At 45.0% G+C, this 144,179-nt stretch overlaps 1 protein-coding gene and 1 long non-coding RNA gene across 2 annotated transcripts; one reads left to right on the top strand and one right to left on the bottom strand.

Annotated features, from left to right (window-relative positions):
- Positions 1-14,601: 14,601 nt before the first annotated feature.
- On the top strand, positions 14,602-55,073 carry LOC137563997 (uncharacterized). The gene is made up of 3 exons (XR_011030488.1): positions 14,602-14,690; positions 44,208-44,354; positions 54,904-55,073. It is a non-coding gene; the product is annotated as an uncharacterized lncRNA (long non-coding RNA).
- STC2 (stanniocalcin 2) lies at positions 38,523-87,525 on the bottom strand. Its single transcript, XM_068277168.1, has 4 exons — positions 87,232-87,525; positions 54,025-54,167; positions 46,103-46,314; positions 38,523-43,504 (listed from the first exon to the last, which is right to left on the bottom strand). The coding sequence occupies exons 1-4, from the start codon at positions 87,389-87,391 to the stop codon at positions 43,096-43,098; spliced, it is 924 nt and encodes a 307-aa protein (XP_068133269.1). The 5' UTR covers positions 87,392-87,525; the 3' UTR covers positions 38,523-43,095.
- Between the last annotated feature and the right edge of the window lie 56,654 nt (positions 87,526-144,179).

A 144,179-nucleotide genomic window follows, 5' to 3' on the forward strand; every position in this document is an offset into this window, starting at 1 on the left:
TACAGGGCATGGAGAATTGTTAAAATAGGGGGAGGGCACCGAAAGCTGGGATACACTATTGCAGGGTACTAAAAAGCACCCACTTTGGGGAGCATTGCAATGCTTTGAAATACAGTGGAGGAACCTCTGAAGGATTTAGGAAAGGGTTCTAGACCATATCTCTGTTAAATAGGCTATTAATACACCATAACCTTAGCTTTTGTTGATACACAGAGGCACATTCTGCTAGCTGTAAATTTGAAGTTGCAATATTAATGACTATTATGTACTGACCTCAAGTGGTCATTGCTGAATATTGCACTCATTTGGTATCTAGTTGAAGTACAGATTAAAGCTAGACACAGCATATACAAGCTGATTATGGCCCAATATGCCAAGCCGATCTACCCCTATCTGACTGGAATGCAATTTCAGGGCCTTTCTAGACTATTTGGCACCCCAGGCAATACACATGGGCCTCCCACCAGCATTTAGAAGTGTCGTCACGTGGCAGGTGGGGAGAACAAAGCTATCGGCCAAATTGATCCACCTGATGGATCGCTGGCCGGGTGGTGGTCAGGGGCTGTTGTACACAAAAGCAAAGTTCTTGGCAGCAAATACAAAAACAACGATACACATGTAGTCTCAGGAATTCCTTTTAATTAGTGTACTTATTCTGAAACCCACATACAAACAAACAAAGCTGACATTTTCAGACAACACCAGTCCGTTGGTAATGGCAATGGTTAATGACATACATGGCAAAAAAATAGTTCTAAAACTTGGGAACAGCCTACAGTCACACCTACAGAAGGAGTGGCCTCCAAATTATTTCAATAAAGGGGAAATTAGTAATATTGACACAGTTTCTTGGAGTAGGAGGTCACAGCAAGTCATTAAACTAGAGTCGTTTCTGGCCATTTTGGCCAGACGGCAATGACAAATTGATAGGTTACATACAAAAATATTGTTTCTCAAATCTATAAAGGATATATGTATTATTACCAGGCCAGATACACCTCCCTGGCTCAAACTCATTCAACCCAAATAACAAATAAGATAAACAGAGGAACACCAAGAGCCTCAATAGTGTAGTTAGTATGTATTGACAAAGGGGATAATGACAAAGAGTAATAGTTGTTATACTCACAAACATGGGTCACCAATAGGCAACCACTGTAAAAGCAGGTGGGGAGATTATCCCGACCCCACTCAGGAAGAAGAAGTCGCTCTCTGTAGATAGTAGAAAAAGGGTCGCAACCCTCCACCCAGGGTGGATACAATATTATATAGGAGAGAACAGAGGCACCAAAAGGATAAAAAGGGTTTTAAAGGAGCTTAAAAGCCAAAAATGTGGTAATTAGAGGAGGCAGTGGTGGACTTACCTCCTCCAAGCAGACACAACACGACTGTACATTCAGTCTATTTATTAACGAACTCCAGATAAAACAAAGCAACGCGTTTCACGGGTCAGCGCCCACTTCCTTCACAGAGGCACCGAGTGTTGTTTGTTTTGCTAAATGCTGTAACTCCTTTTTCTATTGCCTGAGGAAGCGGGTGCTAACCCGTGAAACGCGTTGCTTTGTTTTATCTGGAGTTCGTTAATAAATAGACTGAATGTACAGTCGTGTTGTTTCTGCTTGGAGGAGGTAAGTCCACCGGAAGCAGGAAATTTGGGCGCATGAGGCAGGTGGACAAAAAGGGCGCCGCCATTGACTCCCATAATAAATATCGTTTAATGTGCGCCCAACAGGAAAAAAGGGCGCCGGAGAAAAATAACGTTTTCGAGCGGCGCCCGGAGACTTTTAATGTTTTATAACTGCTTCTCATGATTACACATTATTTAATGATTTATAATTAGTGATGGGCCGAACCTCCGATTTTAGGTTCGCGAACCGGGTTCGCGAACTTCTGCGGAAGGTTTGGTTTGCGGAAAAGTTCGCGAACCGCAATAGACTTCAATGGGGAGGCGAACTTTGAAAAATAGAAAAAATTATGCTGGCCCCAAAAGTGATGGAAAAGATGTTTCAAGGGGTCTAACACCTGGAGGGGGGCATGGCGGCTAGGGATACACGCCAAAAGTTCCGGGGAAAAATCTGGATGTGAAGCAAAACAGCGATTTAAGGGCAGAAATCACATTAAATGCTAAATTGCAGGCCTAACGTGCTTTCAAACATCTTGCATGTGTATACATCAATCAGGGAGTGTAATTAGAGTACTGCTTCACACTGACCCACTAAACTCACTGTGTAAAGCACCGCAAACAGCTGTTTGTGTAGTGACGGCCGTGCTGGACTGGTGCGCACCATGGTGAGATTGCTCTTCCTCACTCAGTGATGTCAGGTAATGTGTGACTGCCTTCTCAACTTTCCATGGCATTGTTAAAAAGCTTACGTTTTGTTTTTAAATTACATTTTCTACTTGCTGTGTACTTGTTCAGTACCGCTACAATGAGAATCCTATGGAGGTGGGCAAGACTGCCATTTGTGACCCCAGGTAATGGCCGGGGAATGAGGAATGGAATCCGGTGTGGAGCCTGAGCAACGGCTACCACTACACAGGCAAGGAGGGCAGCAGGCAGGCATGCACACCCGCCCCGAGGTAGTGACCAAAAATAACAATACAGGAGGACTATCGAGGGCTTGCTGTATTTGAAATGAATGTACTTTAAATCCTTTAACGAGAACCAGTTATGGCAGGTAAAGATGACACCACATTACTTTCACGAGAATCATATGGAGGCGGGCAAGTCTGCCATTTGTGACCCCGGGTAATGGCCGGGGAATGAGGGATGGAATCCGGTGTGGAGCCTGAGCAACGGCTACCACTACACAGGCAAGGAGGGCAGCAGGCAGGCATGCACGCCCGCCCCGAGGTAGTGACCAAAAATAACAATACAGGACTCAGGAGGACTTTTGAGGCCCTAATTGTAATGAATCAACTTTAAATCCTTTAACGGGAATCCGTTATGGAGGGCAAGTCTGCCATTGTTTGTCACCACGGGTAATGGGCGGGGAATTAAGGTTGGATTCCGGCCCGAAGTGGGAGCCTGCTGAGACCCATGCTGTAGCTGCCCTGACCGTGCTTTGCAGACCAGGCATCTGTGATCAGATGGACCCTTGACCCAGCGGAAGACAAACCAAGTCGAAAGCATTTGCCAAGAATGTTTTATGGAGGGCAAGTTTTTTGCCTTTTTTTTTTCAATTGTTTGAAAATGTAGATGGTTGTATTTTTAAATTGTTTGAAAATGTAGATGGTTGTATTTTTAAATTGTTTTAAAATGTAGATGGTTGTATTTTTAAATTGTTTTAAAATGTAGATGGTTGTATTTTTCAATTGTTTAAAACTGTATCCATTCAAGTGCAAGTTATGCACTGGCTGCCAGGTATAATGTGCAGTCACAGATACAGTGAAAGGTATGCAGTGACTGCAAACAGCCACTTGTGTAGTGACGGGCGTGCTGGACTGGTGCGCACCATGACGAGAGTGCAGGTGATGGTGGCTTTTCAGCCCATATGGTCGCCCGGCTGATGTAGCTGAATGACAGAACAGTGACTGTCCAGCTGATCAAATTTGGTCTGACCACAATGAAACAACGACCTTATTATCTTTGGTGTGCCACCCCCACCCGAGACACACTCATATAGCCGGCGGTCATTGCTTCATTGTGATACGCAAGCCCCTTCACCGCGGCAAGGTAATGATCACGAAGGGGGATAAGCACATGTACATGCCTTTTGTTTTTTTGTTGCAGCCGCCTGCAGTTCAGCCAGAAAAATTAGGCAGGCATGTGCACGCCCCAGAAAAATTAGTATAGCGGCCTTAAAAATTCTGGAATCCGCCTAGAGTCCTGGACCCTGGTGGTGGTGGCGAAGAAGGCAGTCAAGCGGCCTGCAGGCAGAGATGCTGTGTGTGGGGACTGACTTAGTCTTCGGTCGTGCAATAGCCCTCAGGGATCCATGCCTCGTTCATTTTGATAAAGGTCAGGTACTGAACACTGTCATGACTTACGCGACTTCTCTTCTCAGTGACAATGCCTCCAGCTGCACTGAAGGTCCTTTCTGACAGGACGCTTGCGGCAGGGCAAGAGAGAAGTTGTATGGCAAATTGGGACAGCTCTGGCCACAGGTCAAGCATGCGCAACCAGCAGAGCAAGGGTTCATCGTCGCTGCTCGCAGTTGCAGTGTGTACATCCACACTTAAGGCCAGGTAGTCGGCTACCTGCCGGTCCAGGCGTTGGTGGAGGGTGGATCCCGAAGGGCCACTGCGAGGTTTTAGACTAAAGAATGTCCGCATGTCCGACATCACCCCAAGACCGCTGGAGCATCCTGTCCTTGCCTGCGTGGACTGGTGAGGAGGAATACTGCCAGTGGTACCTTTATTGCGTTGTACTGTCACTTCACCCTTAAATGCATTGTAAAGTATCATTGACAGCTTGTTCTGCAAGTGCTGCATCCTTTCCGCCTTGTGTTGAGTTGGTAACAGGTCTGCCACTTTGTGCCTGTACCGAGGGTCTAGTAGCGTGGCCATCCAGTACAGGTCATTCCCCTTGAGTTTTTTGATACGGGGGTCCCTCAACCGGCTGGACAACATGAAAGAGGCCATCTGCACAAAGTCGGATCCAGACGTACTCTCCCATCTCCTCTTGCTCTTCCACAGTGACGTCACGCAACTCCTCTTCCTCCCCCCAGCCACGAACAATACCACGGGAACGTGGAGCAGCAGAAGCCCCCTGTGACGGCTGCTGCGGTTGTTCTTCTGCCGCTGCCGCCTCTTCCTCCTCCACTGAAACACCTTCCTCATAATCATCCGAGTCTGACTCCTCTCCTTCCCCACACGACTCCTCTTCTTCCTCCTCCTCCCCCCTCTGTGGTGCCGCAGGTGTTGAGGAAACCTGTGGTTCGGCTGAAAATTGGTCCCACGACTCCTCCTGCCGTAGCTGTTCCTGTTCCCGCTCCTCCACAGCTTCATCCTCCACTCTACGCACGGCACGCTCCAGGAAGTAAGCGTAGGGGATCAAGTCACTGATGGTGCCTTCAGCGCGACTCACCAGGTTGGTCACCTCCTCAAACGGCCGCATGGTCCTGCATGCATTTCGCATCAGTGTCCAGCTGCTGGGCCACAACATCCCCATCTTCCCAGATTGTGTCCTTCTACTGTAGTTGTACAGGTACTGGGTGACGGCTTTCTCCTGGTCTAGCAGGCGAGAGAACATGAGCAGGGTGGAATTCCAGCGAGTCGGGCTATCGCATATCAAGCGTCTCACCGGCAAGTTGTTTTTCCGCTGAATGTCCGCAAAGCGTGCCATGGCCGTATAAGACCGCCTGAAATGCACACACAACTTCCTGGTCTGCTTCAGGACATCCTCTAAGTCTGGGTACTTTGAGACAAATCTTTGCACGACCAGATTCAGCACATGTGCCTTGCAGGGTACATGTGTCAGCTTTCCCAAATTCAAAGCGGAAAGGAGATTGCTGACATTTGTCACACACCACGTTGCCGATCTCCAGCTGGTGCGGGGTCAGCCATTGCTCCACCTGTTTGTTAAGAGCAGCCAGGAGAGCTGCTCCAGTGTGACTATCCGCTTTGAGGCAAGACATGTCTAAAATTGCGTGACACCGTTGTACCTGGCATGCAGCGTAGGCTCTGGGGAGATGGGGCTGTGTAGCTGGAGAGGAAGAGAAGATGGCAGCACCGCTAGAGTTCAACTGCCACTCAGCCAAGGAGGAGGAGGAGGTTGACAGCAAAGAGGATGTAGCTGGAGGAGAAGGAGAGGAGGTGGCAGGAGGCATGCCTGCAAGCCGTGGAGGTGTGACAAGTCGGTTTGCTGAACAGCCACGTACTCCCTGCTTGCTGCCATCGGTCACCAGGTTGAACCAATGGGCTGTGTACGTAATGTAGCGGCCCTGCCCGTGCTTGGCAGACCAGGCATCCGTGGTCAGGTGGACCCTTGACCCAACGCTCTTCGCAATAGATGACACCACTTGCCTCTTAACTGCACGGTACAGTTTGGGTATGGCCTTTCGTGAAAAATAAGTGCGGCCTGGTATCTTCCACTGCGGTGTCCCAATGGCCACAAATTTACGGAAAGCCTCTGACTCCATCAGCTTGTATGGTAATAGCTGGCGAGCTAATAGTTCTGCCACACCAGCTGTCAGACGCCGGGCAAGAGGGTGACTGGCCGAATTTGGCTTCTTCTGCTCAAAGACTTCCTTCACGGACACCTGGCTACTGCTGTGGAGGAGCAGGAACCGCTCAAGGGCAGAGGCGGTGTGAAGGAGGGTGGCTGTGAAGGTTCAAGGGAGAAAGCGGATGAAGACGATGCACCTGAAGGAGGAAGAGGAGAAGGAGGGTGGCTTGTCTTTTGAGGGGTGCTGCTTTTCCTCAGGTGTTCTTCCCATAGCTGTTTGTGCCTTCTCTCCAGGTGCCTTCGTAAGGCACTTGTCCCTGCGTGAGAGTTGGCCTTTCCACGGCTTGCTGGCAGAGACAACAGATGGCTTTGCTCCGATCTGAGACACACACGTTAAAAAGTTTCCAAACCGCTGAGCCCCTCTGGGGTGATGGCGCTACGGTGCCATCAGCAGCTGACGTTGAAGGGCATGTTGGCTGGCTGGCCATAGCTGGCGATACATGGCGCCGGACACTGCCCCCAGCTGTTTCTGAGGACAAGCTCCCTCTGCTTCTATTATGGAGTCGTCTCCTCCTACTCCTCTCTGGCTCCCCCTCTGAACTGTCCCCCTGGTCAACTCCGCTATTGGGAACATACGTGGCATCCGTATAATCGTCATCATAATCCTCCTGCCCAGCTTCGCTTTCCTCAGACAACTCCACAACTGCACCAACTTCAGGTGGTTCATCATGCCCCTCCTCACACATTACGTCCATACTATCGCCACCTAACTCAGACGCATGAGGTGGTGTACCTGCGCCTTCTTTTTGTTGTTGCAGTAGTGGCTGTGAATGAGTGATTTCACCACCACCACCACCAAATAACTCCTGCGAAGTGTCAAATGCAGCGGATGTGGTGCTTGTACTAGCGCTGGTAGCACTGGCTGCGGGAGATGAGGTCTTCTGTGTTAAATACTCAAGCACGTCCTCACAATTTTGGGAAGTGATGGCACGTGCCTTCTTCTGAGCACTGTACTTTGGTCCAGGTCCGCACGAAATCACAGCAACACCACCTCGCACAGACCTGCCAGTGCCAGGTGGCCTTCCTCTGGGTCTGCCTCTACCTCTTCCTCTACCTGGTTTGTCCATTTTGTCCATCTTGGGGGGAAGCTAGGTATATGCAGTGAGGTGAGTTCACTCAACAGAAAAGGTAGATATGCAGTGAGGTGAGTTCACTTAACACAAAAAGTAGCTATGTGCAGTGAGGTGAGTTCACTCAACCCAAAGATATTTATATATGCAGTGAGGTGAGTTCACTGAACACAACAGGTAGTTAGATGCAGTCAGCTGAGTTCACTCAACACAAAGGTAGTTATATGCAGTGAGGTGAGTTCACTCAACAGAAAAGGTAGATATGCAGTGAGGTGAGTTCACTCAACCCAAAGGTAGTTATATATGCAGTGGGGTGAGTTCACTGAACACAACAGGTAGTTAGATGCAGTCAGCTGAGTTCACTCAACACAAACGTAGTTATATGCAGTGAGGTGAGTTCACTCAACAGAAAAGGTAGATATGCAGTGAGGTGAGTTCACTCATCTTAAAAGGTAGTTATATGCAGTGAGGCAAGTTCACTCAACACAAAAGGTAGTTATGTGCAGCGAGGTGGGTTCACTCAACACAAACGTAGGTGTATGCAGTGATGAGGTGGGTTAACTAAACACAACAGGTACTAGTTGTAGGTAAATGCAGTACTGGGTAGGTAGTACAATGTGCAGCTCCCTGTCACACACACAGGTGTCACTGAATGTGCTGCTGAATGCTGGTGGGCTGCTGGCAGTGTGACACACACATTATGAATTAGCAATGCTGTCTAAGCAACACAAGTGTCTCACACACACAGGTAGTAGTCACTGAATGTGCTGCTGCTGGCAGTGGGACACACAGTATGAATTAGCAATGCTGTCTAAAAAACACAAGTGTCAGTTTCAAACACAGAAAAAAAAAATTGATCACACGAGCAGGATGAGCTCTGAAAAGAGCTTTTCTGGGGCGCTATTATAGCAATAAGATTCAGCTAAGCAAGCTAAGAAGGCAAGAGCCTGACTAATCTGTCCCTAGGAGAACAAGTCTGCAGCAGCTGTCCCTATTCTGTCTCTAGCAGGCACACGAGTGAGGCTAATGGCCGCCGGAGCCTGCCTTATATAAGGGGGTGGGGCTCCAGGGCTTAGTATAGCCGGATTGGCTACAATGCGCCTGCTGACTGTGATGCAGAGAGTCAAAGTTGACCCTCATAGAGCATTATGGGGTGAATCGAACTTCCGGGAAAGTTCGCCTTCACCGGCGAAGGCGAACCACCCGATGTTGGCCTGGAACCGTTCGCCGGCGAACCGTTCGGCCCATCTCTATTTATAATTTTTTAAACATTATTTTTAAACGAAAAACAGTGCAATATTTTTCTAAAATATTATTTTTAAACAAAAAACAGCACAATATTTTTTTTACAAACGTTATTAATGCTTATCATAGGGGGGGTCTTAGGTTTAGGCACCACCAGGGGGGGTCTTAGGGTTAGGCACCACCAGGGGGGGTCTTAGGGTTAGGCACCACCAGGGGGGTCTTAGGGTTAGGCACCACCAGGGGGGTCTTAGGGTTATGCACCACCAGGGGGGGTCTTAGGTTTAGGCACCACCAGGGGGGTCTTAGGGTTAGGCACCACCAGGGGGGTCTAGGGGTTAGGGTTAGGTACAGGGAGGGTTCTGTGTGAGAGTAGGGTTAGGTATAGTTTTAGTAAAATTCTTATTAATCTTTTATAAAACGTTATTATACATTTCACTTTTTAAACAGGGAAGATTAACGTTTTTACAATTGCCGATTTCATACACATTATTTAATGATTTATAACTTTATAAAACGTTATTTTTAAACGAAATATAGCACAATTTTTTTGTAAACGTAATTCATGCTTATCATTTAAAACCCTGCGCCCTTTTTTCCCGGCGCCCTTTTTTAACGTACGCAAGTCCACCACTGCCTCCTCTAATTACCAAATTTTTGGCTTTTAAGCTCCTTTAAAACCCTTTTTATCCTTTTGGCGCCTTTGTTCTCTCCTATATAACCCACATAACAAAATCAAAAAGAAAAACAAAAAACTTTACAGTGTGGAACATTGTCCTGGAAATCCAGAAGAGTTGCAACAAGCAATACAGACCTAATAAAAAAAATGAAAGCTTAATTAGCTAATGAAAAGTATCTGCCATTCAAACAACTTTTGTTATGCAAATCAGTAGTGTTCATTTGGGTGTTAAAAATTACCATTTATCCCAGGCTTAATGGAACTAGCAGTTTATAAGAATTCTATAAAGAACAGTCTGTTAAGAATTGCTCCTTGGTGCCCTATCAAACAGCTGTTACCCCAGGCAACTGCCTGGTTTGTCTATGCCTAAAAACTGTCCTGTATCAGACCATCTTAAACAAAAATATCAGTACAACATGACATGAAATACAAAAAAAGAAAGTAAATACAAGTTTAAAATTGTGTTCTTGGCAGTAAGTGATGAGTTGTCCAGAATGCCAGAGGATTATGTTTCCTCAATCGGGAGGCCTAACACAATTGGACAAAAAGGACTCAGTGTGATGTTTAGGATGACAGCGATTTGCTTGCCCTGTTGCAAAGAAGATTCATTAATGCTGACACAGCTTCTGACAAGGGTAGAATAGGAACTGTCGGCCAAAGCTTGAGCTAGAGACAAATCAATAAAAATTATCAGTGGCACCACAGTAAAGAAAAGTTTGACAGTTATGCATTTTACCCTAATAAATGCCAACTGGAAACATAACACTATCAGAGGAAATACCTTCCAGCCTCGGCAGGTCCCCTTGGCCTTATTTAGGTGCTGAAGTATTCTGTTTTCTTTTTTCTGAGGACAGACGCGGGCAAAATGTTCTGAACCACCACAATAGAGACAGAGACCTTCAGAATATCTCCTCGACTTCTCGGTCACTGACAGTTTAGAAGATCCTAACCGCATTGCTCCTTCATCAGGAGGAGAAGCAGAACTAGCTTGAAAATTGGAGACTAGAGATGGCCCGAACGTCCGATTTTCGGTTCGCGAACTTCCGCGAAAGGTTCGGTTCGCGAGAACTTTCGCGAACCGCAATAGACTTCAATGGGGAGGCGAACTTTGAAAACTAGAAAAATTTATGCTGGCCACAAAAGTGATGGAAAAGATGTTTCAAGGGGTCTAACACCTGGAGGGGGACATGGCGGAGTGGTATACATGTCAAAAGTCACAGGGAAAAATCTGGATTTGACGCAAAGCAGCGTTTTAAGGGCAGAAATCACTATGAATGCTAAATTGCAGGCCTAAAGTGCTTTAAAACATCTTGCATGTGTATACATCAATCAGGGAGTGTAATTAGAGTACTGCTTCACACTGACACACAAAACTCACTGTGTAACGCACCGCAAAGTTGCAGCACAAACTGCTGTTTGTGTAGTGACAGCCATGCTGGACTGGTGCGCAGTGATGAGGTGGGTTCACTGAACACAACAGGTAGGTATATGCAGTGATGAGGTCGGTGCACTCAACACAACAGGTAGGTATATGCAGTACTGGGTATTACAATGTGCACCTGTCACACACACAGGTAGTCACTGACTGTGCTGGGCCTGGCTGGCAGTGGCGCACACACACAGTATGAATTAGCAAGGCTGTCTATGCAACACAAGTGTCAGTGGGACACACACACACAAAAAAAAAAATAGATCACAAGAACAAGATTAGCTCTCAAAAGAGCTGTTGTGGGGTGCTATTTTAGCAATAAGAATCAGCAAGGAGCAAGCTAACAACCCTACAACAGCCTAATGGCTCATACACACGGGGTACGACTGTCGCCGCAACCACGTGTTACGGCGACAGATCGCCCGTGTGTATGACGCGTGCACCCCGAACGGTCGCTACTCGAAGCTGTCGCCAGGCGATTGACTTGTTCAATCGCCGGCAACAGCTGTCGCCGCAACTTCGCCGCAACTGTCGCTAGTCTGCCGCGTGTATGCAGACTAGCGACAGCAACTCCATACACAATGTATGAAGCTTCCGGCGGGGGGAGGAACCTTCGGCGACAGCTTCCGCCGTGTCCCTGCCTTTGGGCAGAAACGTGTAGGGAGCTGTCGCCGGGCTGTCGCGTGCGCGTCCCCTATGCGCTAGCGACTAGCCACAAAGGTCCCCTGTGTGTATGTAGCTTAACTAATCTATCCCTATGAAAGTCTGCCAGCAGCTGTCCCTTCTCTCACCACTGCAGGCACACGAGTGAGTGTAATGGACGGCAGAGCCTGCCTTTTATAAGGGGGGGAGTGGCTCCACGAGGGAGTGTAGCCTAATTGGCTACAATGTGCCTGCTGACTTTGATGTAGAGGTTCAAAGTTGACCCTAATGGTGCACTATGAGGGCGAACCGAACTTCCGGAAAAGTTCGCCTTACATAGCGAACGCGAACCACCGGAAGTTCGCCAGGAACCGTTCGGGCCATCTCTATTGGAGACAGTAATAGACTAAGAATTTGAAAATCTCTCTTGGTGATGCTATTGAAGTTGCCAATCTACCCAGATGCCCAGAGCGATGACCTTCTTGAAAGTATTGGGTGCTGGATAACTGACTAGGTTCTCCTTTACAAATTCTGATTGTCCATGAAGGAATTTTTCAAGAAGGGCAAGATCATTCCATCTTGTGGAAATGGCCCACCAATGAAATTCTGAGGCATATTCTTCAGCAGGTCGCTGACCCCTGGCATAGATCCCTCATCTTTTCTACAGCAATTGTGGGAGGTCAGGATTCGAGTAAAGTACTGCTATGGCCTTGAAGAACTCCTCTACAAGGTAAGCCAAAGGCCCAAAACTTGGGTATACACTTGCAATAAAGAGATAATGAGGGCTATCCTATGGTCTTTTGTACCTGATGCATTGGACTGTATCCAAAAATACATCAAGCAGACGTTTCTAAAATTATTAAACCAATTTCTAGAACCATAAATTATTTCTGATAATGGTAGTTTATTTCTGACCCAGTAGCCTGAACAGTAGCAGGAACAGGCGCTGAGATGTCAGTTGGATCCACGAGAGCTAGCGCAGGTAGACAGGCTTGCAGAGCAGTGACCAGCCCCTGTAAGTAACTTGATGCTTACTTGTAGACTTGATGCTGAAGTTTCTCCATTTTCGAAGGAACACATCACTTTGGTGTGGCCAGTGATAATTTAAGGACTCCAGGCAGGCTCGTACTGAGCCGCCGAAGTACCGAAGGTCCCATCGGTGGGCCTCGGCCGCCCTGCCTCCTGGGGGCCCCAATGCTAAAAAGGAGGGGGGCTAAGTGCAGGAAGGGGGGGGGGGAAGTGGGCACAGAGCGGTGGGGGGGGGGGAAGCCTCCCCCCTCCCTCGCCTAGGCGCCCCCCCTTCCACGCTCCCCTCCCTCCAAAATTGCAGCCAGCAGCAGCAGCGGGGAATAGCTTACCGACCAAGAGTCAGATCGATAGCTCTGCGTGCCGCTGGCTGGTCTGGGCTTCTGCACTGACTGTCCAATCACTTACTTCCTGTGAGAGCGATTGGACAGTGCAGTGCAGGAGGCCAGACCAGCAGCGGCACGCAGAGCTATCGATCTGACTCTCGGATGGTAAGTGATTTCTGCACTCGCTGCCGCTGCTGGCTGCTATTTTGGACAGGGGAGAGCGTGGAAGTGGGGGCCCTTAGGTGAGGGAGGGGGGAGGCTTCCCCCCTCCCCGCCGCTCTGTGCCCGCTGCCCCCCCTTCCAGCATGGGGGGCTGAGACCTGCGGCTGCCTACCTAATTGGGGGGGGGGGCTAGGTGAGGGGGGAGGCTTCCCCGCCGATCTGTGCCCGCTGCCCCCCCTTCCAAGCTGGAGGGAACTTGCATTTTGTGGGAGTATCTGCCGCCAACCTGATTGCATTTTTTCGGGGTATCTGCAGCCAACCTGATTGCATTTTGTGGGGGGATATCTGCCGCCAATCTGATTGCATTTTGTCGGAAAATCTGCTGCCATTTGACTACTTGATGAATTATCATGAGGCATGTAACTACTTGAATATTTTATCTAAAATGTATCTGGTCGGACCTAATCTCCGTGAATAACACCGCTACTTATTTTGTGTTCTTGTTTTTTTATTTTAAGTCTGCCCATGACTCATCATGACCATGCCGATGCTCCAGTGCATGGTGACACCCATTTATTTTTGCTGCGCGCTGCATGTGGACATATTCCTATTGGAGACTGTCCTCAGAAGTGCTCACAATCTATTCCCTACCATAAAGTCATGCAAAATTTGTAGAGTACATGTGTATGTGGGGGGGGGGGGGGGGGAGGAGAGGGGGGGGGGCCCAGGCTGAAACTTGCTTGGTGGGCCCTTAGTGTCCCAGTCCGACCCTGACTCCAGGCAATCACCAGTTTTTTTTCAGATCCTATGTCCCAAGCTCCACCAATCTCTTCGCCTATAGACAAGCCTTTGCTTGAATGGGAGTCTGAACGTGTCTACCTGATTGCCCCCCAGGACTTATGCATGCAAGATATAGAATCTGAGATAGAGGAAACAAGTGAAGAACCTGAAGGCCAACAGAGTCCAAGAATCAATACCAGATATCAGATGAATGTCAAACCAGGAATCATTAAGCATAGAGGTAATAGCAAAATGTCAGGACAGGCGATAATTCAATACATAGACAAGAATCAAGAAGCAGACGCACTAACCGACATCAATCCGAATCACATCCAGCAGCTTAGCTCTAGGAACTAACAACTATCACAGGCCTGGAGCTTATACAGGAAGAACAGCAACCAATCAGAAAACGCATGCAAATCAGACTCAATCACAGGACAATAATCACCAGCCCAGTGTGAGTGCAGCAGAAATTGGTTACATGCAAGGAAGCTCACCCGGAACATAATTAACTCAGAGTGGGATCAGGCAGAATTTGGCTGCCTGTCCAGAAATTCACCAGGAACACAATTACTCTAGTGAGAACCAGAATACTTCCTGCAATACCTAAAACTGTTACTAGGTGGCAGCAACATTCCTGCCAGATCCCTGTTTTACATATAGATGTAAAAATAAATTCTGAATGCTCATAAGACATGGTCACCATAACCAAACCAAGCAGAAAAGAGCTGTTCAGTACACAGACGCAGCCTCAAAGACTGATTTATTCATACATTTTTCACCCAGAAAGGTAAAAGCAAGGACTCTGCTGGTCCTGTGCATCAGGGACCCACTCAATCTATAAGCCCATTAATAGCAACAACAGTGCCATAAAAACCTTGAGATACCCACTCTCTAGTCCATTCCTGACCAGTTTTGGTGATTTGCCGTCATCAGAGGTCGCTAGAGAGTGGATAAACTAATGGGCATATGTATATAGTTTTTACCTTAAAGGACAACTGAATTGAGAATAATATGGAGGCTGTCATATTTATTTCCTTTTAAACAGTTGCCTGGCAGCCCTGCGGATCTATTTGGCTGCAGTAGTGTTTGAATAGCACAAGAAACAGAAACAAGCATGCAGGCCATGGCTACACCCGGTGCTGTGAGCACCTGCTGCCTTATGGTAGGTACGCCACTGTTCGTTTGCATATGATACTATACAGAATTATGCATGTTTATGAAAATCTTCTGTCCCTACAGTTAGCTGCAGGTACAAAAGCTGTATCCTGAACTGCCTGCATTTGTGCTTCCACAGCCGTTTCTACTGCAATCGGGCAGGTTGCCGGATTGAGCAGCAGGGGTTGGAGGGGGACGGGCACAGTGTAGTTACAAATCCCCCGCAGCCTCTTTCTTCTTTCTGTTCCTGGCGTCTGTCGCGTTGAACAGCACCCCCTGTGATGACATGCGGTCACGTCATCACAGTAGGGGGCGCTTACCAATGCGACGGATGCTGATAATAGGAAGAAAAAAGAGGCTGCGGGCTGGGCCGGCCTTAGGTTTCACATTCCCTGAGCAAAACTTGATTTTGGTGCCTCCCCCCTTCATACTCTTCTTGCGCGCGTGCGTGCGTACACACGCACGCACGCACGCACACACAGGCCCATATGCAATTCAACTTTTTTGCTGAGTTCGGTGGGACAGTTACAAACCCAAATTTGGAATGATAGCACAGCATTGACAATTTGCACCGCACGTTATAGCCGCAGTGCGCCCCCTAAAGAAAACAAAAACTGCCCTCAGACTCAGTATAGGTAGGTAGATAGCCAGGTACAGGTGCCCAAAGTATATGATCTCATGTGTAAGTGCCCTCAATATAGGTAACCAAGCATAGGTGCCCCCAGTATAGGAAGTCAGGTGTAGATCGCCTCCCGTAGGTAGCCAGGTGTAGGTGCCTCCAGTATAGTTAGCCAGCTATAGGTGCCCCCAGTAGAGGAAGTCAGGTGTAAGTGCCCTCAGTATAGGTAGCCAAGCATGGGTTCCCCAAGTATAGGAAGTCAGGTGCAGGTGGATCAGTATAGATAGCTAAGCAAAGGTTCCCCCAGTACACAGGGCTGGTTTAAGGGGACCCAGAGCCCCAGGGCAAACTGAAGTTTGGGGGCTCCTCTGCCCAAGACACAACCCCTCCCCCCCCCTGTGGCCATCAGACGACTGCTCTCCGGGTCCCTGCGCGAGTGTAATAGCTGCAACAATTATCTGTCCCGGCTGGCGGGAGAGCAGCGGCTGCACAATGCATGCACTCTGAGGCATGCTGTCTGCCTCCTTCTCTATGACCCGGTGCATTATGTGTAAACACGCGCCAGGTCATAGAGAAGGAGGGAGACAGCGTGCCTCAGAGTGCACGGATTGTGCAGCTGCTGCCCTCCCGCCCGCTGGGACACATAATTGCCGCAGCTATTACACTCGCAGGGACCCGAAGACTCACACTGACTGTGAGGGGAGCGCAGCATTTGACAGGGTTGGCGGTGCGGGGCCCCTGCAGAGGTTGGGGCCCTGGAAAAATTGCACTCTTTGCCTCTATGGCAGCGCCGGCCCTGCCAGTATAGGAAGTCAGGTGTAGGTGGGTCAGTATAGGTAGCCAAGCATAGGTGACCCCAGTATAGGAAGTCAGGTATAGGTGCAACCTATATAGGTAGCCAGCTGTAGGTGCCTCCAGTACAGGTAGCCAGCTGTAGGAGCATTCGGTAGTCAGCTAAAGGTTCCCATCAGACAGGGCATGTGCTGGCGGCAGATCACTTACCATCTCCTCACGTTCCAGTGCCGACATCATTCTTCTCTCCCCGCCTCTGCTCCAACTGTAGTTAGTGCAGGGCTAAGAAAAAGCTGCTGAGGAAGGGAGAGAATGAGCGGGGCAGCGAGCAGCGTCACGAGCGGTGACACTGTGCTGTGCACGTATGCCCTTGGAAGCCGGCGCCCTGAGCGACCGCTCCAGTCGCTCAGGTCAAAGGCTGGCTATGGCTGCGGGGGATCGCGGAAGGTGAGTTGTAACTAAACTATGTCTGCTCCTTCCTGCCGCCGTGCATATGCTGGAGGCACCTACCTATTTAACCTATACTCGGGCACCTACCTATCTAACCTATACTGGGGCACCTACCTATCTAACCTATACTGGGGGAACCTACCTATCTAACCTATACTCGGGGCATCTACCTATCTAACCTATACTGAGGGCACCTACCTATCTAACCTACACTGGGGGAACCTACCTATCTAACCAATATTCGGGGAACCTACCCATCTAACCAATTCTGGGGGCACCTACCTATCTAACCTATACTGGGGGCACCTACCTATCTACCCTATACTGGAGGCACCTACCTAGCTAACCTATACTGAGGGCAACTATTCCTGACTACCTATACTAAGCACCCTCATGAGCAACAGATCAAGGACTTTATATGCAAGCAAGGATCAGGAACAGTTGCATGTTCAGCAATAGGTCGGGTTCTCAGACAGACAGAGGTCAGTAACAAATCAGGTACTTGGACAAGGCACAGGCTAGAAACAATAATAGACCTAAGGTGAGTTGGTCAATGTGATAGCTATATACTGTATATGTATGTAATGTCATATGTTGTTACATGCAATCTTAGTAGTGTAAATTACCCCACATTCCTAATAATCTCACTAATATAAATGCAAAAGTTTGGATGTATGTTACTCAATCACAAAACAATGGCTGAACAGATTTGAATGAAATGTAGCACACACATAGTACATTACCTGGAATAACATATAGGATACTTTTTATCCCATAACTAAAAAGTGGGCGGAGACAAATACAAATTTCAATGGGAAAATGTAAACTGCAGCCATTCTTACACTGTTAATGGTAGGGTTCTCAAACTTTGCACAGGTGGTCACTGAGTGACTGGGATTAATATTCATAAAAGTGGGTGGAGCCTACAAAAGCCAATCAAAATTCACCTATTGATTTTCAAGGGGAATATTTAATTGCTGCCATTCTTGCACGGTTAATGGCACAAGCCTCAAACCTGGTACAGTTGGTCATTGGGTGACTGGGGTTCAAATCCAGAAAAGGGGGTGGAGCCACAGCCATTTAGATTTCTTTCATTTCAATGCAAATTATTGATGCCAAAGACCACAAAGCTCACAAACAATGACAAAAGGTTATTGAGTAATTGAGTGTGTGTCAGGGTAAGAAAAAGTGGCGGAGCTGACACCAGCCAAATACATACCTGGGCAATGCGGGGCCATCAGCTAGTTCATTATAATTTGAGAAAAGAAGTATCAGGACTTTAAAGGTGCTAGTTGATCAGGGGAAATCACATTTCATTAGGGATGGACATCAGGGGAAAAGTATAATATAAAACTTAATTTATCGACATATCACATATAAAACTGAAAAATGAAAATCAGACCCCTTCTTGTTCATGGGGGAGCTCACTTCAATAATAATAGCCACAGATAGAGTAATAAATAGACAAGTTTGCTGTCCCTCTCATGCAGTGTACCACCAATCAGGTCTAAGAAAAAGACAAAAAGAGCGAGGCGCTCCTTGTGTTTAAATGTATAGGGATATGTCACCCCTTTGAATGTGTGCAGCTTACCTCGGACTGTTGCTGTGGCTTATGAGTGAAATCACTCACTGTAGCCCGGCATCTGGCAGTGGTTGGTGTTTCTCCAGTGTTGGTTCTCCTCGTATCCTGGATGCTATAAGGATTGCTGCTTCCAGACGGGGGCATTGGAAATTGTGGAGACCACTGAATAGCTGGCACAGATTTTCTGAGTGCTGGAAGGCTGGGGTTCTCCGTGATTTGTACTGGAACACTGAGGCACTGTGGGGAGCACTGGCAGTCTGGGGCATACTGTGAGGAGCACTGGAAGGCTGGGGCATACTGTGGAAGCACTCCAACAGAGGGGCATACTGTGGGGAGCACTGGAAGGCTGAGGCATACCGTGGAGAGCACTGGCAGTCTGGGGCATACTGTGAGGAGCACTGGAAGGCTGGGGCATACTGTGGAAGCACTCCAACACGGGCATACTGTGGGGAGCACTGGCAGTCTGGGGCATACTGTGGAGAGCACTGGAAGTCTGGGGCATACTGTGAGGAGCACTGGAAGTTTGGGGCATACTGTGGAAGCACTCCAACACAGGGGCATACTGTGGTGAGCACTGGAAGGCTGGGGCATACTGTGAGGAGCACTGGAAGGCTGAGGCATACTGTGGGGAGCACTGGAAGGCTGGGGCATACTGTGAGGAGCACTGGAAGGCTGAGGCATACTGTGGGGAGCACTGGAAGGCTGGGGCATACTGTGGAAGCACTCCAACACAGGGGCATACTGTGGGGAGCACTGGAAGGCTGAGGCATACCATGTGGAGCACTGGAAGTCTGGGACATACTGGGGAGAACACTGTAAGGCTGTGGCATACTGTGGGAAGCACTGGGAGGCTTGGGCATATACCGCCTTAATATAAGGAACATAAGTGCAAGGCAAAAAAGTGCAATTCATTCATATATATATATATATATATATATATATATATATATATATATACTGTATATATATATTTTTTTAGACCCATATATTGTGCAATTATGAGCAAAAGTGACAAAGTGCTGTGAGCAGTAGGCGACTATGAAAACATAGTACAGTGGGCAAGGTGCACAGGGAGATCAATACTATACCCTGGTCTGAGGACTATGAAATGGACAAGGATGGAGAGCAGGAGGGGGGAGTCCCCGGAGGATGGCTCCACCGGTATTGCAGCAAGTCACACGGCTTTTTCAAGAGATGCGTGAGAAGCTTTGTGTCTAGCTTTGAAAGTCACATGATCCAAAATGTTACGCACTTTAATTATCTTGATCATTTGCTTTGTGCAAAATATTTTTAAACACAATTTTGATAATCACTGTTAATACTGAGGATGTGTTGGTAGGCTGAAGCATACTATGGGCTAGAACATACTGCGGGAAGCACTGTAAGGCTTTAGCATACTGTGAGAAGAACTGTAAGGTTGGTGCATACTGTGAGATGCACTGGAAGGCTATGACGTACTGCGGGAGACACTGGAAGACTAGGCCATCTTGTAGGAGACACTGGAATGCTAGGACATACTGTGGGAGACACAGGAAGACTAGGACATCTCGTGGGAGGCACTGGAATGCTACGACATACTGTGGGAGGCACTGGAAGACTAGGGAATCTTGTAGGAGTCACTGGAATGCTACAACATACTGTGGGAGACACTGGAAAACTAGGCCATCTTGTAGGAGGCACTGGAATGCTACCACATACTTTGGGAGGCACTGGAAGACTAGGCCATCTTGTGGGAGGCCCTGGAATGCTACGACATACTGTGGGAGGCAGGGCCGTTTCTTGGGCAGTGCGGGCAGGGCGACCGCCCTGGGCGCAGACCAGCAAGTAGAAGAAGGGGGGCGCAGGTAGAAGGACATAACTGATAGGGAGCTAGTGATGCACTGTGTAGCCAAATGGAAGAAGAAGCTTAGCAGCGAGATCACCTTCCTTGACTCCTCCTGGGCTTCCTGCGTCAGACATCAAGTCATCATCACATCACCACTGCGTAATGACACCTGATGTCCTGTAGCGGTACTGCAGGCTGTCAGTGTGCGGCGCCCATGAAGGAGTTTTCCGGGCTCTCTTCACTCTCTGTGTTTTCCTAGTCACTGCTACCTCCTGGATGAGCGACTGGTCACTAGTAAGTAGGCACATCTACTTGTAACCTGTGGCTATGTGACTGTTCCTAAAGAGTAAGGGTTTGTGAGTCCACGGGGGTTGGGGGGAAGGGGACACAATTATTACACCCTCGCCCTGGGTGCAATTTAGCCTAGAAACTGCCCTGGTGGGAGGCACTGGAAGATTGGGAATTTTATGGGAGGCACTGGAAGTCTATGACATAATGTGGGAGACACTGGAAGATTGGGCATTTTGTGGGAGGTACTGGAATTCTAGGTCATGCAGTGGGAGAAACTGGAAGTCTAGGGAATGCTATGGAAAACACTGGAAGGTTAGGTTTTGTTGTGGGAGACATTGGAAGACTAGGGTATCTTATGGAAGGCACTGGAAGTCTAGGGCATCTTATGGAAGGCACTGGAAGACTAGGGCATGTTGTGGGAGACACTGGATGGGTAAGGCATGCTGTGGAAGGCACAGACACTAGAGCATGCTGTAGCAGGCACTGGAAGACTAATGCTTGTGTTGGGAGACACTGGAAGCTTAGGGCATCTTGTGGGAGGCACTGGAAGGCTAAGACTTACTGTGGGAGACACTGGAAGGCTAAGGCTTACTGTGGGAGATACTGGAAGGCTAGTGCATGCTGTGGGAGACACTGGAGGGCTAGGACATTCTGTGGGAGACACTGGAGGGCTAGGACATGCTGTGGAAGGCATTGGAAGGCTAGGACATAGTAGATGACAATGATGGGATTATATTGGATGGCTGGGACACACATTGAGTGCTCTGTGAAGTTTGGACACACTTTGGAGAACAACTAAAAGTGTAAGAGGATGCAGCTTTAATGAAGGTAGTGGGGGTGAGGGTTGGAAGCTTTCCTAGTGTGAGGCCCAGAGAAGTCTCTTTCTGTTTTCTGTGTCAAGACAGGATCTAGAAACTTTCCTGCCAATGCCACACATTCCAAAGGTTACAAAAAACATAATAGTCCTGTATATTTGTGAGAAAAAATGTACATAGCTTTTTGCCACTCACAAAATACTAGTAAAATCATTTGAAATACATAATAGTAAACTCCAGTTCAAAAACAACAGTTTAGGACCTGATCTCTGGAGACTGCGATTTATCATCCAGGGCAATGTACTGTAAAAGCCACAAGATGGCAGAATAGGACAAATCAGCTCCTTCAAAATTACTCCTCTACAAAATCAGACACTAAAAATGATCTACACATATAATAAATATTTGGGATTCAGAATAATGCATTGATTAAAGGATAATAAAGCAAAAATACCAGATGTACTTAGAGGTTGTCAGAGATCTCCAAGCATCTCAAGGGGTGATACCATAAGTGCTCCAGCAAGCCTGGGCTGGATTGTTTTAAAAATGATTTGCTATTTAGAAATTAAAAATTGTAGCCCTCACCTAGTGACATAGAAGAGGTTTTTGTGAAGCTTGTAAAAGTACAGGAAATTACGGTAACTTTCCCTATCTAACACTAACATTACACAGCAAGGACACAAACAGCAACCTCCTGCCAGCAAAAAAGCAAAGTGGAATACTAATCCAAGTATCACCGCAAGTTGCTTAGCGTTTCTACCGCATATGAATCACTTAGGAGAGACCTCACAGGCCCTGATTAAAAAAACAACGAGATTGCTTACTTAAAGAGACTCCGTAACAAAAATTGCATCCTGTTTTTTATCATCCTACAAGTTCCAAAAGCTATTCTAATGTGTTCTGGCTTACTGCAGCACTTTATACTATCACTGTCTCTGTAATAAATCAATGTATCTTTCCCCTGTCAGACTTGTCGGCCTGTGTCTGGAAGGCTGCCAAGTTCTTCAGTGTTGTGGTTCTGCTATGAACTCCCCCTTCCAGGACCCTCTATGCACACTGCCTGTGTATTATTTAGATTAGGGCAGCTTCTCTCTTATCTTTTACAAGCTGGATAAATCGTCCTCTGAGCTGGCTGGGCTTTCACATACTGAGGAAATTCAGACAAGGGCAAAGCTGTTTGCAGGAAGAAAAGAGCAGCCTGAAACTTCAGTGCATGAGAGATGCAGCAGGGGGAAAGAAACACACAATGATCTCTTCAGATTCAAAAGGAAGGGTGTATACAGCCTGATTGTGTATGGATGTATTTTCTATGTGTGGACATACTGTACATCAACCTACTTCCTGTTTTGGTGGCCATTTTGTTTGTTTATAAACAAACTTTTTAAAACTGTTTTTAACCACTTTTAATGCGGCAGGGAGCGGCGAAATTGTGACAGAGGGGAATAGGAGATGTCCCCTAACGCACTGGTATGTTTACTTTTGTGCGATTTTAACAATACAGATTCTCTTTAAAGAGAACCTGAACTGAAAATAAATAGTCAAAATAACCATACACATACTTACCTCCTGTGTAGTCTACTCTTCAATCTCTTTCTCCTCTCCTGCGTCCTGTTTGTCCACTGTGATGAATGGAATTCTCCGTCCTCCATTCTTAAAAATGGCCATTACCCCATAACAGCTTCCTGGTCAGCACACTGTTGAACTGTAATATCACCCACTTGAGCCATAGGGAAACATGGACATTACCTTGCACATTCAGTTGTAACTGACAGCTGCTGATTTATAACTGACAGCAACTGGTATATTTCAGTTCTGACAAAATATTGTCAGAACTGGAAGGGATCACTGTAATAACAAAATGGTGAGCTTCTGAGAGGAACTGATGGTGAGGTTAGTATGGAATATTCATTTGCAGGTACATCATGTGTTTATTTAAAATAATTTTACTCACTTCAGGTTCCCTTTAAAGGAATACTGTAGGGGGGTCGGGGGAAAAGGAGTTGAACTTACCCGGGGCTTCTAATGGTACCCCGCAGACGTCCTGTGCCCGCGCAGCCACTCACAGATGCTTTGGCCCCGCGTCCTGTTCACTTGTGGAATTTCAGACTTTAAAGTCTGAAAACCACTGCGCCTCCGTTGCCGTGTCCTCGCTTCCCCTGATGTCACCAGGAGTGCACAGCGCAGGCTCAGACCATACTGGGCCTGCGCAAGTACCCTCCTGGTGACATCAGCGGGAGCGAGGACACGGCAATGCAGGCGCAGTGGTTTTCAGACTTTAAAGTCTGAAATTCCACAAGTGAGCAGGAGACGGGGCCGGAGCATCTGTGAGTGGCTGCGTGGGCACAGGACGTCTGCAGGGGACCATTAGAAGACCCGGGTAACTTCAACTCATTTTCCCCTGACCCCCAACAGTGTTCCTTTAAAGAGGAACTGTGACCAAGGATTGAACATCAATCCAAACAGTAGCTGATATCCCTTTTCCCATGAGAAATCGTTACCTTTTCTTAAACGGATAATCTGGGAAGTCCAGTGGCTGATATTGGGGTGAAACCCCTCCTACAGAGGAAGCCTTGTTGCATTGTGGGAAATAATGACTGTTTCCAAAAGCCAAGCAACCGGTATCTCCCTCTGTGCATATGTATATCTATAAAAAAAAATACAACCTTTTAGCCTATTGCATTGTTAGGGGGTGTGGTTATAGATAGTAGCAGTTGGTGCCAATCTGTTTTTTTCATATCTGCCAGTAATAAAGATGATTACATGCAGGCTGATCGTGGATCAAAGAATATGAACAAATTACAAGGCAAATATCAATAATTTCTTGATTTTTTAACTTTTCACTTTGCAATGTATTGATTGATTTTTTTCCCCTTTTTGCTTAAGTTTCTCTTTAAAGGGATACTTAAGTAAAAAAAAAAAAAGAGTTTTACTCACCTGGGGCATCCCTCAGCCCCCTGAAGCTGTATGGTGCCCTCGCAGCCTCGCTCCGATCCTCCTGTCCCCGCCGGCGGCTACTTCCGGTTTCGGGGACAGCCGCTGACAGGCTTGGAACGCTATAGCAGCATAGAGGGTGATATAGCGGCTGGGAACGCGGAGAATTACTCGCGTTCCAAGCCTGTCAGCGGCTGTCACCAAAACCGGAAGTAGCCGCCGGCGAGGACAGGAGGACCGGAGCGAGGCTGCGAGGGCACCATACAGCTTCAGGGGGCTGAGGGATGCCCCAGGTGAGTAAAACTCATTTTTTTTACTTAAAGAGGAACTCCAGTGAAAATAATGTAGTAAAAAAGTGCTTCATTTTTTACCATAATTATGTATAAATGATTTAGTCAGTGTTTGCTCATTGTAAAATCTTTCCTTTCCCAGATTCACATTCTGACATGTATTACATGGTGACATTGTTACTGTGGGCAGGTTATGTAGCTGCTGCTAGCTGTTCTGGCTGTTACAGACAGCTGTAAACAGCTATTTCCTGTCTGTGAACATTGTTACATTGTGGCAGTTTGCCCAGAGTACCGCGGTATTCAGAGCTTCTTGTGGGAGGGGTTTCAGCACAAAATCATTCATACAGCGCCCCCTGATGGTCTGTTTGTGAAAATCATTATATTTCTCATGTAAAAGGGGGCATCAGCTACTGATTGGGATAAAGTTCAATTCTAGGTTAGAGTTTCTCTTTAAGTATCACTTTAAGCTGAAAAAGAGGAAAAAAAAAACATTGACACAGTTTTATATTGTCAGGGGCAGCTACACCATGCTTACATGAACTCCTGGAGATAAATAAGGAAAGGTTTCCAGTGTGATCCTCTCTGGCATATCTCAGTGTCACTCAGTGACATATAACATTTCCAAATATTTGGCCACTATCCTAGCTTTGTTGGTTAGTAATACAGTAGTCCAACATACTAAATTCTGAAGTGGGGTGGGGGCACCGATAAAGACCAGTGAAGCTATTTGGGAAGGGTGTGTGTGTGTGTGTGGAGGGGAGGATGGAACAGGACACTAACACCACCAGTGAAGCAGTATTGGGGGGGGGAGGGGGCCACAAAACACCACCAGGGAACTTTAAGCTAAATTGAGGGTGGATGGGGCCACTAAAACCACTAGGGAAGCTATATTTGGGAGGAAAGGGGATTCACTGACACTAACACTACCAGGGAAGACAATTGGGGGGGGAGGCACTGAACACCACCAGAAAACCTATATTGGGGAGGGTGGGTGGCCACTTAAAACCACCAGAGAAGCTATATTGGGAAGAAAAGGGGGCCACTGACACCACCAGAAAAGCCATATTGGGGAGGGAGGGAGAAGGGGCCACTAAAGATAAATGGAGGAGGCCAATAAATACCACCAGGGGAGCTATACTGAAAAGTATGTAAACACCAAGAGGGAAGCTATGTTGGGGATGGAGGGGGCCACTAAACATCACCAGAGAAGTTATATTGGGGGGGGGGCACTAAATGCCACCAGGGAAGCTATATGGCAGAGTGAGGAAGCACTAGACACCAACGAGCTGTATACTGGGCACACTGCATTCAAAATTGGGGCATGGCTAACTGCGTGGTGGGGGCGGGTCTTAGTGTCTAACTTTTGCTGGCTCCAAAAGTTGGGAGGTATGCAGAAGTGCATCCATATGAAGCATATTAACAGGAACAGACACCTATGGCATTGTTCCCTACTGCTGGTTTAGTTGGCTTTTCTTCAGTTAGTCACAGGGTCTAATGGCCTTCCCGTCCCTAGTGGTTGGTGTCCCTCTGTGTGTAGAGGTAAGTGGACGTGGCCACGGGTGGGGCCAAATGTACATGAACTTAGCAGTGGTGTAAGCTACAGATAAGGGGCCTGCCCATTGAAATATTGGATGGAGCCCCCTGTCCTTTATTTAGATAATTTACAATCAGTATAGGCATAGATCAAAGATGTATACGCACATACAATTTTGATTGGTCAATCACTGACCAATTTTACCACCCCCGTGCAGTAAGTGGGCCAACAGACAATGAATTTGATGAACAGAGCTAAAATTGGCTAATCAAAATTGTATGTGTGTACCAGGCTTTACAGCTAATACTGTACATACTGAAAGTAGCAGGGATCAGCATACAATACAGCTGGTTTACAATCAGTAAAGGCACAGAGTAACACCTTATACTGTACACACTGGAGGTAGACCAGCACACAGTGCCGGCACTAGAGAACAGTGTATACTGTACATACTCTAGGCAGCAGAATTCAGCACACTGCAGCTAGCGTGCCAAAAATATGAGGATCACGTTGTGCGGCGCGCTTGGTGTGTTGCACCGAAAAATGGGTGGGCCATGGACCAGAATGTGGGTGTGATAACGGGTGGAGACACATTTACATGAACCTAGCAATGGTGGGACATTAGATTAGGACAGTGGTGGCGAACCTTTTGGAGGCCGAGTGCCCAAACTGCAACCCAAAAGTCACTTATCTATCGCAAAGTGGAAACAGCAATTTAAACTAAATACTGTACAAATGTTTTAACTCATACATGAACATTATGGAAAATCCAAGTTGAAAATAAACTGTGAAGATAAACAATTTCATCCATCCTACTCCTGAAAAAATGTATTCATTTTTTTATAACCTCCCAGTTTTATTTTCTGTTTTAAAAAGCTAAAAAAGTAGGTTTAACCACCCTGGCGTTCTATTAAGATCGCCAGGGTGGCTGCGGGAGGGCTTTTTTTAAATAAAAAAAAACTATTTCATGCAGCCAACTGAAAGTTGGCTGCATGAAAGCCCACAAGAGGGCGCTCCGGAGGCGTTCTTCTGATCGCCTCCAGCGGCCAGAAGTAACACGGAAGGCCGCAATGAGCGGCCTTCCGTGTTTTGTTTACTTCGTCGCCATGGCGGCGAGCGGAGTGACGTCATGGACGTCAGCCGACGTCCTGACGTCAGCCGCCTCCGATCCAGCCCTTAGCGCTGGCCGGAACTATTTGTTCCGGCTGCGCAGGGCTCAGGCGGCTGGGGGGACCCTCTTTCGCCGCTGCTCGCGGCGGATCGCCGCAGAGCGGCGGCGATCAGGCAGCACACGCGGCTGGCAAAGTGCCGGCTGCGTGTGCTGCTTTTTATTTGATGAAAATCGGCCCAGCAGGGCCTGAGCGGCAGCCTCCGGCGGTCATGGATGAGCTAAGCTCGTCCATACCGCCCGGCTGGTTAATGCTATTGTCTCATATGATGATGATTCAGCTTTTCCCATAGTCTCGCAGTTAGCAATCATGTGACCCTCCAACAAGACAAATTCAGCAATCATGAGGCTCCCCATCAAGACAAATTCTGCAATCGTGAGTCCCCTATCAAGATACATTCAGCAATCATAAGGCCCCCAACATGACAAATTCGGCAATCGTGAGGCCCCCGACATGACAAATTCAGCAATCGTGAGGCCCCCAACAAGACAAATTCAACAATCATGAGGCCCCCAACAAATCATGAGACTCCCAACAAGACAAATTCAGCAATCTTGAGGCACATAAATAGACAGCATTTCACATAAATAGGCAGAATATGGTAGACACCTCTCACCTGGCTTCTGAATTTTCCTCTACTGGCTGCTGTGCCTGGCAATACTGTTTTTGGCTGGATTGGGGATGATGTGTGGGCTGAAAGGCCTGGCAGTGATGCTGTGGCCGATGCTGTGGCTGGGTTGGCTGGCGGTGATCAGGGGCGTAACTAGGCCCCACCGGGCCCCCCTGCAGAATTTCTGAGCGGGCCCGTGTGCCCGCGGGCCCCCCCCCTGGGGCCCGCTTGGGGCCATTTTGTGGGGGTTGGAGGGGACGCAGCATGAGGGGAAAGCCATGCAGCAATTCGGACCTTCCCCCCTCCCCGCCGAATTGCTGCATGGCTTTCCCCTCATGCTGCGTCCCCTCCAACCCCCACAAAACGGCCCCGAGCGGGCCCCAGGAGAGGGGCCGGGCCCCCCCCGCGGGTGCAGGGGCTGCAGGCCCTATTGTTACGCCAGTGGCGGTGATGCTGTGACCTGGGTGGCGGTAATGCTGGGCTTTTGAAGTAAATGCTGGCCTAACTGGTGGTGATGCTGTGGCCTTTTTGACAGTGATTCTGGGCTGGTTTGCTGGTGGTGATGCTGGGCTGCCTGGCCTGGATAGTTTAGGTAGTGACAGGTGCCCTCTAGTTAAGGTAGCGCCAGGAGTCCCCCAGTTTAGGTAGCGACAGAAGCCCCCCAGTTTAGGTAGTGACAGGCGCCCCCCAGGTTAGGTAGTAAGTGACAGGGACCCCCAGGTTAGCTAGTGAGTGACAGGCGCCCCCCAGGTTAGGTAATGAGTGACAGGGACCACCAGGTTAGGAAGTAAGTGACAGGGACCCCCAATTAGGTAGTGAGTGACAGGGACCCCCAGGTTAGGTAGTGAGTGACAGGGACCACCAGGTTAGGTAGTGAGTGACAGGGACCACCAGGTTAGATAGTGAGTGACAGGGACCCTCATTTTAGGTAGTGAGTGACAGGGACCACCAGGTTAGGTAGTGAGTGACAGGAACCACCAGGTTAGATAGTGAGTGACAGGGACCCCCATTTAGGTAGTGAGTGACAGGGACCACCATTTAGGTAGTGAGTGACAGGGAGCCCCATTTAGGTAGTGAGTGACAGGGATCCCAAGTTAGGAAGTGACAGGGACCTCCGTTTAGGTAGTGAGTGATAGGGACCCCCGTTTAGGTAGTGAGTGACAGGGACCCCCGTTTAGGTAGTGAGTGACAGGGACCACCATTTAGGTAGTGAGTGACAGGGACCACAATTTAGGTAGTGAGTGACAGGGACCCCTGTTTAGGTAGTGAGCGACAGGGACCTTCAGTTAGGTAGTGAGTGACAGGGACCACCATTTAGGTAGTGAGTGACAGGGACCCCCGTTTAGGTAGTGAGTGACAGGGACCCCCAGTTAGGTAGTGAGTGACAGGGACCACCATTTAGTTAGTGAGTGACAGGAACCCCCGTTTAGGTAGTGAGTGACAGGGACCACCATTTAGGTACAGGGACCCCCGTTTAGGTAGTGAGTGACATGGACCCCCAGTTAGGTAGTGAGTGACAGGGACCACCGTTTAGGTAGTGAGTGACAGGGACCCCCGTTTAGGTAGTGAGTGACAGGGACCACCATTTAGGTACAGGGACCCCCGTTTAGGTAGTAAGTGACAGTGACCCCCAGTTAGGTAGTGAGTGACAGGGACCCCCGATTAGGTAGTGAGTGACAGGGACCACCATTTAGGTAGTGAGTGACAGGGACCAACATTTAGGTAGTGAGGGTAGTGAGTGACAGGGACCCCCGTTTAGGTAGTGAGTGACAGGTGCCCCCAGGTTAGGAAGTGACAGGGACCCCCAATTAGGTAGTGACAGGAGCCCCCCTGGCCACCGCTCCCCCCTCACCTCTCGCAGCCAGCAGCGTTAGACCTCGATCAGCGGGTGACACGATCAGATAGAGCGGGCGCCGGGCGCACCACGCTGTATATGCGGAAGTGATGTCACTTCCGCGTATCAGCGGTGTCCGCTAGGTCCTAGCGCCCGCTCTATCTGGTCGCCCGCTGATCGAGGTCTGATGCTCGGGCAGCGGGGACAGCCGGGGGGGCAGCGGTGGCCAGGAGGGGGCAGCGGGCACCCCTGGGGAACAGATCGGGGGCACCCCAGGACAGATTGTGGGCACGGGCCCCCAAAATAGGGCCTCCCTGTCTCCAGTTGTAAGTGTCCTTCTGTGTAGCAGTTTGTCACAGTGCATAATGGCCTCCCACTGTCTCCAGCTGTAGGTGTCCCTCTGTGTGTAGCAGTTGGTCACAGTGCATAATGGCCTCCCTGTCTCCAGTTGTAAGTGTCCCTCTCTGTGTAGCAGTTTGTCACAGTGCATAATGGCCTCCCACTGTCTCCAGCTGTATGTGTCCTTCTGCGCGTAGCAGTCAGTCACAGTGCATAATGGCCTCCCTGTCTCCAGCTGTATGTGTCCTTCGGCGCGTAGCAGTCAGTCACAGTCCATAATGGCCTCCCTGTCTCCAGCTGTAGGTGTCCCTCTGTGTGTAGCAGTTGGTCACAGTGCATAATGGCCTCCCTGTCTCCAGCTGTATGTGTCCTTCTGCGCGTAGCAGTCAGTCACAGTGCATAATGGCCTCCCACTGTCTCCAGCTGTAGGTGTCCCTCTGTGTGTAACAGTTAGTCACAGTGCATAATGGCCTCCCTGTCTCCAGCTTTATGTGTCCTTCTGCGCGTAGCAGTCAGTCACAGTGCATAATGGCCTCCCTGTCTCCAGCTGTAGGTGTCCTTCTGCACGTAGCAGTCAGTCACAGTGCATAATGGCCTCCCTGTCTCCAGCTGTAGGTGTCCCTCTGTGTGTAGCAGTTGGTGACAGTGCATAATGGCCTCTCTGTCTCCAGCTGTAGGTTTCCCTCTGTGTAGCAGTCAGTCACTGTGCATTATAGTCTTTCTGTCTCCAACTGTTGGTGTCCCTGTGTGTAGCAGTTAGTCACAGTACATAATGGCCTCCCTTTCTCCATGTGTAATTGTCTGTTCCTCTGTGTGTAGCAGTCAGTCACAGTGCATAATAGCTTCCGTGTCTCCAGTTCTAGGTGTCCCTCTGTGTAGCAGGCGCACTCACAGTGTTTAATGGCCTCCTTGTCTCCAGTTGTAGGTGTCCCTCTATGTGCAGCAGTCAGTCACAGTTTATAATGGCTTCCCTGTCTCCAGTTGTAGGTTTCCCTCTGTATGTAGAAATCATTCAGTGTATAATGGCCCCCCTGTCTCCAGTTGTAGGTGTCCCTCTGTGTAGCAGTCAGTCACAATGCATAATAGCCTCTGTTTCCAGTTCTAGGTGCCCCTTTGTGTGTAGCAGTCCGTCACAGTGTATAATGGCCGCACTGTCTCCTTTTGTAGGTGTTCCTCTCTGTGTAGCAGTCAGTCACAGTGCATAATTGCCTCCCTGCCTTTAGCTGTAGGTGCCATACTGCTTTGTTTTCTAATATTTTTATATTTATATTTTTAGAGCAGAACAACACGGCTATAACTTTTAAGTTTCAGAGTGGTTATAAGGGTATTTGTTGTGTGAACACTTGGAAGGCCAGTCTGTAAAATATGAATTAAAAATTGCATTTTCTGTTGATAGAGTATAGTTACTGGGGAATTATTTTTAGCTTAGTGCTATCAGAGTTTGGATCTACCAGCAGACTTTGTATATGGGAAGCTTATGTCCACCTTTCTGGACCAACTTCTGCACATTTTCTGAACCAAGTGTCCCTTCAGAGATTGCTACAAACACACACGGCTGCATGAAAGCCTGGCTGACTGCTCCTGGTAGCATTTACTGGATTCTGCCTTTCCCTGAAGACATGTTCTGTCTGTCCAGTGTTATTTCATTAACCAGGTGCTAAAGGACTGAATGTGAAATTTTATTTATATTTTTCAATTTCTTCCATGTAACAACTTATCATTAAACAAGTGCTAAACTGTTACAGTAGGTCTCATCTAAGCCTGGTTAGTGACAGGAGGACAGTCTGTACTGAACCCAAGACAGGCTGTAATAGAGATCTGTCTCACTCACTCTTATGTCAAAGTAGGTTCTGCTTTCATTATTATTATTATTGATTTATAAAGTGACAACATATTCTGTGGCTTTCATTCTAGGCTTACCTGTACTAGCGGCGCCTAGCAAGTCCTATGGAATTCATATTTATACTGTATACTCTAAATAAATCAGTGCACAGAAGGCTCCAGGCTCAGCCTATTTGCTTCCCATGGCTCCTTTACCCTTGCCCAGGTAATAAGGCGTTGCTTGCTCTTGCTGCTTTTTATGGTACATCATAATGGCTTTTTAATGTCAATGAATAATAGGAAGCCAGGCAGAAAGTTTCTTACTTCGAGGAGATGGAGTCCCGTAGAGATGGCAGTTCAGGTTTGTGAACCTAGATTCCTGTTAGCAGAGGCGGGACATGGTCCTCCAGCACCCAAGGCTGAGACACCAAAGTGCGCCCCTCCATCCCTGCCACCCCAGCCGTCACACACTGATTGCTATTAGACTAAGAGGCGCCACAGGGCCCACAACCTCCCCAACACCTTAATATCTAGTTATCTGGCTTGCAGTCACTGCTATGTATCCCCTTTTCTTATTTCTTTCTGTTTCAAACACAATTAGGAATGACAGCTGAATGAATTGTGCTCCCCCTCCTACACTGCGCCCTGAGGCTGGAGCCTCTCCAGCCTATGCCTCGGCCCGGCCCTGCCTGTTAGTATTTGTGGGTTTATGAACACCCAAACATTCATTACAGAGTTTGCTGTTTGGCCTTTGAACTACAACTCATGATGTACTCAACATCGCAATCCCCCGACAGCAGGTATTTTCCCTTACCCCGGCTTACCATTCTTGATGTCCCCTTTTCTTTTGACCTATCCATCACCTCTCCTCCAGAGCTGCGGTGATGTCACAGCACCTGGGAGGATAGAGATCTGGATGGGTAGGATAAAAGAGAAGTTCCATTCAGCTCTCTATGCTCCCTCGTTGGTGATTGGAACATAGAAATTTAGATGAGCATGCTAGGTGGGGATGGAGCCCCCGTCTATCTCTGTATGCGTTAGTGGTGCTGACATCAGTGCAGCACTGGAAGTGAAAGGGAGGTAACGGGACAAATGGGTCAGCTGAAGTGAAGACATGGTTAGCCAGGAAAAGGGTAAAAGAGGTGGCTCAAGCTTGTAGCCAGAAAAGTTCTGGTGCGGTTTGGTGGGTGAACTTGCATTCACGCTGGTATTTGGAGGCTCTTGAACTCACGAACACCAACTTACGGGTTAGCTGGTCGGCTTGTGAATTGCTTGCACATGAAGGAAAGAAGCTGCGCACGCCAGCTTTGTTCTACTGGGCATGCGCAGACCTTACTTGCACATATGAACAGTGAAGTGATATAGAGAAACGGCACTACCACTAAGGCGGACGACTTCCAAACAACGAGGCTGCATCCAGCATTAGGGCATAAAGTGTATAATAACAGTCTATGGATCAAGTGAAGAGAAGTGATCCAGTACTACTTTTGATTTCTTTTTTCCCTGAAAGTACATAGATGCAAACATGCTATGCTGTACATGATAAGTAGTGGCTCTGCCTGCATTTTCGCATTTGCGTGCGATTGCGAATTTTCGTGCGAAAACACGATTTTTCACGCGAAAAATACGCATGATATGAGTTATCATGGTTTAGTGAATTAAGCCCTAAATGTGCTTCTTTAGAGGCAAAAGTTCCACTCGTTTGCCACGGATGCTTGGCACCATCTGAACAAATAAATGTATCTTGGATTCATCTATGGTTCCAGTAACCCATGTCTTTAGTTTGCTTGTCTTCAGTAAACTGTTTTCAGGCTTCCTTGTGCATCATCTTTAGGTGCAGTGGTGTCACCATTGGGGTGCAGTAGGGGCGGACCGCACCAGGTGTCACTAGGTCTGCGCATGCGCCGTAATTGGGGCCAGCGGAGGCATATGGAGAGGAGCCAGAAGGACGCCGGGGGACCTCGCCGCCTACTGTGGGCTGGAAAAAGCCCCAGTTAAGTGTAATCTTTTAATTTTCGGCACTGCTCAGGGTCCCTTTAACCCTCCTGGCGGTTGATTTTTTTCTGCCAAATAGGCAGAAATCCGTTTAAAAAAAAAAAATATTTTTGTTTCATGTAAAGCTACCAGAGTGGTAGCTACATGAAACACCACTAGAGGGCGCATGTGTCCCTCTAGTGCGATCGTCGCCGGCATCAATAGCAAACAGGGGAACGCGTGTATAACGCGTTCCCCTGTTTGGCTTCTCCTGTCGCCATGGCAACGATCGGAATGACGTCAGCCTATGTCCTGACGTCAGATGCCTCCGATCCAGCCCATAGTGCTGCCTGGAACTCATTGGTCCGGGCAGCGCAGGGCTCTGGCGGGGGGGCCCCTCTTCCGCCGCTGTGTGCGGGCGATCGCCGCAGAGCGGCGGCGATCAAGCTGTGCGCGCGGCTAGCAAAGTGCTAGCTGCGCCCACAGCACTTTAAATGGGGCGAATCGCCCCACCAGGGGCTGAGATATCCTCCTGCGCGACATAGCCCGAGCTCAGCTTCGGCTTACCACCAGGAAGAGGAACTCCAATGAAAATAATGTAATAAAAAAGTGCTTCATTTTTACAATAATTATGTATAAATGATTTAGTCAGTGTTTGCCCATTGTAAACTCTTTTAAATCCCTGATTCACATTCTGACATTTATCACATGGCGAAATTTTTACTGTTGGCAGGTGATGTAGCTGCTGCATGCTTTTTTGGCAGTTGTAAACAGCTGTAAACAGCTATTTCCCACAATGCAACAAGGTTCACAGACAGGAAACTGCCAGAAGTACCACGGTACTCAGAGCTTCTTGTGGGAGGGGTTTCACCACGTTATCAGTCATACAGCGCCCCCTGATGGTCTGTTTGTGAAAAGGAATAGATTTCTCATGTAAAAGGGGGCATCAGCTACTGATTGGGATAAAATTCAATTCTTGGTCGGAGTTTCTCTTTAATAGCTGTGTGTTCAGTTATTTTGATGGGGCAGCAAATTTACACTGTTATACAAGCTGCACATTGCCTACTTTAAATTGTATCAAAGTGTTATATCTTTAGTGTTGTCCCATTAAAAATATATAATAAAATATTTACAGAAATGTGAGAAGTGTAAGATCGGCTCTTCTTCAGAAGTATTTGGGGATGCAAGTACTTTTGAAGGCTGCATGGAGTACCAAAGAGGTATTTGACCTAGCAGGTTGAATAACTGCAACAGGGTACAGCAGTGGAACAATGGGATGGAGCAAGGACTGAGAAGGCTCTATGATATCCAGTGTCTTCACTCTACATAAGTAAGTATCTAACCTGAAACAATGTTTCTCTCTTCAGGTTCAGCTTAAAGAGACACCGAAGCGGAAAAAAATATATGACATAATTTGTATGTGTAGTACAGCTAAGAAATAAAACATTAGGAGCAGAGACATAAGTCTAATATTGTTTCCAGTACAGGAAGAGTTAAGAAACTCCTGTTATCTATGCAAAAAAGCCATTGAGCTTCATGACTTTCAAAGTCACAGAAAGCTCTATCTTCTAAAGCTTATTATCTCAAGGGTCTGGCACTGTATTTTTTTTTTCTGCAGAGGACAGTTCAAAAGTTCACTAGCCTGTTCTGTATAATCATTTAGAATGCTGAGTGTATTGTGTAAACTGCAAATATTAGAGAATGATGCAATTTTATATAAAAACAAAACAAAAAAACAACTATATAACCAAAAATAAAAATATGAGAATATTTTCTTTGCTTCGAATGTTCTAGTAATTATCCATACTACACAACCAATTAATTATATCATAATTTTTTTTCGCTTCAGTGTCTCTTTAACCTCTTGAGGACCACAGTGTTAAACTCCCCTAAAGACCAGGCCATTTTTTTAAAATAGGCCACTGCAGCTTAACCATTTACCGCCATCCTAACGTATTAAAACGTCATGCTTACCGCTATTAACAGCAACATGACGTTTTAATACGTCGCGCATTCCCGCCGCTGCTACCGCCGTGTGTCCGCCGCTACCGCCGCCATTACCGTCGGGATCCCGTGCTGGGCGATTGGGGAAGAGGACTGAACAGTCCTCTACCCAATCGCAGTGCCTGGAGTGAATGGACGTGACCGCGAACAGCGGCTACGTCCATTCACATAAACAGGAAATGTAACAGTTTAATAAAGTGTGTAAAAAAAAAAAAAAAAAAAGTGAACACGTCCTATGAGTGTTCACCAGCGCCATCTTGTGGCCAAAAAGTATATTACACCTACAAAACACACACATTTTCAAGTATATACACATCATTAATAAAATTACACTTCCAACCCTCCCCCCCAAAAAAACACTTGTAAAAAAAAAAAAATCAGCTTAAAAAAATAAATAAATAGTTGCCTTAGGGACTCAGCTTTTTTTATTCTATATTTTATGGGGGAAAATTAATTTTAATTTATTACATAGGGGCTTGTAATTATGGCCAGAACAAACAGAAAAATAACCACTTATATTTCAAAATAATATACTGTCGCCATACATTGTGGTAGGGACATAATCTAAACGGTTTAATTATCGGGACCACTGGGCAAATAAAACGTGTTTGTTTTATCCACAGGAGAATGTTTAATTTTAAAACTATAAAGGCTGAACACTGAGAAATAATGATTTTTTTTCTTTTTTTTTCTGTTTTTCTCATTAAAATGCATTTAGAATAAAAAAATTCTTAGCAAAATGTACTATCCACAGAAAGCCTAATTGGTGGCGAAAAAAACGAGGTATAGATCATTTTCTTGTGATAAGTAGTAATAAAGTTATTAGGGAATAAAAGGGAGGAGCGCTGACAACTGAAAATTGCTCTGGTCCGTTAGGATAAAAACCCTTGGGGGTGAACTGGTTAAAGGCCATGCTGCAGGGCCGCACAACTTAGCACACAAGTGATTCCCCTCCCCCCTTTTCTCCCCACCAACAGAGAGCTCTGATCGCTCCCCCTATGTTTATATATATAATATTTTTGTTATTTATTTTATAATAAATATGTCTATTTGTTTCTTTTTTTTCCCCTCCCTCCCCGCAGTCAGCCAATCATGGCGATCGGCTGTCATAGACTTCTGCCTATGAGAGCCGATCGCTCTCTAGTGTCCCAGGGGGATAGCCGTGTCACACGGCTGTCCCCATTACAGCGCTGCTGCAGCTCGCAGCACTGTACAAGGTAATTAGACGGCGCTTTCGCCGTCTAACAGTCTCCAGAGCTCCACTCCACCTACCAACAGGAGACACCCGCGCAGCCTGTGCACGATCTCCTGCACTGCGAGCCCCAAGGACCAAGGTTATAGTATATCCCTAGTATCAAACAGTCACTCAATTATACATAAAATCTTTATTTATAATAAAATAATTATAGCAATAAATAATGTATTATGAAATCAATAACATTACAGAATGGCATCAAATTATATTAGGCAGCTTAACAAAATATACTACTAGTGGCATAAAATATGTACAACACAAAGCCATAAAAAATGTACATGTGTTTGTACATGTGTGTAGTAACAGATGTGTGTGCATATTGTGCTTGTGTATAGATATTGTGTGTCTGTAATATCATGTTCATAAAAAGAAAACAATACAATAAATAGAAGCATGAATTATATACAATAACAGCAAAGACTGAAACAGTAGATATTCCTGTAAACAAACACATACCTTCATTCAGGCCTGCAACTCTTATATTTAAAGGAATTCTGACACGAGCGGAATATGGAGACCGCCATTGTTCTCAATTTAAAATAATAGCAAGGTTACTGGCATTGCAGCCATCCGAGTCAGAGGGCAGGTAGAATACCTGACCTGCATACTTGTCAGGGACAGTAAATTATAAACTGTTAAATAGAGGATCAGAGTGTTACCCAGGTGATCAGAGTGATACCCAGGCAATCAGAGTGATATCCAAGCGAAAAGAGTGATACCCAGGCAATCAGAGCTATTTGCCGGCAATCAGATCGATACCCAGGCGATCAGAGTGATACCCAGGCGATCAGAGTGATACCCAGGCAATCAGAGTGATATCCAAGCGAAAAGAGTGATACCCAGGCAATCAGAGCTATATGCCGGCAATCAGATTGATACCCAGGCGATCAGAGAGATACCCAGGCGATCAGAGTGATACCCAGGCGATCAGAGTGATACCCAGGCGATCAGAGTGATACCCAGGCAATCAGCATTTTGTTTAGAAGCAGGTCAGTAGTTGTGCCAGATTCTTCTTACTTCAACTTTCCTTTGAAGTGTTAGCGTACCTGTGGCTAATATGCTTTAAAATGTGGCTCTTATCAATAATACAGTTTACTGCATTAGTGATTTATACTGGCATGTCCCACCCATTAACAAAAAATATGCACATATTCTTGTCTTCAGTGTATGCTGATAACAATCCAATAAGATGCAAATAATTCTGAGCTGATGCAAATTGTATAATAATTTAATATACAGTACTCAAAATTATTTGCGTCTCACTGGCCATTCCTGCTACCAATACAGGAGGTAACAGCTTTAATTATACATATAGGGCCTGATTACTAAGGTACTAAGGCATTGCCACTGGTTATATCACAAATGATTCAGCAAACCAGGACTGGATTTAAAACAAAATCTGCTACTAGATTATAAAATATTGCATCCTCACATTTGTTATAATATCATTGTGGGGATTGCTGAAAGGTTAGCACATTTACTATTTGCCGCAATATAAGACGCACCTAAGTTTAGAGGGCAAGAACCAGGGAAAAAAATACAGTATACTAAACCTGGTGAGTCCATATTCCAGGAGCGTCTTGTATGTTCTCCCCCAATGATTGTGTCCTCATGTGTCCCCCTTCCCCCCCCCATGTGTCCCCTGCCTCCCTCCCTGTGTATGTTCCTGTGCCCCGTATCTCCCGCTCCCCCCTCCATGTATGTTTCTCTGCCCCTCGTGTCTCCTGCTACACCCCCCAGCAGCACCGGCTCACCTATTCCATGTTTCCTGCGACGACAGCAGACCTCTCCTGTCCCGCACGACTCCTCCTTGTGTTGGCTTCTGCTGAATGTGTCATCAGCTAAAGCCATCACTAGGGGAGCCTTGCAGAACAGGAAAAGTCTGCTTTCGCCATGGGAACCATGCATTAGGTGAGCTGGATAAGGGGTGGGGTGGTGCTGGATAAGGGGTGGGGTGGGGGTTGGCGGGAGAGAGGGGGGGGGGGGGGCAGAGGAACATACACGGAGGGGGGGAGCAGGAGACATGGGGCAGACAATCATACAAGGTGGGACCATGCAGGGAGTTCCCGACGTCTCGGCAGTCGGCGATTCCCTGCATTCGGGATATAAGATGCAGGGACTTTTTCTCCCCTTTTTTGGGGAGAAAAAGTGCATTTTATACGGCAGCAAAAACTGTAGATTTCCTAATATATCAGGGGATGCTTGGAGATTACTTAGTACATCAGGCTCAAAGTGATATGGCAGTATCTTAAAATGGGGCTAAAAATCAATAATGCAAGTATACCACATAATTGATAATGGCTGCATTTTAAGGATGATGATGTTTAGAATGTGTGTTTCAATGGCAAGATATGCTTGCAATTGTAATACAGCTTGCTTCCTCTCCACTCTGGATTTAGCTGCTGGGAAGGTCTGTCAGAACCTTGTGATTTCCAAAGCAGGAAGAACTATTGATCCCAGAATACATTTCCCAGAATCTTTGTATTGCTGTAAAAACCATGTGTCGGCATGAGGAGGTTGGACTTTCTAGGTCATAGGAAGTAGGTGGTGAGCAATTGTAAGACTACAACACTGCTAACAGCAGGTGGAGTCTGGACTTGGTCGGTTTGTCTGATAGAGGATTTGATCTGTATTGGGCAGATATTTGTTCCTTAATCTGTTTCCCTTGTGTACTGGTAACAGATTCCATTGGATCTCTTACCAGATCATGCACTAGGGTGGAAAGAATTGCATGCAAGAGTGTGGGAGCCAATGGCATTTCCCTATTTGAGTTAATAATAGCAGCACTGAGGAATGAATCCTCGTGTTCTGTCATCCATGACATTGACTCTTTGGGGACGAGGTGGACTATTTTATAGAAAACATTTTAGGAAAAGCAGATATCTATAGATAATTTGTTCTAGCAGGGAATAACTTGGGCAGATCAGACTACAGGACTGGTAATAAAGCACTTTGCTTACAAACAAATTCCCTTAACTCTAAAATGTTGTCACATGGTTTAATTTACTTAAGCCTCATACTCATAATACTGTCACTTGCAGAGATCGGGGCTTGTTCCTTTAGGCAACAATTTGGGGCCCGAGTGTTATACAGGTAATCTAGTAGGCTATGAACTGGTGACACGTCTGTTGCTATGGAGCGGGGAAGAAGAACAATGCAAAGCTTTTTTTGGCAAGCAGAGGTTGGACCCCACTAAAGATCTAGCATGCCTGACCTTGATCACTATGTGATGTCGGGGTGCTCCTGTACACACATTAGATTCTCACCCCAGGCTGGCTTGGCTAACTTTAATCTATATGTGAGAATACACAGCTTAAGGTTGGAGAATAGTGGGAACACTAAAGAACATAAGCAGTCACGGATTGGATGTTAAATCATTGCCTGATATTAGGTGGAAAAAGTCTGCAGCCCTCACCTGTGTGGTATCAGAATAGAGAGGAGATGCAGATAGTAAATTATAAGCCATCTAACCTGAAGTGATACACATGTCTGCAGTGGGAGCGTTCCCCACCCCCACTAAATTTTTTTTACAGAATTTAAGTTCTTGTACTTTCCAGCAATTTTGAGTATATTGTGATAAGACCCGGGTGAGGGTTGTAACATCAAATTCAGATAGAAAGCTCAGTCCAGTATTGCTAGGTCTCTTTTATTATTATTTGTTTCCCATTATTTTCCAACCTTAGTAAAACAACTCAATAGAGTTCACAAAAGGAGCAAATAACTTGTAAATGGTGTGAGATTTAGTAAGCAGTTTTAATATAATGTATACATCTTCCCTTCTGAGTGGTCATCACAAGGCCCGCGAAGACAGGACTGGACAAATCCCAGGAGTCAGGTAGCTAAAACTGATGCAATATTTGTTGTTAGCATACAGTGGAGCAGAGTTTAGTCTTGCCCCGGCAGCGCTGGGCCCGATTCAAATCCCAACCAGGGAAATAGTCTCCAGGAGTTTGTATCTGTCTCCCTGTGTCTGTGTGGGTTTTCTTTGGGCATTTCTTGTTTCCTTCCACATCTCAAAAACATACAGATAAATTAATTAGCTTCCCCCCAAATTGGCCATAGACTATGATGGACATATGACTATGGTACTGATTAGATTGTGAGCTCCTCTGAGGGACTGTTACTGACATGACTATATAATCTATGGAAGATGTCAAATCTTCATATATAACGTAAATACTAAATAATAATAACCTAATCTTTTCTATTGCTTTTAGTGTTTTCTGTCCCCCAAAAAGTGCCTGAGGGTCTGTGACTTAGGCCCTTATGCAATTCACTTTTTCACCTGACTTTTCTCCCAGGAGATAATTTTTCTTCTTTGATTTAGAATGACTTTTTAGCACTTTGCGATGGAAAAAGTACCAAAAAGTAGGAGGGAAAGTACTATTAAAATTATTTTGAGTATTTTTTTGCTTTCTGCTGGTTTAAAAGACATTTTATTAACAAGTTTGAAAATTTCAGCTAGGAGAAAACGCAGGTGAAAAAGTTAATTGCATATGGGCCCTAGAGTGATAGGCCACTGGACATTTATTTGTCTACCAATGCTTTAGTGGGCCAACATGCTTAAATGCAGTAGGGCAGATCTATCAGTGCCAGAAAAACTGGAGCAAAACTAAAACGAATCAGACATGTCCAAGCAGAGTCCTTGATTTGGACAGTATCTCCACTTTTGCTCCAATGTTCCTCACACTAGTAGTGATACGTCTACCCTTCTGTACCTACAGCTCTTCCTGTCCAGAACCTGAGAAACTCATTACTGTAAGGCCCCCTGCACACTGCAAATTCGATTTGCGTTTCTGAATGCTATCAAAACAAGAAGAAGAACGCAGAAAAACCTGCAGCATGCAGTACCGATTTAAAATCGCTAATCAGAATCACATGTAAAATCACATGAAAATCGCAAATCGGAATCAGAATCACATGTAGTGTGCAAGATCCCTAAGTCCGGAAGGAAAGGGACATTACAGTATCCAAAAATGTCTAGCTTTTGTGCTTATGAGCACTATTACTAACCACTAATGATAGTAACTCTAGTCTATGATTTATGCTGACTGCAGGTTCAGGGTGTTCCTCAGATAACACATGCTCTCTGGAAACAAAGTCAAATGGATTGTATGATGTTTGAAAATGCTCGTACCACATAGATGTAGTTTGATTGAACAAACATTGTACAATTAGGCTGCATCTTCTGTGACCACCATGACATTTATGTTAGAGATTAGTGATGTCACCCAAATAATGGGAAATCTATAGCCGTTTTTTTTTGATGAACCAAGAGCGAGTAAGTAGCGTGCACAGAGCCTTACTGAATGGATCTATGTACATACATATAAACAAACACAGACATACCGTATACTTGCACAGATTGTCTCTCAAACACACATAATGGCAGCAATATTCATTACATAAAGATAAGGAAATATATCCTTGCAATAAGAAATAATAATTCTAGATTATGCATGCTGAGGTGATCTGTTGAACTACTAGACATTCAAAGCTTTCTATGGACTTGTCTTCTGGGCAATCACACTGTCCACAGTGTTTTGTACCCACAACGTCCCGACCGATCTATTGACAGTGTACTTTCCTAGCGTTCTAATATATGATGGTTCTTTTATGCTCAAATGCATGCAGATTGGGGGTTACCATGTTAAAGAGAAGTTATTTATAGAATAGATCGATAGCAATTCCTGTGCCAGAAAGAAGGACACAAAAGAACTACCAGGGGTTGGGATGTTGAGTAACATCAGCTGCAAAATAAATATTCAATATATTATCGCTCATTGCGATAAACAGACATATTACAAAATCCATTGATCTTGCAAGTAGAAGTAACATTCAGCCTCTTGTCAGTAGAACTCCGTGGCTTAGACAATTAGTTATAAAATGGGTGATCAGACATTTCTTAATCTAGTTAAAGATTTAAATACAGTTTAACATCTCTCAGCATTGTCTTTACATTTTTGGTTGTCTACATGTAAGTAATTTATGACCAGCTAGGCTGCTTTTCAGATTCGAACTATAATTTTCTCAAACAATATCTCATGTCTGCAATGTAGAGTTATGAAATGTCCTGAAAGGGTTCCTAGCTTATGTCATTCGTAGAGTTCTGCTCCGTCCTCTCCTTAGGCGTTTGAGATAAAGCTGCTGGATCTGAGAATGCACATTAGGCAGAGCATTGCCCTGTTACATGGTAAATGCCTTGGAATGTCCACACAAAGGGTATGATAGGCTTCTCAGTGGAAGGAAAAAAGAGAACGACAGTGAAGGCACTGTTTCACCTTCTGATGTCTGTCAAACCAGCCGGTTTATCTGAGCTTTCTGTAGCACCAAATGCAACTTTGTTATTACTGATCGGTTTTCCGCGTGCGTTCGACTGTGATTTGATGTTTTTCTCATTTTTTGAGGATCTTATGCCATCTCTTTCCAAGTCAGACAGAAAAGTTGAATCACTGTGACTGCGGATCACCTTGCCCAGATCTCCCTTGATAGGGTCTCCTTGCTTTTTGGCAGGTGGGGCAATAGACACAATTGTACCATCTCCTTGCATAGCAGAGGTGCAGAAACTTAAAATGTAGCAAAGACTTCCCCAGCTCTGAGCACACTGAGTCTGCACACTGTGAGTGATTGCATCTTTCACCTCATCACCACAAGTCAGCAAGATGTTCACCAGGTCAACATAGAGCCTACGGAAAGAACACATTGAATGCGTTAAGTATAATTTTTAACCATTATTAGCTTAAGAAAAATTCTACGATGGAATAGATTCCATAGATGCTACTTTGGGGGTCTACCTTTTTAAGATAAGGCACTCCAGCATTGAAAGCACTTGGACGGACACAGATATCAAGGACAGAATTCTCATAAAGTAGTATGTACATTCACCCTGACCACTATATGGTATTTAGTACAGTTCTTTTTTTTTATATATCCCTTAGTACATCTAAGGCATAATATTAATATCTTTAGATTTTCCTTTATAGCAACCCTTTTACTCCATAAGGCTGCACAAAAAGTTACTCGCTGAACATTAAAACTGCAAATACACTAGCATGTATAAAACCATTGTAGGGGTCTATATTCTCCACTTCCAGCACCTTATGTGTAGCTGCTATAGCGCCTCCTTCGCAAAGACTAAATGGTTCCACCCCTTGATGTACATGAGACAATGCTTCTTATTTTGCTCCACATACTTTATACCTAAGTGTATACCCATTACTCTGTCAGAGGTGGGTGCACCTCCAGTTTTCTGCAGAGGCCTTAAACATCACACTGTGGGATCAAATTTCACTTGTTTATCCCCTTTAAGATTAGAATATGACAAATAGCAACTGTAGGCCTCATCTATAATGTAGGTGACTGAAGCCAATGTATTTTCTCTCTTATCAGCTAGCTTCTTCCTTTCCAGTTATTAGAGGGCACAATATGTTACCAGGGCACATCATAAGCCTGACCGTGTGCTGGGAAAGGAGAAAATGTTGTATGCCAACAAAGCCCTCATACAAGCCTCCAAGTGTGCCTTCCATCATTTCACAAGTAAGGAATCAATTGCTTACAGTTTGTTTGCAATGAACAGTAAATAGTAGTGTCTTATGTTTGTAATTTTCTTTCCATATTCACATTTCATATGCGCATACAGTTTCTATCATCTAGGCATATACAAATGACTGTTCATAAGACTGCACACGCCATTCCCCAATGCTGAAAATGCCTATTATTCATGTAGGAGCCTTACTTGGCAGTGTGCATTATTTTCAGTTACGCAACACAGACCCTACCTGGTGCTCAGTGATACTGATTAAAGTGTGAAAACCTTGACTTACAATACAAGATGGAGCACATAGCAGCTCTCCCTGTAACTTCCTGTGCAATGCAGGTCTCTGTCAAAAAGTAACTGAGAGCAAAGCTACAAGGTGGAACTCCCAGAATGGCAGGGTCCTGTATGTGTACATGGCTAATTTCCTCCTATGAAGGTCCTGTATGCGTACATGGCTAATTTCCTCCTATGAAGGTCCTGTATGTGTACATGGCTAATTTCCTCCTATGAAGGTCCTGTATGTGTACATGGCTAATTTCCTCCTATAAAGGTCCTGTATGTGTACATGGCTAATTTCCTCCTATGAAGGTCCTGTATGTGTACATGGCTAATTTCCTCCTATGAAGGTCCTGTATGCGTACATGGCTATTTCCTGCTGTTAAGGTCCTGTATTTGTACATGGCTAGTTTCTTCCTACGAAGGTCCTGTATGTGTACATGGCTAAGTTCTTCCTTTGAAGGTCCTGTATATGTACATGGCTAATTTCCTCCTATGAAGGTCCTGTATGTGTACATGGCTAATTTCCACCAATGAAAAGAAGTTAAGACTTACATGCTATGTACTGATTAAATTAACTTTCTCTTGAGTTTTCTCTCAGTAGATTTTTTTTTGGATTAACCTCAAAATACCTTTCAGCGTCTAACAAGTGCAAAAAGTTAAAGAAAAGTTAAGCTTCATTTCAGACAACTTATTTTACGTTAGAAGAAAAGTTAACTAAATCAGGGCCTATGCATACTTGGGTTTGGAGGTCCCCGGGGTATAGAATGGAAGAGCGCTCAGAGCTAAGTTATGTGACATTGAAAGACTTCTTGAAGTGACATGTTCACTTAAAGCATACCTGAAGCCTAAAAATAAATCAAATAGAAAAAATATATAAACTAAAAAAACAAACTAGACACTTACCTCAGTAGAGCCTCTCAATAGTCCTGAGGCTTCCCCAAACTTCTTACACCCCTCTGTTACATCGATGGGCCTCTCTGTGCTCTCGGCCATGTACAAATGCAGCCATACTATGGCCACTCTTGTGCAGTAGCACAATACTGCTCATCTCTTTTCCTTCATACACAAGCCGCTTTGTGCTACGGCACAGGCCGTATTCACACTTTTGCAGTACTGCCGCTCTTGTACATTGGTGGGAGCGTGCCCATGAAGAGAAAGCTGGTCCCAGGCAGCAGCAGATGGGTTAAGGAAGATGGGGGAAGCCTTGGACTACTTTGAAGCCTTAGGTAAGCATCTGTTTTGTAATAATGTTTCCTTACAGGTTTACATTAGCTGGCTTGGATCTGTACTTTTCTTTGTCATGAAAAATACATTTGTAGAATGGACAATTTTTGGAAAATATGTGCAGTAAGACTGGATTCATATTCCAAATGTCAGTTTGGTGCTCTTGGCCACGGCTTTAATTACACAGGGAATTCCACAAAATGCCCCGTCAATGCTGCAACACTCTTTGGATATCATCACTTACTCGTGTAACAGGAGGTCTTTGAAGTGAATCATCTCCACAATGACTTGAACATTATCCTTGGCAGCAGAGCAGAGGTCGTGCTTTGCATAGCATTCCTTCTGGAGCTGGTGTACCATCTCTTTAATAGCAGGGCACTTACGACTGATGCAGCTGAATTTGTGTCTCAGTCCATGAGCTTTGCATTTAAGAGCATCCTTGATGAACGATTTCCCCTGGAAAAGAAAATATATAACATTAACAAAAAGCACTGCTATTGTAAAGTTCATCACAGGCGTGTTCCATGAAGTATCACAGTGCCTGTTGTGAGTAGTGCTGCTCGGATACCCCTTTACAAAATCCGGATCTGATTCGTATCCTGATACCCAGATATCCGATCCGGGTCGTATATCCGATTTCAAAATTTTCCAATCCGAAACGGATATCCGACCTCGGTATCCGGCGGATTCGGATAAGTGGCCTTTAAATTGCTTTAAAAACGTTTTTTAGGGTAAATGAGGCATGTATCATCATTATTTTTTAAAGGGGAACACTAATTGATGATGTGGGGCCTTAAAATCCGCCCCCCCCCCACTCAAAAAAAATGGCTATCAATTAACATCAGGCCTAGGTTCCAGACAGCAGTCGTGCAGCCCACATTGTGTCCAAAGTCCAACCGCACAACTGGGACATGACAGTTTTCAGCCAAGACACCTCTAAAAAAATTACACAACAATTGTGTTTTGGGCTAAATATAGGTGGTATCAGCACAGCAGCAGTGGCCTGTGGCACCCTGGCGGTGTGAGCAGCACAGACAGCAGGAGCAGGGCAATGAAGCAGGTGTAATGTGTGCCAGGAGCATGCCGGACGTGGCACGTGTTACTTGGCACATGGAACGTGTCACTTGGCACGTGTCACTTGCCAAGTGCCACGTGTCAAGTGACACGTGGCAAGTGCCACTTGACACATGCCACGTGACATGTGCCAAGTGCCGAGTGACAGTCAGACAGCAGAGGAGAAGACACTAGTGCACACTAACACTAACACACTGGCACTGCTCAAAACACAGCAGTTCTGTAGAAAGCTAACACAGTAGTAGTACTACTACACTAACAACTACTAGCACTGACTGCAGTACTACAGTACTAACTACACAATAACACAGTAATCCTATCCCCTAATCCCTAACCTAACTAACCTATACTGTACCTAGCTAAGGCTAATAGCTGGCCAGCAGGCAGCAGCTGGCCTGGTCTGTGCACAGTACACACACACAGACACATAGCAGCTGCCTGCAGCACACACTCTGACTGTCACACAATGACATCAAGCTAATTAATGATATAACAATAGTGTAGTGATAGTGAAGGGGTTAATCACTGAACAGGTTTCGGTTTATCACTGTGTACAGCCCTTGCTAGGCCAGCAGCACTGGAGTACACACTCTGACTGTCACACAATGACATCAAGCTAATTAACAATTTAACAATAGTGTAGTGATAGTGAAGGGTTTAATCACTGAATAGCTTTAGGTTTATAACTGTGTACAGCCCTTAGTAGGCCAGCAGCACTGGAGCATGTCTCTCAGTGAGCATTCAGCAAGCTAAGACGATATGTCTCATCATGGCAGCCCTCCTTATTATACAGGGGGGCTGGCCAGTGTTCCTTTCTGTGATTGGGTGCCAGGGTTTAGGCTGGGAGCCCTCTGATTGGCTCAATGAGGTCAGGTGGGGCTGGCCATCGTTCCCCTCTGTGATCGGTTGCTAGGGCTTCTGCTGGGAACCCTCTGATTGGCTCCAGGATGTCATCTCCTTAGTTACAGTGTTTCGTATCTGGGTATCCGCAATATCCGCGGATATCCGCTTTATGTGCCCAAATATCCGCAGATAGCCATCCGGATTTGGGCCCAGGTATCCGAAATCCAAATCCGGTCAGATAGCTGAAAGAAGGTCGGATATCCGGGTTACCCGGATATCCGGGTTACCCGGATATCCGGAATCTGGATGAGCAGCACTGATTGTGAGGTCTGATAAAACTAACAACACATTTTAGATTTTTGTCACCCGAAAGGACCTTTATAGGTTGTTTCCGACACCACTTTTTGGAACAATCACTGTACAGACACACTGTTTAGCTCCAGGCTCTATGCTGCTTCCTTTGAAGTTGCTGAAAAAACAGTAGCTCTGACAAGAGCAATCCACAAGGTGGATAGTCAGAGACAAGGCCAATGATGTTAGAGGTCATCTATACTCACTTCAAACTTTCAACTTAAGTAATGATTGATAACATCTACATCCAGTCTCCACCGCAGTCCACACACCTAACGTGCGTGTTCTGCAACGTGCACAATGTGAATCCAGCCTAAAGGTAAGTGTAATTTACACCATTAACTGCTCTCTTAGCATGGCATTTCCCAGAGTGAATAAGCATTAGGTTTAGTGAATTTTAGCTGAAGTTCAAAATTAGAGTGTACTTATGCCAAGGGGCGTAACTACAGGGGAGCAGCCACTACAACTGCAGGGGGGCCCAGAGGTAAGGGTCGGGCCCCAACTTCTCAACTTCCCTTTCTCTGATACTCCAGGTGTTTTTGTGGCTACATGTTATGGATGTGAAGATCCTGATGGCCACAGTTGTTTTATGGCCTTTGTACAATGGCCCCCAAGGCTGTGAGGGTCACCAAGGGGAGGCAAGGGAAGTGTTATGAACATTAAGGAGGCCCCATACACAACAAAAGGGCCACCTGAATAGCATTTGCATAGGATGTGATAAACCACTAATACATCAGAAAAGAAAAGCCATCTATGCGGCAAATAAATGTATATAATCAATAAAACAATTATCTCAAAATATATAAATGTTTATTATTATTTAATGGAAAACGATCATATAAAAACAATTAAAAACATACAGTACAGCACATGAGGACGTGAAAAATAAACTATCATAAATATATTATGGTTACATAGATTTTCCAGTGAAAAATATCTATAAACCTGGGGTCTGGCGGAAAGACAAATATACATATAATTGCCTGAGCCACAAAATACAATATCCACACTTAGCCAAAATACATAGAAAAATAGTGATCCAAACAAAGTGGATAGTCTATATATGTATATAAGTATACTAAGTACGCGTGGACAAGGAGATTGGGCACAAGGCCCCCGCAAGAGTGAAAGAGAAAAAGGTGTCTTACCAGAAGGGTACCCCAGGAGATAACCGTCCGCTGTGCTGTGCCTCACATGTATCGCAGCTAACCTGCTGCTTCTTCAGAGGATAACGGAGTACTAACGTCTTCTCCATTAAAGAGGATCTGTAACCTCAAAAAATCCCCTGGGGGGTACTCACCTCGGGTGGGGGAAGCCTCCGGATCCTAATGAGGCTCCCCACGCCGTCCTCTGTCCCACGGGGGTCTCGCTGCAGCCCTCCGTGCAGCCGTGACATAATATTTACCTTCCTGGCTCCTGCGCAGGCGCTCTGACGGCTGTCGGCTCCGAACTACACGGAAATACCCGATCGCCGTCGGGTCTGCTCTACTGCGCAGGCGCAAGTTTCCGGCGCCTGCGCAGTAGAGCGGACCCGACTGAGATCGGGTATTTCCGTGTAGTTCGGAGAGGAAAGCAGCCACAGCGCCCCCGCTGGAGCCAGCAAAGGTAAATATTGAAATTACAGTCGGGCCTGTCGCCGGCTGTTCAGAGGTCTGCAGCGAGACCCCCGTGGGACAGAGGACGGCGTGGGAAGCCTCATTAGGATCCGGAGGCTTCCCCCACCCGAGGTGAGTACCCCCCAGGGGATCTTTTTCATGTTACAGAGTCTCTTTAAGTACAAGCACCGCCGCCGCTACCGCCCTAACTGTTTGCGTGACGTGGCCACGTCATGCCGACGCGATGGCATAGCGCGTCATCACATGACACGCTTATCCAGTCGCGTCCACTCTAATTACGTAATGTTGCATGCATGGACGCATAAATGCATTATGCGGCGGCGGTGCTTGTACTTAGTGCAGCGGTGCTTGTACTTACATGTGAGACACAGCACAGCGGACGGTTATCTCCTGGGGTACCCTTCTGGTAAGACACCTTTTTCTCTTTCACTCTTGCGGGGGTCCTTGTGCCCAATCTCCTTGTCCACGCGTACTTAGTATACTTATATACATATATAGACTATCCACTTTGTTTGGATCACTATTTTTCTATGTATTTTGGCTAGGTGTGGATATTGTATTTTGTGGCTCAGGCAATTATATGTATATTTGTCTTTCCGCCAGACCCCAGGTTTATAGACATTTTTCACTGGAAAATCTATGTAACCATAATATATTTATGATAGTTTATTTTTCACGTCCTCATGTGCTGTACTGTATGTTTTTAATTGTTTTTATATGATCGTTTTCCATTAAATAATAATAAACATTTATATATTTTGAGGTAATTGTTTTATTGATTATATACATTTATTTGCCGCATAGATGGCTTTTCTTTTCTGATGCATTAAGGAGGCCCCATCAACGTTTTGCCGGGGGGCATGATTTGTAGTGAAGCCCCTGCTTATACCTCAATAAATAAGAATACGAATATACGGATACATTTGCAAAAGTTGTTCTGCTACAAAATTGAGCTTTTCAAACAATTTTGAATCAACACTATATCTTGTCAGTGATGAGTTAAAGAGGAACTGCAGTTAAAATACTATAATGAAAAAAAAGTGCTTAGTTTTTACAATACTTATTTATAGAAGATTTAGTCAGTGTTTACCCATTGTAAAATCTTTCCTCTCCCTGATTTACATTCTGAAATGTATCACATCTTTACTGCTGGTAGGTTGGTTGGTTGGTCAGCTGGCCCCCGTCGCCGCCTGCCTTGGTCCTTATCCGGAAATGGGGTCTCGGGGGCTTTTACCAGCATCTCTATCTTGACTATTGCATTTTTAATTGTATGTGTTGTGTGTCTATACTCTGTCTATGCCATGTGTACCACAAATAATTCCGACTACGGCTCTTGCTGTACTTGGCGAAATAAAAACTGATTCTGATTCTGATGTCTGTGGGAGGAGATGCTGCTTTTTTGGCAGTTGGAAACAGCTATTATTTCCCACAATGCAACAGTGTGATTTCAATACCTAGGTCAGGGGTCTGCAACCTTTAAGACATAAAGAGCCACTTGGACCCGTTTTCGAAAAGAGAAAAAAAACTGGGAGCCGCAAAACCGCAAAACCATTATAAAACAAATCTAACACTGCATATATCAGCAGATATGACCCCTATATGCACAATCCTTCAGCAGATATGACCCCCATATGCACAGATAGTTAGCAGATATGACCCCCATATGCACTGATCGTTAGCAGATATGACCCCCATATGCACTGATCGTTAGCAGATATGACCCCCATATGCACTGATCGTTAGCAGATATGACCCCCATATGCACAGATAGTTAGCAGATATGACCCCCATATGCACAGATAGTTAGCAGATATGACCCCCATATGCACAGATAGTTAGCAGATATGACCCCCATATGCACTGATCGTTAGCAGATATGACCCCCATATGCACAGTCCTTCAGCAGATATGACCCCCATATGCACAATCCTTCAGCAGATATGACCCCCATATGCACAGATAGTTAGCAGATATGACCCCCATATGCACTGATCGTTAGCAGATATGACCCCCATATGCACAGTCCTTCAGCAGATATGACCCCCATATGCACAATCCTTCAGCAGATATGACCCCCATATGCACAGATAGTTAGCAGATATGACCCCCATATGCACTGATCGTTAGCAGATATGACCCCCATATGCACAGTCCTTCAGCAGATATGACCCCCATATGCACTGATCGTTAGCAGATATGACCCCCATATGCACAGATAGTTAGCAGATATGACGCCCATATGCACAAATAGTTAGCAGATATGACCCCCATATGCACAGATAGTTCGCAGATATGACCACCATATGCACAGATAGTTAGCAGATATGACCCCCATATGCACAGATAGTTCGCAGATATGACCCCCATATGCACAGATAGTTAGCAGATATGACCCCCATATGCACAGATAGTTCGCAGATATGACCCCCATATGCACAGATAGTTCGCAGATATGACCCCCATATGCACAGATAGTTCTCAGATATGACCCCCATATGCACAATCCGAGCAGATCTGAAAAAAAAAAACCATTTACTCACCTCATCAGAAGACCTCCTGTCACGATGTCCTCCTGTCCCGACCTCCGGTCCCGACCTAGTGGCGCGCAACTCCCACGATGCTCTACCTACGTCACGTCCTGCCTGCAGGGCTACGGGAAAATGGCCGCCCGAAGCCCTGCATGGCACTGGTCCGGCGGCCCCTCTGATAGGCTGCCGGCCAGCAACAACGTCACACGCGTCACACGCGTCACACGCGTCACACGCGCCCCGCAGCCTGTCAGCCACTGACACCGGAGCCGCCTAGGAGCCGCGGCGAAGGAGAAAAAGAGCCGCATGCGGCTCCGGAGCCGCGGGTTGCCGACCCCTGACCTAGGTGCTGACAGGGCCGGGCCGAGGCATAGGCTGGAGAGGCTCCAGCTTCAGGGCGCAGTGTAGGAGGGGGCACAGAATTCATTCAGCTGTCATTCCTAATTGTGTTTGAAGCAGAAATAAATAAGAAAAGGGGATACATGGCAGTGACTGCAAGCCAGATAACTAGATATTAAGGTGTTGGGGAGGTTGTGGGCCCTGTGGCGCCTCTTAGTCTAATAGCAATCAGTGTGTGATGACTTTGATGAACAGAGGCGCCAGCAGAATAAAAACAACAATTAAAAGTTTTAAAATATGCTGGGGAGGCAGTGGTGGACTTACCTCGGAAAGCAGACTAGACTACCTTTGACAGAGGCGCTATATGTGCTACCTGAGAGCTACTGTTTTGTCCCCTGTTTTATTGCCTGATGAAGCGGGCTTGGTCCTGCGAAACGCGTTGCATCTATTGGGGTACTAATAAAGTGTTTATTTATGTCAGACAAGTAGTCTAGTCTGCTTTCGGAGGTAAGTCCACCACTGCCTCCCCAGCATATTTTTAAAACTTTTAATTGTTGTTTTTATTCTGCTGGCGCCTCTGTTCATCAAAGTCATTATAGTGTCCACCCTTGGTGGAAGGGGGACCCACCCCTACCTTTCTTCTATCTACAGAGAGCGACTTCTTAACCCAAAGTGAGGACAGGTCTAATCTCCTCACCTGCATTCACAGTGATTGCCTCAGCGGTAACCCTTGTTTGTGAGTATAACCTTCTCACATTACATTATCCACTATTGTCCTGAGCATACTACACCATATTGGGCTCTCGGTGTCTTTTTCTAATCAGTGTGTGATGGCTGGGGTGGCAGGGATGGAGGGGCGCACTTTGGTGTCTCAGCCTTGGGTGCTGGAGGACCTTGTCCAGGCTCTGGATGCTGATATCACATTGTGGGAGGGGTTTCAGCACAATATCGGCCACACAGAGCCCCCCTGATGATCTGTTTGAGAAAAGGTAAAGATTTCTCATGGTAAAGGGGGTATCAGCTACTGATTGGGATGAAGTTCATTTCTTGGTTAAAGTTCCTCTTTAAAATGGATTGTACTTTTTCTTCAGCATTTCCAGGAGGTATAGAAAGAGACAAGTATTCCAAATACACAATAGATATGGTCACTGAGATTCTAATGTGTCTGGCTTTCATGCAAATGTTACGCAGCTTAGAACTGGGTTCATCCAAGTTGGCACCGGCATTTTATTGGCAAAATTCCAAGCTGCATACAATTTGCATTAATTTGCACCCAAGCCCCAAAAAATCTCATTGACCACCTTCAATATACAATATAAATAATATTTTTGGTGAAGTACGCTTTGAATACCTAGATAAGTGCATAACATTTAAGGTTTCATGGTACAGATGTAATCAGGTCATCAGTTTATTACCTGAGCATCAAATTTGCCAGCGTTGTGCAGGAAGGTCATACAGATCTCATGAAGGCCACGAATTTCACAGGAGTTGTTTTCAAAGCATTCAAAGACTCCGCATCCCACATCGCCAGCGCTCACTAGGCAGTGCTGTATCTCAGCTGTGGTGAGGGAGAACATTGTGTCAAAAAGGATATAACAACAATCATAACAGCAAACCAGTAACAGCAGCCTGATAAACGATTATAAGGAGGAAGTATATCACTGGCATTCATCTGATCATTCTTTGAACAAACACCATAGACTTTACTGAGTATATTACATCTGTACATTGAATGGGAATGATTCACTAAACTCTTCTCATGAAATCTGTTTTTCACTTCATCTATATAAAACATTTTAAAGCAGCAAGGACAGCCATACTACCCCAGGAAAAAAAAACACATATATGGGCAGCACGGTGGCATAGTGGTTAGCGCTCTCGCCTTGCATCGCTGGATCCCTGGTTCAAATCCCAGCCAGGTCAACATCTTCAAGGAGTTTTTATGTTCTCCCCGTGTCTTCGTGGGTTTCCTCCAGGTACGCTGGTTTCCTCCCATAACCCAAAAACATACCGATAAGTTAATTGGCTTCCCCCTAAATTGGCCCTAGACTAAAATATACATGCACTACACAATACATACATAGACATACGACTGTGGTAGGGACTAGATTGTGAGCTCCTTTGAGGGACAGTTAGTGACAAGACTATATATACTCTGTACAGCGCTGCGGAAGATGTTGGTGCTATATAAATAATAATATTAAGTAGATAAATACTTGTTCTACTTCCATAATATATGTATTGTACTGTCCATGTTTTGATTTCAGCTAATGTTTTTTTTTTTTTTTTTTAAGCAAACAAAGAGAAAACAAGACAGGCATTTTCCCATCTTTGCTGCCTCTGACTGAAGCCAATCCTGATGTCATTTCCTCCCTTACTCTTTTTCTCTCTCCTAGAAACTGCACTGTCATATCTAGCCCGCGTTGTAAACACATGTGAGTACAACATAGATTGTATTTCAGCAGCTTTTGCAGAGGTGTGAGGTGTATTTCCCTTCTCAGCCTCGCGTCACACTAAACTGCCCTCAGACAATCAGTGAGGAGCAGGAATGTGGTAGGGGAGATAACAAGCTTCACTCTCCTCTGCAATGTACCAGAATAGAGTCAGGATGACTGATATAATATTCATTACAACAAAAACATTTATGATTATATTGGAATGCTTGCAACAGGCTGTAGACTGCATAACACAGAGCAGTGGGTAAATGGAATTTGATTTTGTGGCTTACAATCCCACTTTAAGCAACTAACAAGCAAAAAGTGTTAAAAATAAGGCGAGAAAAGTAATATTGAAGTTAAACAACTAATTTTGAGTGTGTTTTTTTTTTTTTTTTGCTTGGAAAGTGTTGAAAATATGTTTTATAAGGTGAAAAATAAGTAAAAAGAGATAATTTATGAGATGTTTTGGGAATCAACCAACATCTCTTAGCTCACAAATCACTGGTGTGCTGCTGGTGGGCTCTAAGTTTTCCATGTTGACTCAGGAACACAGGCTGCCATAAGGCTTATTCTGTGATGACAGTAAATTCATTTTTTCACAGCCAAATACTCCACTGCTTTTATACTTGTTACTGGCCTGTATGCTGCACTTTATGACATATTCTGGGAACAGCTGAGCACTAGTAGGCACACATAGACTTACGGTTAAAGCCAAACTCAATCCACAAGTAAACAAATTCAAATAGCAATCTGGTTGATAGGTGAAAAAAAAGTATCCACAGTGCATAGAAGCAAAGGGTTGGAGAAAATAATACTTGATGGTGAATACAGCTTGCTCTCTGTACTCCGCAGATTTATCTGGCGGGTGGGTCGATCAGGTGTGATCATGTTGATCCTAATACAACAACAATGAAACATTTGTAAAGCGCTTTTCTCCCATAGGATCCAAAGCGTATAAGCTTGTTTCAAATCAGTACATAGTGATGTGTACGGGGGAGAAGTTATGTGATCATAAATGCCAGACTAAACAGGTGGCTTTTCAGATTTATTTAAATGTGTCCAGGGTTGAAGCTGTCTTGATTAAGTTTGGCAAGGCATTCCAAAAGGTAGGGGCAGCATGACAAAAAGCGCTGCCTTGAAAGGTTTTTAGTTGGACTCTGGGGGTGGTCAAGTTGGATCCTTTGATCTAAGATTGTGGGAGGTGTGACGCAGTTGCAACTTCATGGAAAGACAAGACCCCACTTTTCAAAGAGGAAGCCAGCAAACTGCAGGGGTCTTGTATTTGTATGGATAGGTGTACTGATCCAGGCAAGCAAAGCTATAAAAGTTTTTACACTGGAAAATGCAGTGCCAAAAATGTATACCAGTACTAATTATTTACACTGAGTCTGTCCACGCTACACTAGCAGTTGTGTTGCATTTCATTCTGTTTGCGTGCAGATACCACTTATCTTGATAAGTGTAATGCACTTAGCTTCACACATATATTGACATAATGCGTGTCTAGTATACATCCAAAAAAGTATTCACAACGCACCACTTTTTCCACATTTTGTCATGTTATTCCAAAAGGTATTCACAGCCTTTGCCATGAAGCTCAACATTGAGCTTGGGGCAGCATGTTTCCCCGGAATATCCTCTAGAGGTTTCTACAGCTTAATTGGAGTCCATTTTTCCAAAATGCACCCGAAGGACTCTCAGACCATGAGAAACAAGATTCTCTGGTCTGATGAGACAAAGATTAAACTCTTTGGTGTGAATGGTAGGTGTCTCGTTTGGAGGAAACTAGGCACAGTCCTTGACCAGGCCAATGCCATCCCTACAGTGAAGCATGGTGGTTGCAGCATCATGCTGTGGGGATGTTTCTCAGTGGCAGGAACTGTGAGACTAGTCAGGGTAAAGGGAAAGATGACTGTAGCAATGTACAGAGAAATTCTGGATGAAAACCTGATCCAGAGCACTCTTGAACTCTGAGATGCTGGTTCATCTTTCAGCAGGGCAATGACCCTAAGCACACAGCGAAGATATCAAAGGAGTGGCTTCAGGACAACTTTGTGAATGTCCTTGAGTGGCCCAGCCAGAGTACCAGAATCCAATTGAACATCTCTGGAGAGATCATAAAATGTTTTAACTATTTTATTGCTTGCTGGTGGATTAAAAGACATTTTATTTATAATGCAAAAATATCACCTCAAAGAAAGCCTAATATATCTGTTTTTGTTGATTATAAAACAACATGTGATGCAATTATCAACCCCAATAATACAGCAGAAGAACTCTAAATACCCCAAAAGTTAACTAGGTTTGTGAGAATAACACAAGATTCCAAAAGCACATATTTAGAATGAGCTCTCCCGAGACAAGATGACCTGAGGGCCAGATTTATCAAAGCATTACCGACAGTTTTTTCTTCCAAAACTGTTCTAACCAGCAGAAGAACAGTTCTGCATGATAGTAAGAAACTTCTCAAAGCCTATGTAATATCGGCAGTTTAGCGTGGATTTCTAGAGCTGCACTACAGTTAAGAAAAGTGCAAATCCATTCCTTAACTGCTGCAGATTAAGAAGTGCTCCTTAGCAGTTCTACAGTGTAGGCTAGATGTGATTTGTGAAGCTCTCCTCCCCCTCACTCAGAGCTTGCTGACAGCAGGTGTGTTGGTTATCTCAGCAACAGCAATTCCCATCACACACTGTACTGCCTGAGAGACCTTCCTAGCTCCTTCTATTCCTGACAGTTTAAGAAGGAATCTGCACTATCTAGTGATTTCTTAGGCTGTCTGAGACAGTTCTTCACTGATTTCTAAAAACCTCCTAATATTTTGTCTCAGACACTCTTGATAAATCTGGCCCTGTCCCGTATCTTTCTTAAAATTGCATTGGAGAGAATAACTGGAGATTGGGATAAACCCAGGTGGAACATTACAAAATGCAGCATCACAATACCTGGTTTATGGCAACAATATACATCTGTTAAACTCAAAAGCACTGGTCAAAGTCTTACTAGAGGAAGCCTCATCTACTGGAGGAAGCCTCCTTCATAGCTAAATGATAAATCAAGGTTGATAAAATGAAATGCTTGGTAACTGACATGATATAGTGGCACTCAATGAGGAGCTCGATCCCAAGGACAACAGTTGTGGAATGAGCAATGGAGAGGGGAGGAGGGATGCCATGCACGAACTAGTGACCAGTGGTCTGCATAACAGGATCAAATAAGCTCAATGCTCTCATTTGTCATTTATTGACCTGTCATGCTGGATCACTAAACAACATAATGGGGCAGCTGTATATATGCTGCACTCTTTGCTGAGACAATCTAAAGATGGATTTAGTCATGGACTATGTAGTGTGTGTATGAGTGATATTCTTTAACCACCTTGGCGGTAATGACGAGCTCAGGTTGTCCATTACCGCTGCGGTTGATTGCTCAGCCCCTGGAGGGTCTTTTTTAATAACATTTTCTGTGGGGTGTGTAGCTAGCACTTGGCTAGCTGCATCACACCCCCCCCCCCGATCGCCGCCAGCCCACTCTGATCCCCGCCAATCGCCGCCGAATACATACGCCGCCCTGGAGCCCGCGAGGCCTCTCCATATCCTCCAGGGGTCGCAATGGCTGCGATTGGAACAGTGCGATTGGAACTGCACATGACGTCATGACGTCAGATGTAATGCCCGATCGTCGCCATAGCAACGCTTGAAGTTATAGCAAAAGTCTCGGCCATTGCGGGATTGCGGCCAGGTAAATATCGCCGGCGGCAATCGGAGGGGGGAGGGGGGGGGGGGCAGTGCCGGGGGGCTTGGGGGGAAAGTGTAGCTAGCCTAGTGCTAGCTACACCAACTTAAACACATTTTTTTTTTAAAAAGCCACCCGCAGCCGCAATATATTGAACGCCAGGGCGGTTAATTAAATGGTAATTAGAAAACTGTTAATGCATCTCCTGGACCTGGCAAGCATGTTTTGCATATTTAGTGTGAAGGGGGAATGTGCAAACTGTCCCTTTTTATGATAATATATACTAAATTGACTGGAAACATAATAAACTACCTACACGTTTCATAATTAGCCTTAGATAAGTTAGTTTGTAACATATGAGTTCATGATTTTTCAAATATTGGGCCTGATGCCCTAAACTCTAGTAAAGTTGCAGTGCGCAGGAAGCGCACAGCAATTTTACTGTTACTAGCGCAGGGGGCACACCGGCATTTAGCACCATGAGCGTTACCAGGTTAAATGCACATTGCTATGGTAACACGCGTTAACTGTAGCAACGTGCACATTACCATGGCACTAATAGGTTAATGCACGGTGCTCTCCTCGCATTAGTAATGGCAAAACTTTACCGGAGTTTAATCTAACAGGCCCATTAAGCCTTGTTATAATGAACTGATTTACAGGATTAGCCCCACGAGCGCTGTAATAACAGTGCAGGAGATTTGGGCACAGCCGGTGCCACTACAGACCGTAATAGGATTATAGTGAGTAACTTCGGCGCCATCAAAAGACGGAGCTGAAGTTACTTTTAAAACACTGTAATTCGGCCTCCAGCAATAGCTGGAAGACAAATTACATCATTCCCCACTATCCACGTGGACCTGGAGGGGGAATAGTATTTAACGCCACCGGGACTTGCGCAGCAGCAGGATAAGCCGTATACCGGCTGTATCCTGCGCCCAAGTCTCCCGGCTACAATTTTATACGTATGCCAGCCCCTAGGGTATACATGTTGAGAACTTGTGTTGTGTCCTAAACTAAGTTTGTATCAAGCTCATATATGCTAAGAATAGTTTATGAAGGTACAGTACTGTAATAAGATATCAAAAATATGTTAAAGCCAGAGCAGGATCATCCACAAGGCAATTGTAAGCAGTTGCTTAGGGCCTGGAGAGAGTCTAGGGGCCTGGTGGATGCTAGATCCCACCAAATCTTACTAAAAAGGCAGGTAACCATCAGCGGTGGGCAACAACTGCTAACTTGCCTAGGGCTCCATTTCATCTTAATCCATTTCTGGTTAAAGCCCAGGTGTCAGCAAATACCATATTTTCGGATATAAGATGCTCCTGACCATAAGACTCACCTAGGTTTAGAGGACAGAAACCAAGACAAAAAAAACCTGGTGCATCCATGGTGAAGGGGCATCTTGTGGATTATGCCCCCTTTGTACCACATGCCTCAATGTACCTCTTGTGTCCCCCTGTGTCCTCCTATGTCCCCCTTCTGTCCTCCTCCATGCCCCTTTGTGTCCCCCTGTGTCCTCCTCTGCATGGGCACAATACAGGGAGTCCCCGACATTGGTTGGAGGTTGGTATTGGCAGGCGTTCACAAGTCAGGAACTCCCTGCATTTGGACTATAAGCGGCAGTGACTTTTTTTACACACTTTTGGGGGAGAAAAAGTGAGTCTTATAGTCCGAAAAATACAGTAAATATGGGACTTTACACAGCCTTCCACTTTATTCTTAGCACTTTCATATAATCAAATTAATGGGAAGAGACCAAATTATAGCCTGCCTCATTTCCTCATCTGAATCCCAGGAGAATTCTGCAACACTTCAGACAATATGAAACTGGAAAGATGAGGCAATCTTGCAATCCTTATTCTAGAAGAAGCACGCACCACCATTAGATTAGAGAAGAAAATGAGACATAGGCTTCAATTCATCAAAGGGTGTTCGATAACAAAATCCCAGTCCTTAAAATACCGCATTCGGTATTTTACACTTCACTGTGCTAATTCATCAATATTTTCACACATGTGGTAGATGTTCGGTAAGTTACCGAAGAGGTCCGTGCAGCGAGGGCATTACAATAGGAAAGAGGCAGCACCGACATCCCTATACATGTGCCTTTTATATTTGTTGTGCTGCCTCTGCTCTTGCTGAATCTGTCTCATTAGTCTTAAGTTTCTATTTACTTGCCACAGCTTAGATGAACTGCTGAGAAACATTACACATTCCCTGCTTAGGTCATTTTGCCACAAGCTCCCACTTGCATCCCTGCATATTTAAACAGGCACTCAAGGGGTTACACTACCAAAGGGTGCCTAGAAAAGAAGGGTGCCTGGAAAATAACTTTAATTCTTTTCTCTCCCCTGGCTGCCTGGGGGGGGGGGGGGTTCTGTTCCACCCGAGAAGCCTGGCCAACCTATCAGCAGCACTTGCAGGGGACAGGGGAGGTTTCTATGGTCCTGTCACACACGGAGAAGGCATTCCAAGCTCCTTATCGACAGGGGAGAGCTGGAGATAAACACCGCACATGTTATCGAATGCTGTGAGCTTGATGAATTAACATTTGCTGACATTTTACTGACATGTGTTGAGGTAATCACTTAACAAGTCGGTAATTTATCTCTCTGCACAGGAATGTCTGCTTCTCATGCGGTAACTGCTTTGATGAATTAACATTTTACTAAGTGCTCCGTAAAGTCAGCTGTTTTCAGCATTACCGAATGCGGTAATGCTTGATGAATTGAAGCCATAGCCCCCCCCTTAAGCTGGCAACCCAAAGGAACAGCTGACTAAAGAAGGCAAAGCAGAGGTAGTGTGTGTGGCTCAGTGGTCATGTGACTAACTATTCATTCCTTTCAAAAGGTGTCTGGAGAACAGCAATAGTCAAGGAGATGCATATAATTCTGACATCCATTCACATTCAATGCAGCTTGGAACTGGATCAATCATGCACCTAGCCCATTGAATTTCCTGTCAAAATAGATTGGCCCAATTTGCATCCAGACCAGGACTATTTGCATCTCATCAACCATTTATATGGAAGGATACTCACTAATGTTTAACGCTGGGTACACACGATGCATTTTTTTCGTCGCTTTTTCGTCCGATCGATTTCTAATTCCATTTTCCGAGCGATTTCCGATTCGATACTGTTATTTTTTCTTATCTATTTCCATTCACTTCTATGAGAAATCGATCAGAAAAACTATCAAAAATAAGATCAGACATGTCGAAAATTATCTATTGAGTCATCTATCTAAAACAAGATTGTATGGTGTGTACCTAGCATAAAGGACAACTGCCGTGAAAAGAATATGAAGGCTGCCATATTTATTTCCATTTAAACAGTACCAGTTGCCTGGCAGCACTGCTGATCTATTTGGCAGCTAATCTAGTCAGATCTGAAAATAATGTAAGAAACACCTGATCTGTCTGCTTATTCAGGGTCTGTGGCTAAAAGTATTAGAGGCAGACAATCAGCAGGATAGCCAGGCAACTGGTATTACTTAAAGGGACACCAGTTGCCTGGCAGCCCTGCTGATCCTCTGCCTCTAATACTTTTAGCCATAGACCGTGAACAAGCATGTAGCAGATCAGGTGTTTCTTACAATATAGTCAGAACTGACAAGATTAGCTGCATGCTTGTTTCTGGTGTGTGATTCAGACACTGCTGCAGCCAAATACACTCACCTAAAGGATTATTAGGAACACCTGTTCAATGTCTCATCATTAATGCAATTATCTAATCAACCAATCACATGGCAGTTGCTTCAATGCATTTAGGGGTGTGGTCCTGGTCAAGACAATCTCCTGAACTCCAAACTGAATGTCAGAATGGGAAAGAAAGTCGATTTAAGCAATTTTGAGTGTGACATGGTTGTTGGTGCCAGATAGGCCGGTCTGAGTATTTAACAATCTGCTCAGTTACTGGGATTTTCACACATAACCATTTCTAGGGTTTACAAAGAATGGTGTGAAAAGGGAAAAACATCCACTATGCGGCAGTCCTGTGGGCGAAAATGCCTTGTTGATGCTAGAGGTCAGAGGAGAATGGGCCGACTGATTCAAGCTGATAGAAGACCAATGTTGACTGAAATAACCACTCGTTACAACTGAGCTATGCAGCAAAGCATTTATGAAGCCACAACACGCACAACCTTGAGGCAGATGGGCTACAACAGCAGAAGACCCCACCGGGTACCACTCATCTCCACTACAAATAGGAAAAAGAGGCTACAGTTTGCACGAGCTCACCAAAATTGGACAGCTGAAGACTGGAAAAATGTTGCCTGGTCTGACGAGTCTCGATAGAGTCAGAATTTGGTGTAAACAGAATGAAAACATGGATCCCTCATGCTTTGTTACCACTGTGCAGGCTGGTGGTGTGGTGTAATGGTGTGGGGGATGTTTGTTTTCTTAGCACACTTTAGGCCCCTTAGTGCCAATTGGACATCGTTAAAATGCCACGGGCTACCTGAGCATTGTTTCTGACCATGTCCATCCCCTTCATGACCACCATGTACCCATCCTCTAATGGCTACTTCCAGCAGGATAATGCACCATGTCACAAAGCTCGAATAATTTCAAATTGGTTTCTTGAACACGACAATGAGTTCACTGTACTAAAATGGCCCCCACAGTCACCAGATCTCAACCTAATAGAGCATCTTTGGGATGTGATGGAACGGGAACTCCGCGCCCTGGATGTGCATCCCACAAATCTCCATCAACTGCAAGATGCTATCCTATCAATATGGGCCATCATTTCTAAAGAATGCTTTCAGCACCTTGTTGAATCAATGCCACGTAGAATTAAAGAGAACCCGAGGTGGCATTGCACGCGCTGCGTGTCGCCAGCACTGCGAGGAGTATAGCGGCGAGCAGGGGGGTCTTTGAGGCACACGATGGGGCAACAGAGGCTGGTGTTAGTGTGCCCAACCAGCCTCTGTGCCCCAGTAACATAATGCAATGCCACCTCGGGTTCTCTTTAAGGCAATTTTGAAGCGAAAGGGGGTCAAACATCGTATTAGTGTGGTGTTCCTAATAATCCTTAAGGTGAGTGTAGATCAGCAGGGCTGCCATGCAACTGGTATTGTACAAAAGGAAATAAATATGGCAGCCTCCATATCCTTCTCACTTCAGGTGTCCTTTAAAGCATATCAGTTTTTCAACGTTCAGTTACACAGAGAATTCCAGTTTTGGTTCTTACATATCAGGCCATATACTAGCGCCAGCTCTGTATTTCCCCAGCAGATAAGTCAAGCATGCACCACTAAATTAACACTAACGCTCAGCAGAAGGAACTTACCAAACCCCTGGGTGCAGTCTGCTACACTTCTGTATGTGACCAGATGCAGGTCAGGTTCCGTGTAGACACAGAACATTTATATTCCACTTTTCTCCTGGCAGACTCAAAACGCCAGAGCTGCAGCCACTAGGACGCGCTCTATAGTCAGTAGCAGTTTTAGGGAGACTTTCCCAAGGTCTCCTACTGAATATGTGCTGGCTTACTGAACAGACAGAACCAAGATTTGAAACCAGGTCTTCTGTGTCAGAGGCAGAGCTCTTAACCATTACACTATCCAGCCACGACATGCATGCAGGAAAGCTTCTGGGAGCTGTAGGAGGTTCGGTAAGTTGCTTCTGCCGCGTAAAACCTTTGCAAGTGCTGAAAGTTCCGCCCCCACCCCCCCCCCAAGCTTGCCGGTTAGTTCAGAATTCCAGATGCCTGAGTTCGTGTTGACTGGGATTTTCCTGTATATGCCACTATGGTGCCTCTTTAAATGCCAGATGTGACGATGTTCCTCGGATATAGGTAATGGAGGACCAGGGTCACCGGTGTCACGATGAGGCAGCTAGTTTTCCTCTCTTGATTGTTGGTGGTTATAAACTTGTCTGTCCTTGAAAGCCCGGAGTAACTTGAAACGCATTCAAATTCTCATGTTCCCAAGTACACTTTCACCATCCAACTCCCTCACTGATCACTGCAGTGACGTCGCTCACCATCTGATGTATTATTTAAGATGAAACTGAAGCACTGTCTGTGGGTTGATTACATTTCTTTTCTTAATTTAAACCAAATTATTTTCAAAGTGTTTTTCATTAAAAATAAAAAAAGATAAAGTCTAGAACTGAAAAAAGAAAAGTAAAGCAGTCTGGTACCAATGATGTTACATCAGCAGACTCCTAGGAGAAAATAATTAAAGGCTAAGTGCAGTTAAAATGCTTTTAAAGTAAATAAATCCATTAGTGACTTTAAAAATATACTTGATTTACATTATGTACCTTTGATCTTGTTCTACGAAAAGTGCTTTGAAAGTAAACTTACATTTTGCGCATTCTTTCAGACCCAGTAATCACAAGCAATGGGACCAATCTAAAATAAAACTCTTCTCTACAAAAAAAAAAGGCAACCCTTTCCATATTGGTTCTGTTTCATAAGAGGAAATGGTAAATGTAGTGTCAGTTTGCAATACTAACTTAATTCACTTTAGATTTGTAAAAAGACAAAAGTATTGTGGCAATTGAGACTACTTCCTCAGGAGCTTCGAAGTATCTGCTGGAACATGGTGGTAACTACCGCAATAATAATTGAGCTCTTTACTACTTGGTTCCATGAAGTCGGTCCACATCCTTTGTTGCTGGATTCAACAGCCTGGATCCCATGCACACTGGGTATGGTGATATGAACTACTGCACCTTACTCATTTGTATGATGTTGCATTTCTTTTGTATTGAGAAGGCTTTTCTATCAGGCCCTTTGTTAAAAGGAAATCAGAGTAATTTTGGATTATAAAATTCTTGTTAACTTTAGTTTATTTGGATTTTTTTGTACACAATGTGTGAATATGTACATGGGGGCATTATTGAATCACCTTATGCTGGTTTCAGGAATGCTTCTTATATCTATGTATATATTGCTGTGTATAGCTACAGTAGGATGCAAAAGTTTGGGCAACCTTGTTAACCGTCATGATTTTCCTGTATAAATCATTGGTTGTTACAATAAAACATGTCAGTTTAGTATATCATATAGGAGACACACACAGTGATATTTGAGAAGCAAAATGAAGTTTATTGGATTTACAGAAAGTACGCAATAATTGTTTAAATAAAATTAGGCAGGTGCATAAATTTGGACACCGTACGACATTTTATTGATTCCAAAACCTTTAGAACTAATTATTGGAACTCAAATTGGCTTGGTAAGCTCAGTGACCCATGACCTACATACACAGGTGAATACAATTATGAGAAAGAGTATTCAAGGGGGTCCATTGTAAGTTTCCCTCCTCTTTTAATTTTCCCTGAAGAGTAGCAACATGGGGGTCTCAAAACAACTCTCAAATGACCTGAAGACAAAGATTGTTCACCATCATGGTTAAGGGGAAGGATACAGCAAGCTGTGTCAGAGATTTCAGCTGTTTCCACAGTTAGGAACATATTTAGGAAATGGAAGACCACAGGCTCAGTTCAAGTTAAGGCTTGAAGTGGCAGACCAGGAAAAAATTTGGATAAACAGAAGCAACAAATGATGAGAACAGTCAGAGTCAACTTACAGACCCGCACCAAAGACCTACAACATCATCTTGCTGTAGATGGAGTCACTGTGCAGAGATTTCAGCTGTTTCCACAGTTAGGAACATATTTAGGAAATGGAAGACCACAGGCTCAGTTCAAGTTAAGGCTTGAAGTGGCAGACCAGGAAAAAATTTGGATAAACAGAAGCAACAAATGATGAGAACAGTCAGAGTCAACTTACAGACCCGCACCAAAGACCTACAACATCATCTTGCTGTAGATGGAGTCACTGTGCAGAGATTTCAGCTGTTTCCACAGTTAGGAACATATTTAGGAAATGGAAGACCACAGGCTCAGTTCAAGTTAAGGCTTGAAGTGGCAGACCAGGAAAAAATTTGGATAAACAGAAGCAACAAATGATGAGAACAGTCAGAGTCAACTTACAGACCCGCACCAAAGACCTACAACATCATCTTGCTGTAGATGGAGTCACTGTGCATCTTTCAACCAAACCATTTGGTGCACTTTACACGAGCCACTTGAGCTATGCTAAAGCACATTTGGACAATCCAGCTTCATTTTGGAATAAGGTGCTGTGGACTGATGAAACTAAAATTCAGTTATTTGGGCATATGAATGTAGGAAAAACAACACAGCATTCCTAGAAAAACCCCTGCTACCTACAGTAAAATATGGTGGTGGTTCCATCATGCTGTGGGCTGTGTGGCCAGTGCAGGGACTGGGAATCTTGTCAAAGTTGAGGGACGCATGGATTCCACTCAGTATCAGCAGGTTCTGGAGACCAATCTCCAGGAATCAGTGACAAAGCTGAAGCTGCGCCGACCCTAAAAACTGCTCTGTATTGCTATGAACTAGAGATGTTTTGTAAAGAGGAATGATCCAAAATACCTTCACCCAGAATCCAGACTCTCATTAGAACCTACAGGAAGGGTTTAGAGCAGGGGTCCCCAAAAGTTTTGGGTCGAGGGCCGGGTCAACATACTTCAGACTGCTGGGGGGCCGGAGTATACATAAAATGATGCAGAAGTCTTTGCGTGCCAGACAGTGAAGCAACCTGCCAGGTGACAACCTGCAGTCCAATTGGACAACAGTGTCACCTGATGTGGAATTTGATTGGAAACCAGCGAATTACTGCTTTCTGGCTTCATTCCAATGACCAATGTCCAGGAATCAGTGACAAAGCTGAAGCTGCGCCGACCCTAAAAACTGCTCTGTATTGCTATGAACTAGAGATGTTTTGTAAAGAGGAATGATCCAAAATACCTTCACCCAGACTCTCATTAGAACCTACAGGAAGGGTTTAGAGCAGGGGTCCCCAAAAGTTTTGGGTCGAGGGCCGGGTCAACATACTTCAGACTGCTGAGGGGCCGGAGTATACATAAAATGATGCAGAAGTCTTTGCGTGCCAGATGGTGAAGCAACCTGCCAGGTGACAACCTGCAGTCCAATTGGACAACAGTGTCACCTGATGTGGAATTTGATTGGAAACCAGCGAATTACTGCTTTCTGGCTTCATTCTATATGCTGACCACCAATATTTCAAGATGTAGCTGACCGCATCTATAATACATTTTGTGTGTCGGGGGGCCGGTAAAAAAGCCTCAGGGGGCCACATTCAGCCCGCGGGCCTTTGTTTGAAGACCACTGGTTTAGAGGCTGTAATTTCTGCAAAAGGAGGATCTACTAAATATTGATTTCATTTCTTTTTTGTGGTGCCCAAATGTATGCACCTGCCTAATTTTGTTTAAACAATTATTGCACACTTTCTGTAAATCCAATAAATGTAATTTCCTCTCTCAAATATCACTGTTTGTGTCTCCTATGTGATATATTTAATTGACATTTTTTATAGTAAAAATTAACGATTTGTACAGGAAAATCATGCCGATTAACAAGGATGCTCAAACTTTTGCATCCCACTGTATATAAAGGGGCCCATACACCTAACGATTTTCCCGCCGATATACGCCGATCACAGTGATCGAATCGGCTGTGAAATCGCCGCGCACACCGCTGACAGAACGATCGATTTCCGTCCGAAATCAATCGTTTCCGTCGATTCCCGTTGATCCGTCCGTGCGGAAGATTTTTCTCGATCGCCGGCGGGTCGGGAGTGCGACAATAGCGGCGTTCAAATGCCCGACGACCGACACAATACAGCGGGTATACATTTCCTGTTCCGGCCGGCGCAAGTCCCCTGGTCCCCGCTGTCTTCTTTCAGCGCTGGGTTCCGGACCGGCTGCAGCTGCACAGAACTTCCTGTCCCGGCAGGAAGTTTAAACAGTAGAGCGCCCTCTACAGTTTAAACTTCCCCTGGACAGGAAGTTCAGTAGCTGCAGGAACGGTCTGGAGCTCAGGGTGGAGAAGAAGACAGCGGGGACCAGGGGACTTGCGCCGGCCGGAACATGTAATGTATGCAGTGGGGGGGGGGGGGGGGGGGAGGCGGTAGCAGCGGCAGCTCCACAGATTGTGATCAGTTTCAGGCTGAAATCGATTCACAATCTGTTTGCAGTAAAGGTGGCAATAGAATCCCTCTCTGATCAGATTCGATCAGAGAGGGATCTATCTGTTGGTTGAATCTGATGGCAAATCGACCAGTGTATGACCACCTTAACTGTATCCACCCAGTGCTACTGATGTCACACAGCCTTCTGCCTCAGTGCACTCTGGGAGATCAGCTCATGTTCCTGCTAATTTTATGGAGGGTGATGACTCTTCCAGACTATTTGAGTGGTCCCTCCTCCATAGTGAGAGACGCATCACTAGCCTACACCTTAAGTGACCTTTCTCCTTTCCTGTATGTAATCCAGATTTGGTCCTGCAGATCTTGGAATATATATGGTCTTTTTAATACTTAACTAGCTTTCAATTACAATTTTGTTTTGGTTCAAGTCATTCATCCAGTTCTTTCTGATATGCTTCTTGTATAGCAGGGGACTGAGGTTTTTTGATGTCCCGCCTTTCTTAACCTAGTCCCACTTTGGATCCTGCACCATAGCAGACAAGCCCATAACGCTCATACTTACATGCCCCTCCGGAAACTGCTCGCTTGTGCGCCACTATCCTCCCCTCTTTAGTGAGTGTAGTGCTTGTACCCCAAAATGTCGCTCTGGTGATCAAAAAGTAATCGTTAAAGTGAACCCAAAGCTATCCTTAGGTCAAAAAACAGATACTTACCTAAGAAGAGGGGAGCCTCTCTTCATGTCCTCTTCCAGACCACTGCACCTGCCTGGGGCTCTTCTGAACATCACAACTATGCTCCTTTTTATGCATGAGCCCAACCATGCTGCCCCGGTGTCTGCGCAGCAGTATGGAGCTGCTCAGGGGCACCTCACCTCACTCGCCTTCTCATGTAACGTGTAATCAAGATACATGCAGCAGGAGATGCTGGGCGCTAGGGACAGTGGTGAGCGGACAGGTGGAAGCACAGCACTGGACAGCTTCTGCTGCGCAATACTCTGCAATTACACTCTGAGGCCCAGTGCAAACCAAAAACCTCTAGCAGATCCGCAAAATGCTAGAGGTTTTTCAAGCAGATTTTCAGAGTGATTCTAGGCATGTTTACAGTGATTTTCTAAACATGCATAGCGTTTTTGAAGCATGTTTGTGTAGCAGATTTCATATATTGTTACAGTAAAGCTGTTACTGAACAGCTACTGTAACAAAATCGCTTGGAAAACTGCTCTGATCTAGCGTTTTTCCGTGCGGTTTGAGCTTTTCCCATACTTTACATTGAGGCAGAAACGCACCTGCAAACTGCAAAAATGCTGCAGGAGCCACGTTTGTGGTTTGCTAAAAACCTCAAACCACTGGTGTGCACTATCCCATGGAGATACATTAGCCAAGCGTTTTCACAGGCGGCAGTGGTTTTGAAAACGCTACCAAAAATGCTTGGTGTGCACCAGCCCTAAGCTGGGGTAGTGCAGGAAGGGGGTGTGCAATGAAATGCAACAGGATTGTTTGAATCCCTGTATTAAAAAGCTGGGACTGTAGAAAATGCTCAAGCACGTTTGGTGGACTGAAATGAGCTCACCCAGCTCATCCTGTGATGAAAACTGAATGGAAGCCGGACGATGGAAAAACAATGCGCATACACAAGCGTGGAAAATGCATGCACACAAATTTACCATAATTTTATGGTGGAAAAATGCATTCATTTTAGAGGTTTAAATAATGCAAACATGTTTTCCACGAAGCAGGTTATTTCGGCATGCGGCCCTGAGCGCCGTGCGCCAAAGCTGGATGCCGTCACAGCAGCAATGCTTTGATGCAAACCTCCGTAGCAGTAATTCGAGGCTCCGGTGGCTGCCAAACCCCGAATTACATCTCCCTTGCGACACCTCAAAGGGAGAACAGTATTTAATGCCGACTCGGAGTTTAGCGGCAGCAGGGAGAGCCGTCATTCGGCTCTCCCCGCGGTGAACTGAGCAGCACCTACACAATATGTACTCATTTTTTCATGGTGCATTTGGGAATACATTGAACAATATCCATCTAGAATGTTTTTGGTTAGGAAACCAGGACACGCAGATGAAACACGTGAAAACAGAGGGCAGAATGTGCAAAATGTCATCACTTACGACGTGATTGGGATGGGGGGTTGCTTGTTTTGGGAAACCAGTCCATCCTGTTATACTGAATATAATAAACAGAGAGAAAATACCATATGACCACATATTCAAACTGCAATTCAGGTACTGTACTTAAAATGGTTATTTGATAAGGCTTCATGCCAATGGCATATGTGCTCAATGTAATCAATCATTTATGCATGCAGGGGTACCTTTACTTTTGCTCCAGGAGTTCTGCACTAGAGAAGGACAGAGAGATCTGCAGATCCTTATGTTTCAAGCCCTGTGCACCAATGTGACCAGGAACAAGCATGGGATCATAGAAAAGTAATAATACAAAATAAAACACCACTAATGCATTCTCGAAGTCTAATTAGTTGGGCTCAGTAGACTGTCTTTGCACACAGGAGATGTATATTCCCTGACATTCAGAATCACCATAGCAAGTACATCTGGCAGCATTGGAGAGACTGCATTTGCACACTGTGGTGTGGTCTCTGCCAGCTTAAACCTGTCTTGTTCTGCTGAGCTCTCTCTCCCGTTATCACCCTACTATTCTGCATACACTGACATTCTGCTGCCATCATCCTGTCAGAGACAGCTTATGTCTTCACCTCTGTTTTATGTGAGCAGATACTAGTCTGATTCTCAGTTCAACAAGAGGACTGCAGTTCTAGTTTATAAAAAGCTCTCTCCCATTTCCCACTATCTCACAGTCCTGAATTCCTCTGCATGTCTCCGGCGGCTCTTCCTAAAGCACTTCCTAGCTAGAGGACTGATCCTGTGGCATGGGAGTCCCTCCTTTACCCCAATAAAATATCAGCTCATTTAGTTTTGTTAGGGGGGGGGGGGGGGGGCTTATCACAACTCGCCACCTTCAAACACACATATAAAAAAGTCAAGGAGAACCGCTGATATCTATTTATGTCAAAGCCAACAACAGTGCTGACGTACAAAGACACAACACACGTAGCAAGCGTACAGAGCAGAGTGAGGCTGTCCAAGTTCTATTGTGACAATGATGTCCTCTGCTGCGTCGTACGTCATGTCACGCAAATGAGGGAGTTCCTAAGTAACATAAATGTTATGAAAACATCCCTCTTGTCCCTCATTCTTGGCTATTCAGTTCACTAGGAGTTGTAAATTGAGGATATCAAATACTCCACAAACCTCTGTCCTCGTGACCTATGGAAGCAGCGTATGTATAAAACATCTGCTGGAACAGCCAGGAAGTGTGACCCTACTTGTACTGAAGCTGGCTGTGGTTCTTAACAATTATCTCTGTGCTAAGGAAATACAAACTCAAAGAGAATTCTCTAACTTCACAAGACAGAATCCTCTGTTCTCTTAACCTGATACCTAAACATATTACTTTGTCTATTACAGATTACAGCAAATTCCCCAGTATCGGGGGATCACCTGATGCCGGATACATGTGCTTGCCGGTCGCTTAAGCAACCAGGCGAAAAAGCAAAAACCTCCCTCCCCGTGCAGCATAAAATACTCGCGAGCCTCCAGTGCTGTCTTCTAATCGTCCTGTAGCTCCTAGCGGCTTTTCAGCGTCCTCCATATACAGCTCCCGGCATGTCACCTGAACCACGTCGGTTCACATGACACGCCAGGAGCCATGCACAGACACCAGAAAGCCACTAGGAGCTACAGGAAGGTTAGAAGATGGTGCTGGAGGCTTGCGAGTATTATAAACACCAACCCCCCCCCCTCCCAAAAAAAAAACCCAAAGCAATGTCCCATTATCCCCCTAATGCATGTTGGTTAGTGGAGACTTCTGGTTGCCTAAGTTACAGATAACGGGGAACTTTGCTCTACTACTTACTACGATTACTATGATGATGGGGTTAGCACAGATGAGTGGAACATTTAGTTCTGTGGAATCAATTTAGCATTGGAAAGTGCAGATTTTTTGTGTGGAAGTGCCCTTAATTCCACCTTATGGCACACTCATACTTTAATTTTCTATTAGATCCATCAACCAATTTAATGTAATCATGGAGAGAAGGGTGAGCAATGACAGGCACTACAGTTGTGTGGTAAATGTGTAATCATCTGAGGATGTGGGTTCAAACTCCCTGGGTGCACACTAAAAAAAGCCTGCATGCTCTGGACCAAAAGTATATAAGCAAATGCCCATAAATAATTCCAAGAAACAAATGGTCCGGCACTGCACTGCATTCAACCTCCATGATAGAGCTTTATTTCACATGGCTCTCTTGTGACACAGTCTATATAGCACAACTTGTCATAAAATAGTGTATAGGCACATACCCGTGGGAGATCACGTTGGGCTGTGGGGCATGGTGGGAGCTACGGTCCGCCTTCGCTCCGTATCCCTTAGAGCCTTCTCGGTCCTATCTCCTCGTTCCACCGCTGTCCTTTTTTAAAAATGTGCAGCTTTGGGACTCCTCCAAAGGTTTCAGAAGCACTTGTGTCCCCAAGTGCTTCTGGAGACTGGCAGATCCATACTGCATGTATCTGCTCTTCTTAGTACTTCCAAAGACTGCCGAGGAGGGTCGAAGACATATTCAACTAGCTGGTCGAATACTTTTACCGGGGTGACAGTGGTGGAACGAGGTGATGGAGAGAGGACCAGGAAGGCTCCATGGCCTTCCCTCTTCTTAGGTGAGTATATATGTTTTTTCTTTTGCTTCCCCATTTTCTTACCTTCCCTGACATTGCTCCTGCGTCCCTCCTCTTTCAGAATAGCTGTTGTAAGACAGCCTACAAGCAGAGATCTGGACTGTTTGGATGGGCAGCTGTCACTGGCCGGTGAAGGGTCCTGTCTTTCTGTTTCCAATGTTTGATGATTGAGGACCGTGGCACTGGAGAGGACAGTCCAGAGGATTCCCTCATCCTTCTTGAGCCCACTCTTACCATGCAGATATTCTATCTTGGGTACATTCCTGACCATGTACAATTATGGCCGAGCTGTGCATGTGAGAGTAGGGTCTGTGTTATAGCACAAAGCTGCTGGTGCAAGGTTTTTTCCCTCTGTGAACGAGTGGCCTTGGGCTACTGCACAGGCCATACTTGCGCAAGTGCAGTATAGCCACACTCGTACACAGATGAGAGCACAGCAGCGAAGAAGAAGAAGGTATCGGCCAATAGCAGTGGGGTCGAGGAGGAAATGGGAAGCCTCTGGACCATCCAGAGTCTTCCTTCTAGTTACCGTATATCCTCGAATACTGCATCAATCAACCTCATGTATAAGTCAATCCCAATATTTGACCCTCTTAAAAGCAAAACCTCAGTACTATCCACAGGTGTAGCTATTTGCCTAAGTGCCTTGCCAACTTGCCTATGTGCCATCCACAGATGTAGCTATTTCCCTGAATAGCTCTTTGTAAGTACTCAGGTGATCTTTGGAACTACTCGTATCCCTGAGTAGTTCTGAGGACAAGTGCATCCAACCTCACTTATGCACTGTACAGATGTGCTCATCCTTGAAACCACACAAGGATGCAAGTAGTTCCGCAGATTACTAAATACTTACATTGTGACCGAATGGGTAGAATAGCTACATCCAGGGATGGCGACAGATTGACTGGCTGGACAGAGGCACGGGAAGGTGCTGTTACTGGAGTCTGTCATGGGGTGCTGTCTATATAACCGGAGTCAGCCATGGAGAGCTGTCTGTTACTGGAGTCTGCCACAAGGTGCTGTTACCAGAGTCTGCCATGGGGTACTGTCTGTTATCGAAGTCTGCCATGGGGTTCCCTGTGTTACTGGAGTCTGCCATGGCGAGCTGTCTATTACCGCAGTCTGCCATGGGGTGCTGTCTATTACCAGAGTCTGCCATGGGGGTGCTGTCTATTACTGGAGTCTGCCATCTGGTGCTGTCTGCCACTGGAGTTTGCCATGGGGTGCTGTCTGGTACTGGAGTCTGCCATGGGGTGCTGTCTGGTACTGGAGTCTGCCATGGGGTGCTGTCTGGTACTGGAGTATGCCATGGGGTGCTGTTCCTGGACTCTGCCATGGGGTCCTGTTATTGGAGTCTGCCATGGGGTCCTGTTATTGAAGTCTGCCATGGGGTGCTGTCTGTTACTGGGGTCTGCCATGGGATGCTGTCTGGTACTGGAGCCTGCCATGGGGTGTTGTTTGTTAGTAGAGTCCGCCGTGGGGTGCTGTTCCTGGAGTCTGCCATGGGGTTCTGTTATTGGAGTCTGCAATGGGGTGCTGTCTGGTACTGGAGTCTGCCAGGGGGTGATGTCTGTTACTGGAGTCTGCCATGGGATGCTGTCTGGTACTGGAGTCTGCCATGGGGTGTTGTTTGTTAATGGAGTCCGCCGTGGGGTGCTGTTCCTGGAGTCTGCCATGGGGTCCTGTTATTGGAGTCTGGAATGGGGTGCTGTCTGGTACTGGAGTCTGCCAGGGGGTGATGTCTGTTACTGGGGTCTGCCATGTGGTGTTGTCTGTTAGTGGAGTTTGCCATGGGGTGCTGTCTGTTACTGGAGTCTGCCATGGGGTGCTGTCTAGTACTGGAGTCTGTCATGGGGTGCTGTCTGGTTCTGGTTACTCAATAAAAAGAACCGCACACCTGTCAGTAAGCTTGCTGGTGTCGGATACCTTTTGCAGCAGTCAATACAGTAATCCAAAGAGGGATCCGCACACCGACTTCAGGAACAAACTGTGTTTATTGTTCCATATGCACACATGTAAGACATCAACAGTCGTCTACACCGATGATCGTTTCAGGGCCAATGCGGTCCCCTTTGTCAAGGCATTAGCAGACTGACATATACAACAACAGTGTGACTACCACCATATATACTGAGGAAATGAGCACACACCCTAACTGACATTCTAAGACACGCCCGGTTTGGGCAATTTGTCACTCAAACCTGCATTTCAAACCTATTGGCCAGATGACTTAAGTTCCTACCTTGTGCCGAGAATTCATAGTTGTAGCTCGCTCTGTTGTAAAAGAGCTCGCCTCGCCGCCTCTGGTACGTCCCTGAGCAACAGAGTCAATAGGTTCTATGTCCGATCGGTGCCTCCCTACAGGCCGTGCGATCGCTCCGTGTCGCCATCCAGACATGCGCATACGCGCCCTCGTCACGTGGTCCATGTTTACCATGGTCACATGGGCCAATGGTTCTGGTTACTGGGGTCTTTCATGGGCATCTGGTCTTACACTGGGACATGCTGCATAATTGTTTTGGAGAGAAATGCCTACCTAATTTTGTTAATTGAGAACATGCTGCTTGCTTGTTAGTTGAGATGATATGTTGTTGCCTAAATTGTTTTGTAAAAGACACGTACACATTGCCCTATTTATTTGTCACTGTATAACAGACTTATTGCCAGACCTCTGGGATCAAGTACAATCCCTCTGTAGCGACTTGCCTCCTACATGTGTATGAAGCGTAACTACTAGAGGCAATTTCAGAACAACTGCATCCCTAAAGACCAATTCATTTGCCTTCACCACTGACTACCACTGACTACATTGTTATCTGTTTTATTTCCTCAGAAGCTCTATTGTTTCTGAGAAACTTTAGACAAAACAGTATTGGGCAACTCCACTCATCTCTAGTGGTTTGTGGTGGAAGAGGAATATGTCTGTCTTTTGCATGGGGGGGTGGGAGAAGATGACAGGAGGGGAGGTGATCTGTTTGAAAAATTATGGCACGTGGCTGGCCAATGCGAGAGTAGTAGAATATCCTGCCCTCTTATCCATAAAATGGCCTATATCTGGGTGTTGTTAGTTGTTTTTTTCGTCAAGCTAATATCAATCAATACATTTCAAAATGATTGATTTGCTCCTTTGGGACCATTGGAAATCAACTTTATTCTATGTGCCCTAAGTTTTCAATAGCAGTTTAGCCTCCATTTTGCATTAATTAGAAATGCACAATATGCATTGGTTGTCTATAATTTTCTCAGCAGTTTTTTTAAAGAACACCCGAGGTGAAAATAAACTAATGAAATAAACAATTGTATCTATCTTCCCTCTCCTAAAAATGACTTTTTAAGATATTTCACAGTTTTATTTTACATTTAAATCTACTTTTTAAGTTTTTACTGTTTTATTGTTTTTGCTCAATGACACATTCATTGAAGTATGGCAGAGCTAAACTCTATGAACTATTGATCCTTTTAATCTCTTTCCTGCTCTCAGAAGCCATTTTCTGCTAGGACAGTGTTTTATAGTTTTAATTTCTTGTCAGTGAGGGTTACACTGTAGTCTGACCCAGTCCTGACTCAGACAGGAACTGCCACTTACATACCTGACGTTTAACTCTTTCAGGCAGAGAAAGAAAAAAAGGAACACAGCATAGTTATTTGTGTGCTAGGCACTGTACATACACTTGTCTATCTCATCATGTCACATCACCGGGGGTATACTGTAAATAATTTATATAAAATATGTAGCATTCCTGTAGCTTCCTTTCTATTTAAATTACAGTGCAATTTTACTGGATGGAAATCTGTCCATATCCCTCCCCTATCCCATCCTCAGCCATACATGTAGTAGTCAGAAATCAACAGGGAGGGGCTCTTAACAATATCTACCTGTGAGCACAGATCACCTGACCTCTCCTACTCCCTCCCTCTTTGGAGAAATTAACACTTTGTGGACAGCACTGTAGTTATAGCTTGGTCTCACAATTTATTTATTTATTTTTATTTATTTATTGTATTTATAAAGCACCAACATGTTACGCTGCGCTGATAAGAATTTGCCAAGCTGCAGTGCTGGCCCCACAGAGTTAATCTCTCAGCAGCAGAGGGAGGAACTGGACAATAAGGACTATTCTCAAGCAGGGAACAATCATTCTGCTACTATTTCCCTGCTTGCTGGATGGATCTCTGGGTCACATGACTGACTTTTCACAGAGGGAAAGAATGGAAAGTCTGTTGGGGTAAACTTAACTGAAGAAGCTAAAAACAGCACCAGAGATTTCAGAGCAGCCTGCGCGCCATAATAGGAATTACAGCGGCGGTCGGACAGTAATTTGTGTGCCATCAAAAGACGGAGCCCAGATGACTATAATTGCAAGAAGAGAGGGATAAATTGGCACTAGATGCTGAGCCGGCAGGTCAGGAGCAGCAGGTAAAAGGTCCACTGTGCCTCCAGTACACGATATATCCAAATAAAAACAAGTAAAGTTCTCCGGGCACCAGATGGATTTGCTAGTCACCTTTAACCTCCTCGGCGTTCTATTGGCTGCATGAAAGCCCACTAGAGGGCGCTCCGGAGGCGTTCTTCTGATCGCCTCCGGCAAGCATAAGTAACAAGGAAGGCTGCAATGAGCAGCCTTCCTTGTTTGGCTTTCCTCGTCGCCATGGCGACGAGCGGAGTGACGTCATGGACGTCAGCCGACGTCCTGACGTCAGCCGCCTCCGATCCAGCCCTTGGCGCTGGCCGGAACTGATTGGTCCGGCTGCGCAGGGCTTGGGCGGCTGGGGGGAACCTCTTTAGCCGCTGCTCGCGGCGGATCGCCGCAGAGCGGCGGCGATCAGGCAGCACACGCGGCTGGCAAAGTGCCGGCTGCATGTGCTGCTTTTTATTTGAGGAAAATCGGCCCAGCAGGGCCTGAGCGGCAGCCTCCGGCGGTGATGGACGAGCTGAGCTCGTCCATACCGCTCAGGAGGTTAATACACTCCCGACACCTTCAAACAATACATGCAACAGATCTAAGCCTTACAGCTGTTTCGCAGGATAAACCTGCTTCTTCAGAGGCAGAAAATACAAAAATCTTCTGCCTCTGAAGAAGCAGGTTTATCCTGCGAAACAGCTGTAAGGCTTAGATCTGTTGCATGTATTGTTTGAAGGTGTCGGGAGTGTATTAAAGGTGACTAGCAAATCCATCTGGTGCCCGGAGAACTTTACTTGTTTTTATTTCCAAATGACTATAAAAACAGTGTAATTCCCCACTATCCATGGCAATCTGGAGGGGGAATAGTAATCAACGCTGTCGAGACTTTTGCAGGAGAGGGTGCTTTATCCTGCATCCAAATTTCCTGGCAGCTTAATTATATGTATGCAACTAGACCTCTACCTATTCACATAACACTATGAAGCTAGTTTACTAAAGCCATGCATTTGGCAACATGCTGCAATCATGTGCTCTGCCTCTCTCCTCTGTCTCATTGCGGCATCCAATACAAGAAATTTGTTATGTATGATTGTTATGTATGATTGCTTTAAAAAAAGACACAGAAGTGAGAACACGTAGATTCCGTTGACTTTCATCATGTCAGTTTGTATTGTTTCTCTTTGTCCCGAGGGATTGTCTGACGTGCTGCGTCAGGTCTGTACAGTTCTATAGAAGGCGTACAGTCAAAAATGGCGTGGGGAAAAAATGGCGCACAGTGATAAATCTTTTAAAACGGTATTTATAGTTTTAAGGATATGCAGTAACTTTATTTAAAACGCTATTTATCGTTGGTCTGACCCCCGCCCCTCATGTCCTGCGGTGTCCCCCGGTTCCTGTCTGCCTCCCCCGCCCCCCCTCGCACGTCCAATTTTGTCTCCCATTGATTTCATCTCTGCCCCGGACTGGAGTGTAATGCTACAACAGTCCTACCTAAGCAGATCTTACGAACAGCTGGTGGATGTATCTGCTCGCTGCCGCTGAAGACTTTCTGATGCACCAATCACGCTGGGGGCGCTGCTCCAGAACTGCCAATCACCGCTGCTCATGTCTCTGCTCCGTCTGCTAATTGGACGCGATGGTCTCGGAGGCGGGAGCATTGGGTCCAATTAGCAGACGGAGCAGAGAAATGAGCAGCGGTGATTGGCAATTCTGGAGCAGCGCCCCCAGCGTGATTGGTGCATCAGAAAGTCTTCAGCGGCAGCGAGCAGATACATCCACCAGCTGTTCGTAAGATCTGCTTAGGTAGGACTGTTGTAGCATTACACTCCAGTCCGGGGCAGAGATGAAATCAATGGGAGACAAAATTGGACGTGCGAGGGGGGGCGGGGGAGGCAGACAGGAACCGGGGGACACCGCAGGACATGAGGGGCGGGGGTCAGACCAACGATAAATAGCGTTTTAAATAAAGTTACTGCATATCCTTAAAACTATAAATACCGTTTTAAAAGATTTATCACTGTGCGCCATTTTTTCCCCACGCCATATTTTCCTGACCCGCTATAGAAGTGTGTTGCGCCCATCCACATATCTGTGCTTGGAAGAACAAAGAGAAATCGAGAGCCCAATATGGTGTAGTATTGTTAAGTTGGTTGTGGTTTACAGCAAAATATTAAGAAATACTCACAAACATGGGTTACCCATAGGCAACCATTTCAAATGCAGGTGGGGAGTATTAGAACCTGACCCCACTCAGGTTATTAAGATGTCGCTCTCTGTAGATAGGAAACAGAAGTCACTCACTTCTGCATCTAGACCCATTGAGCTATACTCCTGTTTGCCTGATGAAGCAGGACCACACCTGCGAAACGCGTTGCACTAAGTGGAGTTAAATAAAACGTTTTTTGTATTGATATATTGTGACTCAATTGAGTTCAATATTTTTGAGGGAGGTAAGTCCACCTGAACATCCCCCTCTTTTGGACGGTTTTTAAACATTTTTATTTTACTCTGGCGCCTCTGTACACCAAGCCCATCCACATATCTGTTTATCCTGTATACTCCGATTTGGGAAATAGTCCAGTAGTGGTTGCAGTGAAAACCGACCCTTACAGTTAAGAGGTGTGATCCCTGGTGATGCACATGGATCATTGTGGGTTTATATTTCAGCTCCTATACACTCCGATGAATAGAGTCAGATATTGATTTCAGTGGTAATAACTTCATCTCCAGTTACAGAAATAAGACACCTACCGAGTCTACCTGGGCAGATTGAGGCCTCATTCACATTATGGTTCGTACGTTCGGACCACAACCCATGCAATCGCATGCCATCTGCGGTGCTGTCCATTGTGCTGATGAGCCTCTAAACTACAGTGAATAGGTCAACACTGTGTTTTGTCAAGTATTCGTGCAGCATTGTGTTACTGCAACGCTCTGTTGCACAGCACAATAGTGAGAACGTCAGACAGCGCTGTCTATGCATTTCTGATGTTCCTGCGTACCTCAGACTACACACATTGCAGAAATTTGCATAGCATGCATATAGAAGGTCTAAAACTCTACAGCTCAGTGGTTCTCAAACTATTCAAGGTGAGGGCATCCTTGATGACTTTGAAATATTTTCAAGGCACCCCTTTGCAAAAACAACAACCAAAATGCATAGTTGCCATACTACGCATAACACTGTCCTTATAGACAGCTCTAGTGTGCTGCATGCGGCTGATCACAAGGATGTGGGCACTCTGACGAGAAGGAAGTAACAGCAATCTGGGTAAGTGCTTGCAGCGCACCAGGGCGATGTGACACCCACTTTCAGAAACCCCTGAAGGGGTGTAACTACAAATCATGGGGCCTCCCAGCAAAACTTTGACGCCCCTCCCCCAAATGATCACAACGTTTCCCTTGCCTACCCCTGGTGACCCCCACAGCCTGGGAACCCATCTTGCAAAGGTCATAAAACCAGTGTGTATATTCCGTATACAGGGAAACTAAAAAATAATAATATCCTCTCAGGTGTGCCACAACACCTACATAGACTTTATACTAGAAAAAGGATATATATAGCAAAAAACTGAAGAAACTTGAAGAATTTATATGCAAAAATACAAAAGATTTTTATTTAAGACAACACTTGTGCAAACATATTTATAAAAAGTATCCGTCAGGAAACATTTTCCATAGCAAAGAATGGCAAAAGTGGCCATTCTCCTCCAGCTCCTGCCATGTGCGGTTCCCGTGTTTGAAAATTGGATGAGTGGTTATACCTGGCTTCATGTTGTCCAGATGTTTATTAAGAACATGTGTTAACTATCAGGGCTGCTCAAATCCGATCCGGGAGACATCCGGATAGTTGCTATCCGGATATCTCCCAGTAAACCTGTGCGGGGTGGGTGGGGGCTCAATCTTACCTGTATGACGACTTCTTCGTCCGACCCTCGGCGCCTCCCACGATGCGGTCCAAGCAGCAGTCACGTGATTACAAACACTTCCTCCTTACGGGTTGAAGGAGGAAGTGTTTGTAATCACGTGACGAGCGTGGAGCGCATCGTGGGAGGCGCCAAGGGACGGACGAAGAAGAAGATGTCAGACAGGTAAGATTGAGCCCCCACCCACCCTGCACAGGTTTACTGGGAGATATCCAGATAGCAACTATCCGGATGTCTCCCGGATCGGATTTGAGCAGCCCTATTAACTATACAGATTTGTCCCTATTTGTAGAGGCCTGATGAAGGGTCTATCCCGAAACGAGTCGACGTTGTCGCCTCAATGTGTACAACTGCACTAATCTTGATGTTAACAACTGATGCATTTTTCCATTTTTTGCTATGGAAAATGTTTCCTGACGGATACTTTTTATAAATATTTTTGCACAAGTGTTGTCTTCAATGAAAATCTTTTGTATTTTTGCATATAAATTCATAAAACCAGTGTGGCCATCATAATCTTTACACTCATAAGAAGTGTAGCCACAAAAACACCTGATCTAAAGGATGGACCCCTTTATCGGAGGAAGTGAAATAGAAATTGGGGTCCTCTTACAGCTCTGGGCCTCCTGCCATCACAAGTGCTGCTCCCCTGTAGATACGCCCCCGGACCCCTGCCACAATCCATTATTACATGTAATTGTTAATCATATCTGCAATCACTGTGAAAAGTGCCACAGACACCTACAGTATACTCTCCGACACTAAACTACACATTGCATAGCTACTGAAAGAGCATATCTGTAAACCCCTCTAGATTTACGTGGATAGCATGTATTTTCATATACAAATGTCTCTCTAGCAGACACATAAGCCTGAGCTGGCTTTACCCCTCCTCATCTGCCCTGGGAATGCCCAAACAGAAGGGTAAAAGAGCAGCCCACCAATGTAATTGAGGAGCTGAAGGAGTTTTGGAAACAGGTACACTGGCCAAGTAATTAGAATTTTAGGATCTCCAAAAGTGTACTGGGGCATCATTTATCTCTATGAATGTGGGCTGTTTATTTTTTTGCAAGAGCTGGGGGAGCACAAAACTATTAAAAACTGTGTCTACACAATAACAACATTGGGTTTATGTAAAAAATGCCTCAATACAAAGACAAATGAATAGTAGTGTAAACTTGTGGTACACCGTGGGAAAATTCAACCTGCACCAATCCTTTTGGACTTTGATGAATGGCCTCTGCTTTAGAGGGGCAATAGACCAGGAAGTGGTACAGCACATCTGTCCAATGCATGTTTTTTGTAGTCTACATTTTCTGCCACTTCCCTTCTCTGTTGGAGTGTTTTATAGCTGTGTGTGCCATAGTTCTGAACATCTCTGTTCAGGTTCATCTTCATGCCTAGGCATTACTGACCTACCCTTAATTCCTAAGGATTAAAAATAAAGTCCTTTCTTTGCGATTCTTCATTACTTGCATTCCTCTGCACATCTGATTTATTTAAAGTAGGGTAATGTGGATGGATATGGGGCTACATTTAATCACAGGTGCCAAGGCAGATCAACCCAGGAAAGAGAGCTCATGTTTAAAAATGTACAAGTGGTTTCTATTAGGGATGAGCAAGATCACACTTCGGGGGGCGTGCAGGGGAATAACTCACCTAAGTCACTGTTTCTTGTTGATGTGCCGCTCTCCATATTTCCCACACTTCTGCCTACAAAACCAGAACTTCCACTAGGGAAACGAAAATGTGGGGAAGATGGAGAGCATTGTGGAGCCCATTGGCGAGAGGCAGCAGCCTAGGTGAGGTAACCTCCTGTGTATGGCCTGCGCAACCCCAGACCTATTTTAGTCTTATGTCTTTCCAGTGGTTGCCAAAGGCATGGCAACCAAATCCATGCTGTCTGACCTCAGGAAGAGAGTCCAAAATGCACTGTTTTAGTGCTGAATGAACCTATTTGTACTTGTAATGTGCTTTATCAGGAGGTATCTGACCCTTACTTTCTCACCTTTTCATGTTTTTAATGGATGTTTATTCCTTTGGGCCTCACCTCCTGTTCACATTCATGTACCTGATCAGGAGGTCTAGGTGTGTATTATGTACAGTTCTACACAGTTACGCTTTTTAGTACAGAGGTGCCTGGCTCTTCTACTGACCACATATGCTATTGCTCCGTTGTTATTGCCTGATGAAGCGGGATCAAACCTGCGAAACGCGTTGCATATTTGGAGTTCATAAATAAAATATATTGACTGTGTTTACTACAGTCGTTGTGTGTCTACTTCGAGGAGGTAAGTCCACCACTACCTCCTCTATTTACCAAGAATTTGGTTTTTAAGCTCATTTTTAAGCTCATTTAGCTTCCTTTTATCCTTTTGGCGCCTCTGTTCTCCTGCATAACGCTTTTTAGTACATTATTTTAAAAGTCCTAGTCCGCCCTCCCAAATTGTTCATTTTTGGTAAATGTTAATAGGGGACTAATCTATTACTTACCCAATTTTCATATTTGTTATAGCTGTTGCAGACTAATTCCCTTTGTAAAACTCAAGACACATGCCATTCTGCCAGTAGAATGGGAGTGGCTTCCTCAGCTGACCATTCCATCCACCTTCATCTCCTGCTGAGACAGTTTAACTCTTTGTGACCAGCACTGCAGCTACAAATCTACAGAGATACTGTCTGCTCAGTGTGTAATAAAGCACGTAACAGAGCAGTCTCCTCTCTATTCTTCTCCAGTAGTGTTTTTTAAAGCTTTCAATAACGTTATTTACTGTCTAATTGACTATTTTTCAACAGACTGTGTACTGATTAAGATTAATGAGTGGGGGAATGGGATTTATTAATCAGGCATGCCTGAAAATCGTGCTACACACTAATGATTGGTAAATTCTAATGATCTGACAAATCAAATCTGAAACAAATATCTATGCATGCGTGACCGTTTTTTTGTCATGTCAGTGTGCGGCAGAAGACCCTGACAGCAGATGGATTTTGCCTGCATGCCCAATTAAGGTACACGGAAACCTTTCAAACCATTACAACCATCTCTTGAAAGATCTTGGTTACTAACATAGTATTCTTTCATTGTACAAACAGTGCGTAGGACTTGCATGAGGCAGAAGATTACAGAGATGCCTCCTGATCTGCACTTACTCTGATGATGGGCAGACCACATATTTGCCTAAGAGATCTAACTTTAGGCAGCATTCCAAAGCTTTGCACAATCTCACATCCAGCATAAAGAAATTCTAGTGTTGGCTTTTAGTGGATCAATCTCCTTTTATATAATGACTGTCAGCTCTGTGGAGCTAGAACAGGGGCGTTCACACTCAATACTATGTCCTTGGCACAAAGCTAGTCAGTGGCTTGTAAACAGAATAAATCATTATCAAACTCAGCCTGCCTGGAATGTAACTATGCCTGACAGAGGCACACACAGGCATGATTTTGTAGACCACAGAGGTAATGCAAAGTTCCCTGGGGGAAAACAGCAAATGCTTAGTTCAAAGTTGCCATAGAAAATCAGTGACTCTCCAGTTGATGTAGAGCTACAAGTCCCAGTATGCACAGCCAGGTCAAAGGTCAGAAGCAGACCAGAGCATCCTGGGACGTGTAGTCCTCCAATATCTGGTGATTCACAGGTTATCAGCTATTGGCAGAAAGCCAAGTTGAAATACATTCCTCCATTTAAAAAAATGCATTTTCAGTGCTGGAAAGCTGGGCTATGTAAATATACAAATTCTAAATCTAAAAGTCTGCACATACCATCACTCTCAAAATAGCCTTTCTATGCACTATGCAGTTATGGTTCTTCAGTCTCTGACCAACCATGTCAAAGTACTACTGTCACATAAACTGGCAAACTGGACTCCACTGGCGTGTCTGGGAACACCAGACAGGGCAAGTCTTGTAAAAAATCTCAGCCTGGTCCTGTCAGGCAAAACACCAACCTATTCACTCCATTGGCCTGTCTACAGATGTGGGATTATTTAGTTATTTTTCATCTGAGCTGAAAATATTAACTCTGCGATCCCCATGTGACGGGAGTAACATTCCTCTCCTAGTTCTGCCGCGTACACTTAGCACGTGCTTCCACACTAGCACTGAACGTAGTAGTTGCATGGCACTCTCACACTGCTGCTCTCACCTCGTCACTTAAACTGAGTCATCCATCCCCAATACTGTATGGGCACATTCACAACATGCATTATTCCCTTGAACAGTGAGCTTGAGAACTCTGTAGATCTGTAGTTACCACTAACTTATAAAATTCTCATATGAACAGTGCATTGGTGAGTTACTAACTGTAGACAGTGTAGGATAAAGTGTGCTTATGTACTACTGCAAGGAAATCATTGGGTAAACCATTGAAGAAACAACTGGGTCTTATATGAAGAGTGAAATAATGTCTCATACCAGTACAGTGTTACAGGTATTAGATCTATACACATGGATGCTTATGTCTATCGTCCAAATACAGTTCTCTTATGAATACACTTAATGCTGGGAACACACGATTCAATTTCCTGACTGATCAACAGGTAATCTGACAGGAAGTCGTATCGTGTGTACATGTCCAAACTACTCCTAATTGATAACAGGACCGATTAAAATTGATCCTGTTATCGAATGGGAGCAGATCGGACACATTGGAAATAATTGTTTGAATAACGTAAATCGGACAGGAAATTGCATCATGTGTATTTAGCATAATATTATTCTAAAGGTGCCCACTAATGAATCAATCTTGATTGTACAATCTTACCACTTTTACGTAATATGAGGTAACTACCTAAAGTATCCATACAAAGTGTAATCCCTCCGTTTACCCTTCTACTACATAGACTTGGTAAGATTGTACAATCATTAGAGGACACCTTAATAGTGACCATCTGTCAGTCAATGCACTACATAGCAAACCCATAGATAACCAAGACAGATGATACGGTTATGATATACATACACAGGTGTAGAGAACACCTAGATCAGCAGATCATCAAGTCCCTTTACAATTATTTTATTCATCATCTTTTATTATGGACAAACACTTAGATGAAGAATACCTTTATAGTCAAGCACATCCTCTAAGTCAAGGCAGATAGATAGATGAAGGAGAGAGTGAAGGATACAAAGATATCAAAAGATCGTTTACTCTGCAGCTGTTCATCAAACACGATATGCAAGAATTGGTTGCATTTTACTATAAACCAACATTACAGGCTACACATGAATCTATAACCTATGCCAAGCAGATTCTCAAAATCACAGACGATTTATGCGAATGGGAATAAAGAACACACAACACAGGAATAAAGTGCTCAGTTTGGATCAGTGATGGAATGGATATACATGAGTCCCGCTTACCTGTGTTCTGCAGGGAAAGCCTTCCTTTCTGATTAGCCAGTTTTTCAGTTCTGTCTTGGTTGCTTTCAGGCAGGTCTGTAGCATCTGTCCCAAAAACTGCATCAAAGCTCGCAAGCAGCAGCGCCAGAGTGACTAGCCTGTTGAGAAGTTCTCCGCACATGGTCCTGTTGTGTTCTTGAAGATCGCGCTGTGTGCTGTGTTGCCTGTGGGAGGCTGAGAAGAGAGATCATCAGCCTGTGCTTCTAGCTCTGCTCTGGCCAGCCCCCTTTACAGTGTGAGTGCAACTGGAGCTGCTGAACAAATACTGGGAATGATCAAGCTCTGGGAGGGATGGTGCCTCAAATATCCCCTGGAAGCTCGTGTGTCAATTCAATGAAGGAGTCAAGCAGGTGTTGTCTTGCCTCTGCCCCAATCACAGCGTCCCAGCGGTTTGACAACACGCTTAGTAGGCGGGACCTCAAAGCCACTCACTTCTACGACGAGGAGGTAGATGATGTATCGGCTTGGCATATTCCTCCAGGTTTCGCTTCCTTCCTAGGAAGATAGCAGAGGGATGTCATCTGTACCAAAGTGAAGGTGGCCATACATGTTTAGGTTGCCATGCGATTTAGCAAACAGATCAATCGAATCCTTCCTCACACTGCACATAGATTTTCAATTGATTTTATATTTAAATCTATTGAAAATCTATAAAACTGCAGCATTGCATTAAGTCAATGAGATCACTAGGTGTTTAATGAACACAGGTGACCCACTTAGGATTGCGCCATTTTTTTTCCTAACGTTAGGGATGCTCACCGCAATTCCGTGGAATTCCGTTTTCTACAATTCCAGCCGGAATTTGGTGGTTCCGTTCCGTCGCATCGGAATGGAATTGCTATAGCGCTATAGCAGAAATTCCGTGGAGCGATGCGTAATTCCGGCTGAATGCAGATTTTTGTAAGCCAATCACAAGGAAGCCCCTAGTAGAAGCTTAAAGTGAAAACAACAGGATTTCTTCATGAAAATAGAAATTTCTGCACTAATCAGAGGCTTACAAAAAACACCCAAACGGATTTCTGCATGAAAATCGGAGTTATTTCAGCACCAATTAAAGTCTTAACAAAAACCAATCAATCCAATGTTAGCAACCAGCTCCCTAGCTATCTCACCTATCCCAACCATTTTTTTATAGGTCCCATAGCCTATGCGACACCTCCTGCGGCGCCAAAACCACCGCCATGGAACCACCGCCAGGTCCCGTAGCTTACGCGACACCTCCTGCGGTGCCAAAACCACCGCCATGGGACCACCGCCAGGTCCCAAAGCTTACGCGACACCTCCTGCGGGGCCAAAATGACCGCCATGGGACTACCGCAAGGTCCCATGGCGTGAGGGACACCTCCAGCAGCGCCAAAACAACCGCAATGGAAACACCGCCAGGTCCCATAGCTTACGCGACACCTTCTGCGGCGCCAAAACCACCGCCATGGGACCACCGTCAGGTCCCAAAGCTTACGCAACACCTCCTGTGGCGCCAAAATGACCTCCATGGGACCACTGCAAGGTCCCATGGCATAAGCGACACCTGCGGCGCCAAAACCACCGCCATGGGACCACCGCCAGGTCCCATAGCTTACGCGACACCTCCTGCAGCGCCAAAACCACTGCCATGGGACCACCGCCAGGTCCCAAAGCTTACGCGACACCTCCTGCGGCGCCAAAATGACCACCATGGGACCACCGCAAGGTCCCATGGCATAAGCGACACCTCTTGCGGCGCCAAAACCACTGCCATGGGACCACCGCCAGGTCCCAAAGCTTAAACGACACCTCCTGTGGTGCCAAAACGATCGCCATGGGACCACCGCCAGGTCCCAAAGCTTACGCGACACCTCCTGTGGCGCCAAAATGACCGCCATGGGACCACCGCAAGGTCCCATGGCGTAAGCGACACCTCCTGCAGCGCAAAAACGACCGCCATGGAACCACAGCCAGGTCCCATAGCTTACGCGACACCTCCTGCGGTGCCAAAACCACTGCCATGGGACCAACGCCAGGTCCCAAAGCTTACACGAGAACTCCTTTAAAAAAGAGCGGTGGAACAGCCACTAGGTCCCATGTTTTTACCACTTAGCAAAAACGAGGTTTCATTTGCAATTACTTTAATTTTTCAGCCAGAATTCCGCAAAATTCCGCAGAAATGTAATGGTAAAGGAATTTAGCTCTGGCGGAATTCCGGCGGAATGGAATTTGCTCTTTCCGATCATCCCTACCCACGCTGTTAATAAATAAAGTCAAAGGAGCCAGTCTCGGTTTGACATGGATGGCCTCTTTTGCCATTCTTGAAAAACTATTTTTCATATATTCGAAACGTTCCTCATACTCATCTCAAGCTGGGTGTTATAAGAAATCTGTAATAGCTCTACACCACTGATCTGAGATCATAACTAGCAGGACAGTGGTTAAAGGGACCCTGGACAAAAAAAAATAGATTCTGAGCTTACCTGTGGCTTCCTCTACTGCCTGTAGCTGATGAGGTCCTTTGGCGTCCTCTGAGTCCCATCTATTCCTCCGCTGGCAGCTCCGGTAGCATGCCAGCGGAGGTAGCATGCGACTTAGCCAGGAGTCATGCACAAGTGCCCCTGGCTAGATCACGTGCCCATCCCAAAGAGCCTTCTGCGTAAGGGCAGTTCATTCTTTCAAGAACAGCACATGGCGACGGGCACTTGATCGACCCAGGCGCGCAGACAGGCCGTGCATGCGCAGTTGCATGCTACTCCCAGGAAAGTCGCGCACTATCGGAGCTGCCAGCGGGAGAATGGAAGGGACCCAGAGGACAACGATGGACCTCACGGGATACAAGGGGGGGGGGGGGGGTGGCTGGAGGAGTACCCAGTTAAGTTTAGATTCCATTTTTATTGTCTGTTCAGGGTCTTTTAGAATTGTCTGACCAGGGCCTGTAGCCAGAAGGGCACCACACTATAGATAGCAAGATGGGACCCAAAGTAAAGGTGGCTAGAAGGACCCTCCCCCATTATAGGTAACCAGATGTGACTCTTCCTTTCCCCCGTGCAGAGTAGCTCAAGCTCAGTGTAGGAGGGAAGTGACTAACCCAGTATAGATAACCAGCAGTGGACCCCCTAGTATGGGTAGCCAGAAGGGCCCCCAGTGTTAGGTAACATCCTCTAGTAAAGGTGGCCAGAGGTTGCCCCCCAGTATAGGTAGCCCCTTAGTATAAGTAGCGTGAAGGGTACTACAGTATAGATAACAAGATGGGACCCAAAGTATAGGTAGTTAGAAGGACACCCCAGTATAGGTATCCAGATGAGACTCTGCCTTTCCTCCATGCAGAGTAGCACAAGCTCAGTGTAGGAGGGAAGTGACTCGCCTCTCCAGGCTCCACTGACGATCTACCATCCCCGGATGTCTCCTGATAAGAACGCCCTCTCTCATCAGCAGCAGTGAGCAGTTACCAGGCAGCAGAAAGCTGTGACCAGGCAGCAGCAAGCAGTTGTAAGAGTTTGAGAGGCTTTTTACTGCCTATCGACAGCCCGTTTAAGAGTAAATGGGGGAAATAAAAGATTCATAGTAAGCGCAATTTGTTTTTTATATAATGGGGGTGCGGTTTTAAAAATTGGTGGGGCTATATAAGATGTTGCTAAATGGTATTTTTATAGTAATAGCCCTCCTCTTGTCTAATGATCTAGTGCAGGGATCAGGAACCTTTTTGGCTGAGAAAGCCATAAACGCCACATATTTTAAAATTTATTTCCGTGAGAGCCATACAATATGTTTCAAACTGGGACAGTGCGCATGTGCAGCAGTGGGCTCACATCCCTGTTGCCATGGTGATGTGTATACAGTTGATCCTCTGTGTAGCGGAAGTGTCAGACATGTCTTCAGCTCTTGCATTTCATCAACATCAGTAATTTTCTCAAGAGCCAGACAGGAGACATACTAACTAACAGCTTGTACAATTAGCTAACTGACTTGGGGATTGATTCACTTTTTAGGACGAGATACCTGCACTTTGGCTCAATAGGCTCCCTGTCAAGTGACAGGCAGCCTATTGGGCCAATCAAAGTGCGGGGATCTCGTCCTATAAAGTCACTGGACCTGACAAGGTCCAGGGTGGAACAATTGGAGCAGCCAGGGCAGTTTCTAGGCTAAAATGCACCCAGGGCGAGGGTGTAAAAATTGCCCCCCCCCCCCCATGGAGTCAGGTATAGGTGCCCACAGTATAGTTTAGCCATGTCTAGTTGCACTCAGTATAGGTAGCCAGCTATAGGTCCCCCCCAGTATAGGTAGCCAGACATAGGTACCCCAGTATAATTGCCCCCAGTATAGGTAGCCAGTATAGTTGCCCCCAGTATAGGTTAGATATGCAGGTGCCCCCCAGTATAGGTTAGATAGGTAGGTGCCCCCAGTACAGGTTAGCTAGCTGGGTGCCTCCAATATAGGTAGCCAGTATAGTTAACACCAGTATAGGCCAGCTAGATAGGCGCCCCCAGTATAGGTTAGCTAGGTAGGTGCCCACAGTATAGGATAGATAGATAGGTGCCCCCAGTATAAGTTGCATAGGTAGGTGCCCCCAGTATAGGCTAGATAGGTAGGAGCCCCCAGTACAGGTTAGATAGGTAGGTGCAACCAGTATAGGTTAGATAGGTAAGTGCCCACAATATGACTTCTCTCCGGGGCCACCCTCCGTGCTCCCCCGTCCGCTGCAGAGTTAGCACAACGGGAAGCCTCGCATACGGCAACTCACCTTCCTGCCGTTCCAATCACCGATCACTTGCTGCTGGTCTCCTCCTCTGCATAGCCACTTATACACACTCTACTTCGACGATCACTTGCCGCTGATCACCTCCTCTGCATAACCGCTTTTACATACTCTGAAGTAGAGTCTGTATAAGCGGCTATGCAGAGGAGGAGACCAGCGGCAAAGTGATCAGCGATTGGAACACAGAGAGGTGAGTTGCTGTTTACAAGGCTTCCCACTGCGCTAACTGTGCAGCAGAGGGGAGAACACGGAGGGCGGCCCGGGGAGAGGAAGGGAGGGAGAGGTCGGGCTGCCCTCCCCACAGCCGCGGCTCCCCCTCCATCACGACGCACCCCCCAGCGCTTGTGCTGCCACACTAAGCTGTGCTGCTTGAGCAGTGTAGCTTAGTGAATCAACCCCTACTGATTTGTCTGTGAGCCAGATGTAGCCATCAAAAGAGCCACATCTGACTCCCGAGCCATAGGTTCCCTACCCCTGATCTAGTGGTTCCCCCTCTTCTTTATATCTTTCCCTGGGGTCTAGCCGACATTTCTCTGGGATGTAGTGGTCCCCCTTCCTTTTATATATTTTTCATGTGTAGGCTAGTGTACCCCTCTTTTTATGATAGCCCCCCTTTACTTTTTTAAAACATTCATTGGTAGTCTAGAGGCTCTCCTCTTTCCCACAGCTCATGATAGTCTAGTGCCCTCCCTCCACCATAAAATTTTTCCCTGGTACTCTAGTGCCCTCCCTTTCCTTTTAAGACATTCCCTTGTAGTGCAGTGGTACCCTGCTTCCCCTTTAACCATTCCCTGGTTGTCTATTTGTACACTCTAAAGAGGAACTCCAGTGAAAATAATGTAATTAAAAAGTGCTTCATTTTTACAATAATTATGTGTAAATGATTTAGTCAGTGTTTGCCCATTGTAAAATCTTTTAAATCCCTAATTTACATTCTGACATTTATTACATGGTGACATTTTTACTATTGGCAGGTGATGTAGCTGCTGCATGCTTTTTTGGCAGTAAGAAACAGCTGTAAACAGCTATTTCCCACAATGCAACAAGGTTCACAGACAGGAAACTGCCAGGAGTACCACGGTCCACAGAGTTTCTTGTGGGAGGGGTTTCACCACAATATCAGTCATACAGTGTCCCCTGATGGTCTGTTTGTGAAAAGGAATATATTTCTCATGTAAAAGGGGGTATCGGAAGCAGGAAATTTGGGCGCATGAGGCAGGTGGACAAAAAGGGCGCCGCCATTCACTCCCATAATAAATATCGTTTAATCGGTGCCCAACAGGAAAAAAGGGCGCCGGAGAAAAATAACCGGAGCCGGAGACTTTTAATGTTTTATAACTGTTTCTCATGATTACACATTATTTAATGATTTATAATTTTTTAAACATTATTTTTAAACGAAAAACAGTACAATATTTTTTTAAAACATTACTTTTAAACGAAAAAACCGTACAATATATATTTTTTTTTTTACATTTTTAAACGAAAAACCGCACCATATTTTTTTAAAACGTTATTAATGCTTATCACAGGGGGGTCTTAGGTTTAGGCACCACCAGGGGGGTCTTAGGTTTAGGCACCACCAGGGGGGTCTTAGGTTTAGGCACCAACAGGGGGGTCTTAGGTTTAGGCACCAACAGGGGGGTCTTAGGTTTAGGCACCAACAGGGGGGTCTTAGGGTTAGGCACCAACAGGGGGGGTCTTAGGTTTAGGCACCAACAGGGGGGTCTTAGGGTTAGGCACCAACAGGGGGGTCTAGGGGTTAGGGATAGGTACAGGGAGGGTTCTGTGTGAGAGTAGGGTTAGGTATAGCTTTAGTAAAATTATTATTAATGTTTTATAAAACGTTATTATAAATTTCAATTTTTAAACAGGGAAGATTAACGTTTTTAAAATTGCCGATTTTATACACATTATTTAATGATTTATAACTTTATAAAACATTATTTTTCAACGAAATATAACACAAATTTGTTTTAAACGTTATTCATGATTATCTTTTAAAACCCTGCGCCCTTTTTTCCCGGCGCCCTTTTTTAACGTACGCGGGGTATCAGCTACTGATTGGGATAAAGTTCAATTCTTGGTCGGAGTTTCTCTTTAAGGATCCCTGGTTGTCTAACTGTAACCCCCCTTCCACTTCCAAGATGCCCCCCTTATCCCCGGTACCTAGTGGTATCCCTATAAATTATTTGCATCTCATTGATCAACCCTAGTTTTAAATGGGGATTCCTTTTTTAAATGATGAATCTGAGCTACATGCAGATTTCTAGGACACAGCTCTGGAGTAAAGTGAGGACTCATTGTACTTGAAGGGGTAACTATAGCTTATAGCAGATCCATCTGATGACTGCTATAGATACATCCCTACAGGACTGGGCTACATAGTAATTTATGCACTGTGAAACAAATTTTTTAAATATGTTTTGGCTTCTGCTGTTGTAGAAGGGCTGTGGAAGAAGTTACAACAATGCACTGCAGTGGTTGGAGCTTAGAATGGCCCTGGTGTCCCACCGGTGTGTTGTGATACATTAGTGATTAACATAAGCATCAGTGATGTGTCACAGTCACAGAGCCCCCCTTCTGACACTGCCACATTTCCAAGTCCCTCTGTTACCCTTCTCTCCCTCCTACATGCTATGCAAACTGACTAAGGTAGGAAGCCACTATATTTACTTCTCTCCTGTGTCCTCCTCCTCCGCCAACTAGTCAGTCACCAAGAATGCAGACTATGCTCACTTAGGTTGTAGCCACATTATGAGTGCTTTCTGACTACTTTTCTGACTCTCAAAGCTTTCTGAGCACGATTTTACCACAATATTAATGCTTGGAAAGCACTGAGAGTCAGAAAAGCGCTCAGAAAGCACTCATAGTGTGGCTACAGCCTTGTGAATGCAGGTTGAGGGAGAAAAGGTACAGGAGAGAGAGAGTAACTGCAGCATGAAGACAGAAGGTGGGAGTCTGCATGCAAATAAAGCAATCTGAGCTTTCTGTCACTGAGTGCTTATTCACACTAGACATGCATGCACCAACAAGATTTCGTGCAAGCGTTGTGATGCATGGAAGCGTGTGTCGCAGCACGCTATATTGAGTATGTCAGTAGCTTTGATTCAATAGTCCCCGATGGGAAAATGCATCCACCGTGCTCTTGGATGTTCCTGGCCACATCGGAGTGCACACTGCAATGTGAGTGGTACCATGAAAGCCTTTGGACTTCCATGTTACATGTGTTATGTACACTATGTACAATGTGTCATGACTGACAGCACCGCACGAAAGTGGGAATGACCCCTTGTCATTGGAGGTCTATGATCTGTCCTGGGGTCTATCTCAGAGGTCTGCCGCTGGAGTGTGTAAAGCTACGTACACATGCTGCTGGGGCAAACCCAGGATTTTCAGGGTAGGGTGGCTGTGTATCCCTGAAAGGTCTCTCTCAGCCATGCACAATATAATAATATGGGAGGACATTTCAGTCTCACTATAGTAGGTGGTAGGGCTTATATTTTAAACTCTTCTGAGGACAGTTAATGACATGACAATGTACTCTGCAAAGCACTGCCTTGCTACAGTCAGGTCCATAAATATTGGGATATCTACACAATTCTAAAATTTTTGGCTCTATAAACAACCACAATGGATTTGAAATAAAATTAACACAATGGGCTTGATTCACAAAGCGGTGCTAACCTACTTAGCTTGTCTAAAGTCTTTAGGCGCGCTAACCAGGGTGCTAAGTAGGTTAGCACCGGTTTTCTCAATCAGATCGCGCGCTAAGTACCGCGCGCAAAGCTGTGCGCGCGCAAAGTCCTATGCGTGTGCTAAGTCCCATAGGATTTAATGGGCACTTCGCGCGGAGCGCCCTGTGCTCTGTGCAGTGCATGCGTAAAGTTTTACGCGCATAAAGTTTTGCGCGCGTACAGTTTTACACGCAAAAAGCTCGTTTAGACGTGCTAAGGGGTTTTTTTGCTAACAGTTAGCACCGCTTTGTGAATCAAGCCCATTGTGCTTTAACTGCAGACTGTCAGATTTAATTTGAGGGTATTTACATCCAAAGCAGGTTAACGGTGTAGTAATTACAACAGTTTGCATATGTGCCTCCCACTTGTTAAGGGAGCAAAAGTAATGGGACAATTGGCTTCTCAGCTGTTCCATGGCCAGGTGTGTGTTATTCCCTCATTATCACAATTACAATGAGCAGGTACAAGGTCCAGAGTTGATTTCAAGCGTGCTATTTACATTTGGATCTGTTGCTGTCAACTCTCAAGATGAGATCCAAAGAGCTGTCACTATCAGTGAAGCAAGCTATCATTAGGCTGAAAAAAACAAAAACAAACCCAATAGAGCGATAGCAAAAACATTAGTCGTGGCCAAAACAACTGTTTAGAACATTCTTAAAAAGAGAGAATGCACTAGTGAGCTCAGCAACACCAAAAGACCTGGAAGATCACGGAAGACAATTGTGGTGGATGACCGAAGAATAATTTCCCTGGTGAAGAAAACACACTTCACATCAGTTGGTCACTCTCCAGGAGGTCGGTGTATGTGTGTCAAAGTCAACAATCAACAGAAGACTTCACCAGAGTGAATAGAGTGGGTTCACCACAAGATGTAAACCATTGGTGAGCCTCAAAAACAGGAATGCCAGATTAGAGTTTGTCAAATGACATCTAAAAAAGCCTTCAAAGTTATGGAACAACATCCTATGGACAGATGAGGCCAAGATCAACTTGCACCAGAGTGATGGGAAGAGAAGAGTATGGAGAAGGAAAGGAACAGCTCATGAACCTAAGCATACCACCTCATCAGTGAAACATGGTGGTGTCAGTGCCATGGTGTTGGCATGTATGGCTGCCAATGGAATTGGTTCTCTTGTATTTATTGATAATTAGAATGCTGACAAAAGCAGCAGGATGAATTCAGAAGTGCTGCTTTTGAATTTTTATCTGCTCATATTCAACCAAATCCGTCAGAATTCATTGGAAGGCATTTTACAGTGCAGACGGACAAGCATACTGCAAAAGCAACCAAAGAGTTTTTGATGGGAAAGAAGTGGAATGTTAAAGTGATCCTAAAGTCAAACAAAAAAATGAGTTTTATTAACCTGGGGCTTCCAATAGCCCCCTGCAGCTGTCCGGTGCCCTCGCCGTGTCCCTCCGATCCTCCTGTCCCCGCCGGAAGCCACTTCCGGTTTCACCGTCAGGAGTCGACAGGCTGGGAATGTGAGTGATTCTTCGCGTTCCCAGCCACAATATCGCACTCTATGCTGCTATATGCTTGCTATAACAGCATAGAGGGCGATATTGTGGCTGGGAACGCGAAGAATCACTCGCGTTCCCAGCCTGTCGGCTCCTGACGGAGAAACCGGAAGTTGCTGCCGGCGGGGACAGGAGGATCGGAGGGACACGGCGAGGGCACCGGACAGCTGCAGGAGGCTATTGAAAGCCCCAGGTGAGTAAAACTCATTTTTTTTGTTTGACTTAAGGTTCACTTTAAGCATTGGCCAAGTCAGTCACCTGACCTGAATCCGACTGAGCATGCATTTCACTTGTTGAAGACAAAATTGAAGGGAAAATGCCCCAAGAACAAGCAGGAACTGAAGACAATTGCAGTAGAGACCTGGCAGAGCATCACCCAGGGGCGTTCCTAGGGTCCTTGGAGATTGGGGGAACCTGTGGGCACACAGCAAAAATGGGCGTGGTCATGCAGTGAGTGGGCGTGGCCATGGGTGGGGCCAAACATACATGAACTTAGCAGCGGTGTAAGCTACAGATGACGGGCCTGCCATCGAAATACTGGATGGAGCTCCCTGTCCTTTATTTAGATAATTTACGATCAGTATAGGCATAGATCAAAGATGTATACGCACATACAATTTTGACAAGTCACTTATCTATCGCAAAGTGGCAACAGCAATTTAAACTAAATACTGTACAAACGTTTTAACACATACATGAACATTATGGAAAATCCAAGTTGAAAAACTGTGAAGATAAACAATTTTATCCATCCTACTCCTGAAAAAATGTATTCATTTTTTTAGAACCTCCCAGTTTTATTTTCTGTTTTAAAAAGCTAAAAAAGTAGGTTTAATGCTATTGTGTCATATGATGATGATTCAGCTTTTCCCATAGTCTCGCAGTTAGCAATCAAGTGACCCCCAACAAGACAAATTCAGCAATCATGAGGCCCCTATCAAGACAAATTCAGCAATCATGAGGCCCCCAACATGACACAGTCAGCAAGCGTTAGGCCCCCAACAAGACAAATTCAGCAATCATGAGGCCCCCAACAAATCATGAGGCACCCAACAAGACAAATTCAGCAATCATGAGGCCCCCAAAAAGACAAATTCAGCAGTCATGAGGCACATAAATAGACAGTATTTCACATAAATAGGCAGAATGCCCCCTTAATATGGTAGACACCTCTCACCTGGCTTCTGAATTCTCCTCTACTGGCTGCTGTACCTGTCAATACGGTTTTTGGCTGGATTGGGGATGATGTGTGAGCTGAAAGGCCTGGCAGTGATGCTGTGGCCTGGCTGGCGGTGATGCTGTGGCCGATGTTGTGGCTGGGTTGGCTGGCAGTGATGCTGGGCTGTGCTAGGCTGGTTGAAGTGAATGCTGGCCTGACTGGTGGTGATGTTATGGCCCTTTTGACAGTGATTCTGGGCTGGCTGGCCTGGATAGTTTAGGTAGCGACAGGTGCCCCCAGTTAAGGTAGCTCCAGGAGTCCCCCAGTTCAGGTAGGGACAGGAGACCCCCAGCTCATTTAGTGACAGGAACCCCCCAGCGTATGTAGTGACAGGAGGCCCCAGTTTAGGTAGTGACAGGCACCCCCAGTTAGGTAGTGAGTAACAGGGACCCCCAGTTAGATAGTGAGTGACAGCAGGGACCCCCAGTTAGATAGTGAGTGACAGCAGGGACCCCCAGTTAGATAGTGAGTGACAGCAGGGACCCCCAGTTAGATAGTGAGTGACAGCAGGGACCCCCATTTAGATAGTGAGTGACAGCAGGGACCCACATTTAGGTAGTGAGTGACAGGGACCCCCGTTAGGTAGTGAGTGACAGCAGGGACCCCCAGTTAAGTAGTGAGTGACAGCAGGGACCCCTATTTAGGTAGTGAGTGACAGGGACGGACCCCCTTTAGGTGGTGAGTGACAGGGACGTACCCCCGTTAGGTAGTGAGTGACAGGGATGGACCCCCTTTAGGTGGTGAGTGACAGGAACATACCCCCGTTAGGTAGTGAGTGACAGGGACGGACCCCCTTTAGGTGGTGAGTGACAGGGACGTATCCCCGTTAGGTAGTGAGTGACAGGGATGGACCCCCTTTAGGTAGTGAGTGACAGGAACAGATCCCCGTTAGGTAGTGAGTGACAGGGATGGACCCCCATTAGGTAGTGAGTGACAGGCGCGCTCCCCACCCCCACCTACCTCGCCATGTCAGACCTCAAGATCAGCGGGCGACCCAACCAGATAGAGCGGGCGCCGGGCACAAATAGGCGGAAGTGATGTCACTTCCGCATATCAGCGGTGTCCGCTAGGTCCTAGTGCTCGCTCTATCTGGTCGCCCGCTGATAGAGGTCTGAGTGACGCTGCTGTCTGGCTGCTGGCAGCGGGGGAAAGCCGGGGGGGGGGGGGGGGGGCAGCGGTGGCCGGGAGATCCGTGGCACCCCAGGAGAGATTGGGGGCACGGGCCCCCCCCAACATAGGGCTAGCGACGCGCCTGGCATCACCAGGGATGAAACCCAGCATCTGGGGATTTCTATGCGTTCCAGACTTCAGGCTGTAATTGACTGCAAAGGATTTGCAGCCAAGTATTAAAAGGTGAAAGTTTCATTTATGATTATTATTCTGTCCCATTACTTTTGCTCCCTTAACAAGTGGGAGGCACATATGCAAACTGTTGTAATTCCTACACCGTTCTCCTGATTTGGATGTAAATACCCTCAAATTAAAGCCGAGCTGACAGTCTGCAGTTAAAGCACATCGTGTGCATTTCATTTCAAATCCATTGTGGTTGTGTATAGACCTAAAATATTTTAGAATTGTGCTAATGTCCCAATGTTTATGGACCTGAGTGTATATAAATACATGATAATAATAATATGGTACAACATTAGACTATGACTATGGTCAGGCACGTGCAGAGGGGGGTGCTCTGGGTGCCCAGGCACCCCCCCTTTTTAAAACAGCAAAAAAGGCCCCTCTGATGCAAAATAAGCCCCGCCCCTACCGCGGTAAGCCCCGCCCACCCGCGAGAAGCTCCGCCTTCGCCTGGGGCACTTTCAGGTGAAGAGGTCTGGATAGGAATCCTAGTGTGGCATACTGACCTCACCCTCCACCTAGGACCCATACTGACCTCTACCTCCCCAAGCACCCATAGTGACTTCTCCCTCACCCACAGGGACCTCTCCATCCACCTAGCACCCACAGTGACTTCTCCCTCCCCAGCACCCACAGTGACCTCTCCCTCCACCTAGCACCCACAGTGACCTCTCCCTCCACCTAGCACCCACAGTGACCTCTCCCTCCACCTAGCACCCACAGTGACCTCTCCCTCCCCCAGCACCCACAGTGACTTCTCCCTTCCCAGCACCCACAGTGACTTCTCCCTCCCCAGCACCCACAGTGACCTCTCCCTCCACCTAGCACCCACAGTGACCTCTCTCTCCACCTAGCACCCACAGTGACCTCTCCCTCCACCTAGCACCCACAGTGACCTCTCCCTCCACCTAGCACCCACAGTGACCTCTCCCTCCCCCAGCACCCACAGTGACCTCTCCCTCCCACAGTGACCTCTCCCTCCACCTAGCACTCACAGTGACCTCTCCCTCCCCCAGCACCCACAGTGACCTCTCCCTCCCACAGTGACCTCTCCCTCCACCTAGCACCCACAGTGACCTCTCCCTGCACCTAGCACCCACAGTGACCTCTCCCTCCACCAGCACCCACAGTGACCACTCCCTCCCACAGTGACCTCTCCCTCCCACAGTGACCTCTCCCTCCACCTAGCACCCACAGTGACCTCTCCCTCCCACAGTGACCTCTCCCTCCCACAGTGACCTCTCCCTCTACCTAGCAGTCACAGTGACCTCTCCCTCCCCCAGCACCCACAGTGACCTCTCCCTCCCACAGTGACCTCTCCCTCCACCTAGCACCCACAGTGACCTCTCCCTGCACCTAGCACCCACAGTGACCTCTCCCTCCACCAGCACCCACAGTGACCACTCCCTCCCACAGTGACCTCTCCCTCCCACAGTGACCTCTCCCTCCACCTAGCACCCACAGTGACCTCTCCCTCCCACAGTGACCTCTCCCTCCCACAGTGACCTCTCCCTCCCACAGTAACCTCTCCCACCACCTAGCACCCACAGTGACATCTCCTTTCCCAGCACCCACAGTGACCTCTCCCTCCACCAGCACCCACAGTGACCTCTCCCTCCCACAGTGACCTCTCCCTCCACCTGGGACCCATAGTGACCTCTCCCTCCACCTAGCACCCACAGTGACCTCTCCCTCCACCAGCACCCACAGTGACCTCTCCCTCCCACAGTGACCTCTCCCTCCACCAGCACCCACAGTGACCTCTCCCTCCCACAGTGACCTCTCCCTCCACCTGGGACCCATAGTGACCTCTCCCTCCACCTAGCACCCACAGTGACCTCTCCCTCCACCAGCACCCACAGTGACCTCTCCCTCCCACAGTGACCTCTCCCTCCACCAGCACCCACAGTGACCTCTCCCTTCACCTACCACCCACAATCACCTCTCCTTCCCCAAATCTAGCAGTGATCCTGCCTACCCCAGCACCCACAGTGACCTCCCCTTCCTCCAGCACTCATACTGACCTCTTCCTTCCACAGAACCCACAGTGACCTACCCTTCCACCAGCACCCACACTGACCTCTACCTCCCCCAGCAACCACACTGACCTCTACCTCCCCTAGCAGCAACTATGCCATTCATAGCAGTACCCACAGTGACCTCCCACTCCCTGCACCCACCGCAATCCCACCAATATTCAGCACCCACATTACACTCAACCAGTAACCCCCACTATAGCAAGCACCCAGTACTTGCACCAAGCAACTTTCACTCAATACTTAATATCCGACCTCCATATGACACTTAGTACTTGCATCATTCACCCTATAGCTGGCACCCAGTACTCACACCCACTTGGCACAGTACTTGCACATTATCTGAACTCACATAAACCAGTACTAGCACCCAAAGTACCTGCACTCAGAATCCACATGACACACAATGCCCACCCATAGCTAGCACCTAGTGCAGGCATGGCACCAAGTATTCACACCTATGTGATACACAGTACCTGCACCCAACACCCACATGCTTCATCTGCAGTAGTTCCAGTTGCACTAAGCCTCCACTTGGTGCCCAGAACAAACACCAAACACTCACATATGACATCTAGTACTTGCACCCAGAACTCACAAGGGCGTGAGTAACTGCAATCAACACCTACATGATGCTTGACACCAACCCATACAGCCAGAATGCACATGACACCCTGTGCCAGCACCCAGAGCCCACATGGCACCCAGCATCTGCCTTTAGCACTCACATGACAACAAATACCCCACTAGCCATCACCCATTACCCAGATGTTACCATGTACTCGCTCCCAGTACCCACTTGGCACTCAGTATTTGCACCTAAGACCCACATGACACCCTATAACCCCCATAATCAACACCCACATGGCATAGTACTCACACCGCACAAAGTTCCAAAGCCATTATATGCACCTAGTACCCATCCATGGCCAGCACTCAAATAGCAACCAGTACCCACCCTTGGTCTGAACTCATATGAGACTCAGTACTCTCCCATGGCACACATCCAGACCACACATGGCACTCCCTACTCACTCATGTCCAACACTCACATGGCTCCCTGTACCAATTAGCGCTCATATGGCACCCACTATTGTTTATCGCCTTCTGCTACTCATTCAGCACCCAATACACCAATACAGCATAGCACCCACTGCAAATATACACCCAATACAAACTGGACCTTGGTACCCACAGCAGCTTGACACGGACTGTACTTTGGCACATCGGCACCCACTGCAACTTAGCACAAACTGGACCTTTGCATCTTTTCACCCACGGCATCTGGGCACCCACTGCACCTTGGCACTTACTGCAGTTTTGCATCTACTAATGCTTAGCAACCACTGCATATTGGCAACCACTTCTTTGCCTGAAAAGAAGCTTGGGTGCTGATCTAGAGGGACAGAGGTCCCAGTAATGAAAGGTGAATCCATGCCCACATCAGGCTCCACTGTGCCCACTCTAATAGTGCGCACCTATGACTGCTGATTTGAGGGTGGTGGCACCAAAGAAGTTGGTTGGAAGAAGACACAAAGTCTGCCTGATACTTCTGTAAAGGTGTGTGTGTGTGTGTGTGTGTGTGTGTGTGTGTGTGTGTGTGTGTGTGTGTGTGTGGTGGTGGGGGGGGGGTGGGGTGGTTAAGACTGCCTAGTGCTTTCTGGAGAAGGGGTATTACATACACAATTTAGCACGATTTATCGATTAGGGCCCCTTTTTCAAATTTCAGCACTCCCCCTTGGGAATCCTCTGCACGGCCCTGACTATGGTAGGATTAGATTATAAGCTCCTCTAAGGACAGTCAGTGACATAACTATGTACAGGGGCGTAGCAATAGGGGTTGCAGAGGTTGCAACTGCATTGGGGCCCTTGGTCCAGAGGGGCCCCGATGGACCCTCCCTCAACTGCAGTATTAGCTCTCTATTGGTCCTGTTCTCATAATAATCACTTCCAGGCCCAGATTTACATTACAGGAGCCTATAGGCACAGATGTCCTGGCATCCTAGACCTCACCCTCCATGAATCTTCAAACAGAAGTGCACCACAAGTGTGCTGGCTGGCCCAGCTATTACTTCTCACTTAGTTCCTTTGCCCGTCATAGGTAGCTAGATGTGTCCCCAAGTATTGGGTAGCTAGAGGGTAGTGGTTAGCTCTCTCGCCTTGCAGTGCTGGGTCCTTGGTTCGAATCCCAGCCAGGGCACTATCTGCAAAGAGTTTGTATGTTCTCTCCGTGTCTGCGTGGGTTTCCTCCGGGCACTCCAGTTTCCTCCCACATTCCAAAAACATACAGATAAGTTAATTGGCTACCTCTAAAAATTGGCCCTAGACTACAGTACTTACACTACATAATATAGACATATGGCAATGGTAGGGATTAGATTGTGAGCTCCTTTGAGGGACAGTTAGTGACAAGACAATATATATATATATATACACTGTACAGCGCTGCGTAATATGTCGGCGCTATATAAATACTAAATAATAATAATAATAATAGAGGAACATCAGTATTAAGTAGCTAGTGGTGCCCCTGCGCATAGTCGTTAGACTAAGGGTGGCCACTAATGATCCAATTTTTTTCATCCAATTTTACCAAATCTATGTAGTATAAGGGTAAACTGAGTGAATATGTTGAATAGATAATTTAGGCAGTTATCTTATATTACATAGAAATGGTAAGATTGGATGAAAAAGATTGGATCATTAGTGGCCAGCTTAAAGCTACATACTCACCTGAAGATCTTCTCCCGAGCTCTGTCCCACCAGCTGGAAGCTGCTTCATTGTGTGTTGTTCCTTCTACCATCTCCCTAGAAACAGACTCTTTTGGGCAGCACGGTGGCATAGTGGTTAGTGCTCTTGCCTTGCATCGCTGGATCCCCCCCGGTTCAAATCCCAGCCAGGTCAACATCTGCAAGGAGTTTGTATGCTCTCCCTGTGTCTGTGTGGGTTTCCTCTGGGCACTCTGGTTTCCTCCTACATCCCAAAACATACCAATAAGTTAATTGGGTTCTCCCTAAATTGGCCCTAGACTACAATACATACACTACACGATATAGACATATGACTATGGTAGGGACTAGATTGTGAGCTCCTCCAAGGGACAGTTAGTGACAAGACTATATAAATGCTCTGTGCATCGCTGCGGAAGATGTTGGCACTATATAAATACTAAATAATATGCATCTCTATGAAGCTTATTTACAGCACTGTGGCTCTGTCACTGAGAATGTTACTGAGATATGTCAATATGTAACCGACCAATCGATTACTATCACAAGGAGAGAGTTCCCTTATTACTCTTAAAGCGGAAGGACAGCGACTGACCAGGAGGATAAATTGGTGAAAAATAACAATTGATTTTATTTGGCAAACAAAGAAATAATGTCCACTAACATGCAGAACAAGAATACAAACCCCCAATTGAAATCCTCAATATCAAGACCACCCTTGAAATACACTAAATTAATGAGGTAAAATAAGCAACAAATTCAGAGTTAACACTTCTTGCTTGAAGATCTAGCACCTGAAAAGAAAAAGGTTACTTCCTGAAATATCATTAGAGGCTACTGCACTTGGACCTTGCTTGAAGTTCCTGCACCTGTAGGAAAAACAAAGAACAAAACACAGCAAATACACATTTCACAAATCTTCATCAGACCTTTTTCTTCATCTCACTCTCAATACGTCTATAGCGATACAGTTTTCTCTTTCCTATCTAAAAATATGTATGCATACATGTATGTGAACAAATACACCTGAGAGAAACCAAATAGGAAATGGACTAATGCTTCTGGTTGGGTAGATAAGTAGTGACTGACTCGAAGTAGTCCTTACTGTATGGTAATGACCATAACAGTCTTCAGTTCCTTGCAAAAGTCTTATCTAACCATACAGTGGCTATGAATTCATATTCACACTTAAACCTGTATATGATCATGGAGTAGGGGTACCCCTTTAAAAGAACTGATGATAAGTTGCTGATGAAAGATCTTTTCCTGAAGCAGATGATAGCTTATAATAACCTTACTTTACTTTACATGCAGCACACTCCAAGATGCCAGTTCAATAATTCTGAAGTAAGTTTCTTCCCTTTATTGTTATCAAAGTTTTTCTTTTTCCTGTATGTCACATATGTAAGTATCAATTCTCTCCTTTTATTACTCCTCACTGCAGGTTGGTTTAAGCTCTAAATGCAATCACTTCACTTGCAGAACACACAGAACACAGCAACAGATCTGTTCACGGGTAAGTTCCTATTTTTCTCCCATGAATTGATACATTTCTTTACTAATGTGTTATTCTCTTTTCTCCACACAGAGAGATTAACACTCCAAAAATATTGTCAGGTAAGTGTCTTTTCCACTCATATCAGGCAGAGCCACACTGGGGATTATTCTTGAGGCAAATGCACAGTCAATGTACAGAGCAAATGCATTCAAACACAGGCTGACTGGCTTTACTGTGGAGAGACAGATTAATAATCAGTACAAGTGTGTGCACACACAGATTCTCTCACTGATCAGCTCTGTGGTGACAGGTAGGGAAGCACAGTCATTGATTCACATTATACAGTACTCTGGTGTTGCTATGACAACATTTCTTCTCCTCAAACACACTGTATATATATTATCTAACTGTAGAGAATCAGACGAAGAATATTTAGCTGATTTGATTTGACAGTCTGATTTTTGTGTCATTACTATTAGGAAAACTCCTGTCATTTTCTTTCTGTGTTTCTGTGTGGTGAAATTTCACTTATCTGTCAATTTTTCCTGAAGTGGTCTCCTTGGCCTTGCTGAGCTATCTCTCACTCCTCTGTGGATGAGGTGTCTCCCTGTTTTGACTCAGGGAGCTGTCTCTCATGGTCCCCTTTCTGTGTGTCATCAGTGAGCTAAATTCCTCTGCTACTGAATGCCATTTCTCTCTCTGTCAGCTCAGTTTCTCCCCCTCTGGTCTCTGTCATCTCTCCTCACGCTGCCTGTGTCACCTTCTGAGGTAAAAAATCAGAGAGGGCTTGCCTCTTCAGCTGGAGGGGCGTTCCCAACCTGTGTAACTGACACCCGCCCCCTGACTGAGAGCAGAACAGCCATCTTGAGTGCTGGCTGCTTGCTCTGTGTAAATACAGCCTGTGCCAGCACTAATTCTCATAGCTGATGCTGGCCAGAAATAAAAATACATGTTTTTTTTTTTTTTTTTTAAATTAAAGAAGCTGCACTATTTGTAGCAGGGCTACATTTTTCCCATTTTTTTTTAAATTGTAGTCCCTTACAATTCTCTAAGAAATCACTTCGCATAACACAATACATCGCTCAAATACAGTAAGGAAGACTTTATCTCCTCTGTTGCCATATAAATTCTTCTTGCAGATAGCGTTTAGGAGGAAGTCCAATATTCTCTCTGGACGATCTCCTTAAGGAACCCTCAGGTTCTAACTCAGGAGAACCCTCAACCTGCTGGTCAGCATCACTCCCCCTCTCACTCTCTACTGAGCTTCCAGAACTCTCCTCCCTGAGACCCGAAACATCTTGCCACTCATCAACAGGATGAGCCAAATTTTGGTCTCTATTTCTCTGAGCCTGGGGTGTAAGACCACTGGAGAGCTCCACTGGGACCCAACAAGGGACCATTTCTTCCAGTTCCATTTCACAATTCTTAGATTTTCCAAAAGGCTTAGGTTCTGACATCAATTTTAACAGAGCCCCATTCACTCTTTTAATGGGGCCCGTGCCATCCATCTTCTGAACATCATACACTGGAATGTCTGTTGAAGGCTGATTTACTATTTTCCACAAATCAGCACCCCATCTTGATGTCAACTTTCCTTTCTCATGTGTTCCTTTGTTTCGGAGTAAGACAATGTCTCCGACCTGAAAATTCCACCTCCTTTCAAAAGTTTCAGATTCTTTTTCATTACTACGCCGTACCAAGTCATACATCTCTTGTACTCTATTTTTGTGGTTCTCAACCCATTCTTGCATAGTCCTTGAAGTTTGATCCCCCTCTAACCTTCCACACAAAACATCCAGAGGTCCTCCATCTTCCCTTCCAAAGAACAAATGGAAAGGAGCATAACCAGTAGCGTCATGCACAGTGTGATTATAGGCCCAGACTAACTCTTTAATGTATACCGGCCAACGTTGTTTCTTTTCTTGTTCCAGGGACCGTATCTTCTGTATCAGGGTGCGGTTGAAACGTTCACAGACTCCATTCCCTTGAGGATGATACGGTGTAGTATGCGATTTTTTTATGTTATAGAGCTGACATAACTCCTGCATCAAACGACTTTCAAAACACGGACCCTGGTCCGAATGGATCCGCTGAGGACAGCCATAAGTTTGTATAAAGTCATTCCAGAGGTGCTTGGCAGCTGTTACTGCTGTTTGGTCTCTAGTTGGTACGGCTACAGCAAATTTTGTGAAATGGTCAATCATGACCAACACGCTACTTCGTCCGTCTTGAGCAGTATCCAGAGACAAAAAATCAACTGCCACCACTTCCAACGGTGCGCTGGTCCTCCATTTTACCAAAGGGAGTTTTGGCTCAGTGCCTTGATTGGTGTTGCATGTCAGACATTCTCTGCATACTTTCTTAATTACCCCTTCCATCTGTAGACAGTAAAATCTCTTTCGGAAACACCAGGCTATTTTCTCAGGCCCTGGGTGCCCTAATTTTTCATGCAGAGTAGTGATAACTTTGCTTGCTACATCCCGAGTCAACACTATCTGACTTCGCACATTCTGCCAATTTTTCAACCGCACCTTTCTGACCAGCAAATTGTTCTCCACTCTTAAGCGATCCCACTGTCTAAGCAGTTTTTGGCCCTCCACCGTCCAATTGACTCTTTGTATTCTCTTTGGCCATACTTGTGCTCTGACCTTTTCTTTCAATGGTTTGAGAATATGATCTTCTTCCTGCAATTTTTGCCACTCTGCTGAGGAGGACTCAATAACTTCCATCATGTTTACCATCAACTCATCCTCATTTTCTTTCGACATGTGACTAGCTTTTTCCTTAATCCCAAACAGGGGTACTTCAACTTCTTCCAGATCTTCATCTCTCTCCCTTCCAGCAGGTTCATATGGGAATCTCGATAATGCATCTGCACAGCCGTTGATTCTTCCTGGTCTGTACTTAATAGTAAATTGGAACTTGGCTAATCTGGCTACCCACCGTTGTTCCATCGCTCCTAATTTAGCTGTTTGAAGGTATGCTACGGGGTTATTGTCGGTGTAAATGGTAAATTTTACTCCATTCAAGTACTCACTGAATTTCTCCGTGACGGCCCATACCACTGCCAACAATTCTAGCCGGAAAGAACTGTAATTTGCTGGATTTTTCTCAGTCTCTCTGAGACTACGACTCGCAAAAGCTATTACTCGTTCTTTTCCTCCTTTTTCCTGAGTCAGTACTGCACCTAAGCCCTGATTACTAGCATCAGTATACAAACGAAAAGGAAGGTGGAAATCCGCGAAGGCCAGTATCAGAGAAGATTCGATTTCGGCTTTTAATTCATCAAAAGCTTTTTGCTGTTCAGTGTTCCAGCAGACAGTATCATTTTTTTTTCTCAGTTGAGCCCCTTTTAGAATAAAATGCAAAGGACGAGCCTTCTGTGCAAAATGCGGTATAAATCTTCGATAGTAACTTGCTATCCCTAAAAATGCTTGTACCTCTCGGATAGTAGTAGGAACTGGCCATTCCTTAATCAATTTCACTTTTTCTGGGTTTGGCTTGACGCCTTCTTTGGAAATAACATGCCCCAAGAAATTAACCTCCGGCTTGAATAGATGACACTTACTAGGCTTCAACTTCAGTCCATATGACCTGAGCTTCTGGAATACCACATCCAGGTGCTGAATATGTTGATGAAAATCAGTGGAATATACGATGATGTCATCCAAATAGATCAGCACATGTTCAAAATTAAACTCGCCCAAACAGCTCTCCATCAGTCTTTGGAATGTAGCTGGGGCGTTCGTCAATCCAAACGGCATTCTCTTGAATTGATATAGTCCCATGGGTGTAGTAAAAGCGGTCTTTTCCTGATCTTTTTTGTCAACTAAAATTTGCCAGTAACCACTACAAAGATCTAGAGTAGAGAACACTTTAGCTTTCCCCAAAGCCAGTAATGAGTCCTCTATCCTCGGAAGGGGATAGGCATCCTTAATAGTCACTGAATTTAACTTTCTGTAATCTACACAAAACCTCAGACTACCATCCTTTTTCTTCACTAACACAATGGGAGCTGCCCAGGGACTACTGCTAGGTTCTATTACATTAGCCGCCAACATCTGTTCTAACATCTGCTTAACTTCTTGGAACAAATTAGGAGGGATATATCTATATCTTTCTCTGATGGGGCCAGCTGTATCTGTTCTAATCTCATGACGAATCTTATCAGAGCATCCAAGATCACTTTCATCAATAGAAAAAACTTCTTTATTTCTCTCAAACAACTGATTCAATGCAGACTTCTCATTATCATTCAGTTGTTCAACATCCAATACTACTGTTTGGGAAATTTTCTCTCCATTCCATTCTTGCGCTTTAGTATCAGAGTCCGTTGACATTATCCGACATGAGCAAAGATTTTTTCCTTTCTCTTCCACTTGCACTTCCTTACCACCTACACTTTCCACCGGAAACACATCGGCCAACCAAGCACCCGAAGGTATATGTACAGTGTCTTTTCCCCAATTTGACATTCGGATAGGAACTTGCCCATTTTTCACCGTGGCTACTGTCTTTGCTACAGTAATATCTAATCTCGGATTCACTGGTTCTACCATCACCGTCAGACCTGCAATTTGACAGTTGGAACCCACAGCCACCTGCATGACTACCTCAGACCTAGGGGGAACAGACAAACCCTTCTCACAGGGTGCTCTTATCACTCCAATCCTCCCCTTACAACGCTTGGCATTTCGAATAGCACTACATGTTTTTATCAAATTTTGAAACACTCGTCTCTCTTCTTGTTGCCGGGAAACCTTTTGCCAATACCGATGTCCATATTGCGAAAATAATCGTCCATCCAGATCCTGCAGAATATTCATTCCAACAATTATTGGGGTTTCTGAGGATGGCTGTCCCTTTACCACCATTATACCCCTTTTTCCCAACTGTTCCTCACCAATTTCCACATCCATCCAAATAATTCCTTTGACTGGGATGGGCAAATTATTGGCTGCTGCCAGCTCAATCCAAGACATCTCCAAATCCTGAATTTTTCCAGGAAAATTCCTTGCAAAATACGCCTCTGAAATGGTAGTCACTTGGGATCCTGTGTCTAACAAGCCATTAACCTCTTTCCCTTCTAACTTAATTTTAATCAAAGGACAATTTCCTACTACTGGCCCTGTCTCCTGCTGCACATAGGTCTGAGTAGCCATTCCCAACGTCCGACCTTCAACCCTAGGAGGCTCTAGTTTAAATTCTGATTGCTTCCATTGCGAGCATATCGTTGAGGTCTAGGACAATTACGTGCAAAATGTTCCTCTCTTCGGCAGTTCCAGCAGGTGAATGGTTGGTCATTTCTATTCTGAGTAGATTCCCTGGGCCCATGGTATTCTTCTCGTCTGACTTCTTGGCGTAATCTTAACTTAGCAATATCTTCTTGCATCTGCTTCAAAATGTGACCTAACTCGATGGCCTCTTCCCCCTTTTTACTGGCAGAGGTATGGGCGGTATGTCTATTCTCACTTTCCTTTTCCTTTGCATCAGAATTTAGTTGTCGCATAGCCAATTGAGTAATTTCCTCCTCTTGTTGATATTTAATAGCTAGTCGTTGGATTGATTGAAAGGAAATTGCAGGGTCTAGTTCTAACTTATTCTTTACTGCCCTTCTTACTACATGGCTCCGTAATCCCAGCACAAACTGGTCTTTCAGCCAGGAAGACATCCCGTTGTTCTGGTAAGGATCCTCCGCATCTTCCTTTTTTTGTATAGCTCTCATCAGTTCTTGTAGGGCATTAGCAAACTGAGGTATGCTCTCCTGCTCCCGCTGGGTTCGATCCATGAACCTCTTCCGCACTACGTGTAGGTCAGAGGGGTCCCCATATATTTCTTCAAGTATCTCCAAAATGTCTTCTAAACTCACAGGAAGATCCCGACTGGCATTAATTATTGTTTTCCGTGCATCACCCTCAGAAGCTAAAATGGCTACTTCCCGATGCATATCAACTGGAACTTTATATGCTTTGATAGCACTTTGAATACGCTCTGCCCAATCTCTCAGAGGCATATTATTGCCAGTAAATTTGGGTAAGTAGGTAGCTAAAATACCAATAGGAGTCATAGTCATAGACATGGTAAAATCCACATTCTCCCTTGATAGAGCTCTCTCAGCGGATCCCTCACCCATAGCTGGTACGTCTGACCCCAGGTTCTCTCCTAGTCTATTGATGTCAGAGTCCATCCTGCCGACTGCGCCAAAATGTAACCGACCAATCGATTACTATCACAAGGAGAGAGTTCCCTTATTACTCTTAAAGCGGAAGGACAGCGACTGACCAGGAGGATAAATTGGTGAAAAATAACAATTGATTTTATTTGGCAAACAAAGAAATAATGTCCACTAACATGCAGAACAAGAATACAAACCCCCAATTGAAATCCTCAATATCAAGACCACCCTTGAAATACACTAAATTAATGAGGTAAAATAAGCAACAAATTCAGAGTTAACACTTCTTGCTTGAAGATCTAGCACCTGAAAAGAAAAAGGTTACTTCCTGAAATATCATTAGAGGCTACTGCACTTGGACCTTGCTTGAGAAACACAGCAAATACACATTTCACAAATCTTCATCAGACCTTTTTCTTCATCTCACTCTCAATACGTCTATAGCGATACAGTTTTCTCTTTCCTATCTAAAAATATGTATGCATACATGTATGTGAACAAATACACCTGAGAGAAACCAAATAGGAAATGGACTAATGCTTCTGGTTGGGTAGATAAGTAGTGACTGACTCGAAGTAGTCCTTACTGTATGGTAATGACCATAACAGTCTTCAGTTCCTTGCAAAAGTCTTATCTAACCATACAGTGGCTATGAATTCATATTCACACTTAAACCTGTATATGATCATGGAGTAGGGGTACCCCTTTAAAAGAACTGATGATAAGTTGCTGATGAAAGATCTTTTCCTGAAGCAGATGATAGCTTATAATAACCTTACTTTACTTTACATGCAGCACACTCCAAGATGCCAGTTCAATAATTCTGAAGTAAGTTTCTTCCCTTTATTGTTATCAAAGTTTTTCTTTTTCCTGTATGTCACATATGTAAGTATCAATTCTCTCCTTTTATTACTCCTCACTGCAGGTTGGTTTAAGCTCTAAATGCAATCACTTCACTTGCAGAACACACAGAACACAGCAACAGATCTGTTCACGGGTAAGTTCCTATTTTTCTCCCATGAATTGATACATTTCTTTACTAATGTGTTATTCTCTTTTCTCCACACAGAGAGATTAACACTCCAAAAATATTGTCAGGTAAGTGTCTTTTCCACTCATATCAGGCAGAGCCACACTGGGGATTATTCTTGAGGCAAATGCACAGTCAATGTACAGAGCAAATGCATTCAAACACAGGCTGACTGGCTTTACTGTGGAGAGACAGATTAATAATCAGTACAAGTGTGTGCACACACAGATTCTCTCACTGATCAGCTCTGTGGTGACAGGTAGGGAAGCACAGTCATTGATTCACATTATACAGTACTCTGGTGTTGCTATGACAACATTTCTTCTCCTCAAACACAATGTATATATATTATCTAACTGTAGAGAATCAGACGAAGAATATTTAGCTGATTTGATTTGACAGTCTGATTTTTGTGTCATTACTATTAGGAAAACTCCTGTCATTTTCTTTCTGTGTTTCTGTGTGGTGAAATTTCACTTATCTGTCAATTTTTCCTGAAGTGGTCTCCTTGGCCTTGCTGAGCTATCTCTCACTCCTCTGTGGATGAGGTGTCTCCCTGTTTTGACTCAGGGAGCTGTCTCTCATGGTCCCCTTTCTGTGTGTCATCAGTGAGCTAAATTCCTCTGCTACTGAATGCCATTTCTCTCTCTGTCAGCTCAGTTTCTCCCCCTCTGGTCTCTGTCATCTCTCCTCACGCTGCCTGTGTCACCTTCTGAGGTAAAAAATCAGAGAGGGCTTGCCTCTTCAGCTGGAGGGGCGTTCCCAACCTGTGTAACTGACACCCGCCCCCTGACTGAGAGCAGAACAGCCATCTTGAGTGCTGGCTGCTTGCTCTGTGTAAATACAGCCTGTGCCAGCACTAATTCTCATAGCTGATGCTGGCCAGAAATAAAAATACATGTTTTTTTTTTTTTTTTTTAAATTAAAGAAGCTGCACTATTTGTAGCAGGGCTACAAATATGTTCTGGTATTCAAATCTTTTGGGATTTGTTAGTGAGGGACCTTTTCCTTAGATCTGTTGCTGCAGGCTATGACACTGATGTCTGGCAGAGTAGGGTCTGTCACACGGAGTCTGTCACTGAGGTTTGTTAATAGTGATCTGTCATTGGTGGTCTTTCACTGTAAACTGCAAATAGTGAAATGCCAATATGGCCTTGAGTGCCTGCTGCCCAAGGGGAGGCTGGACATGGAAAATGAGTTTCTGAATATGGAGGAGAAGCCTGGAAGTGGAAAAGGGAGGCTTCAAATAAGGAAGTAACATATGGAAGAGAACCATATATGGAAGAGAGGGGCTTCAGCCCATAGATGCTTCACACGGAATGGGGGGCTGCACTTGGAATGGGAAGGGTGCTGTTGAACACAGATAGGAATCAAGAAGAAAGTTAGCCTAGGGGCAGAAAAATAATAAATCCGTCTCTGCAAATGTGAAGATTTTATCTCTACACTACAAATATAATTTTCCAACATTTCAAGGTTATTGTGGTCCCATTTATTAAGGAAATAAAGCAAAGCAAACATGGGCCCTGACAAGAGTTTCGGCACTTGTAACTCAGCGAAGCGCTCCATGTGTGCGGCTGCTAGCATAAGCCATTTTGTCACTGTTGGCTGCACTGAAGGTCATGTCATTTGGGGTATGTCACTAAGGAGTCTTTCTAAGTAAGTAAATACATCTGCTGCCTAACATTGTGATGATAATATTATGTTTTTATTTAAAAATTATATGACATTGTGGTGTGTCACAGTGATGAAATGGAATTAAGGTATCACAGTGATGAAACCTGGTTGTGGTGTCACAGTGATAAAATGTGGTTATTGTGTCATAGTGTCATAGAGATCACTATGATCAGTCACAGGGAAAGTTTTGGCACGCGACCAATCAGGCAGGGGGTGCTGGCACCAGACCGGCCAATCACATCCGCTCCCTGCTCCTTTTGATAACTGGTGCCAATGGTCTTGCATAATAGTGACATCTGATAGGTCACTATCACTATCAGGTGTGTGTGGGTGGGGGGGGGGGGGGATTCCTCCAAGCTTGCTTCAGGCAGCAGAAAGTCTAGAACCAGCCCTGAGTGTGACAGCGATCTACATATATTATTGCACACAGTATCAGAAGTACCAGGAGGGATGTTAGAGCCAGATGGGTGGGAACCAGCACCACACCAAGTTACTATGGCGTTGATTTATAAAACTTATCTTTCCTTACTTAAAAATAACTTTTTGCCACTTCCTAATCATACAAAATAAATCACCCAAAATGAATAGTTCCTGGTTAACTTAATTTTGATATTACTTTTTTATACTCAATTTTTACTACTTGTTTCGGTGCTTGAAAAGTTTTGTATGGATAAGCTGAAAACCAGATTAAGTGAGATGAATGATGAGAGTTTTGTAAATCAAAGTGGAGGATGGAGGATTTTGCAGTGGGAGCAGGATGGGCCCAAGAAAGAACCTGGGCCCCGATGTAGCTGCACAGCTTTATGCATGCTGCTGAGGTGGGAGAACCACTCTATAATACATTGTGCTTCTTTCACATTTGATTGATGGGGATGGACTAGGTTTGCCTGTTGGATTAGGCAATATGCTATGAGCCAGACACCTGTTTACTTCAAATCTTACCAATCTTCGATGTACTCATTGAAAGTAGGAACTATACAAACATGCAATTGAGTTTGTATGGTATGCTTGCCTTGCTTGCAGGGGCGAAAAGGAATAATTTGCATATTCAGTCATTGTGCATTGTGGGTAACGACAGATGTTCACTTATAGCTGAATTCTTGCAAATTTCCTTCTGTTTTAAGAAGGCAAATTTCACCAAGCATTGCTTATTAGTAGGAGGGTTTTTTGGTCTCTTTTATCCCCCTATACATTCCTAGTGGTTTGGGTCACCCTGAGCTGCTTGGTTACTCTGTTGTACTGGTCCTAGCCCTATCCCATACAGCCATATCAATCCCTGTTATGTACTGTTGAGGGCCAAAAGCCCAAAACAAACTGTCTACCTAAAAATGTTCTCTTATAGCTGAATTATTTCCAAAAATTTCCTCCTGTGTTCAGAAGGCAAATTTCTCCAAGCATTGCTATTAGTATGGTTAGTGTTTGCTGCAGGTCGTTCCATATTCTGTGATCTAAAAAGAACAAAGAACATTGGAGGAAAAGTGTCACTTCAGAAAAAAATAGACCACAAAGCAAAGTTTCTAGTATGATAAAAAGCACAATAGCAAATTTAGCAGTTGGTATTTAAAACCTCACATGTAACAGCAAACTTACTGATATATCGTTTATGGTTCTATACAATAAAACTGCACTTCTACAACTATAGCATGTAGCCCTGTGCCTACAACAGCCTGACCCCCACAATAAAGTGTGATGCAAAAATATTATTGACCGAATTTACCATGGTGTGAGTTACCAAAAATAGCTACCACATGAAAACAAGCTAATAAAATCATTGTAACTAGGATGCCCTAAATTACCTCCAGATGTCACTGTAGCTGAAGTTAATGGCATTGTTTTGTCCTGTCCTGATAAGTGAGATATGCATTAGGCATTTCCCACTATGTTTCCCTAGACTGGCAAGGGGATTTCCCAGCCCCACTTGCTTGTAACATATAGCACACTGCTTAGCATTTTGCGGTGTGTCTCATCCCCAGTTCATAACACCTTACAGTACACTGGAAAATAATTAGATGAGGTTGGCACAGTGGCAAAACTGTAGCTTTGCCGAGGTTTAGGGCTTTATGTATTTACTGACAACCACACTTAAGTTTCTATGTACTCTTCTGTAATCGAATGGGTTTCCTTGGGATAGGACTTTTCTTTTACAATCCCAAGAGACATTGAAGAATACTGAGTGAAGCTTTTTAATAAAAAGGCTGTGCTGTGTGTGCCAGCTGCAGTGGATGTTTTACATAGTGACATCGTTATGTGGGTTGTAAAAAGACATACGTCAATGGAGTTCAATCAGAAAATAAGGTACAGCACTAGCCTACACCCTCACATTTCCCTGCTGATCCACAAGACATGGTCCAATTAGCCCCAAAAGGGAAAAAAATTCCTTCCTGAGATGGCAATCGCCTGGAATTACCTAGTAATAATAGCCATGGATGTTTTCCAACGCAAGGAAAGCATCTATGCCCCCCTTAAATGCATATATAGAATTTGCCACATTTTACCCTTGCTGTAAAGAACCCTTTCCTAAATAAATAGCTACAGCCTTTTCCCTCCATGCACAAGTCATGTCCTCTAGGCCTTTGCACAAGCCTAGGGACAAAAAGCTCATCTGCCTAGCTTTTATACAGCCCTCTGATGTATTTATACATGTTAATTAGATCCCCTCTAAGGCGTCTTTACTCCAGACTAAAGAAGCCCAGTTTATCTAACCTTTCCTGGTAAGTGAGAGCTTCCATCCCTCTAATTATTTTTTGGGTCATCTAGTCAGGGCCAGTTCTAGACTTTTTGCTGTCTGAAGCAAACTTGTGAGGATGCGCCCCCCCCCCTTCCGCTTCCAGGAAAACACTGATATAAAGATGCAATTTACTTTAATCTCTATAGCTTAGCTTTATTTTTTACCTGTTTTGGTCTGGATGCTGATGGATGAGTGGTGTTTGACTGAGTGCAGATGTGTAGGTGGGTGGCTGGGTGGTGACAGCTAGGTGGCTGGCTGGGGCAGCATATGTGCGCACAGACATGCACACATACAGCTTACTTGCACAGCAAGGAAACCGGAGGACAGAACAGCATGTGGAGAGGAGGTGGGGCTAGCAGAAAGCAATGCATATTTAATGAGAACCTCCAGTGAAAATAATGTCATAAAAAGTGCTTATTTTTTTTACAATAATTATGTATAAATTATTTAGTCAGTGTTTGCTCATTGTAAAATCTTTTCTCTCCCTGATTTACATTCAGACATTTATCACATATCATTTTTACTGCTGGCAGGTGATGTCACTGGAAGGAGATGCTGCTTGCTTTTTTGGCAGTTGGAAACAGCTGTTATTTCCCACAATGCAACAAGGCTCCTACAATGTGATGTCAGAACCTCAGAGGTGTGAGGCGCTGACGTCACACTGTGGCAGGGGCAGGGCCGGCGCTGCCATAGCGGCAAAAGAGGCAGCTGCCCCAGGGCCCCAGAGCTTGTAGGGGCCCCCAGTGGCTACAAGAGGAAAAAGAAAATTTCAAATCGACCTTATAGTTTTTGAGAAAATCGATTTTAAAGTTTCAAAGGAAAAAAAATACACATTTAAAAACCAGCCGACTTTAATGGTTAATAGCAAATCCACCTTAAATTCTAGTAACCCTAAATTTGCAGGATATGTTAAGGAGATCATTGGGAATAAGAGGAAAAAACAATTTTTCAAAAAGACCTTATAGTTTTTGAGAAAATCGATTTTAAAGTTTTGAAGGAAAAAAGTATACTTTTAAATGCGGTAAATGTCACTTTTAGTACCGAACGGTAGTGTAATTTTACATGTATCAAAAGAAAGAGCAATAAATTTCCTGACGGGGTTTCCAGGGGGTCCACCATATGCAGCCACAGCGCTTTGGCCAGGGATCACTATACAGCCACAATATGGCTGTATGAAGATCCCTGGTATTTTTTTCCTATTTTCCCATTTTTTTTTTATGTTTATAGTGTGGGAATTATTTTTTTTTAAATTATGTGGGGTCCCCCCTCCTGAAACTTTTTAACCCCTTGTCCCCCATGCAGGCTGGGGTAGCCAGAATGTGGAGCTCCGACCGATTGGGGCTTCAAACCCTGACTATACCAGCTGCAAAAAAGGTCCCTTAATGCCAATTTTTGCTCCGGGGTATCTGTTGGGGGGGGGGCCCCAGGTTTATTTTGCTCTGGGGCCCCATTGTTGCTTAAACCGGCCCTGGGCAGGGGTTTCACCACAAAATCAGCCATACAGAGACCCCTGATGATCCGTTTGAGAAAAGGAATAGATTTCTCATGGAAAAGGGGGTATCAGCTACTGATTGGGATGAAGTTCAATTCTTGGTTATGGTAAATGTTTAACCACTTGAGGACCACAGTCTTTTTGCCCCTTAAAGAGACACTGAAGCGAAAAAAAATATGATATAATGAATTGGTTGTATACTATGAATAATTACTAGAAGTTTAGCAGCAAAGAAAATATTCTCATATTTTTATTTTCAGGTATATAGTTTTTTCTAACATTGTATAATTCTATAATATGTGCAGATTACATAACACTCAGCATTTAAAATGATTCTTTCAGAGCAGTCTGTGAACTAATGACTCTCTTCTGGCAGAGAAAAAGTATATAGTTCAATAACACTTGAGATAATAAAAGTCAGATAACAGCCCTCTCCACGACTTTGAAAGTCGCAGAGCTCAATTGCTTTTTTGCATAGAGATAACAACTGGAGTTTCTTAACTCTTCCTGTACTGGAAACAATTAGACTGATGTATCTGATCTTAATGTTTTATTTCTTAGCTGTACTACACATACAAATCATAATATCATAATTTTTTTTTCGCTTCAGTGTCTCTTTAAGGACCAGAGCCTTTTTTTCCATTCAGACCACTGCAGCTTTCACGGTTTATGGCTCGGTCATACAACCTACCACCTAAATGAATTTTACCTCCTTTTCTTGTCACTAATACAGCTTTCTTTTGGTGCTATTTGATTGCTGTTGTGAGTTTTAGTTTTTCTTATATTCATCAAAAAAGACATGAATTTTGTCAAAAAATGATTTTTTTACTTTCTGTGCTGATATTTTTCAAATAAAGTAAAATTTTTGTCCAAATTTATTGTGCTACATGTCTTTGGTAAAAAAAAAAAAAAACATTCAGTGTCTATTTATTGGTTTGGGTAAAAGTTATAGCGTTTACAAACTATGGTGCCAAAAGTGAATTTTCCCATTTTGAAGTATCTCTGACTTTTCTGAGCACCTGTCATCTTTCATGATGTGCTAAAATTCCAGGATAGTATAAATACCCCCCAAATGACGCCATTTTGGAAAGAAGACATCCCAAAGTATTCACTGAGAGGCATGGTAAGTTCATAGAAGATTTTATTTTTTGTCACAAGTTAGCGGAAAATGACACTTTGTGACAAAATTTTTTTTTCCATTTCTGCTAACTTTCGAAAAAAAAATTTAAAATCTGCCACGGACTCACTATGCTCCTCTCTGAATACCTTGAAGCGTCTACTTTCCAAAATGGGGTCATTTGTGGGGTGTGTTTACTGTCCTGGCATTTTGGGGGGTGCCTAATTGTAAGCACTCCTGTAAAGCCTAAAGGTGCTCATTGGACTTTGGGCCCCTTAGCGCAGTTAGGTTGCAAAAAAGTGCCACACATGTGGTATTGCCGTACTCAGGAGAAGTAGTATAATGTGTTTTGGGGTGTATTTTTACACATACCCATGCTGGGTGGGAGAAATATCTCTGTAAATGATAATGTTTTGATTTTTTTACACACAATTGTCCATTTACAGAGATATTTCTCCCACTCAGCATGGGTATGTATAAAAATACACCACAAAACACATTATACTACTTCTCCTGAGTACGGCGATACCACATGTGTGGCACTTTTTTGCACCCTAACTGTGCTAAGGGGCCCAAAGTCCAATGAGTACCTTTAGGATTTCACAGGTCATTTTGCGACATTTGTTTTCAAGACTACTCCTCACGGTTTAGGGCCCCTAAAATGCCAGGGCAGTATAGGAACCCCACAAATGACCCCATTTTAGAAAGAAGACACCCCAAGGTATTCTGTTAGGAGTACGGTGAGTTCATCGAAGAATTTAATTTTTGTCACAAGTTACCGGAAATTGATTTTTATTGTTTTTTTTTCACAAAGTGTCATTTTCCGCTAACTTGTGACAAAAAATAAAATCTTCTATGAACCCACCATACTCCTAACGGAATACCTTTGGGTGTCTTCTTTCTAAAATTGGGTTATTTGTGGGGTTCCTATACTGCTCTGGCATTTTAGGGGCCCTAAACCGTGAGGAGTAGTCTTGAAACCAAAATGACCTTTGAAATCCTAAAGGTACTCATTTTTTTACACACAATTGTCCATTTACAGAGAGATTTCTCCCACCCAGCATGGGTATGTGTAAAAATACACCCCAAAACACATTATACTACTTTACTACTTCATCTGAGTACGGTGATACCACATGTGTGACACTTGTTTGCAGCCTAGGTGCGCTAAGGGGCCTAACGTCCTATTCACAGGTCATTTTGAGGCATTTGGTTTCTAGACTACTCCTCACGGTTTAGGGCCCCTAAAATGCCAGGGCAGTATAGGAACCCCACAAGTGACCCCATTTTAGAAAGATGACACCCCAAGGTATTCTGTTAGGAGTATGGTGAGTTCATAGAAGATTTTATTTTTGTCACAAATTAGCGGAAATTGACACTTTGTTAAAAAAAAAAAACAATAAAAATCAATTTCCGCTAACTTGTGCCAAAAAATAAAATCTTCTTTAAACTCGTCATACACCTAACGGAATACCTTGGGGTGTCTTCTTTCTAAAATGGGGTCACTTGTGGGGTTCCTATACTGCCCTGGCATTTTAGGGGCCCTAAACCATGAGGAGTAGTCTTGAACCCAAATGTCTCAAAATGACCTGTGAAATCCTAAAGGTACTCATTGGACTTAGGGCCCCTTAGCGCAGTTAGGCTGCAAAAAAGTGCCACACATGTGGTACTGCCATGCTCAGAAGAAGTAGTATAATGTGTTTTGTGGTGTATTTTTACATATACCCATGCTGAGTGGGAGAAATATCTCTGTAAATGACAATTATTTGATTTTTTTTTTACACACAATTGTCCATTTACAGAGAGATTTCTCCCACCGAGCATGGGTATTTGTAAAAATACACCCCAAAACACATTATACTACGTCTCCTGAGTACGGTGATACCACATGTGTGACACTTGTTTGCAGTCTAGGTGCGCTAAGGGCCCCAACGTCCTATTCACAGGTCATTTTGAGGCATTTGTTTTCTAGACTACTCCGCACGGTTAGGGCCCCTAAAATGCCAGGGCAGTATAGGAACCCCACAAGTGACCCCATTTTAGAAAGAAGACAACCCAAGGTATTCCGTTAGGTGTATGGTGAGTTCATAGAAGATTTTATTTTTTGTCACAAGTTAGTGGAAAATGACTCTTTGTGAAAAAAACAATAAAAATCAATTTCCGCTAACTTGTGACAAAAAATAAAATCTTCTATGAACTTGTCAAACACCTAACAGAATACCTTGGGGTGTCTTTTTTCTAAAATGAGGTCACTTGTGGGGTTCCTATACTGCCCTGGCATTTTAGGGGCCCAAAACCGTGAGTAGTCTGGAAACCAAATGTCTCAAAATGACTGTTCAGGGGTACAAGCATCTGCAAATTGTGATGACAGGTGGTCTATGAGGGGGCGAATTTTGTGGAATCGGTCATAAGCAGGGTGGCCTCTTAGATGACAGGTTGTATTGGGCCTGATCTGATGGATAGGAGTGCTAGGGGGGTGACAGGAGGTGATTGATGGGTATCTCAGGGGGTGTTTAGAGGGGAAAATAGATGCAATCATTGCACTGGGGAGGTGATCGGAAGGGGTCTGAGGGGACCTGAGGGTTTGGCCGAGTGATCAGGAGCCCACATGGGGCAAATTAGGGCCTGATCTGATGGGTAGGTGTGCTAGGGGGTGACAGGTGGTGACAGGAGGTGATTGATGGGTGTCTCAAGGTGTGATTAGAGGGGGTATTAGATGCAAGCAATGCACTGCGAGGTGATAAGTCTGGGGTCTGAGGGCGTTCTGAGGGTGTGGAGCGAGTAATTGGGTGCCCTAGGGGCAGATAGGGGTCTAATCTGATGGGTAGCAGTGACAGGTGGTGACAGGGGGTGATTGATGGGTGATCAGTGGGTGATTAGATGGCAGAACAGATGTAAACAATGCACTTTGGAGGTGATCTGAAGGTAGGTCTGCGGGCAATCTGATGGTGTGGGAGGGTGATCAGATGCCCGTAAGTGGCAGGTTAGGGTCTGATCTGATGGGAGGTGGTGACGGGGTGATTGACGATTGATTGACGGGTGATTGACAGGTGATTGACAGGTGATTACAGGGGAGGATAGATGTATACAGTACACGGGGGGGGGAGGTCTGGGGGGGTCTGAGGTCGTTCTGAGGGTGTGGGCGGGTGATTGGGTGCCCTAGGGGTAGATAGGGGTCTGATCTGATTGGTAGCAGTGACAGGTGGTGACAGGGGGTGATTGATGGGTGATCAGTGGGTGATTAGATGGCAGAACAGACGTAAACAATGCACTTTGGAGGTGATCTGAGGGTAGGTCTGCGGGCAATCTGATGGTGTGGGAGGGTGATCAGATGCCCGTAAGAGGCAGGTTAGGTTCTGATCTGATGGGAGGCAGTGACAGGTGGGGATTGACGGGTGATTGATGGGTGATTGACATACTTTGGGAGTATGCAGTACACGGGGGGGGGGGGGGGGTCTGAGGTCGTTCTGAGGGTGTGGGCGGGTGATTGGGTGCCCTAGGGGCAGATAGGGGTCTGATCTGATGGGTAGCAGTGACAGGTGGTGACAGGGGGTGATTGATGGGTGATTGATGGGTGATCAGTGGGTGATTAGATGGCAGAACCGATGTAAACAATGAACTTTGGAGGTAATTTGAGGGTAGGTCTGCGGGCGATCTGATGGTGTGGGAGGGTGATCAGATGCCCGTAAGAGGCAGGTTAGGGTCTGATCTGATAAGTGGCAGTGACAGGTGGTGATTGACGGGTGATTGACAGGTGATTGACTGGTGATTGACAGGTGATTATAGGGGAGGATAGATGTATACAGTACACGGGGGGGGGGGGGGCGGATCTGAGAGTGTGGGGGGGTGGTCAGGAGCCCCCAGGGTGCAGTTTAGGGACTAGTTAAAAAAATAGGTCTGAGGGGTGCTGTGGGTGATCAGAGGGAAGGGGGGGGGGGGGGGGAGATCAGTGTGCTTTTGTGCTTACCTGCATGGCTGCAGCCTGCCCTGGTGGTCCCTCGATCACTGGGACCACCAGGGCAGGAGGCAGCCTGTATAATACGCTTTGTATACATTACAAAGCGTATTATACACTTTGTATGCGGCGATCCGTTCGCTAGTAAACCGCCGGCACTTCCGTACGGCCGGCGGGTTACAGCGTGAGAGGGGCGGAGCCTGTCACCGGCGGCTGATCGCATCACAGATGACGTGATCGCCACACAGCCACGCCTGCTGCCGCCGCCGCCGATGGGCGTATTGAGGTCGTTTGGGCCCAGCCCTTGCCGCCGCCCATCGGCTTAAGGTGGTCGGCAACTGGTTAAGTAAGGGACATACCAGCACACACAGACTAACAGCAGGTGAGCTTTGTAATCTGTTAGGGCCCGTTTCCATTACATGTGGTGCAATGTGGCTACATAGTCGCACCACACCACGGATGTCCTGAAACTAATCCACGGCAATGTAACAGTTTTCATTGCATGCATTGCATGCGGAGCGGTGTGGAGCGATGTGAGAATCTGCAGCATGCTGCAGATTCTCGCACAGCTGCAACTGCCCGATATCCCCTCCATACACTTCTGCATCTCCCGATGCGGAAGTGACACGAACGGCAGCGGAAGTGATGCGATGTGGCTAGGTAGCAAGCCCTTAGTCAGGCAGAATCATTAGAGCAGAGGGAGAGACTGAAAAAGATAAGAGTGTAGAGCTGATGCTGCCCCCTACAGTCTGCTGCCCTGAATCACATGAAGACTGAGAAGAGGAGACCGGTGGCAACTTTCACAGTGGTTCTTGGCGATCACAGTGGGTTTTGGAGTCTGGAATCAATGATCAAAGGGGCAGAACAACGGGAGGCAGCATTGCCAGCAGAGGCTAGCATGCAGTGCAGACATCAGGTGAGTTACAGCATATTTGATGAAGTATGACTGATGAAGGTGAGTGCGCATAGTTTTCCCAAAAAGTGAGGTAGCAGTGCCATGGTGCTGAAGGACAGCTCCATGTCGCAAATGCATGGCTCCACATCACTTGGCATACAGGAGAATCACTGGGGCAAATAGCTAGTATTCACCTTAGTAATGCTCTTAATGCTCAGCCATTACTCAAGTGAAGCTGGATTTGCAGGTAATCCTTGTGTGATGTCCAGGTAATAAGTAGCTCCTGGAATAGGATCAGGCCTAATTGTTCCTCTCAGACCAGAAGTATTGGAAATGAAGGGCTTAACCAACTCTGCACAGTCTAGTAGAAATAAAAATTGTGCATCCGGAAAGCACCAGGTTAGAATTTGATCATTTGGCTGGCTTTTGCAAATGTGAAACTTAAACTCTCACAAGTGGATATAAAAAAAGTTATTTGCATGTTTTTAAACATGGGGGTGCAATAAACTGTGCTAAGCAGAATTACGTACGCAAAGGTTTACAGCATGAGGAGTAGAGCGGAGCCGCCGGAACTGCTCCTGTGCAGTGCAGCGGCACTTTGTTGACAAGCCCTTATTGAGGGGGTGGGTCCCATTGCTGGAACGGCAAGGTGAAGGGGACTGGGGATACTTCTGGATTATTCTAGAGGCTTCCCTCTACTGAGGTAAGTATACATTTGGAGAACGCTTTAACACTACAGGTAAACTTTAAGTAAGAATCATTAATTGCTTGAGCTGGAGCAGAGGTGATGGAATAAGAAAAACCTTTGTTGCAGATGGTGAAGTACTTCGCAATGCTGTAGTGGAGAAGGGTTTTGGTCCACTTCACCATAATGATAGTGTCGAGTGATAAGAATACAGCAAGAAAGAGCTTTGTCCGGCTCCAGTGTTGCTTACCAAGTTGTCCTTATGTCTAGGCAATTGCTGGTTTTGCAGATACAGTATGCTACTCAAGAATCTGTCGGTAGTGTGGGTTTATGTTTTGGACACTTTAATAATAATGTATTATTTTGGGTTTATGTATTGGATACTTTAATAATAATATATACATCCTGTTACTCCTGAATCTTCAGCTATGGAGTTTAGCCTGGAGTAACTGTTTTGCTAGCGGGAAGCCATACTACTTGAATTATTTTTATTTTCTTTTAAAGTTGGGAACAAGAAAGGTTTGTCTTTCCTTTATAAGATTAGACTGTAGGTTTGTTCTATAGGAATGGTAAGAACAACAAGTGCATGTAATAAAACTCAATGACCCTATGAAAAAGAAACACAAGTTGTGTTTTTATGCTCTTTTTATAGTTACATGAACTATTTGGCTTAGTTTCGGCTTTGGATGGATAACTGTCCAAATATTTGAGAAACGGGAAAAAGTACGAATATTCACAACACCTTTAGTTCCTATATTTTCAAGTCTAGCTCTGACCTTAAATGTTCTCCACACATCCTTCTATTCTGCAGTCCACACTTTAGTCAACTTCATCTTACATTTTTGGCTTGTTTTCTATTTATATTCCCCAAATTTCCACAACAAGTAGAGCCCTGTGAGGTTTATCCTGGTAGATAGCCACAGACAGTGACTGGTTGATGCTGTATTGCTTTTGGCAAGAGACAGATGGCCGAAACCCCCAGGTGAGGAGGAAACACAAACAGACCAAACTACTATGTGAATTGGATTTTTTATTGGTGAGGCTGTACTGTTCCCATCTGAGGTCATAGTGAGGATCAAAGACATTTAGAAACATCTGATATGGGGTGCTGAACAGCAAGTGGATTGTTTTCGGTCGTTATTTCTATTACATTTTGTGATGCTTGTATAGAAGTTTGATAAAATATACATATCACTGAACACAGTTTGACATTCCATCGATTGCATGAGGACTCATACAACTGCACGTCTGGACTTGGCATTGTCTTAAAGGGCTTTATTATAGACAACCTGCTGTGACAGACAGACATCAAATGCACAGATGATTTACACTCATTTAAAAACATGTCTCAGAAGTAGCAGAGGAACGCTATCATCAATGCCATGGGAGAAGTTTCAGAGGAAGCTTAGTAAAAGTGATAATGTCTGTAAAGAAGGGGATGAGAAAGAGAAATATAGATAAGGGATTTGTATTGTGTGGAGGTGGTGTGGATTTACAGACTTGGTACCTTGGCACCACACGGGCTCAATTCCGAGACTGATTTCTCTGTACACTTGGACTAGTCAGCAAGGGGGATGAAGATCTAAGTGTGTGTGCATGTGACTATGTAATAATCATGGGCAGTATAGCTTTGTGTGCAGAGTGAAATTGGGTAATGATCTGTGAACAGAGAAATATAGTTGATGATTGATATTAGCTTCACACATGTGTTGTTGAGAAGAATACTGGATTGGTAGTGCCCACCCTACATGCATCTATATCTGTCCCTTTAAGTGGTATGTGACTGTTGTATCTTGCACATGTATGCATACCCCTCATTAAGGTTCTATCCTGTAATATTAAAACTGTATATGCATAATGTCATAGTTTGTAACATGTCGTTACTTGAGTTAATATTCGTGTCAGGCCCTTTAAACTGCTGCACGTTGTATATGTATAATGACATATGAAAGATCACCCCGGCCGTACTACATCCCTTCCTGGAATCAGCTAATGATGACATGCTGAATCACTATTCAAACAGATGAGCGCCCCCACGCCACACACACACACACACACACACACACACACGCACGCACGCACGCACGCACGCACGCACGCACGCACGCACGCACGCACACACACACACACACACACACACACACACACACAGCTAATAAATAGTTAAATACAGTGTACTGATGGTACATTTAGCATGGACATGTTATTGGAATAACTAGTCAAGCCTCAGGCAAACTTTCCATTATCTGATGGCGTGTTTGAACACAGTCAGGTGATCTGCTGTCAAATATAAAAAAATTGAAGTCTCCCTTCCCCCTGATGTCACACCCTGAGGAAGCCCATTAGGCGAAACATGTAAGTGGGAGGAGTCTCAGGAGGCCGGTCTCAACCACCACCACAGCTGCATCCCAGTCCCTGCTAATCCCCGCTGATACGCTGTGATGCCATGTGGGGGCTGTTAGATTGCGGGATATTCACCGTACTGCACTAGACACAGATCCATCCACCTTACGCAGCGGATGGTGCCGAAAAACTCTGTGAGTACTCACTTGCTATAAGGACTGTTGGCACCTGTGGAGAGGAGCAAACATCAGGGCACCTGTTGCTTTATCAAGCGAGGACTTTCTTGCCCATAGCAAAGTCTGTTGCTTGCTTCTATATGCCTATACGCAGCCTGCTCAACCAACACGCTACTCTCCTGGATGCTTGGCTTATGCCATTGTGCAACTCCTGTGAAAATAATGTAATAAAGAAAGTTCTTCATTTTTACAATAATTATGTATGAATTATTTTGCCAGTGTTTGCCCATTGTAAAATCCTATCCCTGATTTATATTTTGACATTTATCACATGGTGACATTTTTACTGCTGGCAGGTGATGTCAGTGGAAGGAGATGCTGCTTGCTTTTTTGGCAGTTGGAAATAGCTGTAAACAGCTGTCATTTCCCAAAATGTAACAAGGCTCCTACAGTGTGATGTCAGGACCTTGGTCCTGACAACACATGGAGGGAGAGGTTTCACCACAATATCAGCCATACTGAGCTCCCTGATGATCCGTTTGTGAAAAAGGAAAATATTTCTCATGGGAAAGGGGGTATCAGCTACTGATTGGGATGACGTTCAATTCTTGGTTATGGTTTCTCTTTAAGTGATGTGCATATTGTGTATATTCTGTACATATTGCACAAGCAATTGCAGTTCCTCTGCCTGCTTTTCCTACTGTGTCTACTAACATGTAGTACTTTCAAGCGCTTGAGGAGATCTCGTAGCCGTCTTATTGGCTTATATAGAAGTAAATTGCTGTAGCAATATAGTACACGTATACCTATCTGGGGCCTATCATGCTATTATGTTATGTATGATGTATGGCAATGCAGTGTATTTATGTGGGGTGAGTCCTGCTGCTTCTTAGACATGTGTTTTTAAAGTTTAAGTTTTAATTATCTGTGCATTTGATGTCTGTCATTGAAGGTTGTCCACACTAAAGGTATTACCTTGGAACTGTGATGCCTGAAATATCTTTGATCTTTGTATCCATTGCCAATAAGTTTAATAACTAAAGTTGCAGGCCCACAATAACATATCAGTACCCCTGCACTTGAGGGGGATTTGTTGACGACCACTCAGTTCATGAAGTACATAATACCTTCTATGTGAGGATCTTATCTTTCTGATTGTATTAATAGTCTTAAAGGACATTTGAAGTTTGAGAAACATGGAGGCTGCCATTTTTATTTTCTTGTAACAAATACCAGTTGACTGGCATCCTGCCATTCTTTCATGTATCATTAGTGTCTGATTCGCCCACCTGAAACAAGCATGCAGCAAATCCAGTCAAACGTCAGTCAAACATCTCATCCGCATGCTTGTTCAGGGTCTATGGCTGCCTCTGATGGAGCAGAACTCCAGCTCTGCAGACTCTTCCAGCATTACTACAGTACACAGCACTTGGGGAGGGGTAGAAAGACCGGAGGCTGTACACAAGAGCCTGTTGTACACTGAATAGGGACTGTCTACAAACCTTTCTCTGCAAAACATTGTATGATTCCTTATCAGTGGCTGAGCAGATGCACTCATTACAATAATTGTGCCTCTCAGGAGAGGGAAAAGAAGCTTCTCCCCCCACGGGGCCTCCTGCAGCTTCTGGAACTCCCTGCAGCTGCATCCCATGCAGGGTCTATTGTTACGCCCCTGTCTGGGTCTATGGCTAAACATCTCAGCTGCATGCTTGTTCTGGGTCTATGGCTAAAACTTTTAGCGGTAGAGGATCAGCAGAACAGCCAGCCAATATACATTGTTTAAAATGAAATAAATATGGCAGCCTCCATATCCCTCTCATTTCAGATATCTTTTAAAGGGACACTTAAGCCAGGAAAAAAATAAAGTTTTACTCACCTGGGGCTTCTACCAGCCCCCTGCAGCAGTCCTGAGCCCTCACAGCCACTCATTAATCCTCTAGTCTCCCGCTGCCAGCTAGTTTAGTTTTTGCCGACAGGCCCGACAGGACTGGCCACGCGTAGCTTTCTTTGCATTCTCGACTGCAATTAGCGCTATTGCAGGCCGCAACAAAAATACATGATGCCGCGTTACCAACTCATAGATATGTGGCAACGTGTATTTTTGTACGCGTTGCGGCCCGTAATCGCGCTAATTGCAGTCGGGAATGTGGAGGAAGCTACGCGTGGCCAGTCCTGTTGGGCCTGTCAGCAAAAACGAAACTAGCTGGCAGCGGGGGACCAGAGGGTTAGTGAGTGGGTACGAGGGCACAAGACTTCTACAGGGGGCTGGTAGAAGCCCCAGGTGAGTAAAACTCATTTTTTTTCTGCCTAAAGTGTCCCTTTAAGGGACAAATGTACATATAACTTTATTCTGCTGTAAATCAAACCCATTTTGCCACTTAAAGCGATTCTCCCGCATTTTGGCAGCCGTCCAATTGACAGGTGAGGCAGAAAAAAGGTCCAGCCTGACAACACTCTACTGCTGCCACTTAAAGCGAACTGAGAACCTGTCATTACATTTTTTTAATGAACCTCCCTATGTGCCATAGTGTGGGCTGTCCATGGAGAAGATGGCAGATCCCACATTATTACAAACCTCCCTTTTGGTTCATTTAATAAAAAAATGTAGCCCTGGAAGGAAAACTTAAAGGTAACATGCTCCCAGAAGTTCTTGATAAGTTCACTGAGGCCAGAGAGGCATTTAGGAGAATCCTCCAGATTAGAGCAAAAACGACGGCCTATAGATGCCAAAACCTGTTTTACGTCCATGGCAATACATTGGGTAGACTGCTTGCGAGAGCTTTACACCAGGAGCAACAAAGAAACTATAATCCACAGATTATAGACCAAAATGGTAGTAAACATACTAGAAATGAATCCATGGCTAAAACACTTCAGTACTTTTACTCAAAACTCTCTCTCTCTCTCTCTCTCTCTCTCTCTCTCTCTCTATATATATATATATATATATATAAGTTAACTAAAACTAAAGTTAAAACCTACCTATATCTTCGAGTTTGTAATGCCCACTTTACAACTTACATGATAGACTCGCTTAAACAACAGTTTACTGAAATTGAGATTTCTCAGGGGATATCTCAAATAAAATCGGAGAAGGCTCCAGGGCCAGATGGCCTGCCCATAGAGTATTTTAAGCAGTTCCGCAGCATCTTAGTTCCTCACACGTGTAAGACCTTTAACGCTATAGCCGATCAGGATAGCTCTGATACATTCCCTGCCAGACTCTGGAATCGCACATCTCTGTTATACACAAACTGGGTAAGGATCCAGCAGCATGCTCAAGCTACCGTCCTATTTCTCTGCTGAATCTTTATCTCAAGATCTTTTGTAAGATCTTGGCTAATAGGTTAGCTCAGTGGATGGGTCATCTTATAAATTGGGACCAAGTTGGGTTCATTCCGTAGAGGGAGGCCAGGGACAACACCATCTGGACCCTGGGTCTGGTCCAGTCTGCCTGATCTTCTGGTACACCTTATATGCTCCTCTCCACCAGCACAGAAAAACCTTTGATTAGGTGTGCTGGAATTGGATTCTGGAGGTGTTGGCCCATGTAGGTTTTGGCCGTTGAATGATGACATGTGTTGAGGCGCTCTACTCACAGCCCGTATCCGGGTCAATGGAGTTCTTTCTGAGTCGCTGCGCATCTCTAACGGGACGTGTCAGGGATGCCCTTTTTCCCCTCTTATATTTGCCCTGGCCCTGGAGCCCTTCCTGTGCCATGTTCGTAATAATGTAAACATATCAGGTCTTCAACTAACAGGTGCTACTGGAAATACACAAAAGGTAGCGGCATATACTGACGTCCTGTTGTTCTTTATTACTAATCTCAATATAACCTTACCAAACTTAATACAGGAGTTCAACAGAATTGGCACTCTCTCTCTCTTTAAAGTTAACTATGATAAATGTGAAGCTCTTCATATTAACTTATGCCCCAGGATATAGCAACATCTCGAGGCGCAGTTTCCTTTTAAATGGAATCCTACAGACATTACATATCTGGGAACTAAAATAACCCCCAAACATTAAAGATGTATTTAGCAATATCTTCCCTCCCATTCTGGATGCATTAGAAGCCGACCTTAAGAAATGGAATTTCCCTCGTATATCCTGTACAGGACGGATATCGGCTGTAAAAGTGAACCTGATGCCTCGTCTCCTTTATCTATTTCAAACACTGCCCGTCTTTATCCCTAACACCTTTTTGAAACGGGCTAAGATGTTCTTCAACAGATACATCTGGAGAGGCAGGCAACTGATACTCCATAGAAACATAGTTTATAAGCCCAAACAAGCCGATGTACACAAATACTGTTTCACAGCCGTGCTCAAAAGAATTGTAGACTAGCACAAGCACTTCTCTACCAAGCAGTGGGTGGGAGTAGAGCAGTCCCTTACCCCATACTGTTTTCATAACTTACCCTGGGCTTCGAAGTCCCCACGCTCGACTTGGGCCACTTCCTATTTGGTACTTAATACTCTGAAGATTTTTGCCAAGATATGTGGCCATGAATCTATTTCTCTATGGCCTTCTCTGTTACTTTCGGTCTTAGATAATCCAGAGTTTTCTTATGGTGGCTCTTCTAGTGCATTAAGAAACTGGTTACGCTTTCAGCCTTTAAGAGTATCTGCTCTTTGTAGTTCAAATAGGTGGTTATCCTTACCAGAACTTAGATTGCATTTCAAACAACCAACGCTAGATGGGTGGAGTTATATCCAGATTCATTACTTTCTCAGATCACTATAAGTTAATCAGGGTTGTAGAACATTACTTGAGTTTGAGACCCTGTGCCCGTCTACAGAACCATTATGCAAGACACTATCCACTGTATACTCATACCTTTTAGACCAGTCGCCTGAGGGTCTTTCCTATTTTTGGGCATTTGGGCATGGAAGGAGGAGCAGGGTATCACCTTCTCTGATTCTGATTAATCAAAAATGTGCATATTCGCACATAAATTTACAATTGCTGTGTGCATTCTAGAAGCCAATTATAATGTCCTATCAAGGTGGTACTACCCCAGAAACTACATAGAATCTTTCCAGAAAAGGGATCCTTTATGCTGGCACTGTGGGGTTGTGGTCGGCTCCCTTTCCCATGTCCTCTGGAGCTGTAGTCTACTAGTAACCTTATGGCAAACAATTGAGAAACTAGTCAAGGAAGTGACTGGTAGAGACGTATCTTTTACCATTCAATTCTTCCTATTACATGTGAATACACTGAGTATGAAAGCGTACTGGAACTCTGTCGTGAGACACATCCTCAACGCTCCTAAAACGGTTGTCCTTCGTCATTGGAGTACCCCCTAATATACCAACTTTGTAGGAGTTGATTAGGGAATTGGACAAAATTCATGGCCTGGAAAATCAGAGAAGTTCTCAAAAACCTTATCTATCTGGTCGGTCGACAGCGAATCTGAGGAATTCAAGGCCACCTTAACACTGAGATAGACGTATGCTTATAGTTTGGGATCTTGGCATTGTTACCAATTTAACCCTTGATTATGTGCTTTATCATTATATGCTCAATTTATATTGTCCAGGTTTACCTCACTTGTACATTTGAGGTAAATGTACGCATGTACATTTGAATTCAGTTCAATATCAGTTTGACATCATTACAAAGTCTTTTAGACCTTAAGTCCACCTCAGTTTCCTCTTCACTTGAATTATCTAGGACATGAACTGATGTCAAACTGTAAACCTAAAGTGTACCCGAGGCAACATGTGACATGATGAGATAAGTGTATGTGCAATTCAAAACATATTGATAACCAGGCCGTTTTACTTGTTTTATTCTGCTACCTAAAATAGTTAGGGCTTGATTCACAAAGCGGTGCTAACCTACTTAGCACGTCTAAAGTCTTTAGACGTGCTAACCAGGGTGCTAAGTAGGTTAGCACCGAATTATCTGAAAGAGAAATTCGGTGCTAACCTACTTAGCACCCTGGTTAGCACGTCTAAAGACTTTAGACGTGCTAAGTAGGTTAGCACCGCTTTGTGAATCAAGCCCTTAATGTTTAGACATGGTAGTGACAGCCTCGGTCTTGCAGGTACCCTGTCAGGAATATAGTAAAAGTCACTAATAAGCTAATTACAACCATAAAAGTTTTCCTGACAGAATACAACTTTTGAGAGCAGAAAAACATCAATAGTTCATGTATTTTCATTCAGGGACACTTAATAGACTGTCATTGAGCAGAGACAACAAAACATTCAATCTACTTTGTAAATGTTTATATATAAAATAAAACCATTGTATATCTAAAGACATTTTTTAGGAGTGGGAGGATAAATACAATTGTTTATTTCATCAGTTTATTTTCACCTCAAGTTCACAGCATGCTAATGTCAAAATGTGATGTTCACTAGCCTTAACGTAGCAAATTTGCTAAATTTCTTTAATGTGACCTATATTATAGCTGAGTTCTCAGAAGTGTTGTCCTGGATAATTACAGTGATTCTCTTTCAAATGAAAACATTGTTGATTCTTTCTTGAGTACATTCGCTGGTTTTTGTCTCTATTGCAGTTATCTCTGGAGCAGAATTTTGTGCACAATATCATATAAACAATATCTGACAAGATACAAAAGAAATGATCTGGCATGAGATAGTACTGATGTGAGTTATGTATTTGCATTTGGTTTGTGCTCAAGATGTGTGAGAAAATTCACAATTGGTAATGCTGTAAGCCAGGTGTTTGGGGGCCTAATGAAGCTACAAGTACAATATAGGCAATTTTACAGATATTGGCCTCAATTCACTAAGCTTATCTCCTGTCTTTAATAACATTTCTAGAGTTATCACCATGGTGATGAGGCATGTAGTAGTCAGGAAATCTGTTACCTCAGGCAAACCTAAAGTTAACTCTTCTGTCTTTAAGTTAAGGTTAGATCTCTAACCCTTCAATTCTTAAAATAACTCCAGAATTCTAATGTTAAACACAGGCTGTTTATTAATTTCATGTGAAAATAACTACAGAGGAGATCATTTAAGGACTGAAGAGACAAGATAACTCTCTCACTGAGAAAACTTATCTCTACACCTTAATAAGGCACGATCGATGTATGGTGGTACGTTTTCTCTTGCCTTATTATCTCCAGCATGATCTTAGTGAATTGAGGCCAATGTATCTACCCTCCCTCCTAACACTAACCTACTGCTATCTATGCCTAACACTAACCCCCTTACCTATTCCTAACAGTAATTTAAAGAGGAACTTCAGCCTAAAAAAACATACTGTCATTACGTTACATTAGTTATGTTAATTAAAATAGATAGGTAATATAACCTCTTACCCACCCTGTTTTAAAAGAACACGCAAATGTTTGTGATTTCACGGGGGCAGCCATCTTTTTGGTTGAAAGGAGGTGACAGGGAGCATGAGACACAGTTCCAACTGTCCTGTGTCTTGATTACCCCTCCCAGCTGCGCGTGCTAGGCAACAAGAACAACATCAGAAATCTCATCAGGGTTTGCACAGCACCAGGGGAAAAATGCCCAAGCAGATTTCTTTGATGGGGTGGAGCTTAGCTTCTGTGCAGCTAAAAATGAGTCTTGGGTAAGAAAAACAAAGTTCTGATGCTGTGAAACTGTTAAAGAAACACCAAGCCTTTTCAGAGCTGCTGAGTAGATTTTTTAGTCTTGAGGTTCACTTTAACCACTACCTACGCCTTACACGAACCCCCTCTGCCTAACACTATTGGTGCCGATATGCACTGTATTACTTACCACCTTGGTTAACATTGCGGTCTATGTTGCACCAATCATCTGATTCAAATTAGATATCTGCCAAAAGAGAGAAATGGCAAAACTGGGATACATGTTTACAATGCATGTTAAGATCTGCAAATGGAGTACTGATACTGAAAAATGCATAATTATAAATAATAATAATAATGGTAATTATTATAACACATAAAAATAATAAATGCAATTATTCTTCTCTTCTAGGATCGCCTCGCTTGTTTTCTAGATGCTACTGCCATGGATAAAGACAATCCTGGTGTTGACACTTCCTTTCTTGTAGTCGTTTAGCTTAAAAGAATTTGCAATGGCTTATTCTCCGGTGCGGTCTGGTGGCCTTCTTGTGTATGGTAGCTTTCATGGTGTGCAGGGGATGAAATCTGGCATTGTGCTGATAGCTTTATCTTTCAGTGTGTTCTCTGCACAATGATGTGTGTGGTGTGCTATATTTAATTGACACACCACACACATCAAAACACTATACCATCTAACTTTATGAAAATGGGATTATTAAATTACCTATGTCTGGTCAGTAACGAATATTGGAATGGATGTGGGAGGAAGACAAGGACAAATGCATGAGGAAGCGAAGGAAGGGAGGAAGAAGGGAGGGAAGGATGGATGGATGGAAGAAAAAGAGGAGAAAAAAAACTTGAAGAAGAAAAGAAGAAGTAAGGGATGAGGAAGTAAGTAAGGTGGGATGGATGATGGAGGAAGCAATAAAGACAGGGATAAAAAGGGAAGGCAGAGATGGATGGAGGAAGGAAAGATGTAGAAAGGGAAGACTGAAGTTATGATGTTTCATATTTTCATTATTTTATTTTATGTATTAGCAGGCTCGGACTGAGCCACCGAACCACCGATGGTCCCATCGGTGGGCCCCCGACTGCCCCGCCTCCTGGGGGCCCCAGAGCTAAGAGGGAGGGGGGCACAGCTTGGAAGGGGGGAATTGGGCACAGAGCGGCGGGGAGGGGGGGAAGCCTCCCCCCCTCTCTCACCTAGGGCCCCCCCCTTCCGCGCACCACCCTCCTCCAGAAGTGCAGCCAGCAGCGAGCGGAGAATAGCTACAGAGCTTCAGATGATGCTAGCTCCGCTCCGCATGCCGCTGCTGCTGCCCTGCTGCTCACTGTCTGCTATAGTGACGCTGTCCAATCACACTCTCGCAGTACTTCCTGCGAGAGCATGATTGGACAGCGTCACTACAGGAGACAGAGACCAGCAAGCCAGCAGCGGCATGCGGAGCGGAGCTAGCATCATCTGAAGCTCAGTAAGCTATTCTCCGCTCGCTGCTGGCTGCACTTCTGGAGGAGGGAGGTGCACGGAAAGGGGGGCCCTAGGTGAGGGAGGGGGGAGGCTTCCCCGCTGATCTGTGCCCGCTGCTCCCCCTTCCAAGCTGGGGCTGGACTTGCATTGTGTGGGGGTATTTGCCACCAACCTGATTGCATTGTATGGGGGTATCTGCAGCCAACCTGATTACATTTTGTGGGGGTATCTGCAGCCAACCTGATTGCATTGTGTGGGGGTATCTGCAGCCAATCTGATTACATTTTGTGGGGGTATCTGCCGCCAACCTGATTGCATTTTGTGGGGGTATCTGCAGCCAACCTGATTGCATTGTGTGGGGGTATCTGCAGCCAACCTGATTGCATTGTGTGGGTGTATCTGCCACCAACCTGATTGCATTGTGTGGCGGTATCTGCAGCCAACCTGATTACATTTTGTGGGTGTATCTACAGCCAACCTGTTTGCATTTTGTGGGGGTATCTGCAGCCAACCTGATTGCATTGTGTGGGGGTGTCTGCCACCAACCTGATTGCATTGTGAGGGGGTATCTGCCACCAACCTGATTGCATTTTGTGGGGGTATCTGCAGCCAACCTGTTTGCATTTTGTGGTGGTATCTGCAGCCAACCTGTTTGCATTTTGTGGGGGTATCTGCAGCCAACCTGATTGCATTGTGTGGGGGTATCTGCCACCAACCTGATTGCATTGTGTGGCGGTATCTGCAGCCAACCTGATTACATTTTGTGGGGGTATCTGCAGCCAACCTGTTTGCATTTTGTGGGGGTATCTGCAGCCAACCTGATTGCATTGTGTGGGGGTATCTGCCACCAACCTGATTGCATTGTGTGGGGGTATCTGCCACCAACCTGATTGCATTGTGTGGGGGTATCTGCAGCCAACTTGATTACATTTTGTGGGGGTATCTGCAGCCAACCTGTTTGCATTTTGTGGGGGTATCTGCAGTCAACCTGATTGCATTGTGTGGGGGTATCTGCCACCAACCTGATTGCATTGTGTGGGGGTATCTGCAGCCAACCTGATTACATTTTGTGGGGGTATCTGCAGCCAACCTGATTGCATTGTGTGGGGGTATCTGCAGCCAATCTGATTACATTTTGTGTGGGTATCTGCAGCCAACCTGTTTGCATTTTGTGGGGGTATCTGCAGCCAACCTGTTTGCATTTTGTGGGGGTATCTGCAGCCAACCTGATTGCATTGTGTGGGTGTATCTGCCACCAACCTGATTGCATTGTGTGGGGGTATCTGCAGCCAACCTGATTACATTTTGTGGGGGTATCTGCAGCCAACCTGTTTGCATTTTGTGGGGGTATCTGCAGCCAACCTGATTGCATTGTGTGGGGGTATCTGCCACCAACCTGATTGCATTGTGTGGGGGTATCTGCCACCAACCTGATTACATTTTGTGGGGGTATCTGCAGCCAACCTGTTTGCATTTTGTGGTGGTATCTGCAGCCAACCTGTTTGCATTTTGTGGGGGTATCTGCAGCCCACCTGATTGCATTGTGTGGGGGTATCTGCAGCCAACCTGATTGCATTTTGTGAGGATATCTGCAGCCAACCTGTTTGCATTTTGTGGGGGTATCTGCAGCCAACCTGTTTTCATTTTGTGGGGGTATCTGCAGCCAACCTGTTTGCATTTTGTGGGGTTATCTGCAGCCAACCTGATTGCATTTTGTGGGGGTATCTGCCGTCAACCTGATTGCATTTTGTGGGGGGTATCTGCCACCAACCTGATTGCATTTTGTGGGGGTATCTGCCACCAACCTGATTGCATTTTGTGGGGGTATCTTCTGCCATTTGACTACTTAATTAATTATCATGAGGCTTGTAACTACTTGAATATTTTATCTAAAATGTATCTGGTCAGACCTAATCTCTGTGAATAACACCGCTACTTATTTTGTGTTTTGTATTTTTTTTTAAGTCTGCCCATGACTCATCATGACCACGCCGATGTTCCAGTGCGTGGTGACACCCATTTAGTTTCGCTGCGGCGCGCCGCATTTAGACATATCCCTATTGGAGACTGTCCTCAGAATTGCTCACAATCTATTCCCTATCATAAAGTCATGCAAAATTTCTAGAGTACATGTGTATGTGAGCCCAAAATGGGGGGGGGGGGGGGAGGATGAGGGGGGCGGGCGGGCCCCAGACTGAAACTTCCTTGGTGGGCCCTTGGTGTCCCAGTCCGACCCTGAGTATTAGACTCAAAGGCCCGTATGCAATTCACTTTTCTCCTGAGTTTTCTCCTAGGTGATATTTTCACAATTGCCAAATAAAACACATTTTAAACCACCAAGCAAGAAAATACCTAAAATCATTTTGAAAGTACTTTTTCATCTACTTTATAACACTTTTTCAATTGAAAAGTGCTGAAAAGTTATTTAAAAAAGAAGTTGGAAAATGATCTCCTAGGAGAAAACTCAGAGAAAACTCAGGAGGAAAAGTGAATTGCATATGGGGCAAACGTTTTCACCTGAGTTTTCTCCTAGGAGATAATTTTTCATCTATTTAAAATAACTTTACAGACTTTCCAGACTTTTGCAACTGAAGAAGTACCAAAAAGTAGGTGAAAACGTGCTATGTTTTCTTGCTTGTAAGGCATTTTATTGACAAGTTTAAAAATATTACCCAGGAGAAAACTCAGGTGAGAAAGTTAAGCACCTTATAACCGCCTAGCGCCAAAAGGCGGCTGCAAGGTGGCTCCCCCAGGACCGTGTTCCTCCGACTGGCGTCAAGTCCTGGGGGAGTGGGGGGGAGTGGTTTGCAGGGGATCATGCGTGCCGATGCACGCGCATCCCCGCTTGAGTCACAGAGCTCCGCTCCATCATCAGTCTACCAGCAGCGATCGCCGCTAGCAGACTGTTAGACGCCATCTATTTACATTGTACAGAGCCACGATCTAATGCAGCGTTGTACTGGGGACTGCCGTGCCACTCGGCTATACCCTGGAGAGGCTCTGATCGTGATCCCCTCTCATAAGCTGAAGATTGCTCTGATTGGCCATCGGGGGAAGGGAGGGATTAGGGGAAATAAAAAAAAATTAATACAAAATAAAACAAGGCCCTGCAACAGCGATCAGAGCCCACTAACAGAAAGCTCTGTTGGTGGACAGAAAAGGGAGGGAGAATCATTTGTGTGCTAAGTTGTATGGCTCTGAAGCACACTATTAAAGCTGCAGAGCACTGAATTGTAAAAAGTCACCTGGTCACGATGGGGGGGGGGGGGGGGGGGTTTAGCCTATGGTCCTTAAGAGGTTAATTGCATATGGGTCAAGGAGACTTATTGAATTAACTTTTCTTCCAAGTTTTCTGATAGGTGGTATTTTCACACCTTATCAATAAAATGCCTTTTAGGCCTTTTGCACACTACATGCGATTCCAATTTTTGTATCCGATCCGATTTTTGATTCCGTAGCAGTATGCAGAAATGTAGCAGTATGCAGTACTTTTTTTAATCGGAATAAAAAATCGGATCTTATAAAAAAATCATAATCGCATGTAGTGTGCAAGAGGCCTTAAAGGATACTCATGTGACATGTGACATGATGAGATAGACATGGGTATGTACAGTGCCTAGCACACAAATAGCTATGCTGTGTTTCTTTTTTTCTTTCTTTGCCTGAAAGAGTTAAATATCAGGTATGTAAGTGGCTGACTCAGTCCTGACTACAGGTTGACCCTCACTGATAAGAAATTCCAACTGTAAAACACTTTCCTAGCAGAAAATGGCTTCTGAGAGCAGGAAAGAGATACAAAGGTTCTGTAGTTCATAGATTTTAGCTGTGGCATACTTCGATGAATGTGTCATTGAGCAAAAACAATAAAACAGTTAAAACTTAAAAAGTAGATTTAAACATAAAATAAAACTGCCATATCTTAAAAAGTAATTTTTAGGAGAAGGTAGATAGATACAATTGTTTATTTCATTAGTTTATTTTCACCTCCGGTGTCCTTTAAGCCGCCAGCAAGCAAGAAAATACTAATAATAATTTTGTTTACTTTTTCTCTTCCATTTTTGTACTGTTTCAACTGTAGAGTGCTGAAAAGTCATTTTAAACAGAAGATGAAAAAATATCTCCTAGGAGAAAACTTTAACTTTAACAGCCTAGATATGTTTGTGAAGCAGATAATGGCCCATATGCAATTCACTTTTTCACCTGAGTTTTCTACTAGGTGATATTTTCATACCTTGTAACAACATTATTTTTAAATCCCCAAGCAAGCAAAAAAATGCTCAAAATAATTTTGATAGTACTTTGTCACCAACTTTTGTTTACTTTTTCAATTGTAAAATGCTTAAAAATTAATATGGAGAAATTTGAAAATTATCTCCTTAGAGAAAACTCAGGAGAAAAAGTTAAGTGCATATGGGCCAACATACTGAATATTAGATTCACAAACAATGGCCCATATACAATTAACACTTTCTCCTGAGTTTACTCCTAGGTTACATTTTTAATTGTGTCAATAAAATGACTTTTAACCCTCTGGACGATACAATTATATCGCCCAGGAGGTGGCGCAGCACTATTTTTTTAAATGTTTTATTTTTTAAATCATGTAGCGAGCCCAGGGCTCGCTACATGATAGCCGCAGCGCAGCGGCATCCCCCCACCCACTCCGATCGCCTTCGGTGATCAGAGTAAGCAGGAAATCCCGTTCAGAACGGGATTTCCTGCTGGGCTTCCCCGGTCGCCATGGCGACGGGGCGGGATGACGTCACCGACGTCATGGACGTCGTGACGTCGGAGGGAGTCCCGATCCACCTCTCAGCGCTGCCTGGCACTGATTGGCCAGGCTGCGCAAGGGGTCGGGGAGGGGGGGGCTGCACAGCACGGCGAGCGGCGGCGGATCGGCGGCGATCGGAAGTTACACGCAGCTAGCAAAGTGCTAGCTGCGTGTAACAAAAAAAAAATTATGCAAATCGGCCCACCAGGGCCTGAGAAATCCTCCTGCGCGATATACCCCGAGCTCAGCTCGGGATTATCGCTCAGGAGGTTAAGCCACCAGAAATCAGAAAATACTAAAATAATTTTGATAGTACTTTTTCACCTACTTTTTGGTACTTTTTTAAATGTCAAAGTGCTGTGAAGTTATTTTAAAAAGATGAATAATTCTCTCCTAGGAGAAAAATTTAGTTGCATATGGGCCAATGGGCCATATGCAATTCCCTTTTTCACCTGAGTTTTCTCCTAGGAGAAAAAATGTCATCTTTGATTTAAAATAACTTTTTAGCACTTTGCAACGGAAAAAATATCAAAAAGTAGGTAAAAAGTACTATCAAATTTATTTTGAGTATTTTTTTTTTGCTTGATGGAGGTTTAAAATGCATTTTATTGACAAATTTTAAAATATCACATAGGAGAAAACTCTGGTGAAAAAGGAAATTGCATATGGCCCAATGTGTCTTCATTGGATCCCATTGGAGAAAAGCACTTTACAAATGTTTTGTTGCTGTTGTCCATTTGACGTAAGGCTTGCCATTGGACTGTACAGGCAGTTCCCTACTTACAAACGACTCGAGTTACAATGATTCATACAGAAATTTTTTTTTAATTTACAAAATATACAATACTGTATTTTATTGCGAATATTTGTTGTTAAATGTTACAGTATCATGTAAACTGCTATAAGTAGTTTAAAACACATTAAAAGTACATGGAAAACAACCACTATGTATAACACAGGACTGAACTTACAAACAAATTCAACTTACAAACAACCTCCTGGAATGCATCCATTTTGAATGTGGACCGCCTGTAGTTGGTATTGGCCTAGACAGGAGGCCATATGCAATTCACTTTTTCTCCTGAGTTTTCTCCTAGGAGATAATTTATCATCTTCAATTTAAATTAACTTTGTAGCACTTTACAATGGGAAAAGTACTAAAAAGTACTGCCAAAATTATTTTGAGTATTTGTTTGCTTGCTGGTGGAATAAAGGCATTTTATTTATACGTTGGGAAAATATTGGTAACAGGAAAAAAGGGCGCAGGCAGCTAGTGGACAAAAAGGGTACCGCCATTCACTCCCATAATAAATATCATTTAACTGGGCGTCGAACAGGAAAAAAGGGCGCCGGAGATTAATAGCGTTTTACAAATGGCACCCGGAGATTTTTAATCTTTTATAACTGTGCTTGTGATGATTTACGTTTAGAAAATGCACCCGTGACGAATAACATTTATAAAAATACTAAACATATTTATCCTATTGAACTAAAACATTATTTAAAATTTTATCCCTTACTGTTTGTAAAACATTATTATTCACAAAATAAAGCGATCAGTTCGTAACGTAAATTGCAATATATTTTTTACAGTCACTATTTGTAAAACATTATTATTTATATAATAAAGTGATCACTAAGGGGGGTGGTTAGGGTTAGGCACCACCAGAGGATCTTAGGTTTAGGCACCACCAGGGGGGTCTTAGGTTTAGGCACCACCAGGGGGTCTTAGGGTTAGGCACCACCAGGGGAGTCTAAGGGTTAGGCACCACCAGGGGGGTCTAGGGGTTAGGGATAGGTACAGGGAGGGTTCTGTGTGAGAGTAGGGTTAGGTATAGTTACAGTACAATATACACCACCAGGGGGGTGGTTAGGGTTAGGCACCACCAGGGGGGTCTTAGGTTTAGGCACCACCAGGGGGGTCTAGGGGTTAGGGAAAGATACAGGGAGGGTTCTGTGTGAGAGTAGGGTTAGGTATAATTTTAGTAAAATTTTTGTAATACTTACTAATGTTTTACAACACTTATAACGAACGTAGTTATATT

Source organism: Hyperolius riggenbachi, chromosome 3 (genome assembly GCF_040937935.1).
Source record: "Hyperolius riggenbachi isolate aHypRig1 chromosome 3, aHypRig1.pri, whole genome shotgun sequence".
Classification (NCBI taxonomy): Eukaryota; Metazoa; Chordata; class Amphibia; order Anura; family Hyperoliidae; genus Hyperolius; species Hyperolius riggenbachi.

What these genes read in the sequence shown, in the direction of transcription:
- STC2 (XM_068277168.1), bottom strand. Translation starts at nt 87,391, where the DNA reads ATGTGCGGAGAACTTCTCAACAGGCTAGTCACTCTGGCGCTGCTGCTT. An exon ending in GCTTTCCCTGCAGAACACAG is followed by an intron (nt 54,168 to 87,231) that starts GTAAGCGGGACT and finishes CCCTCACCACAG; the next exon opens with CTGAGATACAGCACTGCCTA. An exon ending in CTGGCAAATTTGATGCTCAG is followed by an intron (nt 46,315 to 54,024) that starts GTAATAAACTGA and finishes TTTCTTTTCCAG; the next exon opens with GGGAAATCGTTCATCAAGGA.